The following is a 143,742-nucleotide window of genomic DNA, read 5'->3' on the forward strand; positions in this document are numbered from 1 at the left end:
GCCGCGTATCACTGCGCGCCCGCCGGCACTAGCTCCCCGCCGCACTAGCCAATCGCGGGCTCGGGGCCCGCCCCGGCGGGCAGGCTCGCGCGCTGATTGGGCAGCCCGGTGCGGATTGGCAGCGCGCCGCCGCCATGTTGCGCGGGGCCGTGTGAGGGCGCCGGGGTGGCAGCGGGAACTCGCGGCGACTTTGGGGTCGCGCGGCCTGCCGTGATGAGGGAGCCCAGGACAGGAAGGGCGCGGCCATAGGCAGGGATAGATGCGGAATTTTAATCGAGAGCAGGGGAAATTCTGTGGGGAATTGAGGTACTGGCTGCGAGGCCTTCGCAGGTGCCGCCACGTGGTGTGAGCCGAGGTACCGGAGCGGCCCCATGTTGTTTCTGAGGACATCCAGTGCTTGGCAGTGTTTCCATGACTTGCTTTTAGCCCTGGTTATGATATTTACTCAAAACACTGCAAGTTCTCTAGGTAAACGTGGATCGCAGAAACCATTGGCTTTTACCACCTCTTCCCACTCGTAGTGTGGACTTTGAAAGCCGGCCTGGTAGCAGCCACTGGCATAGTGGCCTGGGGCAGCATTAACTGCTCTCCTGGGGGTTTCCTGGTGCTGCAGGGTGTGGTGTGTGCGGGCTCGTGATTGCCCTTCAGTCAGAAATGCTCACGTGCCCCCATTTCCCTGGTCCCTTCCCAAGCCCTCTCCCTTAATCCCATACTCCACAGCCCAGAGGTTTAAAACCAGCCTTAACACAGGTTGAAGGAGCACCGAGACCAACCTGGAATGTCTCGGGTCGTTCTGCAAGCTCTCGTGTTCTGTGTTGTATCGCAGAGCCGAAAAGAGCTCAGGAAAGCCGTGCTGTTAATGCTGAACATCTGTGCAATGGCAGAAGCAGTTCAGAGTGAACTGAGTGTCCTGAAGATGAGAGAAATGGGAAGTGGTTTGAACATTACGGAATTACTCTGGAAGTGACAGGATGGCCAGTTTCTTGGTATTTGCAGAGGGCAGGCAGCCCTTCCTCGTGTGATTGCAGTCAGCAACGTGAGCGGGGCGGTCTGGAATGAGAAGGAAAAACAAGCTGCAAACAGCAGGTGCCAGTCAGAACAGCGGGATTTGCCCGTGCCTTTTTATCTTCATGCACACACCCATTCTGCAGTGGTTTTAACTTGCCAAATTACACTCAGATGCTTTAAACCGAAGAGAAGTGGCTTTGTACAGGTGGCTCAACCTGCTGGTACATCTTGAAAAATTCTTCATGTACAGATTTTTGAAGTCAGTGAAGTTGAGCACCCTCAGTAACCACGCAGTTAAGCTTTAGATGTGCTGAAAAGCTCTCCTGTAGCTTTTTTTTTTTTTTTTAAATGTGCAAACAATCTGTGAAAGCAGATTGACACGTTAATGATCTGTTTTGCTACAGAATGCGCAGGAAAGGGAGCCCACATTGGCAGTCCCTCCCCTCCGGGTGCACATAGAGGTACATGCAGCGGACATCAGATTTAGGACGTAGCTCGGTTCTCAGCATTTTCCAGTGGGAAATCTCAGGCCTGGCACTTCCCAGTGATTTTTTAGGTTTGCCAGCAAAATGCTTCACAAAAGATAATACAAGAACAGATTTCTCAGCAAAGAACTGCCACTAGCTACATGTAAGTACCTTAATAGGAGAGAAGGGTTTTGTTTGGGAGAAGAAAATTCTAATTTCTTTACACAATGATTGATGTCAGGTACAAGAAAACTTGGTAGGACATTAGGCAGTGAAATCCATTAATCTTTCCTTGACCAAATCAAATAGATCAGGCACTCATTTTTACCTATTGCATTCAAATCAGTTCTTAAGTGCAAGATATTTTGGAGTAGAATTTTTTAATCAACCCCCTTAAGAGCGTGAGTTCATTTCTTTGTATTGAATCTAATAAATTAGCTGAGAATCTAGAATTATCTCTCACCTAGTGAAAAATATCAGCTTCACTAAAGCTTCCTGTTGGAAGCAGCGCACTTCCAGAATGGAATCTGCATGGCTCTGCATGGATAAAAAATGAAAAAGTTTGGCACAAAAAGACTTAGAAATGAAATTTACTTAGGCAGGAGTAACAGGTTTTAAAAAACAAAAAAAATTGAAAATGATGGATGTCAATTTTGAAGTCTAAATTAATAGCTCAGAGAAACAGTGAAGATTCTGAAATCATTCCCAGAACGTTTCCTTAAGCTGCTACTTTGGTCTTGAAAGAGAAAGGAGCAAATGAGTATTGTGAGTTAAAATCTGAAGTTTTTCCCCTGAATAACTTGGTATGAAACCAGAAGTGTAATTATGAACTCAGGCTTTTATATAAACATTTGCGTGTGTCGTGATAACTGATCGTTTGCCTTCCACTCCCTGGAACTCCCGTTCTGTTGGCTTTGGTCACATTTCTCCACGTTACTCCTGGCATTGCTCTTTTTTGCTCCCTGCAGGGAGGTGACTTTTTTAATCCATCAAGAAAAGATGCAAACAAAACACAGGCAGGTGGTTCAAGTGACACTCGCTTCATATTTGGGTCGACAATGGGCCAAAACGACCACTGATGGGTAAAATGACACCTTGGCTGCCAAGTGGTGCTGAGAAGCAGGCAGTCTGTGCTGCAGCCCGGCGGTGCGGGTGCCTTTTGGGGGCAAATGTGGCCCTTGCAGATGCATCACCATCAAACCAGGCTGCAGCTACAGGCGAGCGCGCGGAGAGGTGAATGATCAAGGCACTAACCTGGAATGAATCACGGCAGAGCCGCTAGTGCCAATGTGGCCGGGCTGCGGAGGGATGGAAAAGAACAGGCTGTATCTTGAGAGGCACTCATCAGAGAGATGTATTTAGCTCTTATTCATCCTGGAGAATATTTGTCACCAGTGGGGCAGGCCTAGACTATTTTTAGGGGTTGCATCATGAGTCTGCAGCTTTAGAGGAGAGCGATGAGGTTATAGTGTCATACGAGGGTTTATCCTCTTCTCTTTTCACCAAGCAGGGGCTGATGCCTGCCTGGGAAGCTGGGATCCTGTGGGCATACCCAGGACACGATGTGCTGTAGAGAGCTTTCTGTAACACCTGGATTTAGTATTACCAGCTGTGACACAAATAGCCTGCAAGTCCCAAACTCACACACACTGTCCTGATGCTGGGCTGGGCCCCAGGTGTTTTCCTAGGGGGAACCTTTCTCAGGTGCAAGGGTTTATATGGGGACTAAGGCGTGCTCTGTAGGCTCGTGGTACTGAGAGCCTTGCCTTGCTTTCTGTGCATCCAACTAAGGAGCTGTTTTGCTTTAGGAGGCCCGTGACAGCCTCAGGCAGACACCCCAGTCCTCTGGTAACCCTGTTCTGCAGCAGGAGGAAAAGGTTCCAGCAACCTCATCCGAGCAGGAGGCCGAGCACCCTGGTGCCTGGGTAGCATCGAGCAGCGCTTCTCTGAGCTCTGTGTGACGGTAGCGAGCGCAGAGTCACAGCCACATCCTGCCCTGCCGCACGGAGACGGCCGCTGTCGGAAGTGTCACCCGCCGCGCTTGCCAGAGCAGCTGCAGAACGCAGCAAACATCTCGCTGCGAGCAACGGGCACCCCTGCCAGGTGCTTCCCCCGCACGCAAAGACCTACTCAGTGCCGCAGGGCCTCGTCACATGCAAATACCAGGCAAATCGCTCACCGCTTAGGCCTTTTGCATACTGGTGTTTACCGAGCTGGGTACTGCACAAAATGAGTAACAGGCAGTTTAGCACTGCTAGCTGCACGCCAGACCTTTGGCTACACCCTAAAGCTGCAGCCAACAAAAAAGCTTTCCGACTGTACAAACTCAGTTAAACCCATTTTAAGTGTTTTACCTAGAGGACTACCCCCTTTTAAGTAAATCAGGTTGACATGCTAACTCTTGTTCTGTGGCTGCTTTTTTGGAACAAGAACTTTTACCCTTCTGTTGGTGCAGAAATGAGCCCTTTGTGTAGCTGCTTTCTGTACTGAACCCAAGTGTTTGTATTACAGCTGGTGCCCAGGTATTGGAGAGTAGCTGGCAAACACAGAAGAGCACAGAGCAGAAAGGAGGTGCTGTTGGAGGCGAGCAACACTTCAGCTGCCTTCCTTTTTTACTCTAGAAGTGCTGTAATGAGGTGTGAGCTGCTCAGACATTTCTTCCTGCTTTTGCTAGCTTTTCTCTGCTATAAAGCACTTGGGGTATCTTACCAGCCCCAGTGCTTACAGAATGATTCAAAGAAAGAATCAAGTACTTCCCTCTTCATCTCTGCGCCTCCATCAAGGATATTATTTCTCTTCCAGCATCTAAGTTGGCATCTCAGCTCTACCGAGTCATTGGCAAATTTCCCACTGATTGCAGTAAAACAGGAAATTCTGTCCTTGTGCCTAGAATAGGGCATTTTTAGACAGCAAAACAACACAGCTTCTTAAACTCAATATACGACCTTACCAAGAACACCTCATTCAGTGAGTTGACAGGAGAACAGTTAGGAAGACACCTTCAACTATTCTGGCAGAAGACAATAAATGTGTTGTTACTTGTGGTTCATGGTCATAACTACATGAAAGAGATATTAATAATATGCCTCGCTAATAACATCGTGATTATTAGTCCAGCTTCGGAATACTCTACAAGGGTAACCATAAGGGCAAACGTAATTCCCACAGCTGTTTTTCAGAGGTGAATTTTATGTGGCTACGCTTGTTTAAAATCCTGTTTGGGGTCTTTTAGAGTGGTTGCGTGCCATCTAGCGGGGTAATTCAGCTTTGCAGAAGAGCCACAAAACGGTCATTTCTGGGTCAGGTCAGGCAAACAGGAAGGATGAATGGTTCGTTATAGCTACCCCCTTGCCAAGACCCTCACTAGCACACAGGAGGAAATTTAATTGTTAATAGGTAGACAAGACCTTCCTAGCTGATATAACCATCAGCAGTATTAAATATGCACCAGATATCACCATGAATAGACCACAAATCATTTACAGATGGGAAAAAAAGGATAGTTTGCCGACACTAAGATCAGCTTAGTGTCATCAGAGAGCTCTGTCTCCCTCCCAGCAGGACTGAAGGGGAAAAAACAAAAGGGGGCAAAGGGGAAAAAAAAAATCAATATAGACTTAGGCAGAACTTTCCCAAATGCTCTTTGGCACCGTTAAGAAAAGCCCTGGACACCACATAGAATCGGGTAAAGAGCAGATGCTCTGAGTTACTCAAGGCAAGACCAATATATCTATTTATAGACATATCCCAGAGTAATTTCAGCACCAGTTAATTAGAAACAAGGGCATGACCTCAATATTAATGTTAGCAGGTCATTTACTCAAGTAGGCGAACGTTCTGTTCACTGATTGTCAATTGTCAGAAATAGGAATTAATATCATTACCATCCATATTTCCCAAACTGTAGAATAATGAAGTAGGATTTCTGTTTAACATAATTCTCCTTTTAGTCAGTGTAATGTGATAATTCTGTCATTTATTTTTGGAACAGACCTCAGTCTGGATTAGGAGTTTCTCAAGGATCAACCTTATCAAGGTCCTGGAAAGATCCGTAGTCTCATTTGCTGATACTTCCCAAAGCTGGTGACAAACAGATGCAAGGAATACATGTATAACAACACAGAGCCCTTTGCTCTTTTGCATGAGTGAGGAGGTTTGGACTGAAGCACACGTGGTTATTCTATTTAAGGTAAGTGCACCCGCGTGCTGGTGGCGCACTTGACCGCATCCCTCTGCGCTCAGGAAAGGGCACGCTCGCTCTGGAAATATCCGCTTACTTTCCTGGGCAGCCCTTCTGTCTGGAGTTAGCTTGATTCCTTCTGGAATAGGTTTTTTTTTTTTTTTTTAAATGATTTTTTTTCCATTTAGTTGCTCATAGAATAATGTTTAAAATGCCCTTTCCTAAACTTGGGTGAAAGAAAAAAAATACAAATTACAGAGTTATTACTAAAGAAAGACTTTATGATAATACCTTTTACCCAGCAGGAGGCAGCACTTTACTACAAAAGAAACAATCGAAATTTAGTAACATTTTTGTGCTTGGCCATAAGTATATCTAGACTTCGAAATGTTCAGAAAACCAGAAGAGCAGCTGTGTCCTGCAGGCTGACCTGTCAGCCCACTGCAGCGGTACCAACAACATAGATTGGTACATTAATTAGCAACGAACCTTGCAGGGTTAATCCTGCACCTTAGTGGTGAGGGTGGCAACAGGCACTGAACAAGGGACAGGGAACAAAGCTAACCAGAGGTGTTCACGAGAGAAACACTACATTTATCTTGCATTACTTATAAGTATGTACTTGTATGTATGCCTGATTATGGATTATATCTGATTAAATTCAAATTAACATTTTTTAAATGACACTTTTGTCCTTGGGGATTTGCTTGATCACCTATGGAGAAAAACCATTCTGTGGAGGCACCTCAAAGTGAGGACTTTGCAGCGCAAACACTGTCTTGGACAAAAATACCTTGAAAGAAACACATCAAAGAAAAAAAAAAAAATCACTCTATACAGGCTGACTTAGAAACTCTGCACGGTCTGTGCAGGTCTCCTGAACCTGAAAGTAGGAAACTTTCAGCTTCAGGAGTTCAGATGTTCCCATCAGTTGGAAGAAGGACTTTCTGTGACTTTATTCTGAATCAGAAAATGACTTTGCTGACTGTACATGGTCTTGGAAAAAGCTGTAATTTTGCTTTGGTCATGTGATGAAACTGGTACAAATGACTGGCACAGGTCACTTGTCCCCCTTAAGACTGTTCACATAGATCATTACTAAAAAAACCCTCACAGTTTACCATAATTGCTGTTTTTTTTTTTTACTGCACTGGATCTTAATAGGAAACTGAAGTGATTAAACCAGATGAAACCCACTGAAGTCAAAGCCAACTATCTGGACAGTCCTATTTTTCACATGCCTGCACCACTAATACAGAGTTTCAAGCCAGATATTTGCTCCTTTCTTCTAGTGACTCTATGAGCAAGACAAGACTTCCTCTAAAGGTCTGTGCTCTTTATAAATAACCTTACATGCACCCAAAGCTCAACAAAAGTGTAGTTTTAACAGAAGTCCATCCCACCAGCAGCTTCCTCAGAGCATCCAGCGCTTGCACTGCTCAAAGCATCCATGGGGCAGCTCTAAGGGGAGGGCAGCTGGGCCTGGCATCGCCTTCATGATGGCCACATTGGATGAGCCTCCACGCAGAACAACATCCTGCCCCCATGCAGGTTTTTGAAGCAAACAGGACCCAAACTGGCCACGCAGTGACTTCTTCAGGCATCCTCCCAGCAAATTCAGGAGTTTCTCAGGCCAGAGTTGCTATCTTTGCACTTTTGCTGAGACTTTTCGCCAAAGTATTTCCCCATTTGTCAACTCACGTAAAATTTCAGCACGCAGAGTTTCGCGTGACAAATCTTCAACTTTTGGACACACTTTCTGCATTTGGGGCCATCCACCATTTGTGTGTCCTCATTCCTGCACTAGAAAATACCAACAAGGAGATCCTCTGTCTCCTCCAGACGTCATTAGCAGAGTGTAAGTTCACGTTATCAGCCAAAGGGATGAGAGGTGTCTCTCCTCATTTCTCCTCCATTCACTGGTTTCATCAATTTATGCTATATTTAAAGAGTCTGTTAACAGTTAAAAAGCTGCTGAAATCCCTTGGTGGACAAGAGGCATTTCTGGCATTTCTGGACCTCGCATCAAGCTGTGTTTGTTAATCCAAAAAGTAATGACCCAAACAACATGCACAAATCTAGGCCTTTCCTAAAATTAACAGGCCTGATGGGGAATGCAGCGTATCCACAGCGCTTGTTGACTTTCTCTGCGGGAGGCATCATGTTATAACAGAAGCCTCGGGTGCCCATTAAATAACTTGGCGTTGCCTGTCCCTCCTCGGTGTTTAACAACGTCTACAGGGACACTTTCCACCCCGACACATCCGGCTGATGTGGATGCTTTAGATGTGGATACATAGGGATACTTTATCTCGTGAAATTAATCAGAATTCAGAAGAAGAAAGAGACGCCTTTAAAATTACTGATTCTTAGGAACCTATGTAATTTGTAAGATCTCTGACCTGTGTGAAATAGCAGAAAAGATATCACAGCAAATAATACGCACCTCTGGTGACAAGTGTTTTCTGCCCCACGCTTCCCCTAGCGCCGACACAAGCAGCACTTCCAGTGGCGTTTGCTGGGATAAAGCTGCAGGAAGGAATTGCTACCTGTAAAGTTCATAGAAAGGAGATGGAAAATTAAAACTGCTGTTTTAATGTGAATTCCTCCCAGACTGACGGGTTAGTCCAAGCGCGGCCCGTGCGAGATGGCAACTCTGCGTTACGGCAGCGAGAACGCCACTTATTGCGGGTGCCCTCCAGTGCCTGCTGCTCGCCAACACCTTCCCAGCATTTACTGGGCAGCAGTTTCTTTAAGAAGTATCCTGCAGAGCCTACCTACCAAATCAAGGGATAATGTCTGTCTATTAATAGACACCCCAGCTGATGGATTTGCTCTGGCAAGGCCCATCTTTCCTGAAACCAAGAGGTGACCTGTGCTTTGCACTTCAATCCCAAGTGTTCACTGCTCTGTTGCCTCCATTAATCACAATTCAATCTTTTAGATAGAAAGAACAGAGGTAAACTTTGTAAAAGAAAAATGAAAAGAGGAGTGGACTGGAAAAAGTGACTGACAGAGACACAGAAGCGGAAGGAAAGGTGTTGCTGTGCAGGTATTAGAGCCATAGATTAAAAGAAGATTGAAATGAAGAGACAAAATACAGTATATTGGACCATTGTAGACAGACTCAGGCCCCCAGGCCTGCCCTCAAGACACAAAGATACATTCAGCATTTCAAACGTGGCCCCAGGGTTGTTCTCCTGTAGTGAGTGCGAGAACTGCACATTCCCACACACCTGGGCATTGGTCACTACCTGGGGATGCCAAACAGTCCAGAAAGATGCAGGGAAAAGATAGGAAGAGACACAAGTAGCTTTAGGAGAGGTGAAAAGACGCTAACGCAACTGTTTTTTTACCACTTTTCCTGCAATCCAGGACACATCCATGCTAGAAGCAGAACCCATTTGCTGCATTTCTGCTGTGCTCCACCAACGTATCTCAGTATTGCTGTGAAGGGCAACCTGCTCCTGCTCATTCTTCTCACCCCGAATTCATTAGCACCAACCAGCCCCAGGTGACACCCACGGGAAACCTATTAACTCCCTCCCTTAAGGACTTCTCAGGGAAACAGCAGTGATGTACTTAGTTCATCAGCATGGGATACATGATGCCCTCAGGTGCAGTTGACCTTTAATCTGCTCATTGGCTCTGGATAAGGACTTTAGAAGGCCCCTTGTCCCCCTTTGGATGGAAAAGGGATGTATCTTGCTCACATTTCCATAGATTATGGTCTAGTTTGATATCACACTCAATGGCATGTGACATTATTGCTCCTCCTGAATGAGCAATAGAAACAAAGCAAAGACCCTGTTGTATTTAAATGCTCAGATACGACTGCAGATTCCCCTGAGCCCAGTGACCTTGAAACATGTTCCCTTTGATTCCTGCTCCCTCGTGTCCCATCCGGTCCCCGATGTGTCCCCTACTCACTGGTGCCACGTGGCCCACAGGCTCACATGTAATGGGCAGGAAGCCTCAACACAGACCATTCCAGAGGTGCTTTCAAGTGCCTTCGTGATGCCACTAAAAGCTGTGCACATGAGGGCACTCAAACTATCAGTGGACACATAGTTAAACAGGGGAACTCATTGCCACAGAGTGTTGCAGAGGCCAAAATTATGAGTGCCTTAGAAGAGGCATTGGGCAAATTCCTGTTATTAAACACAGTGCTCAGGAAAAGCGCCAGTGTTAGAGGTCCCTGAAGCACCTACTGGTGGAAGCCAAGGGGATGGTGTGGAAAGGGAGTCCCAACATTGTCTTCTCCCGCTCAGCGGAGCCCTTCCTACAGCTAACAGGCTTATGGGCTTTACAGTTTATTACCAATACTGATCTTTTGCACATGGCTTTTATTCCTCCTTTCATAATAGTATGTACAACAGGCTGCTGATAAAATCATAATGTTTTCCATCATCCTTCCCCACCCCCGTCCCACTGCCCTTGTCAAAGACACTCGGAGCAGCGGGAGGCTGTGGATGAGAAAGTGAGTTCCTGAGAATATGGAGAGTTAATAAATAGCAGAAAGGGAAGCCCAAAAGCAGCAAGCAGCTTTTAGAAGAGGGCGACTGCTTTTCACATGCATTTTCATTAGCGATTAAATGGAACGGGATATGGCCAGATGTGAAGCACTCAACAGAGCAGAAAGAGTTTGCAGAAATAGTTTTGAATACTCAGCTTCTATTCAATTTGCTGCTTTTTGTTTGCCCAAACAAATATCTGGATGGCTGTGAGGGTTTTACCAGGCTATTGATGAACTCCGGCTGCAATAGCTTTGCACAGCACAAATATTCCTCCCCAGCAAATACTCGACTATCATTATTTCCCTCTCTGTAAGCAGGAAACAGAAACAAAAGCAAGTGGCCAATTGTCTATCAGGCAAAGTGAACAGCTTGAAGTGGTTTATCCCCTAAAATTTTCAAAGATATTTTCAAAGGAGAGGCAGCTGCTTTGCACTGCTCTGAGCAGTTTCTCCTGTCTACCTATGGTTTTAGTAACCAGAATACTCTGGCTAAAGCAGTGAGTTGAAACTATGGCTCCTGGAGGCTGGTGCTTCCTCATCTTTTGTATCTTCAGTTCATTTCCCTGTGAACAATGTTTGCATTTGTGCTCCATCTTGATAAAGCCTCGTGATTTAGGTACTTGGTGTGTCAGTGACCTCAGGACTGGGCCCGCCCTGTTCTGGGGCAATAGTCACAGTTTTAGGGAAAACAAATGGATGGGTGAGTTCTTCAGTGCTAAGGGTGGGTTTCATGATAACAGCTGTTTGAAGTCTCCCAGTGAAGGATAAGGGAAGCCTGTCATGCAAGTCAAGAGTATAGAGTGTTTTTCACATCAATCTTGGAAGTAGGAATACTGCAGAGCTCCTCTGAAATCCAGTTTGTCCTACTGGAAATCTTGAACTAGCTGGGCCAAATGGGACACATCATGCAGGATGCAGATCTGGATGACATATGTTGAAAATACAATGAAACAGATACTGTACGAAGCCCGGGAGAGAGCCAAAAGCATCAGCCACAGTTCGGCATACACGTGGGATATGTTTAAGAAAGTGCCTTTGATTCTTTGTAGTTTAGAGTTTTGTATTTGTTTTAAAGACATACCTTTAGGTGCTAGTGGACAATGTCCTTCCAGCATTTCTTAAATGTAAATGCTGGGCCCAACCGTTTGCCATTAAAGCTGGGCCTTTCTGCAGCCCAGCACAAGAGGGCGAGTCATCGATCACACTGGATTAGCAAAGCAGGGCTAGAATTAAGGTGGTCCTGTTTTCATTTATTTCTGATCTATTTTAGATTCACTTCTATCAAGAAGAGAGAGCCACTGTACTGGATTACTGAGGAGCGGTGGAAGAACCGATAGCACAGCCAGGGTATGTTCCAGCTTGGCAAAATGGGTTTCTTGAACCAGAGGTCATTTCTATGTATTTAGTAGCCTGCAATAGATTTCTCCTTCATGTGCTTTCACCCCTGCTTTTGAGCCCATGAAAATTTTAACTCCCAAAAGCTGCTCGCTCATGTTGTCCGAGATCCTGTTAGCCTCAATAGGCCTGCCACTGTCCGCTAGATATGGTAGATATGGTAATAAGAAATCCCCCCATATTAGGAGCTGATGAAAATAAAAGAAATGGACTCCTACACCACCCTGGAAGCGCCGAAGTTTCCACAACAGGAGTTGTTGCCTGGCTTGTGATGAATCACTACAGAAAGTCTCATGTGACGGTGCTGTTCTTGGCTTCGACCCTGTAACCAGTTAGGGGCTCTTCCTGTGAGATGAGACAGCGCTAAACAGGGTACGAGTTAAGAGCACAGAATCAATAGTGCGCAGACTGGAAAACACTGCGATCAATCAGATATGAGAGCAGAGCCTGGCGGGCAGTGCGGCCCGTGATCCCTCGCTAGCCAGTGCCAGGGGAGCTGGTGGCCGGCACTCAAAGCTGACCTCCGCGCGGCGGTGCCGGCAGAGGTGGGTTCCCAATGTCCAAACTGAAGCACAGCCATAGACAGCTGGGAAAATCATGTTCTGCTCTTGCTGAAACACCACCTGCATCGAAGCAAGGAAACTTCACCCTAGCATTCTTCAAGAAAAGAAAAGAAAACAAAACACTTGCCATGGACTGTTTTCACTTGGGCTGGAAGCCCCAAACCACAACCAACCAAACATCTTTGGTTACAAATCTGTTCTGCATGTTGTGGCACACAGCGTCCAGCTGTTATTTATTCTTTAAGCAGGGAGTCATTCCAATGAGTATGTGTTTGTATCCCTCCACAACAGTGCTACCTGATTGTATGAAGTTATCATTTACAAAGGAATGTGAAACAAAGAACCGTCTTACTGCTACACATGCTTTCCATGGCCAGCAGCCAGACAAGGTTCTTTTTGTTCAGATCCTGGAGACCCCGGAGACCCTTCTATTATCACACTATTTTAATTATCTACAACCGTGGCCTGAAAACTGAATTCAGTGGAGAGACAACCAATCAACACCTCCCAGGTGACAAATGTGGGCAGAAATGCTACTGACAAACTAGAGGTCTGCTTTGACTGGTTCAGGTATGAATTCAGTCTTGGGAGATCAACATCTGCAAGTGTGCAGCTTAAGCTCAGCGTCACTTCTAGGCTGTTCCAAGAATTTTATGGCTTCAGGGCTTTGCCAGATAGACAACAACATGGGAGTAGCTCCAATCTGGTTAAACTGTTGTTGGCCACTGCTAGAAGGAATGCCCTGCACCATTATCTGTGTGCCACAAACCCAGACAAGGTTTCCAAACGAGTCAGCATGGCCTTGGATGCAGCCCAAAGTGGATAATTATTTTACTCTCTTGAAAGAAAGTTGGATATGCCTATTCCCCGAGGCTTCCTGGCAACAAAAGACATTGTTTGATTTTTAAAGGCCCTCTCAAATTCTAATTTCCTCACGCTTTATCTGTAAGACATACAGGAATTGCATGTCCAGGTTGATTTCCCCGTTGAGGAAGAGGCAGGAGGAGTGGAGGGGAGGGCATGGAGCAGCCTGCGGATCTTGGCTCCTACGAAGCAGCTCTGCCTATTGCTCTGCAAACATAGTGGTGCTCTGTGCTTACTTCTCTCTTATAAATACCAGGCAATCTCAGCATGTCTTAGAAGTCCCATTTAAATAGCGGAATTACCTTGGGAGAGTGTTATGCTCGCAGGAAATGGATGAGGTGTTTAACTGAGAACATCCACGTTTATAGAGGTGAATCCCTGCACGTTTTGGGACATCCTGATGGTCATTGCAAGCTAGCTGGGCACCCGGGGGTGCCACGATTCCCCGGAGAGGAGCGGGACATCCAGGCACAGACAGCAGTGCTCAGCAGGACACGGTGGCAAGGATCCCAGGTGAGGCTGTTCGTGGCCATTAAGCCATTTAGAAACCTCCAGGTCATTTCAACGGTCCAGTCAAATGAGTCAAGTTTGATTTTGCCTCTTTCTTCCCTTAATTAGACAACTGGGAGATTTATGGCATAATTGAGCCAACTAAATGTTCCTGTAATTTGACATCTAATTTATCAATGTCTAGTTTCTCTGCAGGTGCAATCTAAATAATTACTAATTGATGGAAGCAAGTTTCTGTTAAAAAAAAAATATTCTTATTAAAAGATCTATTATTTCTTGCTTACTACTAACATTTCCTTTACTCCTAACATTTTAGGTAGGAAAAGCAGCCTAGATCAGCACGACTGTCCCAAGGCACATGGGGTGATGTTGATCAAAGCAGATGGTCCCGGCGCAGCAACCAGCGTTAATGTCACGTCAGCCAAAGGCTCCAGGCCGGGCCAGTCACCCTCTTTGGCAGCACTGGGTCACAGAAGCACATTCGGTTCCTGTAGCATCTCCCCAAACTTTAACAGGTAGGATTAAGCAGGCAGCGAGCACAGTGAAAGCCCAGCTCATTGCAGTTAACAAGAGTTTTGCATTTGACCTCAGTGGGGCCGAGGATTTTATCCAGAGTATTAGTCATCTTTATGAAGATGTACTAGAAAACTCATCAGCAATAAGCAGGCAAGGTTGGTCCCAAGGGCTGCTGACCTTGGGATCGGAAAAGTTGGAAAATCTGTGAGTCAGAAATCATGTCCTGCTCATTCCATTTATGCCCACAATGCCTGTGATGCACATGTATAATATCTATGCATTTATTGCTGCTTTATTCTCCTCCTGCTGGACACTGTGCAGCTCTTTGTTCGTGGAGGCAGTGGGTAACTTTGGGAACTTCGGGTAACATTTCCTTGGACACCTTCCCGGAGCCGAGCTCGGCTCTCACAAACAAGCCCTGCGAAGGCCGGGGCTGAGCACAACCTGTGGTTCCTGTTTTGAGGAAACGCAGGCCAGTGGAGCTGGGAGAAGTCCCATGGAAGCTGTGCCGGGCCAACCGAGCCCGCCTGGCGTTCGGCTCGCAGACTCTGTCCAAAGGGCAGAGTTTTCCTTGGAAATCGCTGCTCGGTTGGCTCAGTGTGCGACCTACTTCAACCTCCATGAGCCCTGCAGGAATGCCAAATATTAGTCTGAATTTTCAAGCACGGTCAGTTTGACAGTGGGGAGAAAACAATGTTTGAATAAGAAAGGGCTCTTAAAGGAACATTTGCGGACACCACCACTGTTGTTTGTCACCCGAGCCGAAAAGTTCTAATCAGCCAGTCAGGACACAGAAATATTCCTGTAAAAACTGGCCAGCTCAGGGTAGATGTCAAATAAGCAGAAGCAGCAGTTTGCAACAACAACAACAACAACCCTGCAAGAAAGAATAGCAGAAGATTTTCTTCAGTGAATACTAAGCCTGTTGGGTATGAAGCATTATTTGCTTTTGAAAAAGATAGAGGAAGGCATGAGGTTTGTTAGAGAAATCTCTCGTTGTATGTTAATGCTCTAGGTGAATGTAATTATTTTCCTGATGGATCTTAGAAACCTTTCACCTGGGAACTGGCTGCCTCTGCTCCCCAGAACCACAGTCCCGCATGGCTCAGCTGTGACTTGGACCTGTATCCAAGTCTTGGACCTGTATCTAAGGCTTGGACTTGTATCCAGGGCGCCTGTATCTGCCCATAGGATCAGGGCTGATTTCTGCACCCAAGTCTCAGCTGTGCAAAGCGCTCCCACTTCAGAGGGCAGTGCTGTTTAAATTTAGACTGTTTCAATACATGTTATTTTGAAAAGAACCAAGAACAGCTATTTATATATTTGCTCCAGAAGAAAATTTGCAACAGCAGGATTTTTTTTTCTTTTCTAAATCTCCTTGCTCTCATCGTAACTAGATTGATGATTTCTGTGTTTCTCCTTTTAGGAGGATAACTAGAATAAGTTGCCAGCTGAATTTCTCTTTTATTTTATTCCAAGTTTTAATTTAAGACAGAAGAAGTGTGGCTAAGCTTCTTACTTTATGCAATTATTCTCTGGCCCCCAAACCAGGTTCTCTTCAACCACGCAGCTCTGTGTTCCCTATTGCCTCTGTCCCTGGGGCTGCAGTGGGGGACGTCAGTGACTGCTGGCAGCTAAAGGCTGGTGACAAAACCGCAGGAAGGCAGGTGAAGCAGCGCTGGAATTGCCCAAACTCGGTTTCGGGAGTCACTTGACCCCAGGAAGGGTTTCCTGTCCCCATTTCTGCATTCCCATGTGTGACACCCGTGTTTGCACAAACACCCAGGCGTATAATCCAGTGATTAAGCTCAGGATGCAATGCAGAGGTGGCAGGCAGAAATTTGGCATCACACAGATTGTTTTTCTGGAAAAAAAAATAATAATCTGGCCATCAGGGTGTATCAGAAACCAGCGACATTCCCTGGTACAAAAACACAGGAATTTGTCCAGGACACAGTGCTGGAACTGAAGGCCCTAGACCTACATTCAGCTTGGTGCCCGTGAGGTGCTCCATTAGACTCCATGGGCCCTCATATGCCAGGGAGGTGAGGCTGGAATGATGCAGGTATTTAAAATTAAATGGCTAAAATCTCTTCCCCTTCTGTGACTCAGCCCATGGAAATTCCCCTTTGTACATCTGCTCTTTCCCTTAAAACCAGGTTCAGCTTCATGGCTTCATTCATGATTGCTAAGTTCATTTCTTCATCCACAGACTCTTATTCATCTTTTATCTCTTGGTTTATTTATTTATTTATTTTTGCTTTATATTTCTTCAACTTTTGAATCATATGAGAGCAAAAAAAAAAAAAAAAAAAAAAGACAGATATTTTCCAGATTTGGATAAATTTTGAAAAGTTACAAACACAGAAAAAAAACATACATTAAACATTACATTCAGTGACAAGGGAAGGAAAAGGAGGAGAAAGGAAAAACAAAAACATTTAAATATTTAACATTTTTTAGCTCTTTAAAGTTGCTCCACTTGAAACCTTCTGAAAAACAGAAACAAAACTCATTTTTTCACTGACTCGAAGACAGTAAAAAGGATAATATACATTGAGATTAAAGAACCAAAGGAATTTTTTTTTTTACAGATATAAAGTGAATGAGGAAATATGAGAGAATCGGTAGTGAACGGCTGCCCCACTTACAGCTGCCCAAACGACAGCACGTGGAAACTCGGAATAGCTGCAGACTGCCCTGCAAATGCTTTCGTGGCTGAGAAGAGTTTCTTCTCTTTTTTTTTTTCTTTCTTATAGAAGGAAAAATAAGGTAAGAAAAAACTACGTTTTAATCACTTATGCATTCCTCTGCCTGAATCAGGCAAAGAGAGGAAAACCAGCCCCGAACGCTGATTCTTCCTTCGTAAGCTTATTTTGGGCAGTGCTTAACCTTCTAAATCTGCTGCGCTTCCAGCAAACACAAAAGAAGATGAAATGTGTACATGGGGAAGGAACTGCAGGATGGCTCTGCCTTCTGGCTTCTTCCCCACTAAAATGGAGACCTCTGTGCACGTTCACAGAATCACAGAATCACAGAATATTTAAGGTTGGAAGGGACCTCTAGAGATCATCTAGTCCAACCTTCCTGCTCAAGCAGGCACACCTAGAGCATGTGGCACAGGGTGGCATCCAGGTGGGTTTTGAAGACCGCCAGAGTAGGAGACTCCACAACCTCCCTGGGCAGCCTGTTCCACTGCTCTGGAACACGTTAGCTATAAAGTAAAGCTCCTTTTGGGTGGACCTTCCTTCTTTAGTCAGCAGGTTCTCCCTGAACACTCGGGGACCTTGTGCTTAAGGATGCTCCCAATGGTACCTTGTCCCATGGCTGCTTTGCTCAGCTCTGGAGCAAAGGCAGATGAGTTGAGATCTGGGTTGGTTTTTAAGCTGGTTTCCTAGTTTTATGGCAAACAGGCTAAAGAAAAATTGCATTTCTCATATGGACGGGAAAGCTACTTCTATACCAGTAAGCTGATGGTGCGAAGGAGTGTTCCCAGACAACAGAGGTTATCTGGTAGCGTTACCAAATGCATCGAAGGTGCAGCATTAAACAGGAACATCCCTGCTCCATGCCAACCAGTGGCCTCCTGGCAGTTTCCAAAGAGCCAGGAGTTATGCAGGGCCAGGGACATTCCCGCTGCTCAGTTTGCCTGTGGCTGCCCTGGTCTGGAGGTAAAAATGGTTCAGAGCAGGGCCAGGGGTCATGGAACACCTACAGGTAGTTAGGTGCTCCTACAGGTAGGTGGTGGCCTCCCTGCTCTCCCTTTCCCTGGCCTGCGCCACGGCCACGTTGAGGCACTGCAGCCACTGCTCCGCGTTCTTCTCGTCTTTGGCCTTGAACACGTACGTCTTGCTCTCGGTGAAGATCTCAAAGGCGCGAGGAAGGCTGCGGTCCCGGCGCTTCCTCGCCACCACTTTAACGCTCTGCACCTTGCTGAGCTCGATGGGGCAGTCGTCTGGGTCGTCTTTCTGGAACAGGGCACAGAAACAACAGCACGTTTATAAAGTCAAGCGCTCCGTGGCCCGCTGAGCAGCTCGAGCTGACAGAGTTGGGCTGGCAAACACTGCTAGGGGGGAGCATTTCTCAACAGAGCCATTGTGGGTCACAAACTCACACAGCCACGAGGTACTTGTACTACTACTTAGTATTGGCACTACTTAGTTCCCTAATGGTGATGATTTCAGCTATTAATCCAGTCTTGGATATCCCCTCCCCTGGCTTTAAACAGTGGTGACCCTTATTGAAGATGCCTGAGGAGCTCCTGCCCATGGGTCTCTTGCATGAGCGCAAATGAAGCAGAGCCTGACGAGCCTAAAGGCTGAGGGTCAACAGGCCTCTGAGCGCTCGTGTCATCCAGGGAGCAGGACGGGCACAAAGTCGCTTCTAAAATCAGTGGGAGATCGACTGACATGTCAGCCACTTCTCTCCAGTTAAACGACTCTGTATTGCATCCCCAGGTAGTTCCCAAACTTCAGCCATTCCCAAATTCCATCTACTTTTACATTTGGGGATGTGTTCTCAGAAGCAGGACAAGAAGGAGGCTTTACTAAAAATAAATGACACTGTTTAAAATGGAAACATTTGGAGCACACATTTGCAAAAATGTTTAGCCCATCAGCCATGTGTGGTCAACGGCAAAATACTTCCTAGGCATGAAAATCAGGCGGTGCCCTGGAGACTCCCCTAAGCACAATAAGTTCCTTCTGCTCGTTTAAGAAAAGGGAGTGGGTACTTGGAGTGTGGTCCTGGAACATGAAAAGCAAATATAACATTTACTTCATAACGAATGAAGAAGATAGGGCAGTGCAATTATAATTTTATTTGAAAATGCATAAAGTAGATAAGTCTATGAATGTTACCATTTTTATAAGAGTGGGAATATGATGTGTCAGAAAAAGAGTTCATAGTTCAAAGCTGGGGAAGTTTCCTGAGGAAGGGGAGGTCGGTAAGAGGAGATCTGTAAGGTGTGAAATGTGGTCTCCAAAAGAGAAGGTCAAGCCCAGGGCCCTGATTCCTCACAGGTGTTTAGGTACCTCTTGTAGAGCTTCCCATATTTTTTACTTAGAATGGTAGAGTTTTAATCCAAAATTCAGAAGCAGATTTTCCTAAAGCTGGAGGGCAGGAAGGATCTGAATGAGATTTGGGGGCTGAAACTCCAGCTCAGGAGTGATGACTGCTCTGCCCTTTCCTGCCCTTCATAGTGAGTTCTTGGGCTGGGCCTCCCCACTTTTGGAGCTCTTCCACATCCCGGCCCGGTGTCCTGCATTCCTTGCAGTGCTGCAGTGCTTCCCGGCCGGGAGGACGTTGGATGCCACAGGACGTTGGATGCCACTTATCAGCAGAGCAGCAGCCGACAAAGGTGCCACTGCAGCCACCAGGCAGGTCCCTCCGGACACGGATCCGCTGCTTCCCGGCTCAGGCCCTGCTGCTGCTGAGTATCCTGGGATGGATTATTTATCTGCATCATTCACTCCTTACCAGTAATGCCCTCCTGGTCCTGAGAAGTTACCTTTGAACAGATAATTTCCAACCCACATCTTCAGTTCTGGCAGAACAACTCTCCTCTCTGGGGACACCAGCCCGTGACCTGCAAAGGAGCCGCTGTTTCCAGAGGCAGCGTTGGCAGCATTAACGCCCCGGGCATGGCCAAGGGGCAGCAGCTCCCCTGGCTGCACAAACACCGGCTCCAGCAAGTCTTTATGAGGAGTTCAGGCCCCCATCTAGCAGAGAGGACACACTCCTCATTATTCGTCATGCACACATTGGGTTTGACCTCAAGTTCCTAAGAAAGTTGATGGCCCCCTCGGCACATTCCTGTGGAAGGAGCTCACCACAGTTTTCCAAGAGCTGAGGATGTGGCTCGCGTTGGGACCTCTCCCGCCTTGGTTTTCTCATGCCTGCCTCTGCCCCAGCGGCCGCGCGCCCGCTCACACGGAGCAGACGCTGTTCGCGTGGGGACTGCTCCTGGCCCTGCCACGGGGGAAGGCAGGGGCCTCGTCCCCTGCCTCCCCACGAAGGGGGACAAACAGCAGACACACCGGGCAGCCAGCGCCCGCTGTGCTGAGGGCAGAGCAGCCTGGGATTTTCTGCTTAAAAAAGGGGAAAATGATAATTATTGAAACACCCTTTAAAGGTGAGCATCAGCTGGTACTGAACCTATCTTACAACACATGTCTGCATCGTCCTTATGGCTGCAATCAAAGCCTCAGAAGTCACTAGAAGCTGAGGAAAAGGCAATTTTTTGGCAAAAGACGGTCGCATTCAGGCACTGCCCCGTGTGCCCAGGCACATCTTCCTCCCAGCTCAACGCCCTGGTAGTTTCCCAAAGGATGGGACTCAGAAAGGCACTGAGAAGCTAAAGAGATTTGCTAGGTTTCCCTAATAATAAAGATTATTTACCAAAAATATGAAGGTTTGACTCAAACTCGAAAATGCAGCTATTTGGGGATTATCTAAGCAAGCTCTTACAAGAGAGCTCTTTGTAATAAAGACTGTTGAGCATAATTCTCCTTGTGCAAAGCGGCAGAAAGTCAGCTCCTAATAAATGAGAAATAAAAACCACTGAAGACCAAGTTCTCCTATAACCTACTCAATGTCCTATATTCAAACAGTTTAACTAGGATTTTATCTGAGTTGCTCTGAATTTAGACAAAGGGAGAAATAAAGGCAAAAAGGTCCTTGCGGACACAAGTGCTTTTCATGTCCTCACCTGAGAAAACCCTGCATTTCCTCTCCAGGCAGCACTGGGAGCCCCATGGTGCAGAGAGAGCACGAGGAAAAGCTGGGTGTTAAAAACCACAGGGAAGCGGTGCTGCAGAGAGGGAAATAAAGCAGCAAGCCAGTGCTCCTCCGACTTACGGATTTGCCTTTCCGAAAAAGCAGCTGGTTGCCAGCAAGGGTGAAGTAGCGGGTTTTCCACCTCTTGATGAACTTCCAGCGGACTTGCTTCTCCTTGAGCTTGCCTTCGATGAGAGGCTGCCCGTCCTGGTTCACACCTGCGGAGGGGACGGAGGCGGTTAGTGCCCAGGGGACAGCAAAGGCCTTTGGCGCTTGCAGCACGAGCGGCCACCGCCACACGGGAGGCCTCGTCTGTCCCTTCGTTCCTGTCCCGCTGCTCCCTGCATCCTTGTCCCCACCGCGCCCTCCCAGCTGCTCCTCAGCCCCACAACATTCACAGAATCACATTAAGCTGCTCTAGTTGGCTGTACATGACACCTAAACTGCTGACCAAGCTGTTGCGTTATCACTGCTGGTTGTGCAAATACCTGCACAAAGTCCTGCCCGGGTGACACGTGGCGCAACAGCCCCATCGTCCTGCTCTGTGCCACTCACTGGCACAGCCCTCAGCTCACTGTATCTTCATATTACAGTTAAGAAGTGAGCTCTGATTCTGACAACTTATTTCTTGAAGACTTCTGGTTTACTTCTGAGATGGGATCCACACCTCCATCATCCTGCACATGCTCACGTGAAGCTCCTTGGGTAGGAGATATCCCCAAGGTGGATATTTCTGGGATATCCCAAGAACACACGTAGCTGGGTGCCAGGAATTGCCACCTCAGAGCATGACATGAGCTGCAGAAACATCTAGATAGGCACAAGAGTAACCTGATATAAACAGGCAGTTGTTGGACAGTTGGATTTGTGCAGCTTCCCGCTCCTGGTCCCACTCAGCCGAGCATTGGTACCAGTTGCTCTGCAGTAGCAACGTATCTTAACTCAAATGAAGAAGCTGGAAAGCATGAAAAGACCAGAAGACACAGAGATGGTTGGCGGTCAGGAAAGCAACACGAGAAAGGGAATTAATGTGTAGTTTTGTCCTAACGTGTATTTTTACAGCCAAAGTCTTCCAAAACCAGGATTTGCTAAAGAAATGCTGATCTCCTTCAAAGCACTCGTGGCTGGAACCGCTGCTGTAGCTGCAGTTCTCACGTCCATGGGGAGCTCTGACGTCAGCTTCCAAAGACGACATAACGAAGTAGCTGCCGCTGTGTCTGACAGTATGATTAGAAGAAAAAGATCTGGAAGGATAAGAATGAAGCTTTATTTCAATATTTTTATAAACCCCTTTGCTTATTTTCAGCGCGGTTAACTTCACAGAATCACAGAGTAACGTGGTTGGAAGGGACCTCCAGGAGTGTCTGGTCCAACCCTGGGCTCAAAGCAAGGCCAGCTATGGGGTCACCCTAGGTTGCTCATGGATTTATCCAGTTGAGTCTTGAAAACTGAAGATGGTAACTCAGTGGCCACTCTGGGCCATGCTTGATATTCCTCACGCTGGGAATGTTCTTCCTTATATCGAGTCTGAACCTCCTGTGCTCCAGTTATGCCTGCTGACTCTCATCCTCCCGATGGGCACCCCAGGAAGACCCTGTTCCATCTTCTCCACGACCTTGGAGCAGGTGTGGACAGGCTGCTGTCAGGTTCCCCTTCAGCCTTCTTGCCTCCAAGCTGAACAAGCCCCTTGTCTCAGCCCCTCCTCAGGGGCCGGTTGCTCCAGCCTCCTTTGTTGGCCTCCACTGAAGTTGCTTCATTTGTTGATGTCTTTCCTGAACGGGGCAGGGTGAGGTGTCCAAAACTGGATGCAGAATTTGAGGTGAGGTCTAATCTGTGTAAACCGCCCTTATATCCCACCTGCTGCTTTAGTTTGGTCTCTGAAGGAAACGACTTTCCTCCCGGCGCCGCTCCTGGTGTCCTGGTCAGGACTCACCCGCGCGTCTCGGGGCGCTGAAGGCCCAACCCTGCAGCGAGTGCCCGGAGCCACGCGGGCCGGGAGCAGCCCCCTGTGCGGCAACGCGGCACCTAACGCGTGCGGAGGCAGCGCGGCCGCTCTGAGTGCGGCCGGAAGAACCTGCAGCCAGGCAATCACTCACCAGCTGGAGCGGGCAGTGCCCCACGCGCACCTCAATCACTGGCGTGTTATTTCTGCTTTTTCTTTCTTCAGCTCACATGAATCTAGACAAATTGCCAAGAGTTCAGAAAAATGGTTCAATAATGATTTAGGACTGAGTGATCTTTTACATCATGGGAAACTGAGGATGTGTATTCTCTCTAATTTGCCCAAGCCAATGTAAAAAGGGGACATGATGAAGGCTGCACATATCGGACATTATCACCCAGCAGGGAAGGTCACAATGTGATCCTAGAAATAAACCTGTACTGTAACAAGGAACAGTTTGCCTGAGCAACTGCTTAGGGAGGCCATGAGTTCGCTTTCGCTTGACTTCCAAAAATCAAGGTTGGATATCTTTAGAGAAATATGAGAGGATTATATAGATGTAAGAGAAGACACTCCTTTGATATAAACATTATTGGGCTAGATTTTCATGGCTACTGTTTTACAGGAGCTCAAAGTCAGTGACCAAGCAATCCCACTGGATTTAGCTCTCCGTAGGGTGGCATGCTGGCATGTATCATGGGACCTATACATTTATACTAAACACTTTTTATAACTTCTTCTGTAGAATACACACAGAAAAGCAAAAATATTACCCAAACTGAAAGTGGAAAATTATTTACTGTAATTTCCATTGCCTCTTTAAACATCTCATTACACAGGGACCAACTCCCCAGTCAATATAAATATCCCTTAACGTAACTGTCCGTGGGAATTATATTGTTATTAATTGTCTCGCCTTCTTTGCAGAACTGCATCCAGCTTTAAGCAGTTTTGGTCCTGAATAAAAGGGGGAAGAGAAAAAAAAGAACCTCTTCCAAGATGAACTCAAGTCAGATAAAAACAAAGTATTAAATCTTGCATTTGATGAAACACACAAACATCCACAAAAATTCAATCCAATCATGAATGATCTTAATGATAATGAACTCTGCTTAACGGGAAAGAATGGAATGTGTGGGGGGTAAGCAGAAGATCACGGAAATTAACCTAGGGGAATACGGATTCACTTGCTTTCATTAATCACCACATTTGGTTTTGTTGAAAACCTAGAAAGGACACATTACTGAATGCCACTTTTTATAATTTTCAAGCAAGCATTATAGCTGGGATATTTCAGTTCACCAGATAATCACCACTGCTAGCAAAAGATAAATGTATTCAGAAGTTAATATGGTGTAGGCTATTCTGAGCGAATTGCTTTTTTAAAGAGGAATTCATAAAAAAGCCTCAGTTTTACCCGAATCATTGCCCATGGGCACAACGTCTCTTCTGCAGCCCACAGGGATTACTGCAATTTCTTTGTAAGCTTCCAGAATATGGAATGTACTGCAATTCCCTCCTAGGCTATCAAGTGGTTTTACTGAATGTTTTTTTGTGCAAGAGCCTGTGAAGCCAACTGTCAATACAGAAGGTTATGTTGAAATGAGGCTCTTTAGAGCCAGCTTTTCCTCGCAAGAGGCGCATATTATATTGACTAAAATCTTAAATATGCCTGGTACTCGTGCTCCAACAAGCACTGTGTAAAAAGGAGCACAACCTTTTAGAGCTCTGTGAGCACCTGCACGCCAGGCACACGGACGCACCGGAGCAGGAGGCACCAACAGGCTACGTGGGAACCCTCCCGCTCAAGAGTAGCGGGGAAAGAAAAGAAACCAACACAATAACCCAATTCCAGATGATTTAACAGCACTTTTGGAAAAATGTGATTGTCTAAGAAATGCTTTGCAGTGACAAGAATGCACGCGAAACACCCAGACTTTCTCTGGGTTAATTGCTGGGCGCATCCGCCGCATTGCTCAAGCACGGGGCCGCGCTCCCATCACCTCGGCCCCCAAACGCGGCGCGTCTCTCAAAGCCACCTCAGCCACGTCTGAGCTGCCGTCCTAAGGCAGGATCAAGGCTTTAAGGCATAATCCTTTCCTAAGTCTTGAGGATAAATGGCATCTTGCAACACGGTATCCAAAAAATGTAACAAAACCCAGCATTAACGAAAACCAAAAGAAAATAATAGAAAAAGAATTTGCCTCTGAATTCTTTCTTTGAGAAGAATTTGGTCATGAAGCAGCATTGCTGAGAGGGAGGAATGACTTTCTTGTCTTTCAGAAGTATTTGAGATTTCGGAAGTGTGTGTCCCGCTGCGGAAGGAGAGCACAACGTGTTCACGTCCTTGCCGTTCCTGGCAGTTCGATGGGAGCTCAGGGCCCTTCTACCCGCCCCGCTCCAGCCCTGCAGAGCGAGGAGGAGGCTGCAGCGCCTCGCGCCGCGATGGATCCTCACGTGGCATTGTCGTGGTGTCACCGCTGGTACTTCATCATGGCCCCGCTGATGTTCCCCAGCTACCGATGCCGCTGGCAGCCCCTCCGTTCCCGTGTCCTCCTCGCTCCCCAGATCCACTGACCCTCCTGCAGCACCAGGAGCCTCTTCTGCCCAGACCCCGGAGCCTCCTCCTCTCACTCGCTGCTCTTCCACACATTTGGCAGGCGCTGGCACCTCCAGATCCAACCAGCTTTTTAGGATTCCGGACCGTTGCTGGGCTTGCTCTCTGGTTTGGGGAGGAGGAGGAGAAAGCTGCTAGGTGTCGAGAGTCATTATCGAGCACAAACGCTGGGCCTGGAGCTGCTTTAACAACATGGCCGGGAGAGCAGCGCTGCTCCTACCCGCAGCTCAGACAAGATGCACAAATAAAGATGAGGAGTTGTCAAAGGGTAGGAACCAACTCTGAAAAGCCTTTCAGCAACATGTATTTAAAGTCAAAAGTTCCTACATCTGCTGAGAAGGTAATATTTCACTTAAATCCCAGTGCTTTACTAGCAGTTTTTTTTCCACGGGGGTTTAGCTGACAGGATACAAATGCAAGCCAGATAAAAGTCGAGCCCAACAAAAGATTTATTTTTCCACTCCTAGAAGCGGCAGCGTGTTTTCAGGGGCAGTATCTGCATCTGCTATGTAGACGCCAGCACAGAGAAATGAGAGAAACGCAAGTGCAACAGAGTGGTCTGCGGGTTGGAACCTCTTCCCTGCAGCCACCGGTCCCCATCACATGACTGGGAAGGATCTCCGGCCCTGGCTCCGGCATTCCCGGGAAGCGCTCCGTCCCACCTCCGTGCCCACCGCCAAGCCCTGGGAAGCACGGAACTCTCGCCCTGGAAAACCTGGCAGCCGCGGGGCACAGTCTCCGTACAGTAACCCTGGCACTTCGCACAGCCGTAGAGATGCAGGACTCTCATTTACACGTGGAGAAAAGGGGGATTAACACAGAATTCACTGCTGCCTTTTCACAGCATCTAGGCAAGGGATTCACCCTCGGGAGGGCAGCGACCTTCCCCCGTGTTTCTGTGCGTAGGGTGACACCAAATGGACAACACGGTGATGCATGTGATTTCTCAACACAAAACTGAAAAGTACTCAAAAATAATGACAACTAAGGAAGAGTACACCCAGAGCCCTTGCTTCCATGCCCTGTGTATGCTCACTTCTGAAGGACTTTTAGCATCAAGCACAATACACAGTTTACTCTAGTCAAGATGTAGGTCAAGTGGTCTGAACGCAAACCCTGGAGCCTCTTGGCAGGGCCGCACATGGACTCGCTTTTGGGAAGCTCTCCTTACGCTAACTGAAAGGCACTCGAGCTCACCAGGAACCGCTGTCTTTTCGTGGCCTTTTTGCTGCTGTCTAGGTCCAGGCTGCAGACACGGCAACAGTGCCCACCTGCGTGGGCCTCTAAGGGCCCCAGAAACACCCGGGAGATCTCGGCACTTGGCTGGGGAAGCAGAAGGGAGCAAGATGTCAAAATATCTGGGATGTCCCCAGACCCTGATGTCTCATTCTTTCACAGGGTGGCACAAACATCTAAGCAAAAGGCGCTTCCTCCAAATTTCAATCACGGATCTTCCACACGCGGCTATCAGAAAGCTTCAAAAAAAACCTCACCAGAACCGCCTACCTGGGCAAAGGGTTTTCCCACTCAGTCTGTATATCAGAGGTCTTATGGCTGTTACTCAGTATTAGCTGGTTCCTAAGAAGATGTACACGATGGATTCATTTATGATAAAGCAAAGGAGAGCGAGGAGGAACGCTCGCCCCGTGGCCGCGGTGCCCTGCCAGCCCAGGAGAACAAGAGGCGGGTGCAACGTCCATGCCAACCTCCCCGGACACGGGCAGCCCCCGCGGCGCGGCCCAGCAGAGGTGTCTCCCGCATGGACACGCTCCGTTATCCGGACACTGCCGGACAGGCGGAGGGCGCTCCTGCCCCGGGGCTAGTAGGGATTTGCTCCCGCGGATTTACGAGGCTGCGCTGCCCCTGGGCTGCGGCCCTCTGGACAAACAGGCTTTGCTTAGCACTCTGAATCTCCCCGGACACGCCAAGATGAGGAGTTTACTGAGAATCCAATTAGAATAAAGGCTGTCTACTTTGTGCTTGAAAGTTCGCTCTCCCTTTTCCATTAGCTCTCTCCCCCGAGAGCACGACCATGACTGCAGAGCGAAGAGAGGCTGCGTTATCTCTGCTGCATCATCCATCCTCGGAGCTCGCCTGCCAGCAGTAAATCTCCCCTGCTCACAGCACATCAGTAATGAATGCAGATCACTTACCTGTTGCCTTCTCGGGATTATTGCACATAAAACACTGCCAAGTTCCTGCTTCCTCGCTGTAGCCGAATAAATCAAAGAACCTCACTTCTTCCAGGTGCATCTGTACATGGTCCAGATCCTAGGCCAGTAATGAGAAAAACCAAAGCCATTCAGCACGAGGACTCGGCCCAGTTAACAGCTCGTAAAACCAACCACAAAGGGCAGCGCGTTGGGAGCCAAGTGCTGCCTTTTATATTTTTCATGTGGACAAACAACCTGCCTGGACAGATGTACTAAACAGGACACATCTCTCTTTTGATCATCACCAGCAGCTAATATAACAAGTCTTCAGGAGGCAGAGGCCTGGCTGGGTTTTTTTTTTTTTTTTTTTTTTCTCTCTGCAGCATCCTCAGCACTCGGTCGGGAATCACTGATACAGAATGGAGGTTCTCAACCCAATTCTCCTTCCCTCAAACGAACATTTGCTTCCCAAACCACAGCAATGACAGCACGAATTTGTGTTGGACAAAACAAATCCGTGTGAAGGCAGTGAGAGCAGTCAGGGAAGGACAAATGATGAATCTTAAAAGAAACCTTAATGTCCAGCTCGATGTAAGAAGCCTATAGAAACGACACCAGCAGCTGCAAGCACGGAAAAGATGGTGCATGCTCTCGGACAACTAATAACACTGCATAATTCAGGGTAATCTAAACCCAGCTATTGAATTTTAAAAGGGGCTCTGACCTGGCACCGAAGCAAAGAGCCCAGTTAAACGACCCTCGGGCACTCGGAGGCTGCCAAGGTCCCTGCGTGGGGACTGCTGAGCTCCTGCAACCCGCGTGCGGCAGCCCAAAGAAAACACGGGTTCACACAGAACACACAGCAAATGGAAAAAAAAACCCTCCTCCTGCCAGGGACATTAGTTCAACCCGTGGAACAAGACTGCACAAAGGACAGAGGTGTCTGATCCAGGCCTGTTCCATGTGTGCTTGTTTCAAAACACGTACAGAATGAGAGAGGGGAGAAGCCCGTGGCCCCGAGGAGAGGCCCTGGGGCACCGCGCTCGCCTCCCCGGCCTGGGACCCGCGCAGGGAGCGGCTCTTTTCCCGAGACGCGGAGGGGCGCGAGGCGGCCGCCCTGCCCCGCTGCAGCCCTCCCTGCAGCAGCGTCGCTTCACTCCGCCGTGCCCACGGAAGTGCCCAAAGAGCCTCGCCATGGCCCACGCTGCCAGCTCCGCCCGGGGCGGCAGAACTCACAGGAGAAGGGGGAGAAAAACCTGGCGACCCTTGAAGCTGCCTTGGCTCGGTGAACACCCCAGACCCTCCACACCGACGCTTTAAGCAAGAGCACCCTCGAGATGTCCTCCTTGGAGGGGAGCCGCTCTCCTTGCTCCCAGGCTCCACACGCAGCAGGAGCCCACGCTGCTCCTCTGGCTCCCCCTCAGCGTCGGGCCGCTCGCCGTGCTCCGCGCTGCGGAGTCAGGGCTCCTGCTGCAGGAGCCTTCCCACCCGCTCGTGCAGTCCCTCACGCCGGCCGGCCCCGGCTGCACGGAGGCTTCAGGCTCCCTCTCCAGGAGCGCGTGCACGGGGCCGGTGCGTTTGCACAGGCTGCTCTGCCCCATGCTGGAAACTGCCAGTAAAACCACACCATGGCACCTTCACCCTTCTTTCCAAAGGGATCTGCCCAAAGGCAGATCGCAGACAGCGACCGGGAACACCAAACACTGCTTGGGACTCGTGGCTGGTGACTCCATGGGACAGCAGAAGAGCCAGGCAGCTCTCCAGCTTCTCAGTCTCCTTCCCACTCTAGGTTCTGGATGAAGAAGCTCCCTGGACAAGGAAAGGTGCCACAGCCGTGGCCAAGAACGTGCTCTGTCCTGATGTGCCCTGCCTCTGCTCTCCCTTGGTTTGGGGCTCTGGGAGGACACGACATGGACAGAACGATGAGGGGTTTGCTCTGAGTGCAGCTGGCCTGGGCACTCCAAGAACAGATGAATCAAAGAAACCTCCAGGCACCTCTCCATCCTGAGAAAAATCTCCTTAGCTGCTGCAGTGAGTCAGTGGTGTGATCAGCAGATCAAAAGAAAGGCAAATATGTGTTGAAAGCCCAACACAACAATCGTTCCTACTCTTACCTTTCCACTCTGTAGCAGTGGAAATAACCTGAAATCAGCCGCTTGTTTTAGGAAGAGGGGGCTGCATGGTAAAAGTCAACTCAAGGAGGGGCGATTTATCTCATCCTTATGATCAACTCAAAAATACCAGCGTCTCCATTGTGAAAGTGTGGCACTTTTGTGCTGCGTCAGCCGAGCAAAGACAAGAGGACAGAACTAACAATGGCTTCAGAATGTGAATTCTTCCCTCGCAAGGCTCCGCAACAACAGGCCGGCCTGGGGCTCATAAAGTAGTCACCCTGTCTCCCTTCTGACACAGCATGAGTCAACACAAGGAATTCTGCTACGAGCTCCAAACCAGCTTAGTTTTTATAATGCAGCCTGCGTGTACTTTGATAAAGAGCTATGAAGCAACTGAACGGAAATCTGTGAAGATGTACATCTGGAAATGCTTTACTCCTGGCACGTTTTAAGCAGTGTAGTATAAATATTTTTTGTGGCAGGAGCGTACTGCACAGTGATACATGACATTCCTTCTATAAGCTAGGTATTCATCGCAAATTCCTTGCACACACATACTCAGGCCAGATCCAAAGATCCGTTACAGTGATGTAAATCTGGAAATACTTCTCAGAATTTAGCTTGGAATAACTCATTGATGCAATATATTCTTCTCCAGGTTTGCAAAATGCTTTACTAAATTATAAAAAAGTGCAAATTCCCAGTGTCACAGGGCAACCATGGAGCAATTGCAGAGCAGTAATTCTCATCTTGGCTGCCTGTGGTTCCTGTTCCCTTCTGCAGGGCTACACCCGACTTGCCCCATGTGCTTGTCGGGCACAGAAGTTCCCTGATAAGGTACTGGAATGTGACTCATACAATTTGAATATAATACAGAACTTTGACACTGCATTTACATCAACACATTTCAGAAACATTTCTATGAAGAGGTAAGTATGACATTTAACAAGATAACCACACATTTACAGTTTTGCTTTGTGCACTAGTGGAAGAGGAATAATATTAACTACAATTATTTTGCAAATCATTTGTAGTATTTTAATCTCCACTAATAACAGGAAGAGCTTAAAATTCAAATGACTGCAGAAGCTTCTGTCCAGCAAAATCACTACTAAGTGATGTTGGGAATCTTCTGCCAAAGGCTCCTCTAACTAGTGCTTTTGGGCAGCGTAAAAGTTAAAAGAAGTTTTCCTTCCAGTGACCTCAGTCTTGCTCCCAGGAAACTCAGTGGGGCTTTTCCGAGTAAACTCGGTGAAGTTTTGCTAGAGGCAACAGAGAACGTGTCAGACACGGCACGTCGACTCGGCCGCGCGTCTGAAGGACGTTACGTGATCTGCAGCGCCCAGAGCTTCCAAACTTCTGCTCGCCACTTAATTCACCAAATCAGGAAAGATCAGGATCGCATTTTCTAGCTCAACTATTTTGGGAACTCAAAGATACTCTTACTGTCACAAAATGATGAAACTTCCCAAAATAGGCCAAACGCTAGTATCTGAACAGTAGGAGGATTATGCAACCGAGACTCTGGAGAGTAATCACATTTCCAGGGTGCGGGACGTATTTTGCAGAATTTCTATGTATGATGTACTCCATCTAATGCTACCCATGAAGAAATGTTCTTTTCTAAGCTCTTTATTCACCCAAACTCTTCCACACTCATCCAGCTCTGACTTTCGACTAGCAGCTTTTGGCGTGGTCTCAAGTTAAGCCACTATTAAGCAGCAAGACAGTCCTAATGCCTTCAGATGACTCAGGCTCGGATTTCACAAGCAGCTAAAATCCTTAGTGCAAGCTTCAACACGTTGAAGTGTAACTGGCCCCTAAGCTGGGGCTCAGATCTGGGGACCCCCCTATTCCCATTGCAAGTCACAGCAGGAGTTCCCAGTTCAACGCAGAATTATCTTCGAGTTTCAGAAGGTGTTTTTAGCAAAACCCCTGCTTTCAAATCAGCCATAACCTTAGTAAATTAATCTTATTCAGTCAGACGTTTTTTATGCTTAAAATATTCCGAGAGAAAATATTTTAAAATCATGTTTGACAATTCATTTCATCCAATTTAGCTGGATGGAGATGTTTGGGAATAAATAGATATTTGTTTCACAGACCTACAGCGCTCTCTTCCAAGAAGCCCGATTAATAGCTTTGAAATAGCATTCCCTAAAATCCTTGAGACAGTAAACAGCTTTGAACCAGTAAGCTTTTAAACGGATGGGGGTAACTAATGGTGCACGTGCACACCCTCGCTCCCACAAACCCAGCTCTGTGTTGAACTAGGTGCCTCTCCAAGCGGCTGCCAAGCAGCCCAGAGTGGCAGCTCATTCGAGAGCTGGAAACCGCTGGTGTGAGCAGGAAAAGAGCCGCGTGGGCAGCACATGGAGCACTCGAGGAACAATCCCGTGTGTAGGAGGGATCAGAGGACAGGCTGGACAGCCTTCAACGTTCAGCTCCTGCTCGTTGTCTTTTGGCCACTGCAGTTATCGTTTTTGTTGGAAATGCTGCACTGGAAGAGCAGCTCGTGTATTTATTTATTGATTCTCAAGTAAGCTGATATGCAGAAGCAAGGAGGAGATGTTGACCGATTCTCCTTAATTTAAGTCAGCATAAAAATGCCACTGTCATTACTGGCAATGAGATTGGGCCTAATTCCTCATTGCTGAGGACTTTATGACTTGCACAGCTTTAGATGCACTGAGAGAGAGAGAGAGAGAGGAGCAGAAACCAGGAAAGAGAAAAGAAATTAAGAAAAAGAAAAGAAACAAGGAAAAAGAAGGCGGGGGAGAAGAAGGCAGGACAAGGGAAAGAAAGGTTTGTTTTTCACTGTATGAGTACAGTAAAGATTTGTTATAGCTCTTGAAAAGATCTTTGTAGAACAGCTCTAAAGTCCAGTGCAAAAGTCTTCTGCCACGCTTACTTTCTTTCAGAGAAAAATCGCTTACCTTCTGGTGTGGAAACGTGCACTGGATCATGGCCGTTTCGAAGCTGTGCGTCCCCTTGAGCTGCGTCTTCTCCCACAGGGCCTTCAGGACCTGCACGGGACTGCTCTGTGTGGACAAGGGCTCTGCAAACAGGCTCTGCGGAAGGTGTTGAGAACAGCACTTCAGGCCTTTTTCACGTGGTCATTAACAAACAGCATCTTGTGCTTATTTCATAACGGGACAGTCATGCAAAGTAACGAGGAGTGAGTTCATTTCTCTGTGAGGAGTGACAACAGATCCATATGCACACAACTAGATAAACCCCCAGATATTTCCTTGGCTCTTAGGGGGGTATTTTCATTGTGCATTACATATCCTTAAGATTCCTGGCTCACTGGAGGATGTACATCAACTACTACCAGGCACAACAATTGCATGTTGTGTTTGCGTTTAAACGCTGTCTTAACACAATGTTAGTAGTGCTGGCTTCTGTAAGCACCCGGCAGCAGAGACTAAACCATGAACCAGGGGCCAGAGGAGCAGGATTTTAACCAACAAATCTGTGAAATCAAATATCACCTTGCAGAATCCTCTCCCTGAGGTCTGCCCTTGTTTCCCCTCTGCTCCTCTTGTTAATAACCATTTAGCTGCAAGAATTGAAGCTGTGGATGTCCCTCCACACAGACCTCAAGGGGAACATCCTCCCCTTGCCCGTGGCCAAAAGCTGCTCTGCTGAATGATCTGATGATCTGCAGCTTCACACCTTCCACCCCAGCACCGCCAAACACGAGGTAGCTAGGCACTAATATTTGTAAAGTTAAATGGAAAGCAATGTGGTGAAATTAGGGGTCTGCTCTGGACACCTGAAAGAAAAAACCTCCTGCAATGTAGGAACGGAAAAGCTATGTCAAAGATGAGGTACAGCAGCTGGCAAAAAGATGAATAGAAATATGGTAACTTGCATGGAAATCCTTTGAAATCATATGTTATTCTTTTGACTATGAATCTATGACAAATCTGCTGAAAGCTACGTTTTTATCACTAGCCTTTCATTTAACTTCTTATTAACACACTATAAAGATATTTTATGTCAAATTTATCTCTTGTGCAATTTCACAGATTCTATATCCCAGGGCTGAATTTAGCACATTGCATTTAATTTAATCATAGTTATATTTCCAGGACATAAAAGCTTGGGGATTTCAAACAAAGGAGAAGCATAAATTACCCTGCACTGAATGCACCCGGATGCGCAGCAAGGTTGAACACTCCTTTCCATAAAGGAGCATAGAGGAAATGCTGCATCTGCAGCCTGTTTGCAAAGACACAAAACCGAACCGTGGTGTTTCCAGCTTGTCCTTGGGCTGGAATCTAAGGACTTTGGTTCTGCTACCACAAAAAAACAACTGCAAATTTTCTGTGTATTTGTGAAGGAAAAGGGCTGCACCTTGAGCCTGCTGGAAGCTCTGCCAGAGAAAGGACAACGAGGTTTGGTCCCACACTGCTTCTTTTTCAGACTCTGCAAACCCTTTCAAGCTGCTATATTTAATAGAAATTCCCCCAAAATTGCAAAATCACATCAGCCTAATGTAATGTGCTCTTTCGGTCACAAGTTTAATAATAAACCTGTCCACTTCCTAAGAAATCATGTGGGTCAAAAAATTCGCATTACAGCACTAGATTATAAGCATATTTAAACAGATTAGCTATTAAAACACTTTTTTCCCCCTAAGTGTAACATTAACAATCTGGAGGTGCCACTCCTTTGTATTGCACACACCTGCTGAAAGAGAAACATGATGTGGATCCACAGCGGAGGCTGCCGGCTGACGAGGGTAAAGCTGGATTTACTGTACAGGCAGTAATGGCCCTTCAGGGGACAGCTGAAGAACAACTTGGCCACGCAACTTCTAACAGTATCTAAAAATAAACACACATAATATTAAAATCAGCTACATAAAAGAGATCGATAAATCTAAGCTAATGCATGTGCAATCACGCGGTGCTTGCGGATATATTCCTCCCAGTGGTGTATTTGCTGGTGCCCAACCATCCTCCCATTTATCAGGCACAAATAAAAGATTCTGGGTAAACTTTACATTCTGTATTGCTGTAATTCCTGCTCCAAGGCAGAAGGTGCAAGACCGCACGATCAGGCCTTAGCACTTACCTTCTTTTTAAGAAGCTCTCACATAACTCTCAGTCAGGGGTAAAGCAGGGTGGTTAAAGCAGAACCCTCCTCGGAGCGCACTGCAGGGGCTGCATCCGAACGGTGCCGAGCAGAACAGGACAACAAGACCTGAGCTGAGGACAGCTCTGGAGACAGCCCCGAGCACTTTGGAGAGTCCTGCCCAATTCTGCTGCACTGAGCAGTAATTGGGAAAGAAAACGAGCTTAGACGCAGACCACAGAAACGTGACCCCCACACGCAACGTGCCACCCCCTGCTCTGCTTAGCAGGAAAAAGGGCATAAAATCCATGGGTTTTGGAACAGGAACCGTGGGGAAAAACTGAGTTAATCCCAGCTATGCAAACCAGCAACCTGACAACGAAGGGCTAAGGAGGACTTGGGGAATTTGAAGTGGCTCCTTAGACCACGAGCCCTATTAAAGCACAAATCCTAAGCGATGCCTCCAAGGAGGTTGTTCACAGGATACACACATATACATACAGACATATGTATACATATGATCATATACACGATACATATATAAATGACCTTCCAGTATACACCCAACACAACAGGTACTTTAAGATGCCTTTTTTGCTTTGCTGGAACACACACACTGGAGAACAGCTGAGCTTTAAGCAGGCTACGCTGTGTGCTTTCCCCAGCCCCTTGTTGCAGGGCGATACGAAGCACACGGACCCTCTGCAGGCCGGGCCGCTCTGGGGCACTGGAGCGGCGCCGACGGAGCAGCGCCGACGGAGCAGCGCCGACGGAGCAGCGCCGACGGAGCAGCGCCGACGGAGCAGCGCCGACGGAGCAGCGCCGACGGAGCAGCGCCGACGGAGCAGCGCCGACGGAGCAGCGCCGACGGAGCAGCGCCGACGGAGCAGCGCCGACGGAGCAGCGCCGACGGAGCAGCGCCGACGGAGCAGCGCGAGGGCAGCTCGGCCCGATTTGCCCCGATTTGCACCTGTGGGATTCAGGACTTGCAGGCCAGACGCCAGAGCCCGGCCCTGGCACCCGCTCTCAGCGGGGAGCAGGTCCGGGGCTCTGCCAGGACAGGGCAGCAACCCAGCTGCTGGAGAGCAGGACAGTGAATCACTGGCAGGCTGGAATAAGACAGGGAAAAAACTCAATTCCCGTTACAGGAAAACACACGCGTAAGTGAGGAAAACGCTTCAGCATTGCACAAAGCTGCTGATGTAAACATCAGGAGGGGACGAACAAGACGTATCCAGCTGGACAGCGCAGGGATCCTGTGGGATCCCTCGGGTGCCAGGAGCAGTTTGGAGGCGAGGAGCACAGCCAGGACCCCACCGTGCGCCCCGGTCCCGCCTCTCCACGCTCAGCCTTCGCAGCAGCGTGTGAAGCGGGGACAAGCCCGGGGGAAAGGGAGCGGGAAGCAGCCCTGGCCGCAGGCTGCAGACGGCCGCGCTTCCCGGATCCCCGCGGAATCCCCACCGTGGAAGCGCGGAACCGCTTGCTCCGACTTCCTCATGGAAAGGAAGATGGATTTAGCTCCGGAGGAGCTTCCAGGAAAGCAGCGAGATACAGCGCATACGAGAGTCCTGTCAACAAAAGTCAACAGCAGCTTCCCCAGCACAGAGCAAATTCTGGCAAGTGCCCGTAATTCAATGTTGACTTAAGATTCTTTTGATGTGATTTAAAGCAACAAAGTCCAAATTACAGCAAAGATGGATCTGCAACTCTTTAAAATAATTGGTCAAAAGTATGCAAGGGAGAAAGGAAGGAAAAAATTAACTAATTTCCCTGAGGACATTAAGCTTATTGCGCTGCTCACATTTAAGCTACACATTTGCGGCCTTTAGAACCAGCTTTGTGCTTCAGAACCTATTGTCACTTCCACAAGCAGAAAGCAAATGTGAAGCGGGGTGTCCAAGCCAACTCCGCGTTAGCAGCCGGTCCCATCTGACCTGCATTAGGATCATGGAAACGCTACTTCTACCATTGCATTTGTCACTCTAATAGCACTTCTATACTAACCGCGCTCAGAGAAGCTTCAAACGCAGGGGGAAATCGCACAGGGAGCGGAGAGTGAGCTGCCTGGCGAGCTGGGGAGCGCCAGCTCGCGGAGCTGGGCGATGGATGTATTTGTTTTCCTTGCACCAGGGAAGTTCCTTGTACCTGGCAGTACGTCGGGAGACGCTACCCTGGAAGCAAAGGGGGCAACAAGGCGGTGTGAGGCCCCCGCCGCACCCCCGGGAGCTCCTGCTCTCCTGGGGAGAATTAGGGGCAGAATCTAGCGTTCCTGCGCCCCGTTTGGCGGCGGAGCAGGAGCCGCACTGCTCCGCACGGCAGGGAGGCGGCGGCTCCGGACGCCGTCAGCGCCGCTGCGCCCCGGGACGCGCCGCCAGCCCCGCTGCAAAGCGCTTTTATTAGGTGGGAAGCCCAATAAAACCACGTGCACACACACGGGAGCAAACGCTAAACGAGACATGCTAGAGCTCAGATTTTATATCCCCAAATCCCCTATTGCCCCAGATCTGAGAGACTCCCCAGGCTCCCAAGGAAACCCAGCTCGCGCTCACGGAACGCTTCCCAACGCGCCCGTTGGCAACTCTCAAACTCGTACCGAAATAACGAGCACCAACTTGTTCTTCTGCAAGAATGGGGGAAAAGAGGCTGGAATTCCTAAATTACCTGCTCAGGGGGCGTGCTTGGGGAAAGACAAACCACGAGCGCGGGAACCCGCCCGCGGCCGCCGCTCGCGCGTTTCGACACGCTGGCGCAGGCAGCAGTACCGCAGCCACGGCTTTGGGCAGCGTTCTGGGCATTGTTTGCTTTGCACAGGTCAGCCTTTACTTTTAATAAAATTTCCCAATAGGAGTAAAAGTATTCCCGTAAGTTTTCAAAATGAACCATAAACACGTAAGTAGATGGTAAGAAATGGCGACAACTTTTCAAATCCCACTCTCAAGCCATTTAGGCTTCCTCAGTTTCCTTGGCCTGATCTCCTCAGTTAAAGATGAGTATGCAAAATATAGACACATTTATAGGAGGGGGCAAAAGAGTAAATTTAAAGCATTTAGCTTCAAGAAACATCATTTTTTTTGTTTTGATTTTGACCCTGCAATCTGGCAGCTTACTGTGTGTGCCACAGCTGAGACTACGAGACCTCACTGCCACCAAATCCCCGTGTTTCTGGCGGGGCTGTGACCGCAACGGGGTTGCAGGGGCTCCATCTCCCAACCTTGCCCCTTGGACTCATTCCCTGCATCAAATGCTCTCCAGGTGAAAGCTGTATTTCTCTCTGATTTTTAAGCCAAGGAGAGGGGCTAGACCCAGCGGTCACAGCAGAAAGGTCCTGCTCGCTGGGAAAGTGCCGGCAGAAACTTCACCTATGGAATCACAGAAGTAAAAGCTCTTAGGTTTGTTATTATTATTTTTCCCCCCAGGAGAGCGATGATAAAGCCTCAAAGGAAATCAACGACCACATAAATGTATCTGCGGATCAGATTATTTCTCAATATTTAAACTGATGCTTCCAAATTAGGTGTAAAAGGCACATAAATTGCTGCTCTCTCGTATGAGAGGGCTGCAAGTTATGAGTGTGTCCATGTTCCTATTACTCTCCCTGCTGAGTTGGGAATTTCTCTGGAATTTGGTGATCCAGACCACTGCAAAGAGGCTCATCACTCTGAATTAGCACTTCCATTTTCGCGGTGTATTCTCACATTTGGGACGAATTTGAAAGCTAATACCAGTTCTATATAATAAAATGCCAACTAATAGTTTTTGGCGGAGCAAAACCCGAGTTGATTCCTGGAAACGGCGGCCCGAGGCCGGGCAGCTCCGCGGCCGCGGCGCACGAGCAGGGGCCCATCTGTTCTGCATCAGGCCTTGCCTTATGGAATGCTTACATTTATCAGGGGCAGGCACTGCAGGGGAGCAGGGATCTTTTCCATCTACTTCATCATGTGGCCCCAATTATCTCTCAGTACAGCACGAAACGTAATAGCAACCAGATTTCAGGCCAGGACGCTGCAACCTGTTTGCACAGCCGCCGCCGCTGCCTCCTCTTGCAGAGCCCTGTCATTAATCCTATAAACTGTTTGCTGTTTATATTTCTTCCTATAGAGCGACAAGGAGGCAGGAATGACTTGCCACTACAACGCGATTATAATATTATTTTTCACTGCATATTCAGGCGCTGCCTTTGGGAATTGCTTCTGATGTGGCTTCAGTGACCATGAATTGAGTGACACTTTATATGTCCCACAGCTCTAGTCTTTGCAGGAGGGGTCAGGCAGGCTAGATGTGCAAACCCTTCCGTATCTTCTGCATACGTATGTTATTAAATGTTGTCTTTCTGGTGGCTCACTTGCTCCTCCTGCCAGTTCCAAGGCATTAATTCTAAGCATTAATGGTACCATTTTCTCTCACCCATATAAAGAGGGGACATAACTGGAGAGGGAGAAGGGATCTGCCCCAGTTCCCAACCTGCTCCTGCCCGAGGCACACGCAATCTGAAATACTAAATACCGAATGGGACAACAGCCCTCGGGTCACAGCAATTTTTCAAAGCGTCCAGAGGTACCTACAGATAAACTGTTGCTGACTGATGACTTAGACTCGCCATGGATCCACCCTCGCAGTTTTTAACCTGTAAAAACTATCTCTCAACTCAGTCATACATAAATTTTGAAATGTGGTATGAAAAAGTATTATAGCCCATAGAGATGGAGAAACAGCCCCGAATGACCTTATAAATCAACAAGGAGACTGCAAAACACACCTCGTCAAGCAAAAATATTTTGCAAGGGCCATGAAATATATCCCAAATGTCTGAATCAATAGCAAAAAGGAAAATTGTGCAAAATATAGACAATGTTACGGAGCACAGGATGTAATCAAAGACACGCGGGGACTCAGGGGGTCATCAGGTCTGTCCCTTACCCCTGCTCACAGTCATAAATATCCAGGACGTTCCAGTTGTAGCAGCAGCAGAGCTGAATGATGGTCTAAGGATCAAGCAAGGCAGGGTTGAGAAGGGAAATGTGTTATTAAACCAGCTAATGTATTTGGGAAAAAAAGAAAAAAATGTATGTGGTGGGACACTAACTCCTCCTCATTCGTGTCAGACCTACAAGCCTTGTTTTGCCAGTGTCAGCCCCGACAGACTTGGGTTCAAGGCGCTTTTCGAAGTCCTCCGCGTCCTCCTTGGGCATCGCGCGCCTGTCAGTCCATCTGAGAAGCTTTTTCTGCCGTTTGAGCTGAATCTTTCTTAGAATTGGAGATCACTGTTTCTGATCTTGTCCAGAACAGGCTACTCCTCTCCCAGTCTTGCACACAACTGAAACCTCTGATCATGCCCTTTGAGTTTTCTCCTTTTTTGGTGAAGAAACCCAATATCTTCAATATTCCTCCCAATGTTTCCTTGACCTTTGAGTACCCTCCTTGCCTTCCCCCTGTTTCCTTCCACGTTCTTGCAGGATACCTGCAGGGCACGTTCTCCAACACGCAAGGGATCAAATAAAAGGCTGTCACTCCATAGGCAGCTGCCCTGCAGTGGCCGCCTTGCAGACGAAGGCTGCAACGGCAACGCTGCCTCCAGGCAGGAAACTCGACCAGGATTCAGCTAGCACTGGATGGAAGGGAAGCTCAAGCGAGTGTAAGAACAGAGTGAACCCACAGCAATCATTTCCCTTCTGCTGCTGTCACAGCCCCACGCTGCGATGTGGCCCAGGCACTCCCAGAATCAAGGGTGGTACCATTTTTAATCACCCCTGTGTGTCCAAATCCCTGAATCTGCCTCATCACGTCTGAGACCAGGTGCATTTCCAGCTTCCATAACGACCTGAGGCACTAAGCTCTGCTGTTTAATCCCCCATTAAGCGATACCTACCTTGTGTTCTGCACTTGCCTCCTGACAGCTCCGCTGGATCCTCTGGAGCAGCTGCAGAGGCAGGGCCAGGAGCTGCTGCCCCCCGCTCACCCCTCACGGGCACAGCACTTCAGACACCCCTTGCCAGACCGGGCAGCCCCAGGACATTTCATTTCTCCTCCCATGGAAGTTCCCATTAGCCTTGTGACCCTTCCCTGTGACAGGTCTACTTTGTCCTTCGGCATTCAGACCTCAATTAATTTAGAGAAGATGTAATGATGTTATAATGATGTCTCTATTTTCTCCTAGTAATTCTTGTCTACTTTGCTTTGCTTTTTCCTGCTGCTCAGCATGGGACTAAATGTCACCCGTGATTCTGTAATCCCGTACCTGGAAAACCTGCTGCAAATTCCTGGTTTTCACAGCTCCGTATTTTCTAGCCATCTTCTTTCAAAAGCGAAGCAGACACGCTAGCAGGAGGCTCGACACGGTGCAGCGCTCGGCGCAGTGCAGCAAGGACACGCTCGGGAGGGGTTTGTGCAACACGTGAAGCCCTGACAGCGACGGCCCTGCGCAACGGCACGGGCTGCGTTGCTCCCAGCACAGCAGAATGAGTCACCTAAATTTTATGTTCTGCACATGTGTCCTTACTCCAAGAATTTCCCTAAGAATGCTAGCTGAGAACTTCCAGGAAATTACAATAGCTTGAATGAATGTTGAAATAGCTATATGCTTACAGCACAAGCATACTAGGTGCTTTAGAAAGGAAGCTGAGCAATATATTTTAAAATATTCAGCATCTTATATTCAATTTTAGCAAGGCCAAAGCATTCAGCTCTCCAAGTGAGATCAGTCTCAAGTTTCCCGTGTAATTTTATGCAGCAGAAGTTACACAACTAATTCTACCAAACAGCTATTCCAAATAATAAACTGACATTCAAAAATCTGAGATAAATTGACATTTTTCGCAGAAATTTCTGCACAAAATAAACTTTTAAAATAGATGCTTGATGGGCAGAGGGACTATTTCTTGTAATATTAAGAGGCGATATAAGTGACTGGAAATTAAGGTAATTTTTGATTCAGCTACTCTTTATGTGAAGAGCAAGCAGTTGGACTGTAAACTGCTGACATCTCCCACCAAGTGGTTACCTGCACACAGATTCCTGTTGAAGTGATTGCTGTTCAGTGTAAGAAAATCTCACAACCCAGCCTAAATACTACTGCTCTGGAGAAGAGTTACAAAGATCCATCCTGCTGCCCCTCCTAATTAGCTTTCACACATTTGAAAATAAGTATCCAACGCTGACAAAAGCAGAGATCATTAAAGAACCTCCGGGAAGAGGTGAGGGACACTCCAACTCAAAACAGGGCACCGGGCTTCTCATTCTGGTGCCTTCCAGGAGCTTTTTATCAGGCTGGGATATGTGGAACTGAGATCCTTGACCTGCACCATCTCTGGCGCACACTGATTCTGGTAAGTCAACTGACTCAGCAGTATCATGTTAATGAAGCAGGAGACCCAGAGCTGGTGGGCTGACCCAGGAGGTGAAGGAGGAAGGTTAAGCATTAGCACATGCTGGAAATCCCTCTCTCATGTCTACCTGACCAAGTCCAAACCATGGCATGTCGGACTCCAGCTTTCCAAGCCCATTTAATGCCGGTCTGGTTCTGGCTCATGGCCACATACCCCCAGCACCCAACATGCAGACTGCCCCCGGGTTTTGACAACCCGAGCTAACAAGTCTGCCTCTTTAGCTCGCTCTGACACAGGGCACGGCTCTTTACTGGAGGGTTCTGTTCAGGTTCCCTGTATGACAGCCCAAAAAAAAAAAACCTCTTTGTGGTCATGGTCAGGGCAATACAGAATATATGAGGCTGCACTACGTCTCTGAAGGCAAAATATAAGAGTTTTGGGAGGTTTTAAAAAAAGCTGCTACTCATAAATGACATTGTTGTATAAGAGCAACGTACCTCCCCATCACGAGCACTCATGTGCCAGAGGATCTTGGTTGTCCGTTTTCCTGAACTCCGTGAAATGACTTTCACCATCATATTAAAGTCCTTAAAAATCTAAATATCCCAGCCTGCTTACCTTCAATAACACACTGATCAGGGATGGGAATTTTCCTCCCCATCTCCGTGACATAGGCTTTCACTTTGCCCAGGTTTTCCTTCAAGTGCAAGTAGAGCTTATCCTGGTATTCCACAGGACTCTCTATTGTCTCTGTACTTCCTTCTTGGACCTTTTCTTTAGCAGTCTCTGGCAGATTTTCCGATTCTGTGCAATCGATACTTTGGTGGGAAACCAAAGAATTTCCCAGTTGCACTTCTTCAGTATCCACGCTAAAAGGCAATTTATCATTTTCTTGGCTAATGTAGATCTCGGTGAAGGAGATACCAGCACTTATGTCCCCATTCTCCTGGTCTTGTCCACTGTCCATGCTTGCCCCCTTCAAGCGGACTGCATGCAAAGCGAGACTTTTGGATCTGGAAAGTGTTAAGGAGAGGAGAACTGGTTTGCAACAGAGGTAAGACAACAGAGCGTGCTGAGCAATCAGACAGAAACATCACCTGCACACACCCTCTCCCAAGTTACATCCATGCAGCTGTTTCAGAGCAGAATGCAGGGCTAATTTAGCTAGAGGCAAATACCTTTTCATAAACCTACATTTCCTATAGCAAAACTCAAGCCACAGATTTAACAAGCATATATCCCAACATCTGCATGCCACGGGAGGAACCAGTCGAGCTATCTGTAGGGAACTTAACAAACACAGCACTGGATTATGTGCTTTATTGATCACTTCATAAAAATGCTATCCAGCAGCAATTTAACTGAACGTAACCTGAAATAAGATTCAGCCTCCAGCTCCCCTATATGCTGAGCATAAAATTAAAGTCCCTGTATAGTGAGTAGGAAGGCTAGACGTGATTAAGACATTTTGATTTGCACCGGTTTGAAGAGCTGTGTGAAATGCTAAGCGTGGGTGAATATCCACGGAAAGGCATTTCTCCCCACCCGCCCTTTTCTCGGCATCCCTTTTTCCAAAGGGATCTCCTTGCTCCAAGGCACAGGGGGCCGGGACCCTGTGGGCCTGGCGTGTGTGCTGGCAGACACAGCTGGGGCCAGGAACATCTGGGCTGCACTGGAGAGGGGAGCAGGACATGAGTGGCAATGTCCCATCCGAGCTCCTGTTATCGGGACAGCAGGAATGCTGCAGATGCCATGTGGGAAGTTCTACAGCGGGAAGAGGAACCGCCTCTGTGAACCTGGGGTGCCCCAGTGGCCTAACGAATGCTGCGCGTACGATAAAAACGTTGACTCAAATGTCTGATATATTTTGCTAGCAAAAACACCCAAGAGAGGGGTAGCATTTCTAGCATTTTCTGTAGCTTTCCTTATTTCCTATTCCTCATGCTAATTTGGGGCACAGAAAAGGTTAAGTAAATAATTTAGAAAGATTTTATCCAGCCTTTAAATTCATGCATGTAAGACTCGGTCAGAATTAGAGTTACGATGCCCAGAGGTATTACCCAACAGGACTGATCTCTCAATGTTTGGATAAAGTTTCGTTACAAAACTGACATTCAGGAAAAGCACTCATGCGTTTTGCAGAACCATACCTGTTAAATCTCATATCCTTCCTTTCTTCTTTAGAAACCTGCCCTAAACTGTATCGGCGCACGGAGCCAGGAGTATTGTTGTCAACACTTATTTTTTCTTCAAAAGCCTGGATTTTGACTTGCAGCTTTTCATCTTCTTCTTTTCCGTGCATAACAGACTTTAAATCCTCCAATGGTACCGCAGGCTTCGTTTCGGCATCACTTTCTGTCCTAGGGAAGTAAAAAGCAAAGCTTTAGCTCTGGTACACTCTGCTCAGGGCGATGCTGACACTGCATTTCAGCCTCTGACCCACAAAACATATCCGGTAAAATAATTATGTTTCAGCAGAGATTTTCTTAGCAGCTGATTAATCATTTTCAGAAACATCCTTTAGCTCAATGTCTCTGACACCCAGATCAGAAACAGGGAACCTCTCTGAAATCACTGCAAGTTGCATGTGCTCTATCTGCCTAGGTAAAAACCAGCTTTTTCCTGACAGCCCTGTGGGAAAAATCTCTTGGAGAAAAGTTTTTTTTCACTGAGCTCAAGCCCTTCTTCCAGGCTTACTGAACAGTGACTTGTGACATTATTTTCATAAATGAAAAGCAGAGCTAACTGCAGAGTTTGTAAGAGTTTGTGGTTTTAAAAGTCTCACAAAAGTATGTGCAGCCTCTACTGAATTCCTGTACTCTGGGCTAGGCGGAGGGTTTGCAGGAGAGTCCCAGGATAACAGGCCCGTGTCCAAAGCCCTGGAAGGCCCGGAGATGCTCCCAGGCTGGCAGAGGAGCCACACTGGATGCCAAGGTCACCTTTCCCAAAGCAGAATTCCCAAACCCGAGCGCCGTGCAGGCGAAGCTCCCGTAAACGCCGGTGGCCGGGTGCCCACGCATGCAAGCAGCCCCACGCAGGGGCTCAGGACCACTGGATATCAGGCCAGAAGCCTAACGCCTGTGCTCTCTCACTTGAGAACACGGTGGAAAAGACAAAACCACAAAATTTTGTGTGTTTTTAGGCCAAAGGAAGGGGAGCCTGGTGGGAAAGGCCAAGAAAGCCGGGAGCAGCGTTGGCTGCTGCGGATGGGAGCAGCCTGTGCTCTGGCTGCCAGTTCCCAGCGCCCGGCGATCGCAGCATCCGGCTGCCCACGGGAACGCAAAGCGGAACTAACTATTGCATCCTAACCATGGCCGGGCACTAAATGAGGCTCATTCGGACTGGGCAGCAACCAGAGCCAGAAGGTTCCTACAGAACTAGGTGGGTTTGCAACACGTAGTCATTTCTTTTTAATTCTACCCACAGTTCTCAAACAAGCTCATTTTGCTTCCGACTAATTTTGGATAGAGACTTTTTGGTTTTGTTTCTGCTTTTTTTCCCCTAGAAGCAAACTTCTGAATGGCCAGATCTGTAACGTCTGAATATGGAAAGCCACAAATGAGCAGCATCTCAGCAAGTCCTGCTCACAGCTGGGAAGCCTACTAAGAATTTCCAAATATTGCAAATCACCAATTGTGGAAACAAAGAATGCTGGAAAAACAACCACCAAGGCTAGTGCCTCACTAAATGCACGTTTCCATTTGTTTTGATAAAGGAAGTTCAGGATATTTCTCCAGAGAGTTAGCAAGTTTTGTCCTGTTTTGTTTTTAATTTAGGCAATATATTAACACGGCAGAACATTCTGAAAAAAGATATTCTTCTGTAATAAAAAACCTCAGTGTGACCTTTACTGAGAAATCTTTCTGGAGATGTGGGACGAGATTTAATTTATTAGAATAATGTCACTCCCAAATCCCTCTCAACAGTGCTCTCTTTGTGGGAGCTAAGCACTAACCAAAATAACTGCTCCACATCCATATACATGCACATAAACCCTGGCTACAGAGAGCGCATTGACGGAGCCATCGGGTTTATGAATGGCAGACCCAAACCAGCAAGGCCCGCTGATATTTGGAGTAAGAAAGGGCTTTTATAGCAGCACCTTTCTCCCCAGCTTTCTCCACTCACAGCCTTACCCCAAGGATAAGGGATAGGGATGGATTTTGCAGGCAAGAGAGCACCCGTTCCCAGGAAGCAGAAGGGCTAAGGCCACGGGAACCATCCCGCGGCACCTCCACCCCACGCGCAACGGGGAGCCTGGCGGGCCCCGCGGCCGGCCGCCCCTTCCAACAACAATAAAACAAACTATTGTTTGAAATCTTGGCAAAACGGGGTTAGCACATTGCTGAGGTTGCTGGAGTCGGATCAGCTTACACCAAGGCCCAGGCTGTTTCTGGGAGGAAAAGGATGCAGAAACCTATTGTGCAATCCTGAAGAGCTGGCCTGCAAAAGCCCCGTGCTGCTACGGCCACTCACTAGTCCTCTGCTTTTAAACTCTCCGGTGAGACTTACCAGGCAAGCGAGTCAAGAGGGACACTTTAACTTGAAGGCTTTTTCCTCGGTCCCCCAGCTCTGCTACAACATCAGCAGCCGGGCGCTCCAAACGGGCGAGAAGCAACACAAACACAAACCGTGGGAGACACCCGGCCGCGGCCAGTGCGTTAGCTCTGCGCGGAGGCGGCACGAGCGGAGCAAGTGCACGTCCCTGGGCTCAGCAAACAGACACAGCCACCTCCTCCACTGCGAGGTACGCGCAGATTTGAGCGGAGCAAGAGGCAGGATCCTTTGGGACAGACAGACTGCTTCTCAAGGACAGCGGAAATCTCAAAAACTCAGCTATGAAGCCTATTAAGAACTTCCAAATAGTCCTCAAAAACAGCTACAAGAATGCAACTAGCCCCTAACCCACAGCCACGTTCAAGGCTGAGATGCCACACGCAACTGAAGATGTGTCCTCGCGCTGAGCACAATGCAGCTTACAGGCTCTGTAAGGGCAGGTCACCCTGACGCGGACCCGTAACAGCCTTAATAGCTGGTGACAAGGGACACGGATGGCGGAGCACAAGAGAGCACATGAAGGTGACCCAGCGCATCCCGAAGGGGCCGGCACATCCCTCCTGCTCCGGCTTCCAGCCTGCGGTGCCGCGGAGCAGAGCGAGGCCCGGCTGCGCTGACCCCCCTCGTGGGACCTGCGCTGGTCCCCAAGGGCACAGTCACGTCACCCCACAGTCCCAGTCACGTCACCCCACAGTCCCTCTCACATCACCCCACAGTCCCTCAGGGATGCATGGAAGTCTTAGACACTGCTACAGCTCTCTTCACCACTACAAATGCTGATTGAGAGGAGGACAAATACTAGGGAAAATGAAAGGCATATGAATGGCAAATGAGCACTAAATGAAGCCATATGCCAGACCTGCCCTCCTCTTCCAGGAGAAAGGATAATTTCATCCAGTCCCTACGTTAAAGGGAATAACAACGGGCAGAGTCTATTGTGCTTTGTTCTTACCCAAAATGAGGGCTTGGAAGTGTCACTGGATTTTCCTTCTTTCTCTCCTTCCCTTCCTTTAACTGGTCAAATAGACTTCCAGGTTGGATCAGTCCATTAAAATTCTGTGTTTTTTCTTACAAAACACCTCTGAGATTGAATAACTTGCAATTTTGTGACAGTAAGGGGCAATACTAATAGAGTATCACATGGCTTTAATTATGCTCTCCACTACATGCATGCAAAATTCCCTGTGTCAAAGGAATCCAGGCCAGCAATCACTCTGAAGAAATCAGTTTCTTCTTATGTAAACATACGATTCTGAAAGGAATGGTTATAATCTAGCCACACATTTTCAAGTCCTGTTTTCCCTTCACAGCACAAATATGCTGAATAGTTGCTCTTTAGAAAACAGTGCAGCTCAGTCAGCAGGGCAGCTATGGAGCTGCCGACTCTATCTCCCTGCCTGCGTCTGGCCTCATCTCCCTTACGTTAGGGCAAGTCAAACGAAACTCCAAACATTGGGAAACTCTTATTTGAGCCTAAACTGTTGTCTCTTGAGTTATTCTTGCCTGGTGTCATCGATACTATGATATAGGTCTGAAATGTAAAATCAAAGGCAAACCTAAAACTGTAATTGTGGAAAAAAAAAAAAAAAAAAAAGTGTTTTACTTTGATTCTTTTGAGCCATGTTTTCAAAGTGCTATCAACAGCAGCTGAAATGCCACGGGTTTGATCTGCAGCCCACTGAAATAGTGGGAAATCCTTCCGTTGCCAGAGATGCAAATCCTGCCTGGCTTCCTTGCGCGGGCAGCGTGATCCGCTGGGAAAAGCGGAGGCCGTGAGTCCGAAGGAGCCTTTCCTCTTTCCTGCTCCTCCACGGAGCGATGGGTGCTGCTGCATCCCCAGGACGTGCGCAGGGAGGCTCCTGCTCCTGCGTGTCACCTCCGTGTCCCCCAACTGCCACCTTTCGCCCCCACGTGCCCTGAGACCCCGACCTGCTTCATTCCCTGCAGGAACCCCCTCGGCTTTCCCTGCACCTACCTTCCGCACGGCAGCTGTTCCGGGAGCACGGAGGGGTTGTAGCTAGAGGCACGCGGGGATCCAGAGCCAGAGGATCAGGCAGATGATGCAGGAGAAATGAAGGGGCAGATGGAAAATAAGGAGGAATCCTAGAGCTGCTGGTTTGAAGGGATTCAGGCCCCGCTGCCAGACCCAGGCGGACACCGTTCCAGCCAGAAACGGCCCCACACAGCGATTTGTCACCCCCATCATCATCAAAGAGCAGCAGGTTTTTGTTCCTATCACCTCTGGCTACGCTCGGACCAGATGTGTGGCACAAGCAGCTCTATCCCATGCACTATCTTGTCTGGTAAAAGCAGCAATTTACCCAAAGAAATGTTAAAAAACACAACAACAACAACACACTGTGGCCACCTTTCATTCTGAATTCTTTCCACTGCTGACTTCAGGCCAAACTCCGTCCTTACTTAAAATGCATTAAAGTCTGAGCAACTCCACTGAAGCCCCGGGGTGATTTTGGTGCATTTTTTGGGTCTTCCTTCTGCATTAGTTCGGAGTTTGGCCTTCAACCCCATGGCAACTATCACGTTTCAAATCCAACAGTTGCATTTTCATTCACCTATAGACATAGTTACGGTCAAACACCTCACTCAGAAGCAAATGTAATTAAAACAAGCAAAAAGTCTTTCCCTTCATGCTTTGTATAACCAGCAGAGTTTTTTCTGAAGGAAAATAAGGACATTTAAAAAAAAAAAAGACTCTGAAATGTTATCATTTCCTCCCTCTTCTTTCCCCTAGACTTTCCACTCAAATGATCATTTTGGATACGTAAGCACACACCCGTGCAGGTGAAGCAGTTTCTAGTCCTCAGCAAAGCAAGTCCTTAACAAAGTACGATTTTAGACAGAAATAGGGAAATATGTCAGTAGAATTTTAATGAAATCCTTCCAATAATAAATCATTCCAATAATATAGGACAATTTTCCTTTCTCCTGCCCCCCTTAAATAAGTGACAACAGGCACACTATTTAGTTGAACTTGCTTGGCAAATATGTATGTCATTTGACCTAAAATTTTTCCACTATCTTCAATAAAACTTAATAAAGAGTGAGTTCTGAGGCTGTATTTCAGCTGAGATTTTTGCCACCAGGTGAAGTTTGTGCGTGGCTTATGGCCTTCCTTTAAAATGAGTCAGTATGTCAGGACTCCTCTCTTTTTTCATTGTTAACTCTCTCCAGGATACCAACTAATTGTTTCTCAAATGACCTCAGTGTTTTGGCTCCAGCTCTACGAGCCTGTCTCCGAGGCTATCCTTCATGGTTATGAGTTTTCTGACATCTGTGTTAAATTTCTTCACAGAATTACTCTACCATTGTGTCCTCCTGACCTATTTCAGGATACACATTGCTAATTATAAAGCTCTCCCTAACTGAAAGGGACTACTGTGTCATATATCTAAATAACACTTATATTCTTACTGTGACAAATGCAGCAATGCCTAAGAAACAAATCCTTATAAAGCTGAGTGACCAGAACATCTTTTTGTACAAGTTTGAAAATATTTTTCCATTTTTTTAAGCAAGCCTGTTGCTCACTGCCCAACGGCAGGGTTTCTGCTGCGGGATGCTCCGAGATCCTGCCGTGTGATGCTGGCCTGCAGCACAGCTACAATTTACTGGCATCCCTTAACTCCAGCCCCCTGCCTTGGTGCAGCTCATCCTAAATCTGCATTTGAGCATGTATCTGTGTTACTCCCCCAAGACAGTCTCTACTACATGTTTGCAACTGCTCTGCACTTACCAGTCTCCAGGTACACTTAACATAAGCTGAGTCTGCCTCTCCCTCCTCACACAGCCACGGAAACGGCGCTTTATGGTCAAAGAGCACGAGTTTACCTGGCTCGCGGGGCGCCGTCCTGCTCCAGCTGCCGGCTCAGGAGCTTGGCTATGGCCGTGAAGCTGTTGCTCATGCGGTAGATATCTCTGCTCTGCGTGCCCAAGATGCCAGAGAAGGTGTCGGTGAGGTTCTTGATTTCCAGCAGGAGAATATGGTGAAAGGAGTGCTCCATGTTGGCCAGTTGGTTCACCAAATACATCAGACACACTCTGGCTTGCTCCTAGGCAATGCAAAGAGGTGAGAACAGCTCTGAACAAATGCAAAAGCCCTCTGCCTCTCGGAGCCTTTCTCCTCGCGTTTGTAACTTGCCTGCTGCACATTTACGTTCTCCAAAGCATCAGCACCGACACAAGCACCTTGTGATCGGCCATGGGGCTGCCCTCAGCCCGGAGGAAACGCTGGCGCCTGGCTTAGAAATCTGCATCTCACACAGCAGCATGTGAGCTTTTTGCTTTGCATTACAGCCTCGCTGTATTAGCAGGCTCACTCGCAGCTCGTGGCGGTGTCCAAGTTGCCCTCCGCACCATAACTGCGGATACCCACCAGTTACCAGGCGGCTGCCGGGAATTCTGCCCGTGCCACTCGTGTCAGGGGCACCGAGGGGAGACGTTCAAGCAAATGCCTTGCAGATTCCAGGCCACGAAGCACTTACTGGTCGCAACTGCCTTTTTGGGCCTGCTTGCCGTTACTGATGGTCTATATTTAGCAGTACTGCCTCCAAGTTTATCCTTTCTGCTGCTGCCCAGAGCCATTGGACTCCTTTGACCTGGTGTCCTGCAGGTGGAGGTGGGTGGCCACGCAGGATCCTGTCACACATGATAAGCTGCTCACAGCCACATCCATCACCTCCCACACAGCACCCATTGGATCTGCCCCCCGCAGGGAGAGCATCGCCCACCTCTCTAACAGTGAGGCCGAGTTCACTGTGAGCTGAGGTTAAAGGGGCTGTTTCACATCATAACATAAAAAATTCAAATCAAAAATGCTTCAGCATCTCTCCCTGGCAAGTGTGAGCAATCTCAATTCCAACTATTCATGTACGTACGGGAATTAATTCAGATACTAAAATATAAACCTGGGTCTCTCTTGTTTTCTTATAATTGCCCCAAGTGGATTACAGTCCCCAAGCCTAGAGACATCCAAGTGGGAAAGGAGCAGAGGGAAGCAGTCAGCTCAGGAGCTGGGATCAGGCAGTTTCATCCACCGGCCTCACTGCAGAACACTGCAAAACCAAGGGCAGCTTCTGCCTTTCAGCCCCATGCTACAATGCAAGCAAAGGCACTGCAGGAAAGCACAGAAAATCTTTTTCCCAGAAGCCAGCAGGGAAAAAGAGGGAGCCACGTGCCATACACACACTGCAGGGCAGGGGCAATATTACCTGTATCCTTCTGGGACCGCGAAACAGGAGAAAAAATTGCTGAGAGTTTAACTCTAGGTACAGCTGGGCCATAAAAAACACTGGAGATTTTGGCAGGACACTGCCTAAATATCACAAGCGAGGCTTTTTTTAAAGAAAAAAAGTCAATTCATTTCAAACAAAAGAAGATCTGCTGCTCTGTGCCATGACAAAGATAAATGGGAAAAGTGCAGCAGACAAATTGCTTCCCTTCAGCCATATGGGGGAAAACTACAGATACGTCTGTGTTTGGGATGGCGCGGGGTGATGGAAAGCTCCATTTCCTCAATGGTTTGACAGAGCTGGACTTTCTGGTACATATTCAACAGTTTATTTGGGAGACATTCCTCTCTGCGAGAGATAAACACAGGCTCAATTAACATTTAAAACACATTTTTGTTTCCTAAACAAACTGTGTGGCAGACGTAACTGGAAGAGAGGTTTCGACCATTTTCATGTCACTTTGATCCAGCTGGACCCTCTCCAGCCAGGCTCAAATGCTGCTACTCGCCTGCAGTGGGGTAAAAGAACAATAAACTCTAGAGAGTAATATAATATGTGGCTGTTCCGCAAAACAAAGTCACAGCAGAACAGCTCAACATGAAAGCCATCATTATCTTCGCCACAATTTTTATTCCCTAAAATTCAGAAAGCCTATCTGGACATATATAACCCACTGCTATTTTAAGAGTGCTTATTTTGTGTATTCGCATGCCTTATCATAAGCATCTCTTGTGTTTCACAGCATGACTTTATCTGTCGGGGGTAAAGATTAAAATATGGGCAATGAGGTGTGGCAAAATACTTTGCTTTGCCTTAAGAGCAGGAGACTATAAGAGAGATCAATAAGATTTCAGAAGAAACTCCGATTTCCAAAAGTTTCAAAAAGCGTAGCTATTACAAAAAATATTAAAATGCCCATTTGACCTATGCCCCATGATGGTGTTTTGCTTTGCACAAATTTATGATTAAGGGACAACTTCTTATTTCAGCTTCACCCATGAGACTCCCAGTGACATCAGGAGAAGGGGGGTGGATAAACAAGACGGCGCCTTGAAAATCAAGGGATGTTTTTTCATCCAGCGCTCTCATCTCTCCAGGGGTTCTGCCTGGACTGCCAAGGTGGAGAAGGCATTTTAGGAAGAGCACAAGGGGCTGCTCCTAGAAGCCAGCAGAAGCTGTTTCCTGCTCACAGCTGCAATCTGTATTGGAAGGGGACAGCCCTCAGTCCTTCCCACCTCCTTTCCCCAGGTAAACCTCCCAGTAAAATAAAACGTGAATACATAGAATTGCAAGGTTACCGTTATTGTTTTGCTCTGCAGTTATTTTGTTCGGCTCCAGAGGGGCCTCCTGATGTTGATTCGTGCCTACAGGTACCAGCTAAGAGTGTGTGTATAACACAGCTCCACTAGAGTAAAAGGGAGGGAGGGAAAAGCAGCATTTTGGGAAGGTGTTTCCTGGAAAACGCCACAGCGGTGGCTGGGAATAAGGACAATCCCAAGGGCACAGGTGGGCAGGTAGAGACAGGCTGCTCCGCCTCGCCGAGCCATCCACCACCGCACGGACACCCAGGTGACACCGGAGGCAGTGCCGGCTCCCGGACACGGCACAGGAAGCAGGCAGGAATTGCTCACAGATGGGAAGCGGGCTGCGTGTGTCCATGTGGACCTCTGGGGCTCCTGGGTGATGCTCCTTGCTCCGTGGCAAACAGGGAACCCAGCCCGGCTGCTGAGAAAGGTAAATCCTGCCGGGTGGCCCAGCCACCGTGGCACTGCAAACCCAACATGAAATGCCAAAGGAGGGACGACTCCTCTTGCTGTAGCAGGTGAAGCCCAACAGGAGCGATGCCTACTGCATATTCATCTGTTCAGAAAGGCACTCAGTCTGACCTGTACTAAATAACCTATTCTCATACACCCGCTGTCTCCTGCTCCCTCACAAGTCCCTCAAGGAGACTATCAATTCATCCTCAGAAGCAGTTACCGTGTCCACAGAGCTTCACACGCAGACAGGACCAGCACTGGGTACAAGCAGTGTTTAATTCCTGTGGTTTTGCAGGGATTTCTAACTCCTCAACAACATTTACTGTGCCAAAGAACCACAGCGAGGAGGAACTCACCTCCCAGCCCCAACCTCCCGCTCCCGAATCCCAGAGGCCACAGCCGGGATCCTGCCCACTCCTATCTGGCTCCCCCACCCCACAGCCTCCCATGTTAAATTTGTGCAATTGTCAAATTTAAGAGTATTACTGAGGCAACCCCGAGCCATTTGGGGAGTCGTGCAAAGGAAGGTTTTCCCCTGAACTTCCCTGCAGGACGCGTTCTGCGTCCTTAGCAGCACAGAGCTGGGCACACCACAGCCTGAGGCCCCATGGGAGCCTGGCTGGGGGGGACAGCAGCTTGTACCTGAGCGCCTGGGCCACGTCCAGGCTCCTGCGCTGCACCTTTGGGTGCTGGCGCGTCACTCGTCCCTCTCCGAGGTCTCCAGTGGCTCCCTCCTCATGGAACAGGTCCATGGCTCGATGAGGCTGGCAGCGAGTGGCCCCGCAGTGTGCGGGACAACCCGGATCTCACACAACCTTGGGGACGTTCAGGGACCAGCCCTGCTTCAGGGCCAAGAGAAACTGTTTTCTCTGGAAAGAAAAACCTCTCTGGAGGTTCCGATGCCACTCATTGCTGCGCACATTATGATCTGTATCTCAACAACCATAAACAAAAGCAACGGTCACTGCAAAGGCAGAAGACAAATATGTGGAGGATTCTCCCCTGCACAGCAAAACTCTGCCATTTTTCTCCCCTCCTTCCTTAAAACTGGCTTCTATGGGACCCAAAGGAGTAGGCAGGACAGCTAAAAGGTCCGATCCGAAAAGACAAAATCTTCAATAAAATATTTACCCAATAATTACTCAATAACCCTTATCTGATAAGTTAGGGCATCCAAGGTCTAAAATTTATACAGAATTGTTAATTTATATGAAGTTACTGTGCCTTGCCTGCTGAGCAGAGAACGATCTGCCATACGTTTAGCCATAGGCCAAACAGTTTCCCTTGGGGCAGGGAAATTGCTCAAACCCGTTCAGAGCCCTGCAGCCTGTCTGTATGTGGGACCCATGAAAAAGCAGCAGGACACGATGGCAAAACAGGTGAGGACCACTAAGCAAAGGAAACTACCTGCGGAGGGAGGTGGGAAGGGAGAAGACAGAAAGGAAAAAAAAGAGAAGCCAAGACCGACTGGTGTTTCCTCGGGGTCAAAACATTGCTCTTGTACTCAACCTTCAATAGACAGTTCAGGAAAATAAGATTTAATATTTTAGAACACTTAAGAGAATCAATGAGCCAAGTTCGATTTATACACAGGACCAATTTCTGGAGCCTTTATACAGACAAACTCCACTTGACTCTGTATGTTTTGCCTGAGGAATTGCTGAAAGGACAAGGAAATTGCAAGATTCGCTTTTTGCTGAAATAAATTATCCAAGTTACTGTGCTATAGGCATCACCGTCACACTTCACTAAGTGTTTATGCTTATTACATAGCATTCATTTTCTAGATAAATAATCAAGTTCTGCCACAGACTTAAAAATGTAAATAATGTACCAGAAACTCTTTGAATTCAGGAGAAAATTATTCCGAGTTTACAGGCCAGGGCACTGCAGTCTATGAATAGTGGTGAGCATACAGCCGGAAACAAATAGAGGAACTCCTTAAAAATCACCACGTGCCATAAATACATGTGATGAGTTTGGTGTCCTCAGGACACCTGGAGTCTCAAAGTCTCAATAAGACCCTTTGATGGCACAGGGGCTGGGGTAGCTGGGGCTTGGAAGTCCATTGACTATGAGTCACTGCACAGTCAACCTGAAGAGAGACGGTGACACAGATGCCACAAAGCGACCGGACAGCAGCGTTTCCTTCTCAACTTACCTCATCAACACGCCCAACAGCTCCGAAGATCTTGGCCGTCTGGCCAATCAAGCTCGGAAAACTCTCACCAATTTCCTTCAGCATTGGAAGGAAAGCGGCTAAGGCTGTGGGCTTGTAGCTAGAGATTTCTGTAAGTATGTTTAAAATAACGTCGCTGTAATTAGGGTTTCCTAAGTGTCTCATTAGAAATGGAATACACTCTTTAAGCACCTATTAAAAAAAGCAGAGAGAGAGAGAGAAATGGATTGAGCATATAGGTAACCACAGGAGGTACAGTACATTGCAGTGACAAAAACAAAACTCTAGAATTTGATTTAGGAAGATATTTTTCCAGCCTCACTGACCTTTGCAAAAAGGTAGACCTGAGGTCAATTGGAGTTCAGCTCAACATATGGAATAAGGGTAAGCTGTAGCCCTGAAACATTGCAGTTATGCATATATAAGCAAGTTAATGCCCAATTGCTTAAAAAAAAAAAATATAAGACCAAGTATTTCCTCATCAAGTATTTCCCTTGCTCTGGGCCAGTCCTACACTTCATCGATTCAAACAGCATATGAATTAGTCTTCCCCAACAATGCAGTGAATTAAAGTACAAGTAGAAATGTCTGGTTTCTCCCAGGAGACTGAACAACGTGACAAGGTTAATAGCTAGAACAGTCCAAAAAAAATAAAATAAAAAGGAGGAAGGAGGGAAAGATCCTCAGCAGCCAGCAAATGGTGCAGACAAGTTGTCATTTCTTGGAGCAACAGTTTCCAAGAGGCTGAGGAGCCTTAAAATCCCGTAGTAAACAGAAGGTAGATTGTCAACTACCTAACCCTGTTGTGAATTATTATTTTGCATGTACACATACACATATATACACACATATTTATATATACACACCAATACACCTCCGAGCTGTGCAACTGTTGTCGCCTGCACAAAACATCATCACAGTTACAGAGCATAAAGTGATCCATTCTTCAGCTGTCTGTTTTGAGACTTATAAGTCTCAGAAAAATGATACATATCACTGGCAAAATACTGAATTTGGGTGGCCTGAATAAACTGTTAGTAGTAATAAATGATAATATTTAGGATTTATGCGTGACACAGACACAAAGCACAGCAAAAAAATGAAATAATTTAAAACTAATGAGGATCAAGGATAAATATTAGCATTTTAATATTACAGATAGATCCCACACCCACCAAAGCCAAAGGGAGTCTTCCCACTAATGTCAAGGGCTTTGGGGAATGTTCTGACCTATGTATTTCTTGGTTTACAAATGTGTGTTTTGCAAGGCCAGAATCCTCTTCTACAAACACGTCAGGCACTTGGAAGAACTTAACACGCCTGCTCTAATCAGTTCTTGATTCATTTTAATTCTCCTTGATCAATTATTTAATATAATTATATATATTTATTTATAGATGTTTACATATATATCCTAACAGAAACATTCAGCTGGCAGAAGAACAGCCCAAAAGGCAGAGAAATCACAGAATCCCAGAACGGTTGAGGTTGGAAGGGACCTCTAGGGATCATCCACTGCAATCCCCTGCTTCAGCAGGGACACCCAGAGCACGGGGCACCCAGTCACATCCAGGTGGGCTTGGGAGATCCCCAGAGAAGAAGCCTCCACAGCCTCCCTGGGCAGACTGTGCCAGGGCTCAGGCACCCTCACAGCAAAGAAGTTCCTCCTCATATGGAGATGGAACTGCCTGGCTTTTCACTTGTACCCATTACCCTGCTTCAACCAAACTTTTTGGTTCAGCTGAGTTATTGCAAAGTTCTCCTTGTGATTTAAGAACTGGACTGGAATTGAAGAATTTGCATGGAAATAAAGTGGAAAAGCACTGCCACGTGTGCTACGGGACTCCATCCTGTCCTGAGAGACATACAGGTACCACCAAACTAACCAAAACAAACTAAACTCCTCCGAGAAGAGGTGTAACGTGGAGCTGTGCTTTTTCCCCAAATATAGTTTTACCTCAAGTTCTTTCTTCCTAGCCAACGTCTGGAAGAGCCTTAGAAGGTGGTGGTGCTCGGCTTGGTCCAGCTGAGCCGTGAGCGCCACGAGCTCCCGCAGGCGCTGGCTTATCGGCTGCGGTCGCTTCTCATACAGGGAGGGCAGGACGCGCAGCAGCATGGAGTTGCCTGTGGGGAAAACAAATGAGAAGCCATCCAGAAAGTCACTGCCCCGTAACTGCCTGTGTCAATACCCGAAAGCCAGAGAGGCTCTCGGGACGTCAGCTCCCGTCCGGAGACACCAGCTTCTAAGAAACATCAGCACGAAGCCAGGCAGGCATAAAACTCACTGCAGAAAAACGCACGTGGGGCCAAAAAGCCTAATAAACAAATAACCTAGAAAGAATTATTTGAGGTATAACAACATGGGAGTAGGAAATATTTACCATTAATTATAATTTTCAGTCTTAAGTACAAAATTGCGTACTTGTGGCTGCTTAATGAGTTTTCAGATTTGGATGATATTCCACAGAGGCTGAAACTAGACTAAGTGTGACTTAAATTAATCAAAAAAAGAAAAGAAAAGAAAAAAGCCAGAACGTACATAAAAGCTGGATTTCTCCTTTGTTGAGACTCAGACATTTAAATTAACTAACCCTCATATGGAAAGAATAGTTAGTTATTAAGAGAGCTAAATATGCATGACAGTAAATTTGAACATAAATAGTTAAGGATGTCATTTCCAGGAATAGAAGGGAGCCAGAGAGAGAGTCAATTGCAGACAGAGATATGCAAACCCCTCTCACACATTTTCTTAAGATGTCTGCACATAATTCAATTTGAAACCCTGGCTCATACCAAAATATATAACTTCACATCGCTGTACATGCCTGCCTCAATACATTTAAGTTTCACTTGAGCAACATATGGAAAACATCTGCCTGGTGCTGTGTAGTATGGATCATTTTTGTAAACCCTTGGAAGTCCTTGCAGTCTCTTTGGATTTGGTTTCCAAGAGGAACAAGCACTCCGGCCTGCTGCTTTTTCTCTCATTTAAATCCGAGCCCCGCAATTTTGGAAGATAAACAGGTCACTTCATGCATGGCAGGAGGAGGATATGGGGGTCAGACTGGACCACATCAAGCTCAAGCCAGACATAGAAAAAACACCCTGGGACACTGCTAGGTCTTGCAACCTTTTCTCTAGTAACCAAAATATAATTCTAACCAGGCTCAGAAAGCTTTCAGGCAAGCCAGCTTGTAATGACCCTTGAGGGGTCCTTATACTTCGAAGGAATGAAGGAATTCAGCCAGCCCTTCGCATCCTATTCCGAAGCTCTTATTTTGCTCGAATAATCTGGGGCTTCTCCTTGCAGACAGCTCTGAGCCCCTCCTTGCCACCAGGGCAGCACCAAAGGCCACAGCAGGGGTCACATCCTGACATCATTCACATGGACATGGAGAATTTCCACATCGTTCTAATCCATAAATACCTACATGTGGCATACCCGTTGTTTTCTGTAGGTCATATCCCTACTTGAAATCTCCTGCTCCTAAACCCGAGAGGTTCTTTGGAAAATCCCACTGCTTAGGGATGCAGCTTAGGGTCCTTTCTCACTGAACAGGGTAACAGCAAGAGCTGGTATCCACAGAGCAGCACCAGGCAGGGCAGCACCCAGGCCAGCCCAGTACGGCCCCACTTTACTCCGAGTTTAATGAGACAGTGACAAGACAGACACGTTCACTCGACACCTTGTCTCCTATCCTTGAAATGGAGAGGTTTTATACCTGCCTCTACACCAAATTATTTCCTTCTCCAGATAATTTAGTGCTTGCAGAATAAGCCATTCGTGCCCTGTGCTTGCACACCTATACAGGACGGAGCCTTGCAACTCCAGGCACATTTGATGCAAGAGATAAAATTCCCATGTACCTGGATAGGCAAAGTTCATCCCAAAGTAAAAGGAGAAAAAGCAAAGCCTGGCAGCCCTAAAGGAGGAATGAGACACAGACTTGGGATATGCTATTGCCTAAATTAGGCTATCATGCAAAGCAAGCTGTCAGCTCTGGGCATTAGCAGCAATTATTCCATCTGAGAAAACAACCATTTTAAATATCAGCTGCATTAAAGGATCAATGTAATTTGACATGACATGATGGACTGCAGCCATGAAACTTCCCTGAACAGGAATACACTGTACAGATGCAAATGGGAGCAGTTCTATCCAGTTACTACTCTGTAAACATTTCTGGGTTTATATTTACTGGCCACAATAAAGGGAAAAAAAAGGGTAAATGAGAAGCAACCCCACTGCTCCTGAATAATATTTAAGTGATCTCACCAATCTGGAATTGCTTTTAACTGACTAACCTGTATACACAAACCCGCAAACAGACAACACAGTTTGTGCCTGCTTTTCCTGTAACCTAGGGAAGCACAATCCAATTCTTTATTTTCTCAGCTTTTCCCACATGCTGAACACACGCTGAACAGGCCGTGCCATTTCTTGGTCATATCCATCTTCTCAGCTTCCAGGAGGCTGAAGCACGTGAAGCTCCCTGACCTGCTGCCCACTCAACGCTCAGCTCTCCAGCAACTCCCCTGTGCCCCGTCCTGCTGCGTCTGCCTCAGCCTGAACTGTGAGCCTGAGTGAGCGCTTGCCATCAGAGACTGGAAAAACCTTCTCAACCACCTCCTCTCCCTCTCGTTCCCCCTGCCACCCTTATCCCAACCCTTTCCAGAGCAGCTTTTCCAGGCAGACCACACACTGAGAAGGACGTGCTCCAGTCGGGAGCGGAGATGGGCAGAGCCGGCGCCTTTCCCGGCACGCGGGGAGAGGTGATGGCATTGCGGGCGACTACATTCAGCCCCAGCAGCCCCAGCCTTGGGTGCGGATGTGCCTGGACCGTCTGTGCAGCCGCATCGCCCACCATCAGCATGTGCCCCGGATGGAGACGGAACAGACAGAAATCCATGGAAGCGCAGGCCCCTCTTTAGGCAGCACCAGCTAGTCCTGTAAGGCAGGGGTATGAGGGTGAGGCTCTAACCTAGAGGTTCTCACCAAAAAGGGGGCGCAGAACACCCAGCAGACACAACTGCTTGCTTTCTCCATCCTCCAAAGGCACTGTGGCCAATACATAGTTTATACCATCACTGTAACCCTCAGTCTCGCCCAAGCAAGGCATTGTGAAACAATCCTAAACTCACTGAGCTTTCCAAAACCTAAGACAGGAACTGTGTAGTTTTAGGTAGAATTTGACAATAACAATAATATTTAGCACTGGATTAATGCTTAATCCAAAGATGCCTCATTTTGTTTTCAAGTTAACTGAAACAAGTCTAATCATCCAGCTGCTAATTTACTGGCTCCTGAAACAAGATACTGGTAGTAATGTGCTATCCAGAGTTACAATGTTATTATAAGGAATTAGAGCAAGGAATGTAAAAATAAAATCCTAACAAGCCATCGCATTTTCTGGGTTCTCAGTTGCTTAAAACAGCAACTTGCCAGCAAAACAGGAGTTTTAAATATAACTATCAAAATCCTACAATGTTTAGGTTGAGCTACACACATGCGTCTAAAGCGACTCCAGGTAGTTGTTTTTCCGGCAGCCCTCTGCAGAGCCTGGCACGTATCACCAAGCGCACCACGCGTGTGCGGAGCGGCCAGCTCCGTCCCCCGCATCCCGCTGCAGCAAATCCACGCGGGAGGCTCTGCAGCCGCTCGCGCAGGCGGCCGGCCCCGCTCCGTCCCTCCTCTCGGCAGCCCATCTCCCCCCGGCGCGAACTGGAAGGGTGAGGTTGAGCAAAGCCGCACGCCCCCGCGCCTCCCGGCCAAGGCAAACAATCACAAGGGCTCTTATTACACCACTGGCACTCACTGCACTCATTCATTCAAGCTGAGGCACTCGGAGCATTTATTAGGGGCTCTCCGCCGCTCGCTCCGAGTCTCGTCTCCGCTCGGGACCTTTCGCTCCAGGCGGCTCAGATACTTTTAGGAAACAGCTGGAGAATGCTGCCTCAAGACATGCTTGCCTTGCTTATGCTGTTTTGTGTTTTCAGGGCTTCTGCGCTGCACGGAGATGACGACTATGATCTCATGTACGTGAACCTGGATAATGAAATTGAAGGTCCGGTTCTTGGTACTGAGGAAAGTAAGTACATTTAAACCATCTCTCTCTCCTGCCCAGTGCGGGACTGTATTCTTTGTTGCTTAGCTCTTATAACAGTTATTACAAGCATTGCATTTTTCAGAAGGAAGAAGCATGCCCTGGTACAAGCAGACTATTACGGGTAGCAAATGTTGGAGTACTTGAATCACGTTCCCTCAGAATTTCCTTTATACTCTTTTATTTTTCAGTTTTCCCAGGAAGTACTGGGGATGGCACTACATTTTGTATTTACTATAATGCACATTGCTTTACCTCTCTGTTTCAATACAGACGGGCTAGCAGTTGGAGCACATAAGTGCTACAGAGAGGCAGACTTTGCTAAATAACTGTCTGTAAACGTAAGTACAAAGGAACAGCAACATCTGTATCTTGCATTTCAGCGGCTTCGTGCGACTGTCAGCGAGAACACACGGAATGGGACAAGCTCTTCATCATGCTGGAGAACTCGCAGATGAAGGAGAACATGATGCTGCAGGCCGTGGACGAGATCCTCAAGGCGGAACTGCAGAGCCTGCAGGCAGAGCTGCGCCAGGTCACGGGCACCCTGGCCAGCACGCTGACGGCGGCCGTGGAGAAGGTCGCCTCGCACGCCGCGGCGCAGCTGGAGCGGGCGCTCGCGAGGAGCCGCGAGCAAGCTGAGCAGGGCAGCACCCTGCACGCGGCCGAGCAAGGCAAGGTCCTCGAGCGCATCCTGCTGCTGAGCCGCAACGTGTCCAGCAGGCTGGGCCAGCTGGAGAGCGCCTGGCGCCGCGAGCAGCTCCAGGAGACGGCTCTCCGGCAGCAGGAGAAGCTCGGTGGCGCCAGGGGAGACGACTTCGTCCTGAACTCCCTGTGGAAAGAGCTGCAGCAGACCAGAGCTGAGCTGAGAGCATCGCAGAAGTGGGCGGTTCAGCACCTCCTGCCAGCAGGTAAGCGCAGCTCCTCTGGGCTGTCCCAGCACACGCTAGGAACACTCTGGCTGAACCACCTTCCTTCGTGCATCGCTCCAGAGGGAGCCCACGAACAACACGGCAGTTTTGAGCAGCCTGTATATTCCCAAGGAATCCCACTGAATTTGCTCTAAAGAGAACCAGTGAGCTTCGCAAGTGAGGAGTCCCAGCAGGGTCCAGTCAAACCCTTACCCAGGGTACATAAGCCAGGCACCTCCTGGACCATCTCCCACATTCACACCATGGCCAAAGCAGCAAACACTTTTCTCACAGACTAACTTACAAGACACATTCCCTCACCTTTTACCTTTGCAGCTGGTAATTCCACACATACTCACTAGTCACTGAAGTCTCCTCCTCTCTCCACGTACATATAGACTGCTTCCTTCTGCACTAGCTCCTGCCTCCTCCTCACCAACTCACACTGCCTAAGACCATCTCTAGATCCGAGGATCCAATGCTGCTGCCAGTCAGCAACAGCTCACTACGTTTCCCTGTCCAGCAGGACGCTTTCATTGCATGCACGGATCAGGAGAAACAGCTTTCCCCAAGCAGGGAAAAACTGTTATGCTGCATGACTATCTTTTTTTCCCTTCTGTAGTGTTTCTATTGGTCAGCAAGTGGGGTGGCTGCAGAAGGATGAGCTCACATCTCAAATTTCCTCTCCGTTTTTCTATGCCCTGTAATATGATAACCAACAAGAGCAATTACAGAAACTTGGGGATGACAAAACAGACCCCTCTCTGTATAAAAGCATAGGTGCAAATTACTACATGAACAATATAACTCTGCTGTATATAATTCTATCTACTGGCTAAACTTCGCATATTTCTGAATAGTAGAAAATGGAAAACACCTACACGCACAGAATGTGCAGCTGTGTGTGCAAGGAGGCAGGTAGGTAGGCAGTTAGGCCAGGCTTGTTGGCAGCTCCAGTTAGGCCAAGCTTGTCGGCACCCCTGGCAGCACCGACTGACTCCTTAATATGCTTCTTAAAGTGGGAAAGGGTAAAAACAGTAACTTGCAAATGCCTGTTAAAGCACAAATGCAAAGCTTGTAAAATGCTTTGACATTAAGACAAAAATCTATCATTTAGTGGCAGAGCAAGAACTCAGTGTTATAAGCAAGAAAAAAAAAGTTTTAACTGCTTTAATTATAAAATTTTGCTAATTTTTATGTACTGCGAGTAGACCATGCTGCATATCCTCAGAGACAAGAATCTTGCCTTCCAAAAGTCATTCTCTCATCCTTCACCTCCCAGTCAGTATGCACAAGGTGAGAGCAAGCTTGACCAGCTCTGATCTCAGTCTCATCAGTGGAAATCCAGATTAATTCCTCTGCTTTTACGGAATTTAATCCCAATTTACACTACAGAAGAAAGATCAGCATCTGTCACTCAATAGTTCTATAAGAAATATCTCTATATCTATATATATATATCTGTTTTTCTTCTTAAGGATTCATTTTAAAGTACTTCCAGGGTCTCTCTGGACATTTTTTTTTTCCAAGGGAGTTGTTAGCAACTGCCTTCAATTTCTCACATCTTGAACTATTGCCAGACGTACTCCAGAGGGATTTGCTAATCACACTATTTGTTCTTCAGCGAGGCTGTTTTTAATATTATTTAGTCCTTGATAATAAGGCCAGAAAGCTTGCTAATTAAAAAGCTGTTTCACAGCAGTGTTTCTAAGTAGCATTTTAAGGAGTATCCCCTAAAGTTACTTACTGTCCCCCACTCACTCTCTCTCTCAAAAGTGAGAATGAAAGAGTGTAAAATTTGCTCAAAGTTCAAAGGAAGCAGTCCGTGAAAAAATGCATCAGCATAATCCTGAAGGATACAAAGAGCCCTTCATTCATGAAAGCAAAAATTTCTAGACATTTTAGATCCTCTGGCTTGTTTAAACAGGAAATGAATCAGCTTAATTGTAGCGAGAGGCTGCCTTTTCCCTATGTCACTTACAATATTCAGTTTTACACAGAGTTGTATATAGCAAGGAGGGAGCAGCACATGGCATATCAAAAGTGTCCTGGGTTCAGTGGTACCCAGTGACTTTCTTAAGCTTCATGACCTTTGCTAGTGGTTTACTAACCCAATTTCTACTATCAGCATAATTGAAGATGGAAGACACACTGCTTTAAAAATATCAGTCATCTTATTGCCACATTTAAGCAGTGCATGTGAAAGTTAATGACCATTAGCTGCTAAAAAAAGCCACTATCAAGACTGCTCACACTCTGCAACAGGCACCATCCTCCCCTCCTCTGCTGGAGGTTGCCTCTTGTGACCAGCTGCATGGAAACGTCAGGGCAGATGCCAGGGTTTGAAACTGCTCTCGAGCAGCCTGCTCTGTGCTGGGTCCTGGTTAGCCCAGGATAAACCTGCACGGAGGTTACGGATCCCCACTGGTGGGACCACAACAGGCCTGACACAGCGCGGGCGCTCCCAGCGCTCATGGACCAGGGGTGGCCTGGGCCTTCTCAGTCCCCACGAGCTGACAGCAGTTGTCCTGTCACATCCTGCATTCAAGATAGCAGATGAACCAACAGCAAGACAGAGAAGATTAGGGCTTAACTTTCCAAAGTGAGTCTAAACATAGGCACTTAAATACCTCTGGGCAACCATCCGCATATCCGCGCTGCGGCTCCCAGGCTCTGCTGCCGGCTATGGAGCAGACGGCTGCAGGGATGCGGCTTCAGCGCTTCTCCTTTTAGCTCCTAGGTAATCCTGCTACTTCTGGCACTTCTCCACTCCATTGGGCTTCACGGTACAGAATGGACGTGTCCCAGGTCCCTCTAGTGCTCTTAGCAAGATTGTCAGATATCTAGCACAGCAAAATGTTACGCAGCTATCACATAACTCCTTCACGAGCCTCAACTGCAATCTCATGCTATGACAGGTACCTTGGACTGCCTAAAATCTCCAGTTTTATAGATCACTGAATCCATCCTTTACGATAATCCTGCTGTTCTCATAACATCACGCTGCAGAAACACGGAGGCTACAGGCATACACGCACAGCGAGGTATTAATCCGCTTACCTCCGACTTCCCAACAAAATCACCCGGCGCAGAGCGCTGGTTTCCCCAGGTGACCCCAAAATGAGCAGCTCTTCAACAAGGTTCTCCAGAGCGCAGGGCACTGCCTTGTGCACAGACCCTGTAGGAGGTGCAACCACGGCAGGCAGGCAGCATCACACCTCGCTGCAGCTTTTTATGGTACAAGACAGCAACACCTCTGTAGCAGCAGGAGGAAAGGCCTGGCCTGTTGCAGCAGCGTCAGCCTAGGCCCATTCCCTACAGAGCCAGGAGCCAATTCAGCTGGGAGAGCTCCACACTCTACAAAACACCCAGCAGAAGAGCTGGCTTCACAGTTCCCTTTGAAAAGAAGGGACTGTAAGTCAAGGTCCTAATTGTGCAAGTGAAAATACACAGGTTTTTATTTATATAGGTTTTATATATTTTGTGTTTAAGATTTTTCATTATAAAGATAACCTTTCTCCTCTCTAACTTTTTCAGGGTGCGAAACGGCAATTTTATTCCCAATGCGTTCGAAAAAGATTTTTGGGAGCGTTCACCCAACTGCTGCCATGACGCTCTGCTCCTTCACCGCCTGCATTTGGATCAAAGTGACCGAGGCTTTGGACAAAACCATTCTCTTCTCCTACGGAACAAAGATGAATCCATATGAAATCCAGCTTTATCTCAGCCGGGGCTCTGCAGTGCTTGCTGTAGGCAGTAACCAGCACAAGGTGACTGTTGAAAATGTGGTTGTTCCTGGAAAGTGGATTCATCTTTGTGGCACCTGGAGCTCTGGAAACGGAACTGCAACGTTGTGGGTAAACGGGGAGCTCGTGGCTGCCACCTCCGACATCGCTGACGCTCACACGATCCCCGACGGAGGAATTCTGCAGCTCGGCCAAGAAAAGAATGGCTGCTGCGTTGGAGGTGGATTTGATGAAGCTTTGGCCTTCTCAGGCAAATTAACTGGCTTTAATATGTGGGACAGAGTCCTGAGTGATGAAGAGATAGCCGTGCAGAGCGGAGAAGATGCCTGCAGCATCAGGGGCAATATCGTTGGGTGGGGAGTCACTGAAGTTTTGCCATATGGAGGAGCTCAGTATGTTTCCTAAAAACTGACAAAGTAGATTCTGAACCAAAGAACATAGTTAACTACGAACAGAATCCCAATATATACAAGTACACAGAGCCTTAGGAGCCCGAGTCTCCGGTTCCCACAGAAGATTAGCATTGTAAGTTCACCAGATGAGGTACAGTGGAGATGGGATTTGATCTCTGCCTGCTGTTTTGGCAAAACACTGAAAAAATACATCAAGGAATGACCTTGGAAAAGCTGTTCCTGAGGTCAGACAACTGCTGGCTCCGAGTGCTTTGAGATTTATAGAGATGAGAGCCACTGTGGACAGTTCAGGGCAGAATTTTGGCCCCTCAAGGCCATGCTGGAGGGCTGTGCCGCTCCCCACGCACCAGGCGTGAGTCCTGTGCATCCTCCGCACTCCTCCTGCCCCCCGTTTTCATAGAGCTCAACCAGTTGTGCAGATGAACCGTGTAGGCCAACAAGTGTGTTGTTTATTAATCATTAGCAATTTGTAGACTATAATAAAACTAGTTCCTCGTTTGAAACTTTATTTATGCCAAGGGGTGATCTAACATATAAGAGTAATATTCTCCATAATAACCTGATGTTACATTTTGAGAAAAAGGCAGCTGTATTATATTGTAAATGCACTTGGTAATAATTTTATTGAAATTATTTTTGTAAAGTTGTTCTGTAAATAAAGAAACTTTACTAAACTAACACTTTCTGCCCTTTTCATGAAGTAGAACTTGGAAAATAAGTACAAGCTTGGAGCCTTTCTTTTTTTCTTTTAAACACCTGTTCCTAGTTACTAATAGAAAAAGAATATGAAGAATAAAAAAATATTTCATACAAACGGAGAGACTCTCAGAGGACTGATATCCAAGCACTGTTCCCTCTCGTGAATGCTGCCCTATGGAAGAATCTACCGCTCGCAGACTTCTCCCCTATGGACAGGGCTGCTCCTAAAGAGGAGGACGTGTGGCAGCCTAAGGCTGCACGAGCACCGTGCTTGGAGACTAAAGGAAGGGCTCTTCCCAAGGTATCCCCAAGTAAAATCAATCAGCACCGAGTACGTGATGTTGGCCTTCCACTTATCGAGAATACAGCAGGTCTATCCTAGAAGAGCACATTCAGCTTAAACTTATGTTTGGACGTCCAAAGTAACCAGCTTTTGATACTCCCAGGAGGTCTGCACAGGACAGCAACAACAAACACAGGGTGGCTGAGCCATTCACAGATCAAACTTGAGTACTGAGAACTGCTCCTGCTTATCTAACACCCAGGCAAAAAAAGAAGGGTTGCATCTGGTACATGAGAAAGAGTCAGAGCAGGCATTGGCTGCAAACTGCCTGTAGAGAATGGAGCAGAGGTAGAGGGTGACAAATAATTAGCTGAATTTGTACCCATTTACCTGAGAATGATTCTTCACCACACCTTGAAGCTGCTGAACAATCAATCACAGTGAATGTCCTATTCAAAGCAATTCTTATTTCCCATGGAATCAGCCAGAAGATGCATCTTCAGCATTAAAACACTGATCCTTGTCAAACATTGTGCAAGGGCAACAACGCTCTCAGATCCTCTTACCCCAGATACTGCCCTCCATTAAATGAAAACAAGTCAATGTGAAATACAGCAGAACAAGCAAAATCCTCACAAGATTCTGCGAGCCCTTCCCACCTGCTTTTCTTGTGGTACCTCATAGCTGAAAGGCTTTGTCTTTGAAGCAGCCTTTGCTGTCTCCGTCCTGCTTTGGCAGGTCACCAAGCACAATTCCTGCTCTTCCATTCTCATTGATTCAACTGCCAAACAGCGTCCTTCCAGCCTCTTTGCTTTTCCTGTATCCCTAGCAAACCTTTCCCACAGTTTGGGCTCCTCCTCTCCAGCAGCACAAGTTAAGCACATGCGCAGGCTTAAGGTACCTCTAAAGACCACGCCATGACTTTGCATCTGAGCAGAAGCGTGACATCTGCTTGCACAAATGTCACTGCTTCACTGAGGATTTCCTTCTTTCCCAGGTTAGGTACTCTGGCCATTATGGTCTAGGATGTTTGGAAGGCATCAAGTAACAAGTATTTTGGGGGAGCTAGGGCTCTGAATATGGAATAGGCGGCACAACCCAACTAAAGCACCGAGAAGGTTCTTGTCCTCGAGGAACAAGCACAGAGGACAAGGACTTTGTGCTGGTCAAGCTCCCCTAGAAGATGAGGGAACCGGGGGACCCTTGCATTGGAGCAATGACTACAGGGCAGTTCTGCAGCTCTTCCCTGGAGCCCGGGATGGATCTGCCCGATCCCGTCTCCTGATGCAACTTGTCAGCACTGCACACGGGACACGGAGCTGCACACGCAGAAGCCGAGTTCACCCTAAATGGAAGGGAGTAGTTAAGCAGCCTTCCTAAAGAGCTCTTTTTTGGGCTAATAAGAAATTGATTACGCCGCCGAGCAGTTGCCCCAAGCAGTGACAAATCCAGTTAGCTCTCGGGCGCTCGCAGGCAAGGGGCCAAATTCCGCTCTCGATTTCACTAGTGCGGTTCGATGGAGCCCAGCGTGCACAAGAGCAGAACAGGGCCCTTTGTCTGCACCCTGCTCTGCAAATCCATATTTAGCAGATTATCCTCTCGCTTCCCTTCTCCCTTCAGCAAACACTTTTAGGCTTTAACCATGGTTCTTAGCTCGCTGGAAAGCAACCTTTTCATGACCGAAATATAAATTATGCAAAGTGTAATTAACCCAGTATGCAAAAAGGGGCATTTTGCCTTTCCAGAGTGCCCTTTCCTAATCTGCAATTTCCATCTCTGATGTCCATAGCAACATCTGCTGGTAGAATAATATAAATACATAAAAAGAGCAAGTAGAGGCCTAATGAAACCTTCAAACAGTTGTGGGGTTTTGCTGCTTTTTTCCCTAGACCTATGGCTATATCAAACTTGCTTCACTTCTTCCTATTGAAAGCACCGTGTTCCCAAAGGTAATGCAAAATGTTAAAAATTAAATAGCAATTTCACAAGTCTTAAAAGAATTATCTGTGTGGTTAGTAAGTTGTTAGCAAAATTCTTTCCTTGGATTCTACTCCCTCAGTATTATCACATAGCTCATACATATTTATCACACGTTTGTCCTTAAACAAAGTAGACAAAAATAAACTGTTACCACAATGTCTTGAGGAACAAATTACTTTTGAATGTAACAATCCCTCCATAAAGTGCCATAAAAAATACTTTCCAGAAAGAAAAATTAAGGAAGTACAAAATGCACGCATTTGATGTGAAGGCTTAATATCTTCAAAATGACATTCTTTAAATAGCTAGACAGCTGTTATTACACTTATTGCCATCACATCTACTCCAAAAAATAACAAGCTGTAACTGTGCTACCATAATAGGACCCTAACAAGTACTGTAAACTTACTACTTCAAATATATTTGTCTCTTCTGTGGAATTACGCATAATTGCTTTTATTTTAAAAATCATAAGAGCAAGGCTACAGAACCTAGCAACAAATTCCACTTAAAGCTAATCACATAGACAAGTGTAAAGTACAAACTACCAAGCTTTTAAATTTTACCTCAAACAGCTTTGCTACAGAACTGGCTTTATTGCATCCCCATTTAAATTCTGGAGTACTGCCAGTGATAAGAATAGAACGGGTAAGAGCTCAGTAACTAGTCTCTCATATAATAGCTTCTAATTTGAAGTCCATTAGTACCATGCATTAACACATACAGATTTCCTGCTCTTCAGATCATCTAGTCTGGAATGAAACTTCGCAGTCATCAGCATTTATTGAATTCACATTTTCCTGAAGATTCTTCCTTGATATGATCTATTATTAGATTGTGCCTGATATGTTTTACAGATAAGTCTTTACAGACATTTTATACCATCGTATAAAACATATATGCCATATTTTATGAACAATATGTATTTGTATGTCTATATATCTTACTACAGTCTACCTAACCTAATGGTTACTGCAGGACAAAATGCAAAAATCTCACTTACTCGTACCTTGAAGGACACTTTTGACAATGGCATCCGTGTGATCAGCCAGCAGATCCACTTCAGCAATCGCAGCCAACGACAGATAACTCGACATGTTTCTACACAGTTCCTTATTTCCCCTCTGAAGAAATTTCACGGCCACTGGGACAGCTAAGGCCATTACTGGAGGCCGATTGTAATTCTGTGAGAACAAGAAAGCACAAGGAAAAGTGTTTGGAAAAAAATCATTAAAGTCTCATGATGATGAGAATTGAAAAAAATATATATATATCAAGGAGGAAAAATGCAAAAAACAGATTGAGAGAGGCTATATGTTGGTAACACCACTGAAGTCAGGCTTCAAAGAAAGAGCAAAGACATTTAAAACCACTGCATCAGGATATGCTAATAACTTACCCAGAGGAGCAGAAAACATTATGATGTCAGTGTGGTAATGTTTCTAACAATAAGTTTTGTGCTTGCCATCATCACAGAAGATGGATGTGAGGGTGGCAGAGCACTGGCACAGGCTGCCCAGAGAGGCTATGGACTTTCCTTCCCTGCCGATGTTCAAAACCCACCTGGATGTGGGATGTGTTGGGCAACGCGCCCTAGGTGACCTGCTTGTGCAGGGGGTTGCACTAGATCATCTCCACAGGTTCTTTCCTACCTCAACCCTTCTGTGATTCCATGGTGACAGAAACTACACCCATCACTCGCACAGAGCAGACACTTTTTGCGGGGACACGTTTTGTACAGGATCTCCCTTCCATTTGGTCTAGCAAAAAGGTTTCCTTCTCTTGTTCGATTTGTCACTTTGTAGAAATTCAGAGCAAGGCAGGAAAATGGCCATAAAGTATGGCGAGAGTCCTAGGCCACAAATCAAAACTAAAACGCTATAGCATTGCTCACTGAATGCAAAGAAATCTTTCCAAATTGCAGTTTCATGAAGTTTTTGTGAGGTTAAATCAAAACAAGGGAAAGCACTTCTTTTTTGAAGGACAAAAGAGAGGAAAAAAGACGTCATTAACTTCGAAATCAAACCTATCCAGAGAGGTCTCTTCACTAGTTATCCTAGAAGACTTGCTCATAAAGTAATCACTTCATCACTTCATATGATCATCAATTTTCCCCTGCTAATTAAGGTTTCCTTTCTTAAATACCAGCCCATTACACTAAACTCACAGCCAGCTGAACTTTTTCTGTGTGCAGCACTGGACACAGATGAATTCAGTCTTCAAAATGGCACCAAACTTCAGTGACGCGGGGAGTATCTTTACGGACACTTTTTCATTTTTGCCATTAGGAAAGAAGCTGCCTCCTGCAGTTCCAGGTGCGTGGAACTTAACACACCGAGCACCTCTACAGCCCAGGCACCGCTGTCCTTGCAACGAGGCATGAGCAGATTGTTGGTGTGTAACTGAGCACCAAACCTCCTTAACCGCTGCTTTTCTCTCATCTCCAGTCTCTCTCGACCATCTCTTTGAAACTGGATTACATCATTGTTTTAGAAAATAATCCTGCTATATGATCGTATTTAGTTAGCATCTGAAATCACAGCAAACCACTGGGACCCAGATGTTACAGAAAACAACAAAATAGTGGAAAAAAGGCAGCTCTCATTTAACATATGAACAGCCCTGAAGAAAATGCATGTAGATCTGGGGGAAGGCTGAGCCCAAATCCCCTCAAACCCTCTTGTTCCATGTCCACCACTGCACCGCTCCCCAGGCCCTTCTGCCTCCGTCCCCAGTAGCTGCCTCTCCCATTAGCCTCACGGAGAGCAGGATTGACCCTAATTAAGGCTGCATTTTGTGCTGAGGTGGCGGGGAGGATTTTCCAGCGCAGAGACTTGCCAAGAGATGGAGCCTGCAGCAGCGCTAGCCCAGGCCCCGGCCCCGAGCAGGACTGGGCTCCAGCAAGCCCTGCGTGTCGAGAGTGTGCGTTGCAGCAGGTGTTAGATCACCAAGGACTGTCTCTTTAATGAAAAAAGCCTAAAAATGAACAGTTTTATGTAGCAGCATGCTTACATCAACATACTGCCTCATTACTACCGAGTGGCAGCCAGTTTCCAACTCCAAGTTATGCTCTAGAAATCCATATAGGGAGGACAGGAAAATAAAGCCTGGCCCTCTGACTGGGATTTAAAAGCTCTAAGAAAATTGCAAAGAATGGGATTTTTTCTCCCCCATAATAAAGATGGTAGAAGATTTAGGTAAAGAAAGATATTAATTCAGATGGAAGGATGAGTAAGGTTTCAGTCGTTCCACTATAAACATCAGGGCATGACAGCACACTTAGGAAAATGTGAAGGTGACAATGAAAAACAGATTTCAAAAATATGATATTGTGAAGTTTGCAAACCTAGGGGACTTCCCTGCTGCTATTATCAACAGCAACATGCTGCGAGATTCAACCCAGCTGTAAGATATTCATTACTTCAACTATTCCACACATCATATAAAGCCTCCGCTAACACTTTTTTTTTTTTTTTCCTCTTTTTTTAAATGCAAAGGGGCTTGCTGATAAAGCTGCATTTGACAGAGAAGTAAAGGCACATTTACAACATTCCCACTTCTTTTAAGGAAGCACCTTTCCTGACATCATCCTTCATGCAACACAATCCTGAGAAAGATCTGACTGAGAGGTGCCTCTCATTCAATGAAATAAAGCAGACAATGAAGTTGTTGAAGAAGGGAACTGAAAACCGACTATCAGGCCCTCAAAATGAAAACCATTTCCCCTCCCTCCATTCCTGCAATGGACAAACTAACATTTTTTTTGGCAAAGGAACTTTTCTCCAGATGACAACCAAAGAATTTTATAATCGCAGTGAGAATTACATTTAGGAACCTACTTTAGTCAAATATGGATGACAATTTAAAAGCAATCTTTTAAGAAGTAAATCTTCTTTAACTGGCTAAGGCCAAAGGATTGAGTTTTATGGTCGAGATCAGATTCGAGTATGGAACTTGTGTGTGTTGTATCTGGACACAGCACTTGCGATCAAAATTTTAAGGGAGACTTTCCTTACATCATTTCTGACAACCTAAATTACACATCATTAAAGATGCCAAAGAATACTCCGACTAGATATTAAGTGCTTTGCTTTGGAATAAAACTTTCTGTAGCTACAGCAAATGACAGATCTCTTCCTCCCACTAATTCTTATATGAAGTGCAAATTGCTTAGAATTAATGGTACCTCTGTACAACGAGACCTGGCACTAAACAGTCATGACATTTCCAAAGATAAGAAAATTGCCAAAACTTTTGGTTCACCACCACAGATCCACATACATGAAGTAACATATATTAACACTCGGGGTCAGCTTCCTGGTTTTAAACAAATGCAACCACTCTAAGGTGTCCTCAGAAAACAAAACATAGTTGTTTTTTTAAAAGCTAATGTTGAATGGTTGAGGTGTGAGTTATACTGCCTTGTTTTCAACTCCGTCCTACCTGCAAGATACAGCTCATGATATCAGACGCTATTTTTGAGTGTGGGGTGTCCTCGTCTCTTCCCGAAGGCCTCAGGTTGTGCTCCAGACAGGACTCCCAGAGAGCCACCAGCGCCTCGCCGTGCTTTTCTATGGACTCTGTCTCCCTGATGGCCGTGGTGATGCGAGTGATGCAGATCTCCACCACCGCCTGGTCGTTGTCATTGGTGTGGTAGTCCTGGGTCAAACAGCACATCCGCCAATGACTCTACAGTCTTTAGAGACCCAGGAAATTAAGCACAGTGATTCTGTTCCTGCAAGTGTGTTTTCTTCGCATACACCTTTTCAAAAAAGGTTTGGAGTGATGAAAACCAGAGGCTGATGATGTTGTAGATAATTCACCATTTAAAGCTTTAAATCTCAATATGAATATCAAAAAATAATTCTAAAACTAAAGAAACAATCTGTTCTCCTATAATCATATTATATGCATTTTAGCAGCCTCTGCTGGGAAGTATGGCCTTTGGCATCCAGACGTTCAAGACCTCAGAACCATTTGCACAGGCCTCTTCTCCCATAACTCTCTCCAAATTCAAATGGAAGCTGTTATATTCACACAGCCAAACGCAGGGCCCCAAACGTTTCACATCACACAGAGCCCCCGACACAAACACAATTAGGTTCAATTAGTATTAATGCAACAATGAATAAGAACTGATTAAATAGGCATTATCACAAAATCCTGTAATCCCCCAGAACTATTTACACGTACACCATGTGGCTATGAAATGGTATCACTGTGACAGAAATGGCATCAGTGAGAGATTCTAGTCCTCTCTCCTGAGAGCAAGGCCCTGAACAGACAGACACCTATGGATTAACCTATACTATACTACTCTAAAAACCAGTGACCATGAGGAGTGGGTGGAAGAAGTCGTTATTAATTTTTGCTAGTTAAAGCACAGATGATTTTAAATGGCTGTGGCCAAACTCTGCATTTGCTCACAGAAGCGGAGCCCGAGGAGCTCCCAGTGAGGCGTGAGCAGCAGTTTCACAGGACATTTCATGAAACACAGAACATGTGACATTTTGGCCTGTCTCATGAGCAATTCTCTGGCTTTATCCATGACTGACACTCTAGGAGCTTTGCTGGGTATTCCAGAAAATCCCTGTACACGTTAAAAGCATTTTCACATTTTCTTTTTTGATTATGCTGTTAAACAGGCAAACAGGCCAACACTCCCAGTTAGTTGTTGGTTGGGACAAGCTGGGAGCAGCCAACCAGGTGCAAGTGAGGAATGTTCAAAGTCCTGTCCATATTCAGTCACTGGTGCTGTTCGGACACAGAAAGGGGAATAGCCCACTCTTCACTTCTCTGAAATTCCTCACATTTGGGGAAAATATGCACCCTCCCTGTCAAAATCTAATATTACAATACTAACATTGCAACAAACAGCCCTACATTGGTTAAAAAAAAGACGAGAAAGGAAAAAAAAGTGTAACATATTTCATTGATCGTTGATGCCCTCTAGTGGGAATTACCTTTCAGGAATTTAAAAGTGCATAAAAATAATCGTCTTTGGACTGCAGCATGGTTTAGCTGTCTTATCCAAACTGGTATGTCTGTAAAAAATCTGGTAGCAAATTCAGTAGTTTTCTCTCAAACAAATACATCAGAAGGAATTCCTGCATCATCTGAGAGTCTGCAGCTAGATTAGGAGACGTACATTTGAAACAGCAGCAACCACAACCAAAATAACTTGATTAATGTTCTGAAGGATTGTGCAAATTGAATTGCTGTCAGAGAAATTACCAAAGAAAAGAATAGCCTCTGCGCAGTGACCTTACTAATGGATGATTTAGAGCTCCTGTGGCAACCAGCAACACAGTGATCAAAGCTCTGCAAATCAGAGGTTTGTATGTTGCCAAAAGTGATTTTAAAAATCACATGCTATAATGTGCCAGAAAAGTGCTGTTCTCAGAACACGGCCATGCTGCTAGTTGACTATCCCCAAGGCTTGTAAAAGTTTCCAGGTCCCTTCTGCAAAGCGCTACATATTGATATTGCATTGGTATTTGATTGCATTTGATATTGCAATCAAAGGTGGATTTGAGGCCTTTAGAAACAGCTCAGCAGGCTCAAGTCTCCTCTGCAATGTAATGCAGGCTGAGCGAAGGACTGTGCCCAAGTTACACTGTAGTTAATCTTAAGTCAAGGGCAAAACACAGGGGCAAAGAGGTGACGAGGGAGGTCAGATGAGAGCAGCTGCTGGCCTGCTCTGGCCTGGAGCTGCGGGGTGATGATAAGCCATTATCTCCACGTCCTGCACAAACCTGTATGGCATTTAACAGCCAAGAAAAACCACACACTCCTAATGTTCACCACAAAGGCCCCAATTCAGAGGCTGTATGGCCAGCCCATGTCAAACAACATCCCAGATTGAGCAAAAAGAAATATGAGCAGAAAAGGCTTTTTTCCCCCTCTAGGATGGTACTTGTAATAAACGGTAAGCTTATCATTCAGAATACTTTTTGCTGAAGTACTTACAGCAAAGGTATACCTCATAAAAAGTGCACCTGTTAAACTACTAATCTTTAAGAACTTTTATTAGTGTTTTAAAGCCTATGACAAAATACCACCTTAAAATATTTTTTTATGGAATCAGCTAGTGGGAACTCCATTTGGTAGCCACATTTTTAACCTTACATTAAGTCTTACCTTTTGATTGTCATTCTTCAGGATTTTAACGATTTAACTCATATATGCACCTGTACACAAGATGCTGCAAAATGATTGAGAAGAGTGTTCTGCTTACCACAGAGGAACTAATTATTCTTATTTGTTCGAGAGCTTCCGAGATGCTCCCTTCGATTTCGGCGTTATCCAAGGAGAAGAGGTCGCCAGCACGTGAGAGGTCCTTCTGGGCCAGGACGAGCCCGAAGAGCTGGTGCATGGCTCACGGCGGCCCGCATGGGCACCCACGCGTGCGGGTGGGCATCGAGGAGCACAGCACGCGAACGGGCCTGGGGGCCACCGGGCTGCGAGAATGTGTCTTGGGCTACTTCAAGATTTCCTTCGTCACGATCTGCAGGGGAAACAAAAATGCAGATATTGGGAAGGTACTGTAAGTACTGCCACCCTCCAGTTTGGCAAAAATTGTTAAAAGGTGCATTTCAGAGGGATATACAAACATTAAAGCTCAAACTACACGCTATGCCTTTTCCCTGGGCAGTTTTACAGCAGCAGAGCAGCAGCAGGGACCGAGGTTGGTTTAGCAGCACTGCCACGTGCAAAACACAATAGACATCAGACACCCTGGAGACCAACGGGCCCAGAGGAGGCACCTGCCTGAAGGGGGATTTAATTCTCCCACTTGCAGGGAAATGCAGTTTGGTGCTTGGGATGCCCAAGGGTTTCCTCCTGCTGCTGCGCTCGCTCCACTCCTCCCACTGCCACTGTCCCGTTCAACGTGGGCACCTCCTCTGCTATCAGCTACACCAAGAAGGATATTCCATTTTATCATTACTTGCCCTATAATGGCAAGGAGATGAATCGTATCATTTCAAGATCTCTAAAGGAGGTTATCTGCTGTTTTGCTAGTCAAAAGCTCCTTCCAAGTTAAGGTAAATGTACCTTACCCTTTATGTGGTATGCATACATAAACACACATTATACATATATTTATGACATACAAATATGTAATATTCTAAACAAAGAAGTTTCCACTTAGCTATTAGTATTTGGCTGTGTAGGAATACTAACACAAAAGACGCGTAAAACAGCTGATATAAAATTATGACATTAAGGGAGACATATGCTAAATATGATACTCATGTTTTTTCAAAAGAAAGAGATTGTTTCAAATATTATGCAGAAAAGCAGTTGCTAAATTGGATCCATTTGCCTTTGTTTGCACAAACTGCTTAAATGACACACTGTATTTCCAGTGAGTAGAATTTCCCTGCTGCTTTACATAAGAAAGATGTTTGAGATTTGACAGATATTAGCCAATATTTAGGAGAACGTAGAGCCAATAAACTATTCATAATTTACATAGAGTGAGGAAGGGGTGGCCTAAGTGTAAATTAGAGAAAGAGACAATCTAACCTTCTAACTTTATTCATTCATATATATTGTAAAGAGTATTTACTAGTTTTCGGAGGATAGCCAGAGATCTAGCAAGCAAGTCCTGCAGGCGGCCCCCACGGCTTCATGGACTTGCTCAGCCCGCCCGGGCTCTTTTTTAGAGTTTCTGAACAAAGTGCTGGCTGTAGCATACCACATCAGTTATATCCGTTACTTGAGATATATTTTCAATGCCTGTTACTCTTATTTTATATTTTATTTCTGAAAAATAGCACTAAAGTCAAAGGGCAAAACCGATGTAAAACACTGAGGGCTTTCTGGAAATCTTTCACTGAAACAATCTCTATTTTAATAGCATAGTTGGCATTCTGTGTTTGATTGTCACAAGCCTACTTTTAAAGTTTAATTTCTGTAAATCTACTGGTATCATTAGAGCGGATTTTTGCTCAATTTACAAGAGACAAAAGCAGATACGAGCTAGCAAACCTCCAAACCCAAGGCATAACAGGCTCGATTTTCCCGACAATCATTAGGACATAAAACACCGGCCACTGAACTGAAGGTAATGGGGCAAATTCAGAGGAGATTAGGTGCACTGCACTCATTCAGCAATTCTCAAATTTGAAAGCAAAGCCTCAAAAGAGCCAGACACAACCTGATTTTTGTTACCTGCTCACAGCTCCGCAGTGACATTCCCAGTGACGTTTACAGATGATAAGTTTGTTCTCTTTGAGACAGGCAGAACATTTGCTTTGCTCTTGTGCTACCACAGGCAATATCCAAGGGCACAGCAAGTGGAAAGTTATGGAATCCACTCCATGCAGCGAACCTGAAGCTGTTAATTACAGTGCCAGGAATGTCAGGAACGCAGGCTAAAGCAGCCTAAAAGTTACCAGTGGCTCAGTCAGGTGACTGGAATGAACTTAAATGCAGGGGCCTTATCTTTCAATGAAACGCTCTGTTTCCTAGGACAAAATACAAAGCCTACTCCACTTGAGTACAGTTGTTTTTAATAGAGAAAACAGAACTCTCTGTGTTCATGGAAAGCTATCCTTCCTCGGGAAGAATGCAAGAAAGAAAAAAGAAAAACCCTCTGTAAGCTCTGTTGGAGAGGAGAACAAGCGAGCAAACCTAGCACAGGACACATTCTCCATCCAAAAGAATAAATGCGATCATTTTGCAGCACTTTACAAGAGAGGCTCTGAAATTAACTTTGGCTTCTCCCAGCCCCTTTCATAACCAGCACTCCGAAACCCACACAGGAAGGCCCCTTTGCGGGGCTGCTCCCCGGCTTTGGGGGACGCTCTGCTCAGCGCCCTCCTGCACAAGGAGGGCTCCTCAGACAGGCCCCTCTCTATCTTATGAGCAGATCCTTTCAATGCAATTTTTATAGACAACATTAGGGACAATACTGAAAAACATTTACTTACCATAAGCTCTTTGAAATGGAATTATTGCAAATCTTCTTAATACTTACATTACATAACAGTGCTGAAAAGATTTATCTCATATAGCTCTTCTGAGGAAGAAATTGTCCTTTAAGGATCTCCTCCTTGCTTACTACAGTCTCATTCTGTTTCCTACTAACAGGCAGCTGGTACTAAGGAGAACCATAATATATATCTTGTAAAAAGTTTCTTTTAACTCTTCTCTCCTCTGTCACTCCACAATAGGGTCAAGCTGGACAATAAAATTGCTTCAGAGTAATTGTCCTGAAGTGCCTCATCACTTTGATTTCACATCACCTACCGGCGTCCTCTTGTTCGGACAGGATGGAGATAACTGAATCCACCAGATCAGACCTACACGTGGGTCGCACACAGGCCATCAACAGAAAGGAGGCAGAAGGTCTCGGCAGCAGCTTAGCTCCCGCCTGGCACCACGTGGCCGCGGCGCTCGTGGGATGGAGCAGGAGGGATCCACATGGGCCGAACGTGCAAACAAAGCGGCCGCTCTGACCCTTTTCACCAATTCCCAGCTGCAGTCATGCAGACCCAGTGTATAACGCAGACCATCCTCGCTGATTCCTGATGTGTTGCCACATCTAATTCAAAGCTCAGGTTCTGCTTTTCAGCACCTGGTTTCCCATTTCATGGAAAACAGCAGGAGTTCTTCCTTCCCTGGAATGTGGGAGCTGCTGCCCTCCAAGACAAGTCTCTCGCAGCGCTCCTACCAAAGCTCCTTATCAGGAGCAATCAGAATAAAAGCTAGCCTGACAGGTTTCAGAGCTTGGAGCAGCTGAATTGGCCTGTTTGCAAAATAAGTACTCCGGTAATAGGAGAGAAACAATAAAAATTCCATGTAAAAGGGCACGTGGACCTAGGGCCATCCAAGAGCTAGTTCAACTCTGAGCGAAGAAGCCCAGTCCTATGGTTTTAGCAAGGACTTTGATTCTGCTGAAATTTCAATCCTTTGAAATTAAGAAGGTGAGAGATCAAAAAAGTTAAATTGATATTGAAGCAAATTGTGCAAGGAATTAGAATCACCTCCTTAATTTTCAAAGGATTCATGCTAGATGTATGGTTAGCAGGCTTTACCCAGATGGTGCTATCCCACTGAAACTTTGGGAAAGCTCTCAAGACCACCAGTGCCACAATATTGTTAATTTAGCTGTAACGTAACTATGAGAATACGCTCAGAACAAACGTCAGAAATTTAAGAAGTGCAGACCATCTGCATTTAGCGGTAAATGAATTTTACAGTATATCCCACATAACTTACTGCAAAGTAAGAGCCACCTAAATGTTATTATACCGTTGAACTAAGCTTATAAGGGAATTAAGATAATACTGCACACCAATTTACAGCCTTATTCTGGAGGAGCTTAAATCCGCAGAACCAAGCTCTGAGCTAATGCACCCCCTTGCCAAAACCCAAGTACCAGGAGCGCCACGAGCACCATTCCCTGCAGCTTGCAGCCTGCATCCAGAGACAACAGGCAGCCGAGCGCAACCCATCAGCTCGCTTGGGCTCCCCGGATGCGTCCAAAGCAGTGAGATTCCCGTGTTCCCAGGAGGCGCCCGGCTCTGCTGCTCCAGCCGCTCGGCTCCTCGCAAGCCCCTGTCCTGGGCAGCCACAGGCCCCGCACCGGGCACGAGCTCCACGCTGCCGCAGCACCTTCCAATCACTCCTCCTAGTTCTTTACGCAGGGACCAAAGTGCCCCATGAGCCAATAATTCTTTGATAAGCAAAAGGAAACTTCTGTTTTGTGAAAACAGAGCAAAAAAGCACCCCAACCACCTCAGAAAACTATATAGATTTGGTTCTAAGTCTTGAAGTAAATGACACAGGAGAAGAAGATGTCCCAGAGAATTCCATTTAAATAAAGGGACTTGCATTAAAGGAGCGGGAGGCTGGCAGCCTTGCTCTGCTGGTGATCTTGGTCAAATCACAGTCTTGATGTTTTGATTATTCTATCTATAAAAAGGAAAAAAAAAATCAATTTCCTTACCTCACGGACATGCTGCCATGCTTAACGTGCTGGATTGTATGAAGTGCTTTGGATGCCTTGGATGAAAGAAGCTATGGGAAAGCAAAACAGTGTCAGAATTCTTTGCCTTTTCAGCACTCTGTATGCAGACTATAAAATACATGCTGCATGATAGAGCCTGGAATCAGACTGTGCATTTCACCATACAGACTTTAATATTTAGGACATGGTCCTATGAAAAAGCAAACAGGAGAGCAGCTCTATTAACTCCCTGCGGGAGTTTGTGAAGTTATTCGCACGTGCACGGATTGAACAAAGAGAGGTTTAGATTTACATTCTGTCTGGGGCAAGTGTGAATGTTTTCAACAACTTTTAAATATTTGGTTTTATTTTGCTTCCCTACAAATAGAAGGAAGACTAGGACTATCTTCAAAGCAAACTTACTGGGTGTATGAGACAGGATTCTCTTCTCTTGTTTCTCTCCTATCTTAGGAAAAAGACACGTGTTTTGCAGGGAAAGAATACTCCTCGACCAGTTACATACGTTTGCATCATCTCCAAGACTGCTGGATTCTTCCTTCCCTACATGTAGCCATCCAGGGAAAAGCAAGCCTGCACACACTGCTTGTTTAGTTTTGGACATTTTCCAGGAATATTTGCAGGCACGATTCATGAAAATTGCTACAGAATCTCACAAGATAATTTGGACAATTTTCCCCCCACGTTACCCTACTGATTTGATTTTTAGGTTTGAAGAGTATTTACTGATTAAAATAGAGCACTCTTTTGAAACTTCCAAATAAAGTTCTCACATTTTTCAGTGAAAGAAAAGGATTAAAGATTATTTTGAAAGAGCATCATTTTCACACAGGGTGAATAGACTACAGCAGTTCCCATGGGATCAGCTGCATATATTTAAGCTCTTCCCACAAGACAACCATTGTTTCCTACATGCCTCTCCATTTTTTTCTGTCATGACAGGTTTCCACACTTCACATCGTCTAAAAATCCCAGGGATGCTGAACCCGATCAGATGGTGAAACAATGAATTATGAAGTCTACTAATTAGGGTATAAGGGTTTTTTTTTTTTTTTTTTTTTTTTTTGGCTAATGAAACACCTTGCTAAAGTCATGGGAACTGTGAAGTGACTTGCTCTCAATACCCAGTTCTCATATGCAATGAAATGTTACTCGTGCTGCAAGAAACTGCAAAACATCCAGAGCAGAAATTAAGCAGTCTCTGCTAAGGTGCTGCAAGAAACTGCAAAACATCCAGAGCAGAAATTAAGCAGTCTCTGCTAAGATGCAGCCCTTTATTATAAACTGCAAGGTTCTACTGCTTTTCCCATTCTGAAGAAGTCCAGTATTCTTCCTAGGAAGATAAACTGGTGTGCAGGCCAATATTCTCTCCTATGATAAACTGGTTTAACTCTCAGGTTTTAGAAGTCAGATGTTGCTGTAAGTAAACCAGATTCCATGGATCTCTGAGATTATTTTGGAGACACAATTCATGCAAAAGAACAGTACAAAAGTGAAGAATGCACCTATAAACTTCCCAAGTGTTGCTTTTGAAAACAGCTTATATCTCAACAAAAAAGGCTGTTTTTTAAAAGGAGTATCTGTTTTTCAGCCCATACACTGTGCGGACAGTTTTCTGCAGTTCTCAGTATATTAAAGAAATCGTGAAGGTTTAAATTTGACCACCATGCTTTAGAACACACTGATGTCACACAAAAACAAACTCATAAAATCCTCCATTTTTTAAAATATCAGTAAGACAGATCTGTAGATTTCCATGTCTAAATTGCTTGCTGTTGAAATACTATTCCAAAACAACATATGGCTAATATACTACAAATTGTATCACAGAACAAATACCGACACATTCATTGTCATAGGGATGCTGTCAAAAGTTTGTACGTTTGAGGTTTTTCTCAATGATATTTCATCTTTATGACGAATTTTGAACACTACAGTGCTGTTACGGGAAAAGGACTTGAAATAAAATGTGTAAAAACATTTCTATTGAAAAAAAGAGGGAGTATTCAGAGGGAGACTACAGGAATGGATCTCCTAGAATTTAACTCAAGGTAAAAACTGAGCTACAACAGTAAATACAAAATCACTGTCTCTCCAAGCATCCAAGTGCTGAGCAGTTGTTGAACCCACTAAGGTCCCTTCCAGGTGCCTGGCCACCCACTCCAGCTTATTTTCAGTAAATGCATTCACAGAGCCACTGCCTTCTCCGCTCTGTGTTTTCTTCAAACATAAGGCAAAAATCCTGCCAGCACGAAGTGCTTCTTGAGGATGGGGAGGAGAAGGAAACGCTGCTGAGCCCGAAGCAGAACGGAGAGCACTGCAGGATTAGCACGCGTGCTGCAGTACCCCAAGATACACAGGCACTGCTTTTCCAAGCTAATTTGCCATATGCTTTTCAGAAAAGCATTATTCTAATACATTTATACATGTAATAAGAGTACCACTTGTACACACATAAAAACAGCGAAAAGTTATACTGCTTAAAGGCTACATTTCCCACATTAGTAAAACTCTCTTCAATTATTTAATATTTCAATGTGCTACTTAACTTTTTTCAATGTATTAATGTATTCATTATTGAAAATGCTACACAAATGCATATTTAAGTCAGTTATTCATACCTCTCAGAAGGGAAACCTCTGAAAAACATTAATAATTGAAGGCAAACTGTCGGTCTCTAGAGAAATTCGGATAAAATCCATTACAAGTGGCAGTCCCCCTTGGAGCCCCTGCCGCTGCTCTGAGGCTGCTGCCTCAGTGCACAGCCCTATCAAACCAAGCGTGCAGCCTATTCAGCTCCCCTGGCCTTGTCATGTGGAATCAAGCAAACAAATATCTTCTCTCCAGTTTTTCCCCCCCAACTCTAGCACTCCAAAAAACAGATCAGGGCTAATTCTTCACAAAGCTCAACTTCACCGGCAGCGTAAGTGAAAATATTTGGAGAGCTTGATAGGGAATTTGAATGAGTTAAAAGGATTTATCAACAGCCAGTGGTTACATTCAGTTAATTAGTAACTTGTTTAAGAGTAACGAGGAAATTGCAGAAGTTAATATAACTGAAGAAGGGGCCCCTTCGCAGAAATCAGGCAGAAGGTTGGAGCCCTTCGGTGTCTTTCGGGGCAGATCAGCCAAAACAAAATTTGGACAGAATAGGACACTTGGGAAGAAATGAATCCTCCCCACGAGCTGCAGCACTAACCAGGCTTCAAGGAGTGCAGGTGCCCGGGAGCCCCACGCACAGGAGCTGGTGCCGCCAGCAGAACATCCAGCGCTTGGCAGCCACAATGGAAAAGCGATTTCTGCGGCATTCGGGCAGCATTCTGCACACAAGCTGGGCACCCTTTCCCCCCCACCACCATTAAACACATCAGTAAATTCTTCTTACCTTCCCCTTAATAAGTAAATTTCAGACTCCCAGTGGATAGACCCTAACTGAAGCCTATCCTAAACGCAGACCTGCATCATCCAGCCTTTAGATACTGCGCTCCTTTTGCCACGGGTACAAACGCACCTGAGCAGCCCCAGGCTGGGAGGGTTCCAGCACTGACATTTTTCTAATAAGAGGCAAAGTCAAATCAAATGAACCAGCACTCAGAAAAGCACCTTGGAAGGTCAAGCTCTCCTGGCCAGCTACTGGAAAACCAGAAAGACTGCTTGCCCAGAGATACTTTGTACCCTTCTCATTAGCACTTTCGTCCTTTTACAATATTGGAAGGATTCACAAATTACATTTTTAAAAATTCTGCTCCACAGAATTCACACTGAGGCAGAGGCATCCTCCCTTTCAAGAGGGAAACTTGGAACAGTTGTTTGGCTCCTGTTTACTCCAGCACAGCCTCCATAACCAAACCCAAGTTAATGGTGGATGAACAGTCTTTTAGTATTGCTAAACAAGATACTGTAAACAAAATGTAATTATGGGTTCTCTGTATCTGGCCAGACTCCCTCGTCATCATTAGCCTGGCCATGCTCCTGTTATGCGAGTCTTGACACAGCCTCATTTCTTTTGCTTCTGCATTCCCATTGATAGATCCATTGACATGCACCATTAATGACAGGAAGACAAGGAAACGGCTGGTGCAAGTTTGCATGCAAACAAATACACAGCCACAGCCTGACTCAAGCCACCCTGCACAGTCCTCTGACATCCCACTTGCTCGTTATAAAAAAGAATCACAATCAACTACACAAAGACCACAAGAAACTACCCCTAGAGCTGGACACGTTTGGAAAGATAAATTAAATGAGACACCAATGAGTACTTCTGACTCTAAAGCACATAATGCTCGTGCTCAACATCATCACGAGTCCAAAAGATTTTCACATATATTTTATTACCAGAAAATTTACTCACTGCAAATATTTTTTTCACCCCTGCCCTCATGTTAGGGGAAAAAATAAAACAAAAAACAGGTTTTAAAACATATTTCAATATCTACAATGAATTTATGCCCATTTTAAACAAAGCCTTGAAAATATTTATTTTGTCAGATAGTTTTTGGACTTCTTTGAATACACATTGTGGTAGGAAAGAGAGATGCTATTGTTCTCTCTGACTAATTGGTAAGGAGAAACAAAATATTCAGTATTCACTGCATTTAGCCTAAATGAGTCATGTTATCGTCTACTCAAAGCATTTTAATTTTAATAATGACAATGCTGACAGCTACAATACTGTTCTTGCAGAAGTTTGCTTGTAAATAATTAACAGTTGTTGTATAATGACAGTGGTTTTTTTTTTTTTTTGATAGCTCTATTAATTTCAGTCAGGCTAGAGTCACTTTAATTTAGGCTACTTGTAAAAATCCCAACCCCCACACCACTAACAATAATTTTAAAAAATAATGGCAAGCTCACATTTCTGTTCCTGCAGCCTGTCTAGATCACAAAGGTCTCTTGTATTGCAGAGCGGGCCAAGAGAGCCAAGATGAACAGTGACCCTTCCAGAACAGTTTGATATAAATACCACCTACAGCTAATGTCTACAGATAGACAGTACCTCCAAATAATTTATAAATATTTGACTAATAATCACCTGATTTTGAAGAGCAAAGTTCTGTTCTATGCTACAGTGCCCCCATAGCCAGTTATTGATGGTGGCACCAAGGCCAGATTTTAAAAGCTTGGCCAAATTCCTTCAATTCCAAATAAATTGGTGGTAATACAAATACTTGGAGGATCATAAAAACATCTCCTTCATAGGCAAGTTCTCCATGGATCGCATACTGCTCAGCTCACTAAATCCCTGCTACGTCTTGTAGACAACGTTAGAGGGATCTGAGAACTGAGGAACCAGACTGAGCGTTTCCTCTGCCATAACTGGGGCTATCCAAGGGGCTGCTCGGAAGCCCACGGAGGTTAATGCAAGGACTCTTATTGTCATTAATGGATCTCTAGTTCTGTTCTCCCAGCAGGTACTTCCTCAAGTTATTCCATGCCAGTTTGCTGTCACATAAAAAGGGGATTACAATACAGATGTTTATAAAGTAAAAATTCTGGTTTCTGCATTTGACCAGCTTACCAGAAGCATTTCTGGGCCAAGCATTTGACTGCCCCAATATTTAGTGTACTTGCATCGTTTCATACACTAAATGGATTATTCAGGATTGTAAACTGTCCTGCCAAATAAAAAACGTTAGATGTCAACCTAGCACTTCATCAAATTCCATATTAACTAGTAAAGCTATTTTTCTAACTATTCTAATTATTTTATTTTTTGCATACTAAGTATTGCTTATACTCCACTTCAATTACTGGCAAAGCAGAGCAATCTTGTTTGACACTTTTAGAATAGCTGTTTATTTCTAGAGGCCAAATCCTGTGTTCCAGACAAAGTCAAAGCTCCTACTGAAATTAAAAGAGGTTTTCCCTGAATGAAGGCTAAAAACTATGGGATTTGGCCATTGTCTCAGAGGAGATAGACCCCGTCTCAGCACTGTGGCTGTTTGTTAGCAGGGTTCCTACGTGGTTATTGCCTGGCAGCCCTATCTTGTAACAATACACAGAGCTCATTATCAGCTGCACTGCTCCAAAAGGCTCATCTGCATCACAAAAGGCAACAGCTGCTGTGCATGGAGGTGCCATCTCGCTGATAACCAGGAATAGCAAAAGTTTGCATACTCATTTCTTCAGAGCCGCTGTTGTTCCAGAGAAAGTTCCCAACTCCTCATAGGGATGTTTCCTCCTCAACAAGCAAAGGCCAGTGCTGGCACCTGGGCCGCAGCGCTTCGTGCACCCCGCACCCTGCCTCGCTGTGATGCATCCACCACAAACACACCCAACCTGCTTTTACATCAAAACACACATGCACAAAATGAAAATGGGAGAACATGCCCCAGGTAGCACATTTACATTGTCCACTTGCATCACCTGCTGATTGAACTGTGTATTTCATGACTTCAGGCATCTACTTCTACTCACATCGTTCCCCACATGCAGGGCTTTAATTGAGCTGCACAGTTTATGATGGTGATAACTGTGCTGCATAACGACTCCCCTGCCACGTTTCCACATGCTGCATCCACCACACTGCATTCACGATTAGAAGCTCTCCGGGGTGAAGAGTACCTTAGCAGGTCAGTTGTATTCTTCACTTCTTAAATTTCTGTATAATCTTCCTACTTTTGTAATACCTGAATGGTTCAAAGTCTGTACTGGGGTTAAGCAAAAAAAAATATATATATATATATATAAGTGCCTAAGGGTAGCCAGAACAATTGCATTAAACTGCTGATGAAAGCCCAGGGAACCCATGGTTTTTGTTCTTCAGGACACAAGTTACCCTGGAAGGGTAAGGGCTGCTACTCCCACGCAGAGGAAAATTTGCCTGACCTTAAGGCACTGCTTTAATGGGTGCAGAGGCTCTTTGGTTATCATTAAGTGCCAGAAGCCTTTTTAAAAATGTCCTAGGAGCTGCAGAGAAAAAGCAGCATTGATAAGTAACCATGAGAACATGCTGTCCTGAGGTGCACCGAGTTAAGAGCTCAGCTATCAGGCCATGCCTGCATGCAGAAAGAGGGCAACTAGAGCCAGGACTGGTTTTGAATGTGTTTAGCTGTTCCTCTCTAAGCCCATAGGCCAAAAGAGTGATTGTTGTTAATTGCTAAACAGCTACTCTCTGAAGTTACTAAAGATGCCATCTGTAATATGTATCCACATTTAAAGTTAAAACAAGTATTTATGCAAACTTGCTTGGAAAAAAAAAAGCAATCCATAGCGTTATTACATGCTCCTGCCTATCTTGTACATACATTCTCCTGTTGCTTACGTATAGAGGCCACAGTAAGAGCTAGTGTTTAAAAACTACTAAAACATTTGTCCAGAATGCAATATCTAAGCAGCTTATCATCATTAACTATAAACTTCACAGAAGAGCGTAATGCTTTAAAAGATGGAGCACAGGAAAAATACATCCATGAGGAATTCTAATCTAAATTGTGGCATCAGAGCTAACTAATGGCACTTACTTGGTGTCTTAAGGAAGCCAGTCAGCAGAAAGAGCACCTCATGGGAGAGGGTAAATGAATCAGTATCAGCACTAACGTAGCTATGTAAATTCCTTTCCAAGATAGAATTCTGTTTGCTAGATTTGTAGAAGAAAGCCTCTGTATAAATAAACGAGCATGAAACCATAGAAATGTAGAGCTGTAAACGTCTCGGGAGATTATCTGACCCGCTGCCGTACGCTGAGACAAGATCAGGTGCACCCAGACCTGACAGATGTTGGTCTAATCTGTTCTTAAAAACCTTCATGATTCCATAGCTTCCCTAAGCAAAATGCTTCAACACTTCATAATTAGGAATTTACTGCAGTAGCCAAACACTTCTTGCCACTCCATTAGAAATACAGGACAACAGATCACTGTTTTATTACAACGCTTGACATTTTTAAGGCTTCCTTGTTCTCTCAAATGTCTTTCTGGAGAAAACGTTTCTTTTAAGCTACTCACTCTGCTCATATTTTCTAAGTTTTTTCTTTTTTTTTTCCCTTTTTGTTCTTGCATGTCTTCTCTGGACTCCACATTTTTCTTGAAACATGGCACTGAAAGCCGAATTACACCCTTACAAACCCGAGGCACAGCACTCCTAACGCTCCCCATACTGCACAACAGGGCAATTATTCTACTAAGGAAACACGTTTGATTGTTTTGGTTTGATCCACAATACTTCAAATTTAATTTGGCTTTTTACAAAGCCAGTAACTGCCCAGCTGGGGTTGGACTGGTAACTACTGGAAACCTTATTTTAATTCTACTATCACTAGCACCTCATTTGAAAGGGCTGTAAGGCCAAAGCGTGTAAATATAACTGTGCCACAGAAAATGTCCCATCTTAAGTAAGCTATCGATCATCATAATAAACTTTTATTTAAAAAGATGCTGCTATATTTTTCCATCCTTCCTCTTGAAGGATCTCAATGGCCTGAGGATCTCCTAGTCCACAGGAGTGGCACACAGCTAATAGCAAGGGCTCCAGTGTGAAACTGACTCCCTGAATTTTCAAAATACATTGCAGAGAATCTATTTTTCCCCTCATAAACCAAAAAAATAAAATAAACCAATGGTCTCTGCAATATGATTCAACAACTGAGCCTTTGTGTTCAAAATGTTTTTTCCCCAGAAGGTCTGAATTTATGAAATGCTGCAGTGTATACATTGCATGAAAATCAAGTAATAGAAAATTCAGTGTTCACCTTTCAGTGCTCAACTTGGTAGTAAAATGATTCAGTTTTGCCATCAATTACATTAGGGAGAAAAAGAGAAAATAGAAAAAAATCAGATTAACATGTTCTGAAATAAATGGTATTTCAGATGAATTTAATCTTACTTTTGAAAGTTGCAAAATCATCACACACATCTAACTGGAGAACTCTGCAGGACACCTGGGAAGCTCATTCCATGATTTGCATCATCATTTAAGCGTATTAGGCTTTTCCTATAACTCAGCTGGGTTTGTGGGGCAAGACAGAAATTCAGGCTGGGGCCTGATAATCCACAGATTCTTAAACACGCTCAAATATTTAACTAAGTCTTCCCAAATTCCGTGTTCTCATTAATGCTTGCCAAGGAATGCTTTCCTAAATTACTGCAGTAATACTGACAACAGACAAGGTAAGTAGGAATAACATTTTCTATCTAAATAATAACCAGCATCACTTTCTTTTTATGATGCCTCATTAAGAAAAAAAAAAAAATAAAACCATCCTGAATATCTTCATTTCTCTCTAATGAACTTCATTAGTATTATTTCACTTAAAACTAAAAACTTGGAAGTTTACTTCAAGTTTATGGTCTCATAGCAAGCTCACTCACACAACTGTATGTGCCCAGAAAAGGATTAAAGCTCTGCATAAACAGAAAGATTTTTTTTTTAAGTGACAAATTCACTTAATGACAGGTCTTTGAATTAATGCATTATTCATTCTGTTACCTCACAGCAGAACAAAATTGTACCCATAAATATATAATGTTGTACACCATTTTTAATGTATTTTACACTTGTAAAATAATTGTCTGCCTTTCACCACCATTTTTTTTTTTTTTTTTTTTTTGGTAGATGAATCCCCCCCCCAAAAAAAAATGCAGTTTACAACATAGGGAATGCAGACACTGAAAGAATATCCACAACTGGCCCAGATAAACCTATTATTTCCCACCTCCAATTCTCAAAATGCTTGAAACGCTTTCTAGCCTCTGGAAGAGTTTTAAGGGTATCTTTCAACATCTGAACTGTCAGTTTACTCCTCCTGAACTGCCAGTTGAAATTGTCCCATTTCAACAAATCAAGTCTGACTATCAGCATGCTTATCTTGATAATAGTTACTGTCACACAGTATCTAAATTAAAATAATAAAAATACATTAAATTCCATACTTGATTTCGGGGTGCAGCAAAGGCTTCCTAGGCCAAGATGAGCTCCATGCGCTGAGGGACTGTGGCACCAGCCTCTCCTACAGGACACGGTCCCACAAAGTCCAACGGAAGGAATAGTGGCCATCCTGGAGAAGAAGAGCCATGAACCAGGTCCATGGTGACCTAGAAAGAGCAAAAAGAAGGCAAGGCTGGAGACAGGCATGGAGACCAGACTACTGCACAGACCTAAGGCCACCTGTAAGAGCTGAAACCAGCCTGGAGACCAGCCACCATCTCAGGTAAATCTTATACAGGGGAAACAGGGGATTTCACAGTTCCCTGCCAATTTTGCTCAGCTGCCAAAATCCCCCCAAAATGGCCACCTGAGCAGCAATTAACCAAGCCCCCATCTACGCCAAAGCCTTCTTTAATTGCCTTCCCTGGCCACGGGTAATGAGCTGAGCGGCAGCAGCTGCAGAGAGGGTGATGCTGCAAAAAGGCAAAGTTGCATTAAAAAAATGCAGCAAATCATAAAACACCACCTCACACCACAATATTTTGAAATATTCATCTTTTAAAATATGTTGGAAGTTTTGGTAGTTATTTATTCAGATTGCAATGGATTTGCTGCCTCTGAAAATCATCAGCATTAACTGCTGCAAAAAAAGAAAGTTTTTTTTTTTTAAATTAAAGGCCATCCTGGTAGCCAAGCAATATTTTTTCTCTATTCCAGGAGGAAGATTCCTAGCTATTAACCAGGATAAATGCTAACTTCCTCACTCCCAGGATGTTGGCCTAGGGGCTGGCAGGGCGCAGGGAGACCCTTTTAGGGGGTGAATTATTCACTGAAACCGTCAGCTCCGCGCAGAGCTTCCGCCCTCCGCATAGGGGCACAGAAATGGGCTGGAAATGGCGCTTTGGGGGTGAAAACGACGCGTCTCCCCCACAAAAGGGCGGGCGGTTCCCGCCAGAGGGCGCCGCGGCGCCGCCGCTGAGGCGGCCCCAGGCCCGGCGTGGGCCCGGCCTCGACGCCCCGTCACCTCCCGGCGCTTCCTTTTTCACCTGTTCCCCTCCTTTTTTACCTGTTTTTTACCCTCATTTTTTTAATCCCCTGTCAGACCGCGGCCCCGGTGAGGTGGGTGGTGGCAGCTCTGCTCCATGGAAGGGCTGGTGTTCGCCCGGGCCAAGGCTGCCCTTCCTGGGAGGTGTTGCCTTCCTTGGCAATTTTTAGTGCTCCCCCCCCCCCCTTTAAAAAAAAAAAAAAAAAAAAAAAAAAAGTGTTTTTAATTACCGAAAATGTGTGGGAATGTATTTAGAGAGTGGTGAGAGATAGGAATAAGATGAAAGGGGTGGTATTGGGAAATACTGGGAAATATTGGGCTGTAGGTTACTCTTTTGTCTTAGTTCTACTTGTTTTATATCAGGAGTAATTAAATTTATGAATGTTGAGCATGGCTGTTAAGCTGTGCTAGCTGATATTTAAAGAACTTCCAAATGTGTGTATTTGACATCTGTTTTCTATTATCTATTAAATAACTATTTTTTGTCATTTCTCAAGCTTGAAGATGCTGTAACCGGTGGATGCTGGTGGCAGTTTGGCTGTGGAGACCTGGAAAAATTGAGGCAAGTTTCCAAAGTTCTAGGCAAGATGTTTTCCTTCCTCATCTGCCCCACGGAATCGCTCTGAATGCGGTGGATTTCATATTAAAATCATTAACTGTTTCCTCTCTCTGTTCTGATTTGAGCTCAAGCTCTAGTAATCTTTGAGCTGGAAAAAAGAGTTAATGAACTATTTCATCATGTTAAGATGTAGTTTATTCAGTGAAGGGTGTATTCTGATAGAGAAGACCCAGTTCAGGTATGAAAATAGCTGAGGATCAAAACAACCCTGAAAAAAACCACTGTTGTCCTTTGCATTGCCAGCAATGGCAGGAGACGTTTGACTTTTGCAACAGGAGATTTAGCTGAAGGCATCCAGACATTCAATTCACCAACAAAATTGGTGTCTTTGGTGGTAGGGCTCTTACTGGAACAGAGTATTTTGCTGCTCTGGTAGCTGGGACTTTGAGAAAATTAGCAGTTACTGGAAGAGCAGCAAAACAATCTCCAGAGCTCGCAACACAAGTCACTGTGCTCCATGAATGCCAAGGAAAAGAGCACAGGAATATCCACGTGCTTCAGCAGTGCTTGGTGGCAGGAGGCCAATGCTCATATCCTCTGGCATCTGGGAAGTGCAAGTGACCTGCCTGATCCACAGCACTTTTTCAGCTGGTTTTCTGGAATATTTAAATACCATGTTCAATCTTATTTTATTTTTATGTCTAATGTCTTTCATGCATTTTGAGATGGACGTTTTACAATGAAGAATGTACCAATTTAGGTGCCATGTTTTCTAAAGCCTAAAGATATATGTTGCAGTATTTTGCATGGCTGAAAGTTCTTGCCTAAAACTTCCCAATAGCAGAAGTGCTTTGGTATATTCCTCTTCTTAGTGGGTCATACAGCCACGTCCAAGCACAAGTACCAAAATGAGAAAGCTGACTTGAAATGTACTGCACTGCTTTTTCCCTGCCCTTTCAAAATTATCTGTAAAGATGACTACAAAATTTAATAACTTCCCTGGTATAAGCTGAATATATCTAATGGGCGAGGATGAATGCATGTTTTTGTTTGGTTGGTTGTTGGGTTTTTTTTAATCATTGTTAAGGTCCAATGATGACAGGTTTTTTGAGAGGCAGCCAGTTTCTGCAGGAAGCTTCTTCCAGCATTTAGTGCTGCAGATAACTGAGGCTTCATAAAAACAAAAAAATCACACATTTCTAGATGACTAGCAGAGTGAGTCCTGACTTTACTGTGAGTGATACTCAATGAAAACATCTTTGTGAAATTTTATTAAAGATATGGAGGTTGCTGGCAGACAGCTCCAAAGTAGCACATTGTGGAAGGAGTAGATTACTAGCCCTTCTGGCTTTAAATGCCATACAGGGACTTAGGCAATAGAACTTTTTTTCTTTAAAAACAAAAACAAAAGACAATACATTTGCTCTGGCTTGTAGCTAGTTGTTCCCAGACCCTTCTACATAAGGCATTACCAGCTTTGGGGGGATGTAGAATACCATAAGAGTGTACAAGAAAGCAGCAGTTAATTTCTGTGGTCAGGAGGAAGTCTCAAGGAATAATCATAGATAATTAGATATTTTTGTTTGAAAATTCTTATGTTTTATAGCTGTTAGCCTTCTAAGTAAATATTATAATTTCATATAGTATGAATATGTTTCATCAAGAATGCAAAATATCTAGAATAATTATAATTGGCTACAAAAATATTTCTAAAGGTTATAAAAGAAACATAAAAGCATATTTCAGAATTTAAGCCGTTCTTTACTATTACATCTGCTTTTGGGATTTTTCATTCAGGGGATGGAAATATCCTACATTTGCCTTCTTCAAGTCTCTTCCTCTTCCCTCTGAGCATTAAATACTGGTAACTGACGCTCTATTGAATCACTGAGGGGCAGAGTGGATTCAAATAGACTTTTGATCTTTTCTGGAATCTGAGTTTCTAGTGACCTTTCCATAATATTCTCTTACCATTAATTACACAGAGGTCAACATTATATTTGTGTTTTATAAACTTGACCAGAACTTTCAGAATCTGGGCTAATAACATTAAAGAAAATATTTTTACTTTATTGAAAAACTGTTGCACATGAGAATCAGTTTTGATGTTCAGTGAAAATAAATTACTTGATTTATTTTACCCTGTAGCAGATTTGTGGAGTCTCACTGTAACTGTCAGTTGAACACAACCTCAAACAAAAATACTGAAGTGATAAAAATCTGGAGTGTTGCATCTTTGTCAAGAGCAAATGAACGAGATGCACTACGAAGGATTTTTTTTCCTTTCAGGAAGTCTAGCTTCTTTTTAGTAAGCAATAAATATATGCCTCTCTTGATTAATGTCTTATTCACACTGGCTATGCTTATGTCTTTGACTTGGCAGGTTCATTTATGAGGTTGGAAGTAACTGTGAAACGGAGCATCCGTCCAGATGCCGAGGTCTTTTGACGGAGGATATTGAGTGCCGGTAAACCGCTTTGCGAATTTGCATGGGGTAAAAAGGAAGGCAGAAATAAACTTCTGAAACTGAATGCCAGGCCAAGGATGAGGGCTCCTCAGCTGTATACACATGCTTTCAATATCTCTCCAGTAGAGGAGAGGAGATTGTGTATAAATGGAACACTATGGATTTGGCATCTCCTTGAGAATGTGTGGAGAATGCGTGGGAGTTTTGGAGCGTTGTCACAGGCCTGATTTCCATTGTCTGCTTTCTGTTTGCTGCACTACCGTAAGTTTAAAGTCTTAAGCAGTCTGCAGATTCAAACATGAGTAATCTTGCCTGAAGCCTTTTTCAAAAGCTGCCTTTTTTTAGTTTATCTTGGATATGTTTCTCTGTCTGCATAATACAGATATAATATGCCAGAGAAGCATGTTGTTCGTGTTTGGAACAATATTTGGTGGTTGACAAATGAGCTTGATGTACTATTCTGTTGTACTGACTTGACACTAATCTCTGCCACTTAGAGCAAATGAGAATAAATCACCTCTTCCTTCTTATCTCCGGCGCCCGTAGATGTGTGTGCACACATAGGCACGCTGGCGGCGGGGACTGGCCCCGTGTTTATTTGACCCACATGCCGTGTCACCACTGCTCTTGTGCTCGCCACTGCCCGTGAAACTGGGCAAGAGAAAGGGCACTTTGGTGGTGCTAAATCAGTTTCTCTTTGGTGCATGAGCACTGGGATAAAATTTTGAATATGTGGGTAGAAAATGGCAGAAGAAAAGCAAAAATGCGCTCATCAGGTGAAAATGTCTGAAGCAAAATGGGATTGACTCCAAATTTTGTCCACACAGGGTAGATATAGGGCTAAGGAAGCCAAGCAAAATAAAACCATTCTTACTAAGCTGTTCATCTTCTGAAATATTAGTTGAGAGGGAACTTTACATTAAAACTGCCATGTTAGTATGGAATTCATCAAGATGTATCTAATGGACTTGCATTTGGATTTGCTTTCTAGACCACATTGTGAAACTGAATAACATTTTTCCAATTTGGAGGCATAAGTATAGTCGTTGACTCTTTTTAGGTGCTCTGATCCTTCCTAGCCCCTCTATGCTAAATAACAGTGTCATTACAGTATTTTGAAGGCTGGTAGTTACAGAACATAAATATAAAATGCTTATGGCATGGTTCCGATCTCTGGAAAATGGCATTTTAGTACAGGCCACAAAAAAGAGCACGCAGAAGCAGTGATGAGGGGGTGCTTTGAGCTGTTCCTTAAGCTGGAGAAAGACATGATGAGCTAGAGTGATATTGATGTCTCCTTCAATGTCACAGCTACAGCAGGTCTCTAGGGGTTAGACTTTTAGGTCTTTATTTAGATCTCAAAAAATGTAGTTGTTAAACCTTCTTTTGTTTGCACCATTTTAAAATTACTTCTTCAATTTGTGCCAGTCAAATTTATGTCACCTGTCGCAATGGAAGAGTAGACCAAGCGCTCTCCCTGGGCTTCCTGCTGGGTTGGCTAGCTGGGGACCTGACAGATCTTACAGGCTGCTATTTAACAAATCAACTACCAATTCAGGTAATCGGTCAGTATTTCTACATCTTGATTTAGCCTTCTCCAACTTTAGAGAGGTTTTTAAGATTAACAAGGAAATATTAATTCAAAGCTCTTTGTCTCAGGATAATTAGAAAAGTATATTTTTCTTCTGTAAGAGGAGAGTTTCTCTGAAAGAGCCAAGTTGTCAGTGATGCATTAATTGTCTGTAATCTTATCTGCCTTTTAATTTTTTTTGTTTTTTTTTTTTTTTTAACTTTTTAATTAAAAGAGAAAGATAAATTTATCAGCCACCAGCACAAGATTTCACAGGTTAGAGAGGGGACCAAGATTGGTTAGAGTTATCTCACTTAGTTAAAGATTTAATTTGTGGTTCTATCTGTTCCATCCCCCTCAATGTGAAATGGAGAAAAAAGACAGCTTTGTCTAACTGAGGCAAGAGACACTGAGTAAGATCAGTAGCATTTTAAGTGTTAGGTACCTAAGTGGAGCAGACCTGAGCTCCTGGACAAAAACAGATTTATCAGTCTGCCGAGGCAAGGATTTGTGCCATGTGTCTTTGGGAATTACAAAACTCTGCAGGTTTGTCAACAAGCTTTACATTGCATTACTCTGCAGCAGTTGAACTGGTTTGGGATCCTAAGCACTTCTTTGCTGCTTTTTTTTTCCTTTTTTTTTTTTTTTTTTTTTTTTGGCAATAGTTTGTTAATTGTCATTCACATTTTGATTATGAAGCGAAATTTCCATGCAGTTAGGTTCAGTAATGACTGTGGACTTCTTGTATCCCAAACAAGCAAATGTATCTTCTTTTGTCTTTCAGATTGTCAGTGCCATCTTTTATGTTAATATGGATATAATTATGATTTCACAGTTTGACTACTACAAGCTCAAGAATCAAAAGATGCCAAGATGTAAGGTTTCAAAATTATTAAAATGTTCTTCCTAATGTGAAATACATTTCACCTTGACGTTTACCAGAGTTTTTTAATAAATTTTTTGGTGGAATTTAAAAAACTGAGTTTATAAATTCCCTGTGAAGTTGTTAGGATGATAACTTCTATTTTTTTTAGACTGTTACGAAAATTTACCACACACATGAGGCTGCAGTCTGACCAAAAAAAAAAAAACCCACCCACGTAATATGGAAAAAACGCCCACATAATATGGATATATGGATTTCCATATAGTACTTTCAGTTTATATGGATATAGAAGATGTAGTAGTTTTGTGGAATCCGGATGTGTATTTTAACTTCTTTCATGGTTTTACTATCTGCCTTTCCATCTAAATATATGTTCAAATTGACAGCAAACATTATTTCTCTGTGTGGTTCAGTTAGGTTCCTCAATGTTGATTGAAAACGGACTTTATTTGCTTATAGCATAAAATGTCTTGACATGTTCATGTATTCTCTTTCAGTACATATAGTTAAAAACGTATTCAAGGGGAATAAAATTACTTGATTTGCTTTAGAAAATCCTGGCAGTAGTTGTAGTATTTGGCCTTCCAAATAGTCTACTCTTCTGTTTGCTTTGTATCAAATCACAAACATTAATTCATCAATCTTAGCAATTATTGAAGAAAATCTGGTGGTGCAGTAGAGGTAGCAATAAGCTGAAGTAAAACAGATGCAGGTCCAGCGGACTAAATAGGAATAAAGCAGATTAATTCAATATGGAGCTGATAATAGAACAGGAGATAGGTCAGAGCTGAACTTGCTGCTCCCTACTCTTGAAAACAAACACAGGCTTTTGTATGTTGGAACGGTGCTTATTTGAGCTCAGCCTTGCCTATCTGGAAAAAGAAGAATTATGTGATTAATGCAAGAAAGTAGGGCTTTTGCATCTAGTTTTCGAGCAGTTGCCGTGGGCAAGCTGGTCAGGTGTGCATCTCAAAACACAGCCTGTGAAACAGGAATTCCTGTTGGACTACAGGACTTGTTGGAGCAGCCCACTAATGCCACACAGCCGTTTGTTGCACTCGCGGTGTCTGCGAGTCCTTAGCAATGATTTATAAACACAGAATTCGTCATCTATCACTTTCAAGTTGCCTCGCAAGTGTCTGTAAAGATTTGTTAGGTGTAATATCTCTTTTTGAATACATGAGTCTCTCAGACTCTAAAGATAAGACTCGAAATCTGGCTAACCATGGACTTTGACACTGGTCCAGTAGAACACTTGAGCTAACAGAAGTGTCACTGGCCTAAATATATAATCCAGATTTTGAATGTCCTTGCTTTTGTAGGATTTAATCAAGATATATTGAAGGAAACAATTGTATTCAATCCCAAATTGCAGCTTTCTGTATATTGTCTGCATTTTAATAATAAATTAACATAAGATATGGATTAAATATGAAAATTGTCTCTCTCGGTGCAAAGCCAAGGTAAGAAGTTTCCATCCTGTTCCTGCACCGTTACCTTCGGTTGCTGCAGCAAGACTCAATACAACTGTGATAGTGATAGAGTGGGCACAGGAAATGAGGAAGAGGAAGGCTCCTGAAACTTACATTGTTACCAAGAAAAGGATGCAGGAAATTGTACCTTCTTATTTACATATTTATATTATAGACAAAAAGTAAACTAAATCAACATCAGATGTTACTTTTCAGCTAATTTGTTTGTGTTTCCTTTTAGACAGCACAACCCTAAAGAATTTCTGTATAAGCTGGAGCTTGGTGTGTGTAACACTGCATGTTATTTTACCCTGTTGGCTGTTATTAAGAAACCAAGACCAGAGCATAGGCTTAGAAGCAAGAAATGTAAGTTCTTACCTGCTTCTTTCTGTTCCTTAAAAAAAAAAAAAAAAATCCTCAAAAAATGTATTGAAAGGATTGTGCAGTGGGAGCTTAAAGAAATTCATATGACTTTAAAATGCCTTAGAAATTATGAATGTGGGAGTACATGGGAGTTTTCTGTGTGTGTTTACATCCCCAAACAAAAAAGTTATAACTGCCTTCTTTTAGGCAACTTCCTCTGTTTTGGGCTTACTTTGTCCCTTGGGTTATTAGGATATGCTGCTCTGTGAAATAACACACACAGATATGTTGTCTTTTTGCTGTGTTAGATATTTTCTGCTTCTGTTTAGATACAAAACAGTCACAAGTGAAATCAATAATAGTGGAAAATTACAATTGTACCCGCTGCTGCTGTCATTTTTAGAGGAAAGTTCACAGGATATTCTAGCAATTTTCTGGCCTTCATACTAATGCCAGTAAAATAATTGTAATCCAACAGCATTGCCCAGCAGGGAAGCAGCTTATTTTCAAAACACAGCAAGAGTGAGAAAACTTACAACTCTCTTGAATTGTGAAAAATGAGCATTTTGCTTTCTCCAGACAAGATGATTCGTTTTTTGTGGCCCTAGCTGCAATTTGTAGTTTGAGCTTGAATTGAAAAGTGTCCTTCTCTCCCCAGCCCCCTCTTTTTTTTTTTTTTTTTTTTTTTTTTTTTTCTTCTTGCTGTAGGACTGAATTGGTTTTAATAACATATCCTAAAGGTAGGACCAGTTTTGAGCTAAATCATGGCAATAATGCATTAGTATATATCATTGCAAAGTAAAGATTAACCCTTTCTAGTCCTCTTTAGTCATTTGGTGAGCCCTGAATGGCTTTGAAAGGAAGAATTTCTTTTTGTCTGGAAAAGTAGCCAGTGGACTCTCAATAAAACCTTTGATATGCCCCAAAATATTCCTGTGAAACTACATTAACTCTTATTTTTCAGAGAAGTCTTGATATGATGGAAATGTCAGGCTTGGTTTGTGGATATATCTCATGTGTGTTTTACTTGGGAAATAGATTTCCTCAGCTGTACAAAAATGTAAGTGAGCTTTTGCCTAAGAACATGTGTTTATTGTAGGAAAGACACTGTTGCTTGAGGTGTTGGATTCTCCGCAGCAGCAAGTACTCAAAGTTGAAAAATGTGAAAGAAAAAGGAGTGTCTTTAATGACCTGGGTCAGAGAGGAGGAAATGAAGTATTTACAGTTGGATGTATCAGATGTGAGCAGAAACATGCTTGGCATGATTGTTTCATAAACAAGTGGTATCTTCCATTTTTTTTCTCCTGACTGTTCTACCTTAAGGAATCAAGTACAGGTTCAAAAGATAAAAATAGAGGAAAATGAATTTAAAGCATTACAAGCCCTTCCACAGCAGTGTCATTATTATTTTGTGTTTGGGTGTGTTTTGCTTTGTTTTTTATAGCCTCTTTACTGTCAATACATTTAAAATACACCACAAAGGTCATTGTCAGATGTAGACAGGCATCCTGGTTTACTATAGAAAGGCTTCACGTAGTTCATTTCCAGGCCACTTCCAATTCTCTCCTTGTCCTTTGCATCCAAGCTGGAATATTACTTTACGTTCATACTACTGTATTTCCAAAGGGCTCAAGTGAACCGGCTGATATGGCAACAGATTTCTTAAGAAGTAAATATTATTATTTGGAAGCAGATTATCCTTGCTGTTTTGCAGCTTTACAGCTGTACAGCCTGAGCTGCTGCCAAGAATTGTAACAAGTTCTATAGTTTTACGTGATACATGATCAAATATTAAGCCCAGAGAATCCAGAGCCCACAGGGAGGTGGAGAGAATGAATGGGCATCTCTGGACGTATTATAATACAAAACTCCAAAATTATCTGTAATTGCCTCTATGGTGATACATGTTATAACATTTCTTCTATAAAAACTGGTTTTTATTTAGTTCCAAAGAAGATCCACAGGAGGCAGCTCTTACGTGCTGTTTGCAGTAGCTATGATGGGAAATGGTACTGTGGACTGAGCCTCCTTTGGAAGATGCCTCCTGCTCATCTTTCCAGGCCCTCTACTTTTTGCACCATCTTCCATGGTTCATTGGGAGCTTTGGAGTTTTGTTTCTAGACATTTTTGTATCCTTTTCGTAGAGATGACGAGTTTTTTGGGGTTGGTCTGCTAATATGATCAGAAATTAGAGGTTCTGTATAATTCTGACCTGATTATAAAGCTTAACCTCTTTCTGAAGAGATAATTTATACGCTTTTTTTAATGATAAGGTTACTTCATACAAATGTTCATAGAAAGTATGTACAAGTTAATCTATCTTTTGTAGCCATACAGGGTCTACTGAAAGAGGAGACAGAAGAAGTTTAACATGTTTTTCATGCTTGCTGTCTGATAAATAGGAACAAGAATGCTAGTTGTTTTCAAATGCAAGTTTGCAACAATAACTTTGAGAATTTGGCTAAACTGGAAATGTTACTGGAAGGCAGCATCAAGGTCAGAGACAAACAAGGGTGTTTTAACAAACATAGTTTCCAAACCCAGCATTTAGCAACCAAGCATGGGAGTTAGCCTTAGCTGTGCAATTGGAGGCAAGGTCAGACGCATCCGGACACTGAGTATCTCTGAAAAGCAGGAGCTGGGCTCACTGAATCTGTGCAAGTTATATAGGTTAGGACACAAGTTTCTTGTGTATGCTAGTCCTGAATTTAGGCTTAGAACACTGTAATTTTTAAGTCTTATTTCTAACATATATTATGTGTTCACATATAATTTTTATATCTAACATGCACAATATGCCTCTAGTATACTAGTTATTATTATTCATGCTCTTTCTAAAATGAGCATTAGCATTTGTGATTAACAAAAAGCGAAATGTTTAGAACAGTGCCATACTTTCGCTTTATACCTTTTATGAATGGCAACGTGCTGTCAGCTGGCGTTACCATTCAATGCCTATAATAATCAGTCTTCCTGCTCTTTCCATATCGTTTTCTATGTTATACATGGAAAGCTAGAAATCTAACAATATTGAGACTCATAAAGAACACAGACGTTGGGCACATAGTTTCTATACTCACTTCATTTTTCTGTCTTTCTCTAAAACAAGAAGTCCAGGCAGGAGATAACAAAAACTGCGTTACACTCTTTATTTAGTGTCCACTTGTGCCACATAATCCTGAATTGCCACAAAATAGAACTTCGTGTGTTTTGGCAGACTGGTGGTGTCCTACTTAAACACTCTATGGAATATTAGATTATACTCCAACATATTTATAATAGGTTTCATAGAGAATTCCCAGCCATCTGCCCCTCTGACTAGTCTTCAGTAGAAGCCAGTACTTGAGTCTTCTAACTTGTATTTTCACTTAAAATTGTATTAACGGGAGAATTCCTCATCTTCTTGAAGTTAGAATTTCAGTTCTGTATCTCAAAACTTCTGTTTAGTTCCATTAACTCCAAGAAGGAAGCTGGATAGAATGAAGAGGGACTTCAGGACCGAAGCATATTGTGTCGATCCATATTAAAAGGAAGCTCATTTCCAGATTTACCTGAAACAATTCAGGAAGTCATGATCCCCAGGTATCAGTCCTGCCTTTCCGATTAAAGCAATTTCGTAGGCCATTCCGGCCGGGGCGGTGCTGGGGTGGCTTGCCCTGGCCTCTGGACGGCCTGCTAAATTACACTGTCATTCCGAATTGCCCACTGTGCTTTTTGCATCTCCAGCCATGGCAATTTAGGTTGGCACAAACTTCAGTGAAACGTTCCGAATTGTGGGAACGCAGCTCTTCACTGCCATGGTGAGACTGAGCTGCGGTTAGTGGCCCTTTTTTGAAAGAAATTGCAGTTTTTTCTTTGTGAGACAGTGCAGTTGCTTTCGCGTGAGCAGGCGGTATGGATTCATGGTTGCTGGCCCATGTGGCTGGTTTGGGCTCTTGGGTCTTTTGCTCCATAAACAAAGTGGTGACTCTTTTCTTCCTTCCCCCCCATTCCATCCCACCGCTCCCAACTGGAAACATAAAACTACCAGTATTTATTTACCAAAAAAAAAACCCCTAGAATCTGATCTTGATGACCTTTACAGTATATTATGTGCATGTTTGCAGATGCTTTCCTATGGTGTACTCCAAAAGGGAACTTTTACATTGGCCACAAACCTCCTCCTCTGAGCGAGCGCTGCCCCGCAGTCGCAGTGCCAGGGTGCACATGACATTCATTTCTTGGGTCTAGCTTGATTGGAGTCTGAATCCAATCTTGCTAATAGTCCTCCAGTTCAAATTATATTGCAAACAGATGCTTCCAAATCAGGTTGAGGAGATTATGGAAATCTGGTCAAGTATATAGTGCTAGCTGAAAATGTATGAAGTATTTGTAATCAAGAGAAAACAAAAGCAGACCTCCTGCTTTGAGAAGCCCTCAAGATATGGAAGTGAATATTTTCCAAAGAGAGCTTCGTTTCTGTCTCTTGCCAAGCAAAAAATCAAAATTCTAACAAAATGATACATCATGTTAGACCAGAAAATGGGGAGCAGGATTGCCTGCATTTTGAAACAGCAGAGAAATTAAACCCAAGGCTTCTCTTTTTGAAAGAGAAATATTTTAAAATTGATCATCTGTGTAACAATCAATTTCTTCTTTGAAAAGTACTTCAAGAAATCCAGGAGTCCCAGTGGTTCTTGGTGCCCGGTTGCACTGGGGCCATTTCAGCTTGGTTTAGCAGGAGAACATGGTTAGTTATCCTCTTGCTTTGGTGTCTGGAGTTGAAGTTATTGCCTGCACACCAAGGCAGTTAGCTCCCATAAATAACAGAAGTGTCCAGTTGTTTGTGAAGTATGAATGATGCCTTCTTCCCTTGTTCCGATTAAGAGGAGTTACATAATAATACATCTAAATTATAAATCGGGCTTGATTTTCAGTTTTAGTAACCATTTCTTTCCAAGGGCTGCTGTGCTGTTGAAGGTAGTTGGTGCTTCTTGAGCTTGACGCTTAACTGAGTCTGATAGTGGCCTTATTGGCGGCGTACTAAGTATGGATTTGTTTATTTTAGGATTCCAGGGTGGACATTACTAGAGTTTTGTTTAATGTGCATGATTAGTTAATGCTAATTTGCACTAAAAGGTGCTACATATTTTAAAATATTAAATTAGTTGATAACCATCCTACTCTCAAACTTCTAGTAGCAGCCAACATTAAGTTTCCCAGAGACTGAATTTTGTGGAAGTTTTTTCCAGGAAACTTTGTCCTTTTCTGTAAGTCTAATGATTTCTTTCACTCTGCTACCTTCCTTCCCTGTCACCACCAAAACCAAACAACTCTATATATTTAATTCGGACAAAGTTCTTTACCAAGATTTTTCTCTCTTTTTTTTTTTTTCTTTTTTTATTGACATCGGCCTGTTGTCAGGGATCTCTGTTCAAATCCTCTACGTGTTCTTCCTTTCATTAAGTGTAGCCAGGCAGTTACTAGATACACGACGTAAAGCAAGTACCAGGCTGCTGTACACAGGCTCTTATCTTGCACCTTTTGTGGTTTGCAGGGCAACCACTTGGAATCCATTATATATTTTTACAAAACATCATGCCTTTTAATTTAATTACACCGCAAAGAATTTAAGTCTGACCTGACAATTCAACAAGGAGCTTTTCCAACCAAAGATGCAACAACTCCTGCTCTGTCCTCCCATAAATAGCCACTTTCGCCTCAAAACCATTCCATTTTTTGAATTGCCATTAGATTGCCAGTAGATTTAACTGAGCAAATCCGATACACTAGTTTTGTGACTGTCATAAACTTGGCTCACAAGTGAATGTGAATCGTCTGGCATCTGCCTGTGAGCTGGGGCACCCGGTGACACCTCGGACTGTCCCGGGGCAGCGTGCGATTCCTGCAGACTGATCCATCGCCGTGTCCTTTCCCACCAAAGCTCCTGCTAAGGCTCCTGGAGCTGCAGCTGCGAGGAGGACTGGAACTGTCCTGCCTGTTGTCCTTTGCTTTCCCCGAGCATTGGTAGCTGTGTATGCTCTAAACTCGTTTGCTAAGCCTGAAGAAGAAGAGTTCCCCACGTTATGCCACAGAAGGACTTAAAAAAATGCTGACCTGCTGTCTCTGAAGGAAATCCTGTCTAGTCTCCAGTTGGAAGGGGCCTCAGAGGTGGGGTGCTGGAAAGCCTTGGGAAGGTGGGATAATTCCTGGGGCTCTGCCCAAGATGTAGAGAATTTCCTTTCTGTTCATCTAGGCCTCCCAGAAAGCTTCCCCCACTTTGTTTTTATAAATAATGATGTGCGTTAGCCCCAGACTCCTCACCACCCTTGCGGACAGCCAAGTTATTTTAGCTGGCCTGAAGTGTTCCCGGTAGAATCCTGCACGCCAGACTTCTTCCCAGAGCACCTCTATTTTATTTTTAAAATTGTATTTTTAATGTTACAGCAGTGGTGATCCAGGGGCGATCCCATCTACTGTGTTTCCCATCTACTTTCTGCATCAAAGTTTTAGTCTCTGTTGAAATACCAGGTGTTTTGTGTCAAGTTCAGTATAAAACTCCTCACCTGCCCAGCAGGAATTCTGCAGAGGGCCATGTTCTTATCCCTGCTCCCCTTTTTTTGAAGACTCTTTTTCTCCAAGTCAATAATTTTGTCAGAGTGCTGGAACCACTAGGAGAAAAGACAAGACTTGCTTGTTAGTTCCTTGTTCTGATATTAGCAGTGTTTCCAGTGATTTGTTCTACAGCAGAAGTAAATTACAGTGTCATGTCGAACTGCATGATTCTCAGCATTAACTACTGAGTCACAGTCTGCACGTCGGTGTTTGGAAGCAGCAGATTGCCCAGAATGTGGGAAGACTGAGGCTGGACTGGCACAGGGCAACACCTTTAGGGTCCCTTAGGAATCCCAGGTCCCTTGTTCCTGCTGTGCCCTTAACAAATTTCCAGCTTAGGACCCTCACAATCTCTGCAGTGCAATAGCTAAGGGCTAGGATATTTCCATATCTGAGTCATGTAACCAAGGAGATCTGAAGTTTCAGTTAGAATTTTTCTCTATTTGGTTTTACAAGTTAAATATTAAACCTTTTCTGCCAAAAAAGTGCTGAAAATGAGTGTTAGGTAGAATTTGGAAAAGGTTGCATACTAAAAGTTACATACACTCTCACACTTAGAATTAAAGCAATAGTTAATATGTAAAACACAGAACATGAATTAGATAAAACAATTTTTAAGCTTTCCTCCTCAGAAGGTAGGGTCCATAGTCTGTGCCAGAACAATGCACTGAATGGATGGTTGCTTTTATTACGTGCACCGTATTTAGTTTTCAGTTGTAAGCAGATCCTGCAAATGCTGCCTGTGCATCCTGTTTAATGACTTCCTTACCAAAAATAACAGGTGACTTTGCAGTTCGTAAGGTATCGTCAGCAGAGCCGAGGACGAGGCGGTGCCGGCGCCCTGGGAACAAACCCTTGCTCACGAGTGGGAGAGCCCGGAGGGCCTCGTTGTCACCCAAGTGTATTTGTGGATTACTTCAACAAACAGCTAAGTTTGCTCTTCCTTACAGGCCAATCTTATTCCTTCTGTTACTTATTTTGTTATTACTTATTCATAGTTGATATGAAGATAATAGATTTCATGTTTACTGTGCGCTATCAGAATGATAGTCTTTTGGGGTTGTTTTTTCTTTCCTGTTTTCCCTATTTTAGCCCTATCTCTATTTTGCATTATGGGACCACTGCAAATGAGTGGTCTAGAAGTATTGGATGTCTTGGTACAGTGTATATCATGAAATGATTATCTTTAAATGAACTTGTTAACAGTAACCTGGAGTTTTAAAAACGGTGGATGCAGTTAGCCATGTGCCTTGAACCCAAACTGTAGTTAACTACTGCTCAATCCATGAGCAGTGAATGTAAGTTTGAGGCACTTTTATTCTCGTTGCTTTGTATAAATCAGAAGAAAAAAACAAGTTTTAATTAAATCATTTAAGTTCAAAGGATCAGCCATCAACATGAAAGGCTAATTCCAACATAAGTTGGCAGGAGCATCGTGTGTAGCTCAATGCAGACATGCATTTTATTTTTAAGAGTTAATTAAAGCATTTATACATCAATGCTGGTGTATTACTGTACATCATCATGTACTGTATATAAACTTTACATGTGACATTCATTTCCTTACAAGCTCTGGGTTTATATAAGTCCAAGAAGGAAAACATTAGAAGCTAGAGACTGTACCTTGCAATTGCCTATTGACTCTTTGTTTTTTTTCCCCAATACTCTGTTTTACCTGAAGAAATTTTCAATAAAATTTAACTCAGAGTGTAATGATTAATTTGTTCTTCAGCAGATCAGTTGGTGAACAAAATTGTTGCCTTTTCCAAGGGTAAGTATGAGTGTTTTATCCATTTCAGGGCTGATCTTGAAACTCCTTCCCTTTGTGCAATTTCAGATCACTGTAAGTGACCTGATTAAAAAAAAAATCGAATTGCTGAGTTCTTGGGTGAAGCTTTTATCAGTTGCACTCATTAGTTTTTTGTTAAGACCTAAGTTACTGCTAGAAGTGCACATGGAACAAAATGAAAACTTTATTGTGGCTTTCTATGGAAGTTTAAATACTACTGATACAAAACCATATGAGATGAGGGTTTCGTGGAGGGATAATGTCACCCTGCTAGTGGATATGGAAACCTAAACTAATTACTAATTACTATGGCAGTAAATTAGAGAAATAACCAGATTCTGTGATGTTACTGGAAGGGCTTTCACTCACACGGAGCAGGGATTGGGATGTTTGACAGTGATTTGTTCACGCTGAGCATGGCCCGGGACGTCCCCCGTTCTGAACACGTGCAGTCCTGTAGAAATCCCGGGCTTAGCTGCAGCCAGCCAGCTCAAAATGCTGCGTGGAGGTGCGTGGTCTGTGCTCTTGCTTCAGCCTGGGCTGCACTAAGTTAAGTACAAAGCATTTTCTCAGTCGTATTGCGAAAAGCCAAGTACTTTTGAAGTGTTTTGCAGTTCTGCACAATGTGTCCTCGCTAAGCTTTTATGTGAGATCTTCCCAAATGAAGTCAGTTACTTCATTAGTCTCAGTGTTTGCTTAGAATAAACATGTATTTTCTGTTTTCTTAAATAGAAGGTTTTAGAAGTTAACCTTTTAGTGTATAAATTAAAATGCTCTTTGTCTCACTTGCAGATTTATACACTGTACACCCGCGATTATCAAACTTGCCTGGGTAGTGATTGAAAGCCTGACTTGTTACTTTTTAATGCAGTTGCAATTTGTTATTATGCCATTTTTTCAAAGATTATTTCCCCTTTCATTGCTGTATGTAATCCTATTCTGCATTGTTTTTTAATCCCAGTTTTATATTACTATAGCATATTAAAACAGCTAAATACAGAGTATGTAAAGTTACTGTGATTTAATTTAAGAATTTTAAGGGAAAATAATGTGTTCTGCATTTAGTATATAGGTTAAATGAGTACTTAAAATTGACTTCCAAGTAACCATTTGATTAAAAGAACTGCCCAAATACATACAATTATCAATGCTGTTGCTGTTGTGTATTAAGAAGTAAGGATTCTTTGTCATCACTCTTCTCTGCACATAATTATTTTCTCCCAGCCAGACTGTGCTCTGCCAAAAGAAATAGTTAGCACTTTGCCAGAATATACCAAGTTAGAGACTAAAGGACAGATCCTGATTACCTCTTTGTTAGCTTAAGACAGGAAAATAAGGCATGTAGCTATTTTGTTGAAAAGCAAAGTGTCTTAATCTTCTTGCTTTATGTTACTAATTCTTCCCCCCGTGCTGCATGTAATCCAAGATTAACAGCATTGTTTTCTAATTTTTTTAACTGTCATGAAAATCTCATTAACTAAAGGAAATATTGAAAATGTCTTCAGGGCTCTCTTCATATTTAAACAAATTGACCAAAAGACTTAACCTAAGTCCAGAGAAACTTCCAGAGTTCAAAGGAAATTATTACCAGAGTGGAGTTATTCGTTGTCATTACATTTTGGGTTTGATCACTTGTTTCTGAATGAAAAAATAAGTACTTAATTATCTACTTCTGACTAACTCTTGAAATTGCAAGTTTGGCTGTTTTTTTCTAAATTCGTATTTTCATTCCGTTTCTGACAAACAATGTGTAACTAGCCCGAAGGAAGCAAGTTTAGTTTAGGAGCAAAACTTGCAATTGCTTTGCTGCTGCGTGATCTCGTTACCTCCTTTTTCTAATAGGCAGCTTTAAATTCTGTTGCATCTTCCAGAAGCAGCAGGGTTGTCCCGCAAGGCTTCTCCTTCTGTGCTGTCCGGAGGGGTTTTGCCTGTGGCTGCGCCCGATGTACAGGAATGTACAGCCTAAAACCCAGCACTATCTCCACGTGTGAGAAGCAGAAGCAGCTATGACTAAAACCGTGTAAGGTCCCTACTTTATCTGCAGGAAGAATCAGAAGTGAGACTATCTGATGGTGGGCGACAGCTTTGTGGTATTAATTACTCCATCAAGGTTTGCTTGTTTCTCTGTTTTGTTTTTAAAGCACGTTTTTCACTGACAGCTGAATCCAGGGCATGATAGACAAATAAGCACTGGCCTGTGGTGCTTTTGGAGGGTAACAATTCTGTTACCCAAACAGTTCTGTTTCACCATATTTTCCCTGATCTCCTAGTGGCAGGGAGCTGGGAAATTACTGTTGCCCACGTGAAGGAGGACGCTTATGTGGCTAAGGAGCGTGGTTATGGCCTGCGAGCATCCTGTGGTGAACTCTGCTGCATTCCCACCCATGGAAATGCTTGTGGGATCTGGTGAAGAGCTACCTGCGTGGGGAGGATTCACCTGCCGGAAAGGAGCAGGGATGAAACCCTGTCCTACTGCTGTCCTTCCTATGCTGCCTGCCCCAAATCAAGAATCCGGATGTTTCCTTCCAACAGGAGCTCACGATGACTGGTCATGTCCTTCCTGGAGCACAATTTGCCTTCCGGAGCTGATGAACTTTGAGCAGGATCTGCGGTTTCTGGCCACATCACTAATCGATATATTTGGATGAGCCAAGACCTGCATTGCATCTGGCCCTGCAGCCTGTCCATTCTTCCCTCGGCTTGGAAAAGGCGAGCGGCTTTTGTGGGAGCCTTCCCGCAGCGCCGGCGGCCAGGGAGCCCCTTCAGAATGCGAGTGCCTCTCAGGATCAGCGGCTGGAATCAGAGGGCTTGCTCGGGAAGCGGTGCCCTCCCGACAATAGCCCCGCGAGCCGGGCCGCGCTGTAATTGGGAAGTGCGGGGTGTGCTGCTCGCTAATGATTTCGTGGACCGAGTTGTCAGGCCGTCCATTAATTTTCCTGGACCACAAAATATTGACAAATGTTACAGTAAACTTGTGCTCCCTGCTGCTTTTATTGTCTGTGTTTCTGTGTAAACACAAAAATAGCTGTCACCGAGCGTGACGGCTCGGCTCCAGGAGCAGGGCCGTGCGGGAGGCGTTTGCAGGCGCAATTCCTGGGACTGAGCAGAATCCATTACCTGAAAGTGCCTCCAAGCGGAGGGGCCTCATTACTGGGAAAATGACTCTTGCACTTTCTCCTTTGAATTCTGGCTCATGAGCATTTCCAGCCAATTCTTCTGACATTCAAAGGATTAATAGGCCCCTGTACTACTAGGAAAGGTAAATCGAACCAGGTCTGTTTTGCTGTTTAAAGAAATTTTAATAGTGGTAGGGACTATTCATGAATATTAATAGCTTGTAGTACTTTAGCATCCATCCATGTGGTTGCTTTCTAGATGCTGCTGGAAATATATAGTATGCAGGCCTGGCATTGATTGATACAGCGCTGAGGTGGTCGCTCTAATGTGCTCCACACTGCTTTTAAATGATGGCTGCGGAGCAAGTAAGATCACTTTAATCCAACTAAATAATAATCCTAATGATAAAGCATTAAAATCAGGTTGATTTTTAGACCCTACCAATTGTATCAGACAGGAAGATTGCATTAAACATAGCACTGACGTTTAGTGATATGTTGCTGATACTCATTATAATAGATTAAATGAGAAATAAGGAGCCCTGGTTGACTTTAGCACAAGTGCTAATTTGACTTTATAACAGTTCAGGCTCTCTGAAGTTCTGCACCGCTCCTTAGAGATTTAGATATGTATTGTATCCTGTTGATGAGGATCATACGCCTAAAAAATTAGCTCTTTTTGTCTTTCAAATGCCTGTTTAGGGGAAAGGCCACAGATTTCAGGACAAGAAAGGAGCTTTGTGTTTGCCTGGCGGGTTAATGGGCTGCAATATTTCACCTGGCTGTTCCTGCCGGGAGTGTTTGGCCAAGTTATTCCCCCCAGAGTTCCTGAAGGACAGCAGCAGCCAGGGGAGAGTTGGTCTTTATAGATACGCCAGCAGGGAGTGCCCATCTCTGTGCAGTGACCCTTTATTTCTCAGCGCCTTCAGCTACTCTTTTTGCACTTTTTCAGCAGTAGCCTGAGCACCCCCCTACATGCTGAGGAGGTGCTGTAAACCCTTCCTGAGGAGGTAAGTGGCCTGTAAGTGGAAAGACTCCTTCTTTCTGATGAAGTTAAATGTACAGAGCTGCCGAAACCACGACTGCAACATGAGCAGCCCCTCAACGTTGGAGATGTAGCCCGGCTAGACCCAAGGTGGTCCTAAACCTGCCAGCAGAGCGAGAGGCATCTCGGGTGCCCTGGCCTCTCCCTGGGGTGGATGTCGGGCCGTGCTGCACTGTGCCAACAGCTCTGAAACGTCGCTGGAATCTGCGGACATGGGCAGGATCGGATGCGCTTCCAGGTGCTGTTGTCCCCAACCTGGGCACCGGGCTGCAGGCAAGTCCGGGCAATGGGAGCATCAGAGCAGTGCTGAAACCAGAGCGGGAGGCGGGGAAGCGCAGTTGTCTTTAACCGTCTCCCCCAGAACAGTCTCCCAAGCACAGGAAGAAGAGTTTTCCTGAAAGCCGCCGCCGTCACCGCTGCAGCGGAACAAGGACTTTTGCAAGAGAAGTAGTAGCTGTGGGTAACGGGAGGGACCAGCAAAGGCAAAGGAAAAAGGCTAACGCTGAGGGAGAGAAGGTGGGAGGGCGCGTGTGAGGGAGAGGAGAGAATCCAGGCAAATTGATTTTTTTTTTTTTCTGTCTTTCTTTCTTTTCCCCCACAGGCAGAACTTCCTGCCCGACCTATTGGCTCTAATGCAGGAGCTTGATGCTGAAAATATTCTTTTATCAATGAGAGAATATACCTGCCGTTTGAGCAAGCAGAGAAAATGGGTGATGCAGAAAAGTGCTCAGACCTATTTGAGGAGAAATTGCTCAGTGTTCAAAATAGCTTCTTGGAAATACTCTGTCATAAGCCACTTTCTGGTACTCTTCCGGAGCAGCCTTTCAGTCTGCGCCCTCAGGTTTTTGCTGTGTTGCTGTCTGCTCGTGTTCAGGATGCTCCAGGAAGTTTGATTGTTGGTTTTCTGTTGGGATATTGAATAATCACTTGTTTGTGCCTTCAACTTCAAAGGCCTTTTAAAATTGATTACTAGTCTGGCTCTAAGTTACTGTGTGATCATGTAAATGTAGACAGAAAACGGGCGTTTTATGATGTCTGATTTTCCTACTGTATTTTTTACTAAGCAGATCTTAACGCAAAGAGTGGGTTTTCATTTCTTGCTTGCTTCTTTTCCAGCAATTGTCAGTAAATCAAAGGCACGAGAAGCTGTTTCTTCGTCTGCAGTGTTAAAGATAACGGCAGTGTGTGGTCATTTACTTTTGCAAATGGTATGGCCTTATTTCTAGGCACTCAGCACACTTGAATGCTGATGTATTGAAAAAAATGACACTTGTGGCTTTCAGAATCTTGCTTCATGTTAGAGGAGCATGCTCCCCATGTTCTCCCAGCATCTCTGTGGGCTGATGGTTTCTCCAAAAGGCATCAGGTCATGTTGCCCGAGTCCAGAAATGTGCTCAGAAGTGAAAACTTCCCTGTCATGGTGCTGCCGTCCAGGTGCTGCTGCAGTCACTCATTCCTGGCTCTTTTCCTAGGGCTCCGGCCTCTCCCAGCAGCACCCAGCAGCACATCGGAGAAGCAAGAAATGGGGATGTAGTATGAAGCAATAAAAAGCTGTTGGATTCCTGATGGGTTCGTGGGCAGAATTGCTGTCAAACTGAATGACAGACCTCACTTTTGTCAGCTAAACTACCCCCTAGTACCCAAGTGTTCTGTTTGGTTGAGCCAGAGCTTTAGTAAAAGCAGTTATTTCCCCTTTTTTGCTTTGCTGATTGTTTTTCTAAATATTAAGATGATTTAACTGAGCTTCTGGTGCTTCTGGCCAGGTTCAGGCCACGCGGGGACGGGACAGCAGGGCCCAGGCCGCCCTGGGGACGTTTCTGCTAGGCCTGCAGGGGCCCAGAGCCGCTCGCCCATCACAGCTAACGCTTCCCCTGGAAGATCACAGCTGATTCATGTCGATAAATGTGGCCCTCAGAAGCAAGATGCAGGAGAGCTGTAAGTACCTTTACAGAAACATCTCTCTGTAGGGCTGTTCTGCTGTCCTGAGACTTGCACGGAGTTGCTGACTTCTGTTCCAGGCGGTGCCGGGTGTCTGTGTGAGGACTTGGAGAAGCTGGTGAAGAGACCACGTCCCTACAGTGGCCAGGCAAAGGGTCCTCCTTACAGCGGACCAAAGTTCAAAGTGATGGCTAATGGGGCATTTACCTCCAGCAGAACGTAGGAAAGACCCGTAACTGGGGCAAATCCCAGGGCGAGGGGCTGGACACGCGTTCCCTGGTGCTGCTAGGGAAAGGCAACACGAAGCCGCAGGTAAACCCTGGATGTGGGCAAAGAGCCGGTGCAGGAGAGGTGGCAGGAGGGGAATAAGTGGCCCGTGGGGCGCAGGGCCCAGAGCGGGGCCGGCAGCCGGGCGCTTTCCCACCAGATGGAGCAGTTGCCGTTCGGAAGCGAAGCGGCAACCGGCAAAGCCGGCACCGCATGGGACGGCGGCCCCGACACGTCCTCCACTGCTCCGGGCCTTGGAGAACGTCTCCAAAGGCCCTTCCAGGGCAAGGAGGCCGCCGGCCCCGCATCCACCACCCTGTCCATCTGCCCGCTCTGCCCAGGGATGGGAGTTTAGAGCAGTTCTTCGGGAAAATCATCTCGCAGTGTTACAGTCACTTCTGGGAGCGTGAATCTGGGCAGAGCACTCTGCAGTCACAGCCCTGTTAGAGCAACTCAGCTTTTGGCAGCTTCTTGTTTTTTCTAGCTTGTCTAAGCCATAAAACACCTCTTCAGTCCACGTTTTTTCTAGTTTCGCCCCTTGCAGTGTGGGCCGTTTGATGCAGGAGACAGGTGCCCACCTAGCAAACTGCCTCTTTCCATCTAGCATGGCCAAAATGCAGACCTCAAACGCTTAAAAACCAAAGCAGAGTTGAAGTTAAAAATTGATCTAGCCGTAACTTCCATCCAGGTATTTCTTAGGTGGCCTTTTCCAGCCTGAGAACCCCCGTTTATTTTGCATAGGGCTGAAGCAATTATCCCTTGTCAATTATACTGCTGATGGTTGGGGGTTCAGTGATTGATGGGTTAGCGTTGATGATCATCTCTGGGAACCCTAAGATGCATCACGCTTTTATTCTGTGCCTGCAGTGAGTGGTGGGACCTTGCCAGCCTGTGTGCCCTGGGGATCGTGCCAGGTACAGTGACATGGGTGCATTTGACTGACCTGCAGCCAGCAACAGGGCAGCAGCATCTCAGCAGTGCAACAGGTAACTGTCCTTTGCCTTATGTGGGAAAGGTCTGTAGCAATTATCCGTTTATACAAAGAATATTGTGGGGCTTTTAAGCTTTGAGTAGAGATACACGAGTGTGGGGCTCAAGTGTGGGCCCTCTTTTCATAATTGTTTTTAAAGGAGTTGTTCATAATCTGCCTGGCTTTTTTACAGTGTTTACTTATTCCCATGGACTGAGCTCTCATTTAGGGTGTCAGGCTAAATCAGGCTCAAGTTTTTCATCTAATCTGTTGAGGTTGAAGCCTGGATCAAGGTATCTCCAAAAGCTGGAAGGCTCAGCCTGAAATCCAGATGTTGCAGCTCCGAAGAGCTCTGCACTGCTGAACTGTAGCATTATGATTTATTACGGCATGTAGTATAACTCATTTTTACATTGAAAGTAATATTATGTTATATAATCAAATCCCCTTTGTTATTTATTGCGTCCTCCCTGCGCAGATGTGAGTGCTTCCCTTGCTCTTGGTGAGCATTTTCCATAGTGCTCCACGTGGTGCAGCTCGGATTGGTCCCGGAGCGCCTGCCGTGGCCGCGTGCCGGGAAGGAGCCGGGAGCAGGGCTGCCAAAGGGCAGGACGTGTGTGTAAAAGCACAGGGAACAGGCTGCTTTGCCCGCTTGTGCCTGTGAAACTGCAGTAACTTCTGCAGAGTGTGAGCCGGGCGCAGCTGAGCGGGCAGAGCGTGGCGCAGGAGCAATGGCTTGCCCGGGGAGACCTGTCAGAGCAGAACTCTCTGCGATAACTGCTTGCAATAACTCACTTGCATGTGAAGCTGTTACATGATTGTTGCAGCTCTCTGGTGCCTTGCACGGTGCGTGGCTCCCACGTAGACTGCAGGTCCTGCTCACTGAGCCTCCGGAGCATCCTCCGGACAACCAGCCCCACACCAAGGATTCACTTGTGTAATGGGCTGCACCTGCCTCCTGCAGCAGTAAATTCCTCGAGTGGTCGCTGTTTGAAACGCTCGCTTTTGGGCAGGTAATGCACCTGACTGCTGCTGCTGCAGGTGCTGCACGGAAAGCAAAGCATGAGGACGTCGTCCGCTGGCCGACCTCTGCCTAGGTGCCAGAGTGTAGATCTGGTAGGGACTATTTAAACACAAATTTGCTGCTCGGTGTTACAACAGACTGTAGCTAATTGCTTTCATCTGTCGCCCTTCCTGCCAGACAGCTCCGCTTTGCAGGTTTCCATATGGCAGAACAGCTCAGGGTGGGCTGGAATAGGGGTCTGACGGTGCTTGTCGCTGAGGGATAGCAGGTAAAGCAGGTGAGCCCAAGGAAAAAGGCAGAGCCTCGGGTGGCAGCGCTGGGCAGAAGGGCATTGGTGCCTTTTTGGAATCCCACCTCTTGCACCAGAGACTCTGCATCGTTGGGGACATGGTGCCTGCCCACCCAGCTGACGTACACCTCTGCTCCACGTTGTACATCACAGCGGGGCCAATTTACCAGCTGTGCAAGTTAAAGGGATTTGCAGGGGGGGTCTGCATTGCACCAAAGTCTTACAGGCCTTTGGTGACAACTGCAGTTGCTGTACATGTTCAGCTTTGTGTTTAGAATAGATTATAATATATATTCCAGATGTATTACGCTTTGGAGCATGACTTTGCTCCTAATCTTCCTTGTGCCACCATGTATCTGTTCAGTCTTCCTGTCTGTAACAGACAGATGATTTTAGTTGGGCTTTCAAGCCCAATGTAGCTGACAGCAAACATAACACAATCCTCCAACTACGCCACGCATGCAGATGCTCCAAGCACAGGTCTGGAGATGTTCTATTTTCAGCCTTGTTTACCCACTATTTCGTTGTATAGTTAAAAACAAATATGTAATATGGGCATATTAAATGCTGATCTTCTTGCTCAACTGGCTGCTAATGTGATTTTTGGTACCACATCGCGGGGAAGCTCTGAATCCTTTTATCTTTATGTAAAAGCGCTGTCACGAATCCAAGCAAGTTTTCAGTGTGATGAAATCCATTTTATTGTGTTACTTATGTATGTATTTTGGTGTGGCTGATGTTTTCTGAGAAGGACATCCTTAAGATAGAGAAGCAGATGCAGCTGCCTGCGCTCCTGGCTCCCTGGCCGGACTCACTCCGTGGGTCCCACATTGCCCCACAGCAGCTTCCAGCTGCTTCCAGCCCCACAGCAGCATCTCCCACTGGCCGTGAAAGTGCCATGGACCCGAGGGAGGCCCCAGGGGGTCTTCGCACTTGGAGGTGATATTGGGTTGAAGAAGGACATGACCACAGTGAGTGGTTGTCCCAGAATAGCATCACCTGGATATCAGCCCAGGCCTTTTGAGAATAATGTTCTCAAAAAGGCAGAGCTTTTCAGGAGTCTGTTGCTTATATGTAAGTAGATACAGACCTCGCCAAGACTTTTGCTGTGCCCCTTGTCTTTGTGGTTGCTCTGTGTGATACTGCAGAGTTTTTCTCTGTTCTTCTATGTTTTTTTAAAAATCTGTTGGAGTTTTTTGTTTGTTAAAATATTTTTTAATAAAATCATTGCTGCAATAGAGAAAGACTTTGCTTGACAGCTTGATGATGCTTGTTTAAACTCACTGATTTCTGTTTCAGCGGTTTTTACTAAGGTGGCCTGGTGATGGCTGTGGAATGAGCGTGAGCACTTGCTACGGAGCAGGGATTTCAGCGTTGAGCTTTGTTGCATTGGGAACCTTGGAGAAGAGACAAGTGAGTACTTTGTCCTCCTTGCCCAAGTCATAAAACATTTATAGAATCGGGAAATGGCCCCTGAGACTTTGTAAAATCTTCGCTTGAAAAGAATCGGCTGGGCAGTAATTTTAGAAAGGAAAAAGAAGGCGGGGGGAGAGGAGAGCAGCTCCCGTTTGAGGCTGGCCACGGTGGGGACGTGGCCGCAGCGGGACTGGGCCTTGCACCCGGGCATGGGCTCCGCGGGGTCGCTGGGCACTCGGCCAGGGCCCTTTTGGCATCTCGTAAACCAGAGGAGAGCAAGCGTGGCGGTGCCGAGAGCTGGAGACGGAGCAGATTAAGCGGCGGATTAAGCGCTGTGAGAGGCTGCCCCGGTGCCGGCTCCACGGAGCAGCAGAGCGGGAGAACCCAGCGGAGCGGAGCCACAAGGAGGTGCCTGGGCTTCACACGACACAGGTAGGGCCGCGCTCTGATCCACCTGGGGTGATTGACACCTTGGGGTTGTCACCAGGACCCCAGTTGCTGCTGCTGCATCCAGGGGAGCCGCTTCCCAGGGGAGGCAAATGGGATGCTGGCCGTCGTGCAGGGGGGCTGAGCACCCATGGAAAAGCGCCTCCGGAAAGCCTCTTCCTGCTTTTTCCTTCCTTGCTCTTCAAACAACAGTGATATAAGACTAGCTGTGCTGCTGTCTCCCTGCTTAGCTGTGCCGCCTTCCCTCCAGCTCACTCTTCTCCCTGCTGTTCTAGTGATGGGCTTGGTTTTCCAGTGAAGGCCACAGGAAATTATATTTTCCATAGATGAAAACTAAACACATTTTATCTGCTGCTGGCTGGACCAAGCAGCACGTTAAGAGAGAACTTCCCTGCTTTCCTCCACCCTCCTCCTGGGTGGTTCCAGGTTTTACTTCCAGGTTCCAAGCTTCCAGGTTTTACTTCAAATTATACAGGATTATTAAGAGCAGAAGCAAGACAGATGATCATCTTCTCACCAACCTCTGTAATTGAGGGAACCCTGTATTTGGGCATGACAAATGCTGCTAATTTAATTCTTTGGGGGTATCTGAAGTGACCCGTGCAGGCCAGGTATTTCAGTGCAACCTTGTCTCTAATTAATAGCAGTGCTTGTTTAAAGGGATCAATATCTGTCCTTGACCTCAATGCACAATTTAAGCTATTACCGTCTCACTAAATATGAAATGAGCTATAATACATTTGAGAGGCAAACCACTTGCATCGAACCCAGGAATACAGACGCGAATCTTTTATTATAGCAAATGAAAGCTGTGCGGTTATGTTTAAATATGCCAAATGCTAAAGACTGCAATGAAAGACTTTTCTCTGGCTGATTTACTGGGGAGCATGGAGGAGGCTAACCTATGCCTCGGCATGCATTATCTTTCCCAAGACTGAAAATCTTCTGGAGAAAGCGGCTCTGCTGCCCTTCATTAAAATAGTTCACCTAATGTAGACCAAAAATAGTCCTTACAGTAAGTGCACGAAAGCTTGAATTTGTGGGCTGGGTTTGCCCGTCTCCTGCCAGCCCGGGAGCTGCTGCTCTTCAATATGCCCCATTTTCAACCTGCTTTTTATTAAGTTGAACAAAACTGGGCTTGTTTGTTTGTTTTCTCACAAAACTAAAGACATGCTGCCAGCTCGTGGTGCGTGAAACCCAATGAAATCGTGGTTAGGAGGTTGTCTGAGATGTGACTGGTGAACAACACTACGATGACTGTAACCGAAGCCCAGTCATCAATAACACTCTTCTAATTAACAGGTGATTTAAAAGTCTCCTCCATCACATGGGCAAACAATGTGTTGGAGTAAAATAGAGGTTGTCAATGATGCTTTTATGTTCAAAAAAAGTCCTGTTTTGTGCGCTAGGTCAATGAGAAGCTGCGAGAGGTGAGAGCTGTTCAATACTCATGGCCTAAGGTCTGCAGAAATTTCCATAATATAAAATTGGATTCTGCAGGGACAAGAATGCCAAAGCGCCGCCTTCCTAGTTCAGGCCATTGCTCTTCTGTTGCCTCGTGCACCGTAAACATCTCTAATGGCAGTATTTTCCTGGAATATTTTGTTTAAAGCAAGAAAACCCCTAAGAAGTGCAAGTGTTTGAGATTGCACTGGTCACATTTCAACCTTTTTTAATGTTTCAGGTGCTGTGAGGCCGTCCCGTCCCACCTCAGCTCGCTGGGCCCCGCGTGCTGCAGGATCCACTGCTCCTGGAGGCAGCACCTCCGTTCTGTAAATTCCCTGTATGTCGGGGGGAAGAAATGGGCAGCGAGGGCAGGTTTCCTTTCTGTGCAAACCTTATCTCCAGAAGCGCTTTCCTTGCTCTGGCTGCTGTGCAGAATGAGGGTTTTTCATTTACGGTCCCAAAGGAAAAGTTGTTAGCGAATGCTGAGCGGTCCTCTGTAGTCTAAATTAATTAAATGACACAGCATCTATTGTATGGAATAAATGGGGATCGTTTTACATGGTATACTGTATACAGTGATTATAACGTGTGATCTTTCTAGAGAAATATGGGAAAACAATGTAGTTTGCTGGAACACACATCCCTCCACCCTGTAATACATCTCCTTGTTAAGCAGCAATGCAATGTAATCCGCGGTGACTTAATAACAAACATGACAGATGTATAATCTCGAGTAATGTAAAACGTTGTAAGCACAAGATGCATGTGACTATCCTTCATGTGAAACATGTGTAAATCAGCAGCGTTCCCCAGCTCGAGCAGCAAACAAAAGCTGCGCCGATGCCAGTGCAAACGCATATGATTATCACATGAGCGCTGCAGTTCTGCTAATGCTTTCAGTGTGCAATAAATTATTTTGCAGGCAGAAGCCCATTGAAATCCATGCCCCAAATTAGTTGACTGGGAACCAAGTTTGGTTTATTAAGACTTTCTTGTTGTCTCATAGGTCTTACTGGCTCCTGCCTGGGATTCCCCGGGAATTTCAGAGGGAAAGTGTTTGTGGGTCCACACAGTGTCCCTCCAGCAACGGGATTCTTCCCAAGACCCGTGTCCAGATGCTGAGCTGGTGCAGGAACAAAATGACCCAATACAGTGCAGTGGGGCCACAACTGGTAGGTGTTTTGATAAAATTTGCCAATGAAAACTGTAGTTTTTCACTGAAAAGGGCAAAATGTAGTGAAATATGCCAATGTTCTGCAGATTTTACTCAGAAGAACGTCATGGTGTTCCCTGTCAACCAGTTGCAATTTCCAGAAGAAATAACGGCCTGTGGTGTGACGGAGGCTTCCTTTAGGATCATTATCAGGTCTTTAGGAAGCATCACTGGGAGAGGAATATCAGGCAAATTTCTTCATAAATCATTTTAAATGATGAGATGCCTGTTAAGGGAACACATGGAGGAGGAGGAGCTCGGAGGCCGCTTTGGCGAGGGGCCAGCTCCATCCCGAGCTCCTCTGCTCCGCATGGATCCCGGCTCTCGCCAGCGCTCCGGAGCCTCCTGCCTTTTTCCCCCGGGACTGGCACCAAGGGACCCGGCAACGCACGGGATGTATTTAAGGCTGTGCGGACGCCGACACCTCTAGCCAAAATCCCGCAATCCCCTCGCAATATCTTTCCCTAACAAACTTTCCCTAGTATTTTCAGGGAAAGGAAGAGATGATTGATGCTTTTGAAAAGCAGTCTAGAGTTTCTGGGTCTTTATTGCGTTAGGTCTCCAGTTATCTCTGGGAATTGGTGCTTTTCATCCTGGTGATAGCGTGAGAGTTGCTGGAGTCGGAGACCCTTCGGTCTCCCCCGATTTAAACAGCAGCTGCTGTTTTCTCCCCACTAACCATTTCTGGTGGAATTTATACACTTTTCTTTTCAGCATTGAAGTTGTGCTGTAAAGCTGACCAAGCATCACTCCAGAAAATGTGCCCAAATGTCGATCCATAGGGAGATCAGTTCGGGCCGTCCCACTTCATCCAGCATTTTATTGCAGAAGTCGAATTGTCAGAGAGATGTAAACACAGTTTTGAGCCGTGTAGGCTCAGACTTATCTGATGTCCAGATAATTTTTGATAGTATTTTTCTGCAGAATTTCTCAACACCGTCCTGTGGGCAATACTGATGTTTATTTTCAGAAACGTCGAGTGTTTCACGTTTTCAAACCCTGATAAACTTGGACTCTTGATACTTCATATAAACCCTCTCCAAGCCTAGCTCTTTGCAGTTGCCCTGAAGGAAAATGGAAATATGAAAGAAATATGGAAAAAGGGAAATCAAACAGAGTACAAAGAAAGGAAGAGTCAAATTTTAGGGAGATGAACACTTCTGCACAGAAAACGGCAATGCCTGTGTTCTCTGCATTCATGTATTCTTATTTTGACTCATCATATAACTCCAGCTGTGGCAAGAGGCTTCTGAGAAGGCAGTTCAAATACAGATTTTATATTAAAGTGGAGGAATTAACAGAATTATTCAACCAGCGCAGAAACAGCCCTATTAAACAACTGTGCGTGGTACTTGAGCTGTTAATATATTATCCCCTAACAGCATTTTGCATTCTTTTAAACAATGGAAACGCTGCACTTGGAATACTCTAATTTAGATAAGAAAATAAAATATGCAGAAGCTCTTCCAAGTAATGGCTTTTATTAATGCCCGGTGAAGCGGCGTGGGAGCCGTCGCCGTGCCGCTGCGCACGGCTGCTCCACGCGTCCTGCCGCTGCCGCCAGCGGGGCCCCGTGCTGCCCACGCGCCTCCTCGCCCAGCCTGGCATCTCCCCCGGGATCCGGCTCCGCATCCCGCCTGCCTCTCTGGGGCTGTTTGGGGCTGGGCCGCTCCGGAGATTAAGGGGGAACTGGGTGAACTGGGAGCTGGAGCAGGCTGGCATCGGGGCTCCAGGCTGATGCCTCCCTCGAGCCACGCAAAGCTCTTGCAGTGGGGCAGCCAAGGAGCCCTCATGAGAGCCCTGACATTGTTTTATACATTCTGTACTAAAATAATTGCATAAAATATGCCTTGTTTATTTTTCCCCTTTTTTTTCTTTTTTTTGGCTCATCACTGACCAATAATGAGGTGTAACCACCTCTCGAGCAGCGACCTGGACACGCGTGGGCTGGAAGCCTCTCTGAGGGTGCAGGTGGGATCTGGCCACCACAGCACACACAGGCCAAGCTTAGAATCCATTTGCTGAGCTAAGGAACTCTTCTTTTAATCTGGTTAAAACATATGTAAAGAAGATTTCCAAAATCTTTGCTTTTTCGAGCACTGTGGCTGTGCCCATGAGTACCCTGCTGCATCCCAGCGCATCCTGCTGCATCCCGACACCCATCCGCCAGCTGGGTTTTGCTGAGCCCAGCACTACAATAGGGACTGTGCTCCTTGCTCGCTGTGTGTCAGTACCCGGACCTGCACCACACGGATGCACGGCTGCTTTCCCACCCGGCAAGATGCGTGTGCCGCGCCGGCAACGGCACCGCGCCGCTGATTGACACTGCAGAAGGAGCGAGCGCTTAAATATGTATGTAAATACTTAAGCTTCACATGCAGCATCTATTTACTCCAAAATACCCCCTTAGCAAGTTTATCCTACCTGATCCGCAAGTTAAACACGTTTCAAAAGATGCACGGAGGAAAACAAATAGCAAGCGCCAAAGCCCGGACCCCTCTCATTCCTTGTGCGGCTCGGCGTTCCCAGCCGGCAGCGGGAAGCGCGGCGAGCGGGAACGCGGCTCGAGCCGGGCCGGGCCGCCGGAGAGGGCAGCGACTCGTCTCCGGAGGCGCCCGCCACAGCCTGGGGACAGAGCAGAGACATGAAAGCGGGCCTGGATTTGCCTTGCAATGACAGCTGCATATTAATCTAAAGAATTTCTGAAAAATCAAAAAGGCACTTTTCAGCAAAATGCACCCCTAGAGCCTCAATCACAAAGCGAGGGAATAAACTTGAAACGGGATTGATTTCATCTTAAAGGCAAGAGCTCTTTGAAACGCTACCAACTGCAGTTGTCTTATTTGGTTTTCAATACTATAACAAAATTGTGCCATATTGTGTCAAATAAGGAGATAATATAACAGCTTTAAACAAATTTTGTAATTATGGGATCAATCAGAAAGGAATTAAATCCACACGCATTGGACGAGTCGTCTCGCTGAATACTGAGCAGCTCCAAACCACCTTGCAGCCGGCACGGGGCCGCTGCAGTCCTGCGAGTGCCGCTCCCTGCGGCGGCGGCGAGGGCGGAACGGGCCGAATCGGAGCCCTTTGGGAGCTGCCTGGCACCCAAACGGGCCGACGGCAGCTTGCAAGGAACCGCTTGGGCTAGGGGCTCCTCGCGTTTCTGGGCCCTATAAAGAGCCCATCCCCAAGAAGAGCTGGGAAGAGCCTGTTGCTGGGAAGTGGAGCTGCAGGGAGAGCAAAGGGGAGCCGAGTAGGCATCGGGCCCTGCAGCACCACGTGCTCGTGCACCCAGGAAATCAACTTCTGCTGCGGCCTTTAAGCCCAGGACTAGCTTTGACGCTCCAAAATGCTGCGTTTCCAAAGCAAGGTTTGGGGCAAGAGCGAGGCCGCGTGGGGAGCCGCCTGCTGCTGGTGCAGCGGCTCCGTGCATCCCACGGCGTTTTCCTCCCTTCCCGGGAGTTGGCACCCAGTTTCCCCGCTTTTCCCAGCAAGCAGATCCCTGCTCCCGAGGCACCTCCGGCGCCGCCTCCTCCCCGCTCGCACCCACGCGAGCGGACAGCTTTGCAGCTTGTCGTATAAATACAATGTTTGTTCTCCGTAATGGATTTCAGCAAGATATGGTAAATATTAACTCCCAGGTGGGGCCCGATGCATAATTCATGGCCTCGCGCGCTCCGACTGCTCCGTCTCTCCCGTGATTAACATGTAAGGCATTCATTATATTTCCCAGGCAGCGCAGAGCCGGGCGCCGAAAGCTCTGCAGCTGAATACCAAGCACCTGGGTACGGACGAGCACGTGGCGCTCAGAGCGCTGCTCTGCTGCCCCTGTTAGTGCCGCGGACACCTCGGAGCTCGGCGCCTTCCTGAGGCAGAATTTTCCCCGGCTGCAGTGTCCGTATGGGAACGCCCGGGGATGATGGCCCTGGGATCAGGAGCATCAGCAGGAGTGGCGTCTCCCTGGGGTCTCCTTCCAGCCAGGGGAGAGCAGGAGGCCGGCAGACAAGGAGGCTGTGGAGCAGAGGGGCAGGACCTGGAAACGGGAGCGGGCGGCAGGGAGGGCAGGGCGGTGGCTGCTCTGGAAACGGGGAGCCCCAGCAGCACCTGCAGCCGCTTCGGGCTCTCCAGGCCTGGGCCCTGGCGTGTGGGACCTGTCATGCGCCAGCGTTTGCGCAGAAGGATTCGCAAAATCACAAAATTCACAAAAAAACAGAAACTTCTGAAAAAAACAGAAAAACACAAAACCCAGAAACGCCCCCTCGAAGGGGAAGCCCGTCGCGGGCCAGAGCAGCTCTTAGCTCCATGCAGCGTGCGCCGCGGATGGCGGTGCCGCCCACGGGCTGCACTTCCCGCCGCCCGGGCAGAGCGGGAGCAGCCTCCCGTGCTGACGGGCTCCTCTGCCCATCTGCTGCGTCTGTGACCGTTGCCAGGCCCACGAGTTTTTCCTTCTTTTCCTACAAGCTGGACGCGGGCGGCTCTGCGCCACGAGGCTCCCGCCCGCCTGGTCTGTGTTCGTCGCCATCGCATGGGGTGACAGCAACAGCCCTGAAACGTCCCACCCCAAAACTCCCTGTGCGACCCGGCCCATCCTGGAGGCCCCTACATCTGCTGGGATCTTGGCTCCTGTCGGAATGAGCCGTTGGATCCGTCCCTGTTCCTGCCTTCCCCATGCCATCCACCCTCCCCAGTTGCTGCTGCTGAGAGGCCTGGGCCGGTTAAGAGGTAAGACTTTGCTGTATTTAACCTTAAATATGCATTTCATATTAATTGCAGTGAAGTAAATAGGATTTAAGTGAGGTAAATAGGATTTAAGTGTGTCTCTTGGCGATTTGTCAGGGCAGGAGGTAAACACAGGCCTCGCCTAAATGACATTTAAGGCCGGGATGAGAGGCGGAGGCCGGCGCGCTGATTCAGCCCTCGCAGGCTCTGTCCTCACTTGGTGCCCTCCCTGCCTTGGTGCTCGTGCGGTGACGGTGCCATGACGGTAACGAAAGAAAGAGGTGACATTCACTGGGGCAGGCCGGCCCGGCCGGCAGATGTGGAGCACCCGAGGGCTAGAACCGCCTTTCAACACGAGCCCGGGTGCCATTAACATTAATGGGGAGGAGAGGGCCGCACGGAGGCTTCAAAAGCTGAGCGTGCGCCTAAAAGTGCAAATTAGCACTTGCAAACTCCATTGATACATAATTAAAGCGGCTCGTTAGCGCGGAGCCGCCCCTGCGTCGCTCGGCCCAGCGCTCGCACGTGGAGGCCAGAGCTAAACCGCCCTCTAGCCCCCAAAGCCGGGGCCATGTTGCTTCAGCAACCCCCGTTTCCTGCAAATTCGGAGTTTTGAGAGGCCGTTTGGGGCACTGGACATCATTTTGGGTCCATCCTCTTAGCTTGACCCACAATGGTCTGAGAGGCCCTAAAATATCACACTTGGGCATCTCTCTGTGAAGGGAATTTTGCAGTTTTTGAGCTTTATCCCTAAAGTCTCGAGCGCCGAGCCCATCCCCGAAGCTGCTCTTTTACACTGTGAGGTGTTGGTGTGCGTGCAGCCTACGGAGCAGAATCCTGGACTCAGCCCAGCAGCCACGTGCCTGAGGTTGGTTCTCTGTATTTCATTGCAAGTCTTGCAGCAGGTGAAGTGAGAAAAGTCCCAGCATCTGGAGTCAAGCGAATACACAAATTCAGATGGTGAGGTTAAAACAAATAGGAAAAAAAGTGTCATTATTTCCTATGGAGAAAAGCAAAAGAAATGGAAAGAAGGTGCCCAGGAAAGTTTCTCACATTAAAAATGAGAAAGATTCTGGTTCTAAAACTCCCTGTTCCCTCTCCTCAGCCTTGGCGCAGCTCCTCATCCCAACCCTCTTCCTGCAGGAGTCCAACAACGAAACCACCAGCACGCAGGAATTGCAAATTACCCCACATCCCGCATTCAAAGCAATCCCTCCTTTTAGGAAATAATTATGCCGAGAAAATGCGCTTTATCTCCCTAATAAGAAGTCATTAATTAGGAGACGCTGACCCGACGAGCCACGGCGGCTTGGCGGATGCTGAACACCGCTTTTGATCACACCTTTTACAAGCTCGCGGTTGTTGCTGCTGCCGGTTAATTACTCACCCCTTTACGGACGGAGCCGGCTGGAATATTTCATGAACACTGTGTTTTTTCACTGTTACTAGTGAAATGTGTGGTTAGTGCCGTCGCCCGGCACCTCCGCGTTCGGCATCAGAGCTCCGCAAGCCCCGGGCTGCCTTGCGCTCGGAATCGGTGTCGGGAGCCGTGCTGCCCTCTCCAGCAGGACCGAATCAGCCGGCGCTGCCGGGGAGGCTGTTATTGTCCCGCTGTGTCACCGGATCCGCGCCGGGGGAACCCGCCGAATCCCATGGAGCCCGTGTGCTGGCGCCTGCAAAGGGAGTTGTGCAAATCCCAGGGCAGGAGGGAGGGATCTGGGCATGGGGGGCAGCAAAAATCATCGGATTTTGCAATGATTTGCAAAGCTTAGGTTGCATTTCGCCAAGTGTCCCCAGCTAGGGCTGCTCTGCGGGGCCGGAGCACAGGGAGATGCTCTTTGCCAGCAGCGCTCCCGACCCTTGCGGCTCCGCCATGGATTTGAAACCATGGAAACGGAGCGGGAAGCACGGCTGGAGCGGAGGGACGCACACGTCGGAGCCGTGTCACGGGAGGGCACATGATTCCCCGGGCAGCTTCCCACCCACGACAGACGCTCGCTGCACTGAGGAACAGGCATCGAGGAGGATGCCGGCCGTCTCCCGGGAAGCGGGATTTTAAAGCTCTTGGAGCAGCGAGGACGTCGGGATAAACGAGCAGGGTTTGTTTTCCATACCCTCCCGAGTCAGTTTCCCCTTTGCTCTCAAGCGAAGGGGCAGATGCAGCCGGCATCATCGCTCTCACCGCTCCGTGCCTGCCCATCCTGCTGAGGATTCCCCGCCAAGCCGGTTATGACAGCGTGGATCACAGTTCAGCACGTGTGAAATGAATAAACAGGGTTTATGGGGCTTGTAAGGGGTTTTATGAAGTTTGGGTCCAAGTTCCTCCAAACTTGGAAGGCGCCCGGAGCGGTTTGGTTTGGGAAGCCACGGTGGGACGTGGAGGCTCCCACAAAGAGCCGCGGAGCAGCTGAGTGCCTCTGTATCCCTGTGCTTCCAGTGCAATGGTGCTGCCGGACTCCCTCTCCATGGCTCCCATCCGCCCGTCCGCCCGTCCGTCCGTCCATCCATCCATCCATCCATCCATCCATCCACCCACCCACCTGTATCCCTCTGCATTCAGGCTGGCAGTGGATGAGGTTGGAGCATCTCTGCAGCCCACATGGCACCCGGTGCGAAGCTCTTCCCTCCCATTTGCCCTTAACCATATAGCAAATTTTCAGCTAGATGATGCAAATTCTTGCAGGACGATTATTTTAGGGCTGAAGGGTCAGATGGGGCCTGTTCAGAAAGAAATACGGAGCAAACGCCATCCTTGCACACGGAGCAGCTCTGAAATTCCTTCCCATGGGATTTACTGCGGAAAATCCCCTCCGATAGTCTGGTGCAGGAAACCAGAGCTGTGCTGTGTCTTTTTTTAATTTGAGCAGCATACACAAATCAAGGATATTTGTTAAATCAATGTAGAGTCGTTTTTACAAGGAAGCCTAATTTAAAAACAGGCATAAAAGATTCGGAAAGTAATGATACCCATCTCCTCGGGACAAATGTTATTTCGGGGATTTATGGTAATTCCTCCTGCAAAAGGAAAACGGGGCTAATTGAAACAAACTCCGCGCTCGGATACAGCGAGTGCTGCCAGGTCCGAAGCGGCGCTGGGAGCCGGCGGCACCGCCGGGCTCGCCCGCCTTTATGTGCTTTTTAATTTCCTCTGCGGAAAAATCTGGTCTTCATAAAAGCGCCGCGAAGGAAAATGTGGAAAAGCTGATGCGTTCCATATTCGCCTGCTCCGAGTCCCTGGAAGTGGCCCAATTCCCGGCGCCAGCCGGGGACGGAGCGAGGAAAGCGGCTTGGCTGGAGCGCCCGGCAAAGGCCGCAGGTCTGGGGTGGCAACGGGGCCGTGGCGCCCGCATCCCGCGGCGCTTCCCTCCGGGATAACGGCCCCAGAGCGGAGCTCCTATGTGGAGATGCACTGCAGCCTCGGCTCTGAAGGGGAACAGCTCCAGTTTCCCACGATTAATTAGGCAAATTAATTACAGAGCCGAAGGAGCAAGCATGTAAACATGATCCTTGCAATCGTGTGGCTCCTCCTCGGCTCGGGATGTGTGTTCCCAAAGAAACTTGGGGAGGAAATAGAATGGAATTGTATGCACGGATGAAATGAGATGGGTACTGGGATAGGATGGGATGGGGATGTGCCAAGGGATTTGATGGGGATTGGGTAGGATGGGATTGGATGGGATGGGATACACCAGGGATGTGCTGGGATGTGCTGAGGAGATAACATGGGAAAGGATGGGATGAGGCAGGATACACTGGGGATGTGCTGGAAGAAGACGGGATGGGATGGGATGGGATGGGATGGGATGGGATGGGATGGGATGGGATGGGATGGGATGGGATGAGAATGGGCTGCTCCCAACCAGCCACTCATGCAGGGGAAATGCAGATGGAGAATGGAAATTATTCTCCCTTCCTTAGGGAAGCAAAAACTTTGCTGCCTGTTAGAGCTTGGCCTTTCCCAAGGTCCCAGGCTGCCGAGTCCAGCATGTTGGTCCAGCCATCCAGCAAGAAGCAGGGGGACGACTAATCTTAACTTCATTGCTGAAGTAAACACGGTGATTTTTCTGCCAGGTTCCTCCCAAGGAGACCTGGGCCTCCGTGCAGAGGCTGCAGCCTGGGTGCCCATGCCGGGATTTGCTGGGATTTGCCGGGATTTGCCTCAGCACATGGAGCTGAGCTGCAGCCATGGTGCAAGAGGAAGGATTTTGTGCAGTTTCAGGAACCGTGTGAGGTCCTTCCAGTGGCTCACAAACCATTTGCATTAGCAGAGGCCATTAATTTATTTATTTGTGCTGAATTATCACTGCTTCCCACCGTTGCCCCATCCCTGGGGCCCGTGCTCTTCCCTGCATGGTTTATTTAAGAGCTAAAGAGACGCACAGGCAAAGCGATCAGTTAAAAAGTCACAGCAGTTTTGCTCCCGCTGCCTTGGGAAATCCTAAAGGAAGGGAAAGGAAAAGCCCTTCCCGGGCACCGCTCGGAGCAGCCGGCGCCTCCCGCATGCAGGAGCCCGTGCGGAACACCCAGCAGATTCCCCTGCAAAAATCCCTTCCGTGCATTTTCAGTGGGAAACCACTAAAAAACCTGGCTTTGGTGGGAACTGCGGCGCCCGGGCAGCCGTCCCCAGCGCCGCCGCATGTGCCACTTATCGCGGCGCTTTCCGCGGCGGCCTAAAATAATCGTGGGTGAATGGGAGCCTAATGACATTACGGCTAATCCCGTTTGCTCTCCGAGGCCGGTAGTCAACAGTTTATTCTCTCACCTCCGAGATGAAACCGGACGTCAATTTGGGAGATAACATTGACGGGAAGCTCTGCAGCGGGCGAGCAGGCAGATACCGCTATAATCGTCCGTAATCCTCTAAAGCTGTGACTGAGAAGTGCCGTTTGGACTGGATTTAAACTTGGCGTTGTCCGCGCGCAAGATTAACGACCGCCGAGGACTCTGGTCTCTGCCTGTCTCCCATCGGAGGCGTTTAGGCAGGATGCAGCATTATGCAGAGTTTTAATGCGTTGGGAAGAGCCTGATTGTTCGACTGGCAAACTTGGAGTTTCGCCTCCTCTTTGTGGATGGGGATTGGGAACCAGAGGGAGTGGGCAAAATGGGAAGCAGAGGAGAGCTGGAAAAGGCTGGGCATGTAAATCCTGCAGGGTTTGGCAGCATGCAGCATGGTGCAGAGCTGCACCAAACTCTTTGCAATATTTGACATGAGCTGGGCAGAAAGACACATATGCGTATATATATACGCATCTCCAGATCTATACAAGCAAACATACACCAATGCCTATGCATTATATATGCATTAAGCATGCATTATATTCACTTACAGCAGTAGTGCATCATACAGGCAGGTGGAGAGCGACCGTCCCTGACCCCTACAAGAAGCAAAGTTGCAGGAACGGGGAGGAATCCGCCTGTTTAGAGAAAATCCCGCCCGCTCCGCAGCCCTCGGTGAGCGACAGCAAGCTGCCTGCCCGCCCGCGGCCGCCCGACAGGCGCCTTAATTAAAATAATCGTAATTAAATGGATGTCAGAAGGATGTTTCAGTTGGCACAGCACGTGTGGTGACAGCGCGGAGCATCCGTGGGCCGGGCCCCTTCCCGGGCGCCCTTTTGGGGCAGAGTGACCCAGAACGCAGGGAGCACCGGGGCTGTTTAGGGACCGGCGCTCTGGGACGTGAGTTTGTTTTTTTGTTTGCTAATGCAATTATTTAAGCTCCCCTATTTTAGCCTTGACCTTGCAGGAAGAGGGTATTTTCCAGTCAGCAGAATGCTTTATCTTGGACGGCGCCGATCAATAAGGATAATTAATGGTGCCTGCTGCAATGATAGCCTCAGCAATCATTATCCCGCATTAATCCCCGCAGTCAGCCTGGGGTCAAGGCCACCGAAATCAGTCACCTGGGGGCGGGGAAAATTCAAATAATTTACCAATTTAAATCTGCGGAAAACAAGTCCTGGCCCCTGTTTGCAACGTGACACTTGGATTTGGGGGCTAAGGGGAGGAAAATGGTACTTTGGGGCCGGAAAGGTGCCGGGCTCCCGGCAGAAGCAGCTCTACAGAGCAGGGACGTTGAGGGTCTGTGCCAGGGGTTGCAGCCTTCATCATCCCATGGGCTTCCTGAGGCTCTTTGTGCCTTTTTGCAGAGTTTTACCTAGAAAAAAAGCATTCCAGAAACTTGGAGACACGACGGAGCGACGCAAGAAGGAAATGAAATGGCTTTTTTTTTTTTTTAATAACAATAAGAGGAAAGAAAAAAAAAAACAGGTGCAAATTTGGGTTAGCGCTGATTTATACCTCTATTAGGAGCCCCCCAGCCCACCCCCCTGGCCCGCATCAAACTAATTCACGGGAGCAGCGCGGCAGGATTTATACCCGGGCCCGTACAATAAATCACGGCCCGCCGGTGTAATTGGTTCCGTGAAGCGGCGGCTCCGACGCCGCTCCGAGCGGGCCGCGCAGCGGAGCCCCTTCGCTCCCCGCCGGCCGGGACCGCCGCTCGCGGCCCAAGAAGGTCGGGGGAAAAGGAGGAAAAAAAGAAGGAAAAAAAAAAAAGAGAGCATAATCGGACTTCATAATTTATGGGTGACATTTTCATTACAGAAAACTTTATGCAAAATTGAATTCTAAAATTTAATTTCCTGCGATGTTTGAGTTACGGACGGGCTGGCCCCTCTCCAGACATTGTGATCGTGCGGGGCCCCATATGAATCCCATTAAGGGGACGCGCGGCCGCTGCCAGAGCGCACGGGCTCGTTTTTCCATGCGATTCCAGGAATCTCTCCTGACGTTCGCTCTGCGCCAGTGCACACAGTGTCCCCCGGGTGCTGCAGAAATGCGGGGTTTTGGGGCTTTTCCCCATTTTCCAGGGGGCTGTTGAGTCTTCCCGGTGATGTCCGATGGCAGCTCTGGGTCTCCGCTACAGTGCAGGGCTGAGGAGAGCCCCGGAGCATCCCAGTGCATCCCAGAGCATTCCAGCACATCCCAGAGCATCCCAACACATCTCAATGAATCCCAGCTCATCCCAGAGCATCCCAGCTCATCCTGGCGCATCCCAGAGCAACCCAGAGCATCGCGACACGTCCCAACACATACCAGTGTATTCCTGCTCCTTCCAGCACATCTCAGCTCATCCCAGAGCATCCTAACATATCCTAGAACATCCCAGAGCACCTCAGGACATCCCAGCTCATTCCAACACAGTCCAGTGCTTCTCAGAGTATCTCAGCTCATCCCAGTTCACCCCAGCACATCCCAGTGCCACCCTCATTGCATCCAGCAGCACCATGGAGCCAGGAGGCTCCGGGCAGTCCTGGGGATTCTCCTTTGGGAAGCAGCCAGGCAAGCAGAGCCCTCTCACCTGCGCTGTCCCAAGGTATCCAACATCCATATTTCATCATTTCTATATTCCATATATTTGTATGGATGCCAACCAGCGAGGCTCTGATTGTGGGGATGAGGCACCTGCGCTGCCGACACCAGGGAGCCGTTGGGAATCGCGGAGCTGCGATGCATCCTGCAGCCCCACTGCCTCCTTAGCAAAACAGGGGAAAACCTGGGCTTGGAAAACAATTTAAAACTGCAAAAAGGGCCCCAGCGGGTGCAATGGGCACTAAAGCAGCAGGAGCACAAGGCAGGGGAGACTCCAGGTCTCCCTTAAAAATTCCTGGAGCTGAGAGCGTGCGTGGCTCGGCTTCCTCTTTCTTATTCAGTTATCTATGCAAATGTGTCCCAAATATAATATATATAATTCGGAGAGCCAGAAGAGACTTTAAATATATGGTGCGGCGTACTTAAAGCATAAATAAGAGCATATGGTGGACCACGCACCAGGGATAGGCGAGCCCTGGATTCCTTGGCAAAAGAGGGATTTTGAGCTGCTCCCTCATGGGGGAATCACAGCACCCGTCTGCAGAGCTTGCAGGCCACGTTTGGGAAGAAAACGGGCCGGGAAGTGCCCAGTTCATCCGCCCCAGCTTCCATGGCCAGGGCTGCTCCACGCTGAGGCACTGCTCCGCTGAAGGAGAGTCCGCCCGGCCTGGGACAAACCTTGCTGCGGGAATCCGAGGCTCTTCTGGGGCACTTGGAGGGAATGGGGATCAACCTGGAAGACGTGGCCTTGCCGAGCTGCTCCACGGAGCTGCTCGTGCCACCAGGATCCCACGTGGATCCATTGCCCGGCACTTCCCAGCTCAGTGCTTGGCCACGGCGGCGGATCTGGGAGCTCCGGTGGTCACTAAGTGCCTCTGTTTGGATCATGGACCTCTGCGGAGGTGACAAGCCTGGCCTGAGGTACCACCAGGTGCCCAGGCCTGGACAAAGTGCCACCAGGTGCCCCTGCACACATTGTTCCATCCACCTGACTGTCTTCCGAAGACCTGGATGTGCCCGAATTGCAGTTGCGGAGCCTGTGCAGTGGAGGCCAACTCCAGCCAGGAGCTGGTGGTCGGTATCGCCAATGCCTGGTGTCACCTTTCCTGAAGGCGTCACCTTCCTCCACCTCCTTCAGCGGGGCTGGAGAAACTTGGAGTTTTCCCTATGCAGCCCTCTTGGCCAAGCTTCCAACCACCCGGGAAACACCTGGAGCAGCTCCCACCCCCTGCTGCATCCATCCCCATCCCATTCCAAGGACTCTGGGTGGCAGAGCGCTCCACTCCTGTGCCGTAAATCCAGCGTGGGGGAACCTGCCGCCTGTCCCGGAGCTAAAGCTCCTGTGGGGGTCGGTGTCCTGCAGGGTGAATCCACAGGGAGCAGCCAGGAAGCCTCCCAGAAAGCTTCAGGTTCCGAGGAATGGAGCGGGATAATACATCTAATGCACTTGATTTTATCCTCTTTTCATCATTAACGGGAGTGAAATAATGAGGTCTGTCATACAACTGAGCAGTAAGACCGTTAAGCTCGGACAGCTCTGCAAGCCAGAGCCACCATCCGTGCGAGCTTCCCAGTCACTTCCCACCCCACGGAAAGGGCGTGGGAGAAGAATTGAGGGAAGCAGAAGTTCTGCTAAAATCTACTTGCAGATTTGAAGGCTGCCAGGGAGCCGCCACGGAAAGGGCATTTGGGAACACACGCATCCTTTGCAAATTAGGGTGTGCCATAAAGCAGAGCTGGGATAACAGTTGGGATTTGCTCCCAAAAAGCGCCCTGTGGCTCATTGCAGCATAGATGACCCCTCAAGGAGCCTTTGCACCAAGCGGAGCAGCTTTGCCGGCGGGGAAGGCTCCGTTTCCAGGCTGCCTCCTCGGCTGCCTCCGTGTCGTGCTCGGCACGCGGGGCCGCGCGGGGCACTAAGTGCACGAGCCGCGATTAGATTAGGGAGCAGCGAGCGCGGAGCGGCGCCCGGCGCCATCACGGCCGCGGCGGCAGCAACGTGACATTGAGATTGGCCTCGCGGGCAGCCGCCGTGCTCGGGTTTTAGTAATTCCCAAGCTTTTAGCCGGTGACGGGCTATCTGACAGCCGGAGCGCAGAGACGTGGCCTTGCAAAGCCCGGCGCGAGCAGGTCGCGGCGCCCGCCCCAGCAAGGGAGCAGCCTTGGAGGAGCAAGGCTGGTGGTGAAATTCCCCCCGGCAAAGCTGGGCATGAAATTCCCTGGAAAAATGCATCTGCTGGGTTTTCTGTTCTCCAAACCAGCAACATGAGCACCTGGCAAGGGAAGGTCCCCGTGATCCATCTTGGAAGGGGAAGGAAGCGCTGCTTCCAAGAGCATCTCCATGCAGAGTGCTGGCTCTGGGAGGATCCAGCAGCCCCTTCCCTGTAATAACTGTCCCAGATTCTTTAAAAAATGCCATTTACTGACCTGAAAATCAAGCAAGACTGAGATCTATATTTAATGTGTAAAGCTTATCATGCGTATACCAGCATCACCTTCCTCCTCGGAGTCAGGGCTCGCAGCGAGGCAGCTGCAGCGCATCTGAAACGTCTCCGACATTCCCTGTGCCTTGCCCAAACTGGCTAATGGGTGGTGCTGAGCCGCGGGGAGGGTACACGGAGCATCCCACGCTATGGGAAAACGGCCTCCAGACATCTTACAGGGAGAAATTTTCCATGAGGAAACACAGTTGTGGGCATCTTGTACATCCTAAAACCAGCCAGAGACAAATAGTCGAGCTCACTGCCGCTGAAATTTCATTTACTCACCAGCCGCGCTAATGAGCCGCTGCAGAGGGACTCCTAATTAGATCCACTTCATTCCTGTCACCGAAATTAATTTATTTGCTTCGCCTTCTAGAAGCAGTTTGATATTTGCCTGATTTTTAAGCGTGGCGACGCGAAGCTGCAAAGCTCCTTCTGATCCTCGTGTCAGGCTCGTGTACACAGAGCTGGGTGGGTATAAGAGCAGTTTTTGGGGTGGTGCATCCTCAGCCAGAAGATCTTTATCCGCATATTTGAAAAAAGGCAGCGATAACAGCAAGGCTGATTTGTCTGCACGTGGGAAGATGTCCTGTGGTTGCGAATACTTGGTATTTTTATGAATTTTATATAAAATTTCAAAATGCATTCTACTATTGCTTCTTTTGCTGTTTACATTGAGGGTCTGTGAACAGACTATGCTGGCAAAGGGGTTTGGCTGCCCCGAGAGGCACCCGGGTGGCAGAGGCCGGGAATGCCATGGGAAGCTCCCCGATAAGGATGCACGGGCTGCTCCATCCCACCCCTGAGAAGCATTTTGGGGCATTTGGTGCCCTTCCAAACTTACTATTTTATTAATACGAATAATTGATCAGCTGTGGAACAAGGTGGACTCCTTCCAAGGCACTTCTGCCGAGTGCTTGGATGAACCTTCCCGCGATATTTGCTCCTCCAAGCAGCGGATCAACCCAGTGTGCGCTGAATTGGGCTTCATCTTAATTTACTGAATAGTGATGAGTGCACAGGGGGACCCAAAGATTTGCAAAATTGTTTGAAAGATGCCCCATAAAGGACCTTGTGTGTTCTGGAGTTTAAGAGACGATGCTCTATGGCTTCAAGGAGGTCTCCAGGATGCACTTTCCGACAGCTGGGAATTTTCCCAGGCGATGCCGAGCGCTCCGGCAGCCCAAGGCTGATAGGAAGCACCCGCTGTGCCCGCAAACACCGCAGGATTTTTCAGCCGACCTTTGTGATTTGATAACGTGCATTAGGAGCCCCAGGTTGGCTTAAAAATAGCGCAGAGAGGGGCTCTCGCCAGCCCCATCCTGCTCCGCGTTCCCGGGAAGCACAGGAGGGTCAATGTCACTCCTCACACGTGGAGGGAACGTCGCCGTCTGTCTTGTAAGGAAAAAGAGCTTTGGGTCGTCGAGGTGCTCAGGGAATGAGCCCATAAATGTGGAAGAAAGGAATTTAAAAGCCTCCCTAAGAAACCCACATAAAGACCTCCTCGGAGTCCTGAGACCGGCGCCGCAGCATCCCCATCGCTAGGTGCTGGCTGCCGAGGGCTGCACTGAACAGATGCTCGGAAGCCAACAAGAAAATCTGACTTTTAATGCATCGATTGCAGCCATCTGATTGCAAGAGCCAAAAAAGATGTACAACATAAAATAAAATATCAATAATTCTGCAAACTTAGAAGCAGGTTAATGCTCGCCCATGGCCTGCTGCAGCTGCAGGCTCTGGAGAATGCCCAGGAAAACGTGGGTGCTGCGTGGGCCGGGGCTCCGTCCCCTTGTGCTTCCCGTGGGATGCGGCACTCACACTGCGGAGCGCGGCGGGGGCGAAGGCCACGGAGGTGCCTGCTAGCAAGGTCCGAAAGGCAACAAATCAATACCAATAAACTGCTCCGCATCGTGATTAATTAATAGCAATTAATTTCAAAAAGAAGCGGCTATTGAGCTCAATCGACAGGGAGGGCTGTCCCTCCAGGAGCAGCGGAGAGGCACCGGAGCCGAGCGCAGCCGCAGGGAGACGCGAGCAGGGCGGCTCTGTTGGGATCAGCACATGGGAATGACGCTTGGCTCCGGCAGCTGGAGGCGAGGATGGGTCTGCATGTGGAGCACGGGAGGCCGGGATGGATCCACATGTGGAGCATGGGAGGCCAGGATGGATCCACATGTGGAGCACGGGAGGCCGGGATGGATCCACATGTGGAGCATGGGAGGCCAGGATGGATCCACAAGCGGAGCGCAGGAGGCCGGCAGCTCCACAAAGGTGCAACCAGTGAAGCCAGGGAGTGCGCACCTGAAACGATCCTGGAGAAGGGAAAAGTTGGGATGGGAAGGGAAAGAATTTTTAAAAAGAGTGAAAAAAGCCACAGGAGCCCATCGTTAAAGGCCGGCACCGCTCTGCATTGGCGGCTGGTAGCGTGTTTAGAGATTCTCTGTATTCGGGTTTCTCATTTTGCGCGGAGCTGATGAAAGTGGCCCCGTTCAGCCAAGCTTGGGGCAGCGTCCACCTCCACCGCAGCCGCAGAGCTGCAGTTGCCGCTGATGGCACCCGCCCCCCTCAAAATCAGCTAAAATCCGGCCAGATTAGACGATATGCGTGGTTAGGCGCGGGTCAGGCCCAGGCAGCGCTGTGCCCAGCGCGCCGCTCGCTCGGGGCTTGCAGCAGCGAGGCTTTCCAGCAATGTTTCACGGCCTGTAGCACGCATGTTATTGCATGATTAGGGGCCATATAGGAAACACATGTGCGGATATTATTTGCTGTGCGAGCTGGGCTCCTCCGGTGACCGCAGGGGTATTTAGGCTCGGAGCTGGCAGCGCAAAGCCGGGATTTGCCGGCACCGCCGTGCTCAGCGCGGGAGCAGGCGCCGGGGCAGCACCCGCCCGGCCTCGCGGGGACACGGCCGCTCATAAAGCCTGTGCAGCAGGGCCAGCACCCGCTTTTCTAAGGAGTTAACTCACGCAAAAGAATTTAATAAAGTGGTGTTTGCTTTCAGAGAGGCTTGTGAGTGCACGTGTGGGAAGGTCTGTAGAGAGACTGTCTTCGAAGAGGGTACAAGTGTCAGACCTGATCATGCAGGGGAGAGAGACAGGGACATGTCCCCAAAGCCAGGGCTGCACAGCTCAGTCCTTGGCTTGGAGACACGGGCAGACGTGATCTAAATACCTGTGTTCTTGATTGCCAGCAAAGGGATGAAACACAAATCTACCTGAAATACTTGCTGGTGAGATTTATATTCAGGTATAAGAAGGATGTTTTCAAGATGAAGAACGCTGGGTCCCACCAACCTCCCTCCCCTCCTCCCAGCCTGCGGCTTTTGGGGCAGAAAGAGGCCCTTTTGCTTCTCTTCTTCAAAGCTGATGTCTTGCCCTGCTTGGGAAGCTGTGGACAGGCACGCCGGTAAATACAGGTGGTTGAGGACCAGGGCATCTCCCTTTCCTTCTACATATCTTCATTTTATGCAGATTCTCTTCATTTTTAATCCACTACCGGATGAGCAACTCTGATCCTCACTTGCCTTCTGCCACGCTGGGGAAAGATTCCCCCAAATCCAGTTTCATAGAGCTCAATGGGCAGCACGAGATCCAAGGAGACGGCAGCAAAACCCATGGCTGATGTCAACCAGCGGCTCTGCTGAGGAGCCAAAGGAGCCCGTGCCGACCCACTGCATCTGAGCGGGATCCCGCGGGAAGGGGAACCTTAAAAATTACAGGTGCCTAGAGGTGGCACCCATGGGTCCATGCAATTCCCTGATGCGTTTTCGAGGAGAACAGCAGTGCCCCTAAAATGCTCCTGCCCCTCGGGGGGCTGGAGCGCAATCGCGTTTGCGCAGCAAGTCGGAGTAGCCGGGGGTGCGAGCTGCAAAAGCGGCGCCTCCCCGACGGTTTGCAGTGTGGAAAAAATAATAAGAAAGACGGGGACGCGGCTCAGCCTTCCGCGCTGACATCTAATGTTTCAAGTTTTTAAAAATATTGTATAAAGACTGAGATTTATTTCCTAAGATGTTTCATTAATGGTTGTGGCAGGCAGCTGGCCTGAGGTTTGACACACAATAAAATCCATGTCAAGAATATTAAAGATAGTGCAAAAGATAACTATGAATTTACATTCAAACAGGCTTTTGACAAAGCCATTGCAACAGGCTCCTAATCAGGTCTTGAGACCCAGCCTGCCCTCTCTTTAAACCCGTGATCTTGAAAAGGAGCTTTAAATTGGAAATTATTACACATTAAAACCTCGACATGGGCCAGATCGAAGCGGATCGATATCTTGCCGCGCACAATAAATCAGCCTGCTGCTCTGCGGTTACTGTTTGCTGAACATATTTAAATTTTCTTGTAACAAATTAATTCCAACATTTTCTCTTGATTGAATTAGGGCAAGTGTTGGAGCTGTCACAAGTATTTCACTGCTTCAGGGAGACAAATTGCTCGCCTGGACATGGGTAACAAGCCAAAGTGTTGAGTCCCTGATAATCTTCCCACTAATTCTCCATTACAGCAAAATGAAGCCATAAATCACCCTGACAGCTGATCGATGTAAACATTGTTTCCGCCGTGATTGCCAGCGCTCCCCGCGGACTCACTGTCCGCTCACAATTCGCCGAAATTACTCCCCGGGCAGCCGCCGCGCCGGGGCTCCCCGCGCGCTCCCCGCGCACGGGCGCCCACGCGCGCACCGCCGCTGCAACAGGCTCCGGCGGCGACCGCTTTGCCGCGGACAAAAACCAAACATTTCAAAAATTAAGTTTTATAAAAAGAGAGGTTTTGCAAAGAGGTAGTGATGGCGGAGAGGCTGCCACGCGCTCGGAGCTCACCGGCGCCTTGGATGAAATTACTTGACCCTTTATCGAGTTCTGCTAATGCTCTGGGAAAAAAAAAAAAAAAAAAAGGAATTAAACCACCCCGGCGGCGGCGTCTTGCCACGTGCATTTAATTCCGGGGAAAAAGAGGGGCGTTAAGTAGTTGTGCGCGGGACTAATTCCCGGCAGCGCCGCGGGGAGGAGAGGGGAGGCTCCAGGCAAGCCCTGGTCACCCGTGTCCTGGGCTGGTGGCTTTGCTGGGATGGAAACTCTGGGAAGGAAGGCAGGAAGGGCCGGCAGGGCATGTCATCCATGGGGGAGAACTATCAAAAGTGCTGCTTGGGCCTCTTCCCGCAGCTACAGGGATGTTCATGTCCCCATTTTGCAAATCCAAGGTTCTACCAAGGCAGTTTTGGGCTAAATTCATTGCAATTCGTGTTCCAAGCAGAGAGGGGGAGCAGCACATAGGAACAGGAAAGAGAAATTGGGTCAGGAGCCCAGTGGCCACGTATGGACCCAAAATGCTCTAAAACGCCAATGTTGCGGCCACCTCAAAGGCCGAGCAAGGGAGTGAAATTTCCTGCAAGAAACTACAAATGTGGCAAATGAGGGTTGTGCCCGCCTCCACGCTTAGCACTGTCGCTGCGCGCTTAATGGAGATGCTCTTAATTGAGGCTAATTGCAGTGGCACTGCCATTAAGAGGAAGAGAAGGAAAAAAGGAAAAAAGGAAAAAAGGAAAAAAGGAAAAGGAAAAGGAAAAGGAAAAGGAAAAGGAAAAGGAAAAGGAAAAGGAAAAGGAAAAGGAAAAGGAAAAGGAAAAGGAAAAGGAAAAGNGGAAAAGGAAAAGGAAAAGGAAAAGGAAAAGGAAAAGGAAAAGGAAAAGGAAAAGGAAAAGGAAAAGGAAAAGGAAAAGGAAAAGGAAAAGGAAAGGGAAAAGGAAAGGGAAAGGGAAAAGGAAAAGGAAAAGGAAAAGGAAAAGGAAAAGGAAAAGGAAAAGGAAAAGGAAAAGGAAAAGGAAAAGGAAAAGGAAAGAGAAGGAAAACAACCAAGAACGGCCTTTCTCTCAACACTTGAACTTCAGTTAGTTTCACTTCTCTCAGATGGGGGTGCAGCAGTAAAAAGTTTTGTGCTTCTGCCATGATTTTGCATTCTCATACGTGATTTTTATGAAAGAAGACCTATAGTTTTTAAGAGAAATGGCCCTAAAAAAGTGCCAGTCAAAGCCATTAAGGTGTTTTCAGTGATGCACCATGTGTAAATCTGATTTCCACTGCTTTAAACAGTTAAGAAATCCCTGAAATAACTTCATTTATTATTTTATTGCCTGATTAATGGCTCAGAGCAACTGATTTGCAGCTGAAGTTTTACAGAATGCGAAATTAAAATAAAAGCCTTTTGTAACAAACGCCCCGCATTTGTTCAATTATGTGCTTAAAACTGAGACAAATATAAAAACTTCAATAAATACGTTTTCTTCCAAGAAATGACATACTGCGGGTTTTCTGTTATTGTTGGGCTCGGTGTTTGTGCCTCTAAGGAGGTCAGCAATATGGAAACATAAAGGCCAATTTAATTTGTGCATCTGTGGCTGCCAAGTATTTTAATTCCGACAGCTGTGACTGAAGAGTTAATATTTTACTTGTCAAAACCCAAAAGGAGGCCAGTGAATCACTCTAATTCTCATTAAGAGGCTTCCCCCCAGTAGCACCCTAATTCAAAATAATGAAAGTAGAGACTGAGTGCGATTCTAATACCAGTTGAGACCTATCTTTTAATATTTCTCCAGTGATGGATTAGGGATCGGGGAAATTCATCTCAGATCATAGAGCCTAATTTAATAAGGGATCATTCCAAGAGTATTGCATTTTATAATAATGTCATTTAATGTGTCGTCTTCCATTTTTACTGTCCCATATGTATGCTTACATGATGGTGCCATAGGGATAAACTTTTAAAGAACCAGCCGTGCTTTTTGGTTCAGGTGCCTTGACGAGGAGGTTCAGCGGCGATGCTCTCGACCAGCGCTCTGATATAATTGTGGAATAGTTAAAAACGCACTGAAAACCAAGAGAAGGGCAAAATAAATGCCGGTTTCACACTATGTGAAACCCTGGAGTGAGGGGAAATAAAGAACATTTAAAAGGAGGCTAAAAGTGGGTTTTAGCACCTCGCACCATAGCATGAGAAACGCGGCAAAGCTGCTGCGTTAAAGCACACGATAGTGAAATAATTCTCTCCTGCAACAGGATCCACATGCAGCTTTTCTGAAGGGCTCTCTTGGTGTAGGCCTGCAATTATTTAGGTAGATCAAATTGCTTGCTTGCTTCTAGGATAATTTTAAGCATTATTTAAAAAAAAAAAAAATCTTTCTACAAGGGTAGTAAATTATCAGCAACCTGCGTAATGGATGGCACGTTATTAGTGTGTGTTGCTGTCCAGGCTGTGACTAACCAGGCCCAGGGTGGGTATTTCTGGCATTGCCCCGACACGGAATTCGTGGTGGTGACTCCGGCAGCGCTGGAGACCTCCTCAAGGTCAGAAAACCCCAGCCACACAGAAGTCAATATGTTATTATTGGCTTGAACTTGCGTAGCGCTGCTTAATCACGGCTCTATTGCAGCTGGCCGCTAGGAAAAGCGGTGCTGTAATGAGAATTCTTGTTGCAAACGCGTTCGGATGATTAAG

General features: G+C 46.4%; 2 protein-coding genes and 1 long non-coding RNA gene across 6 annotated transcripts; 1 reads left to right on the plus strand and 2 right to left on the minus strand.

Moving 5' to 3' along the window:
• Nucleotides 1-7,352: 7,352 nt before the first annotated feature.
• Nucleotides 7,353-8,187, minus strand: LOC112952504. Its single transcript, XR_003250404.1, has 2 exons — nt 8,102-8,187; nt 7,353-7,458 (listed from the first exon to the last, which is right to left on the minus strand). It is a non-coding gene; the product is annotated as an uncharacterized LOC112952504 (long non-coding RNA).
• Nucleotides 8,188-17,750: 9,563 nt separating this feature from the next.
• VEPH1 (ventricular zone expressed PH domain containing 1) lies at nt 17,751-77,375 on the minus strand. Of its 4 annotated transcripts, XM_026045356.1 has the most exons (14): nt 77,148-77,375; nt 74,354-74,569; nt 70,920-71,094; nt 57,732-57,898; nt 55,757-55,966; nt 50,436-50,656; nt 47,565-47,576; nt 44,180-44,389; nt 42,648-43,042; nt 34,318-34,457; nt 32,559-32,693; nt 27,509-27,626; nt 20,878-21,014; nt 17,751-17,987 (listed from the first exon to the last, which is right to left on the minus strand). In XM_026045356.1, exons 1-14 carry the CDS (start codon nt 77,283-77,285, stop codon nt 17,751-17,753), a joined length of 2,511 nt encoding a protein of 836 aa, XP_025901141.1. In that variant the 5' UTR covers nt 77,286-77,375. The 4 variants fall into 4 exon arrangements, with proteins under 4 accessions (XP_025901141.1, XP_025901140.1, XP_025901142.1 ...); XM_026045355.1 differs by lacking the exon at nt 47,565-47,576; XM_026045357.1 differs by lacking the exon at nt 32,559-32,693.
• Nucleotides 77,376-91,900: 14,525 nt separating this feature from the next.
• PQLC2L (PQ loop repeat containing 2 like) lies at nt 91,901-109,342 on the plus strand. Its single transcript, XM_026045216.1, has 9 exons — nt 91,901-92,037; nt 92,627-92,873; nt 93,297-93,361; nt 95,742-95,825; nt 97,254-97,383; nt 98,180-98,270; nt 99,995-100,119; nt 107,492-107,740; nt 109,292-109,342. Exons 1-9 carry the CDS (start codon nt 91,901-91,903, stop codon nt 109,340-109,342), a joined length of 1,179 nt encoding a protein of 392 aa, XP_025901001.1.
• The last annotated feature ends 34,400 nt before the right edge of the window (nt 109,343-143,742 follow it).

The sequence above is a fragment of the Nothoprocta perdicaria genome, unplaced genomic scaffold, assembly GCF_003342845.1.
Source record: "Nothoprocta perdicaria isolate Ctin4 unplaced genomic scaffold, notPer1 scaffold_4, whole genome shotgun sequence".
Taxonomy (NCBI): Eukaryota; Metazoa; Chordata; class Aves; order Tinamiformes; family Tinamidae; genus Nothoprocta; species Nothoprocta perdicaria.

Coding starts and splice junctions, on each gene's coding strand:
- VEPH1 (XM_026045356.1), bottom strand. CDS start 77,285: ATGCACCAGCTCTTCGGGCTCGTCCTGGCCCAGAAGGACCTCTCACGT. Junction 74,570..77,147: donor GAATAATTAGTTCCTCTGTG/GTAAGCAGAACA, acceptor TGTTTGACCCAG/GACTACCACACCAATGACAA. Junction 21,015..27,508: donor TAATCCCGAGAAGGCAACAG/GTAAGTGATCTG, acceptor TCCCCTCCGCAG/GTGTGAACCAGGACGGGCAG.
- PQLC2L (XM_026045216.1), top strand. CDS start 91,901: ATGAACCAGGTCCATGGTGACCTAGAAAGAGCAAAAAGAAGGCAAGGC. Junction 93,362..95,741: donor GGAGACCTGGAAAAATTGAG/GCAAGTTTCCAA, acceptor TTGACTTGGCAG/GTTCATTTATGAGGTTGGAA. Junction 95,826..97,253: donor ACGGAGGATATTGAGTGCCG/GTAAACCGCTTT, acceptor AATTTGTGCCAG/TCAAATTTATGTCACCTGTC.